The sequence below is a fragment of the Rhinatrema bivittatum genome, chromosome 5, assembly GCF_901001135.1.
Source record: "Rhinatrema bivittatum chromosome 5, aRhiBiv1.1, whole genome shotgun sequence".
NCBI lineage: Eukaryota > Metazoa > Chordata > Amphibia > Gymnophiona > Rhinatrematidae > Rhinatrema > Rhinatrema bivittatum.
The window spans coordinates 263635245-263747540 of NC_042619.1; the positions used below are offsets into that span (position 1 = coordinate 263635245).

The 112296-nt window shown below is 44.5% G+C and overlaps 1 protein-coding gene across 1 annotated transcript; it reads left to right on the forward strand.

Annotated features, from left to right (window-relative positions):
• The first annotated feature begins 2758 nt into the window (after positions 1–2758).
• PLEKHA2 (pleckstrin homology domain containing A2) lies at positions 2759–95901 on the forward strand. Its single transcript, XM_029603953.1, has 12 exons — positions 2759–2913; positions 21244–21407; positions 25055–25111; positions 41530–41578; positions 48654–48751; positions 52483–52608; positions 66679–66807; positions 67294–67362; positions 67482–67552; positions 74974–75037; positions 88587–88664; positions 94628–95901. Exons 2-12 carry the CDS (start codon positions 21267–21269, stop codon positions 94988–94990), a joined length of 1245 nt encoding a protein of 414 aa, XP_029459813.1. The 5' UTR covers positions 2759–2913; positions 21244–21266; the 3' UTR covers positions 94991–95901.
• Positions 95902–112296: the final 16395 nt, after the last annotated feature.

The following is a 112296-nucleotide window of genomic DNA, read 5'->3' on the forward strand; positions in this document are numbered from 1 at the left end:
TGCCTTCCTGCTGACTCCTCCCCACCGGGCCTCCTAGAGACGCACGTGCGGCTGCTGCCTGGATTTAAAGGGGCCACAACAGGAAATGGTCATGGCCCCTCCCTGGGACTCCTTCCTGGTTTCCTGTATTTAAGACAAGGTCTGCTCCTCAGACCTTGCCTTGGTATCTTGGCTTCTGGTCTGGTGTTGTTTCTGAGCTCTGAGTTCCTGTTCCTGCCTTGTTCCTGTTCTCCACCGCCTGTTCTCCTCGGTCCTGTTCCTTTCCTCCCAGTCCCAGCTCCTGCTTCTCCTCTCATTGGACAGATTCTTCTGGCTTCGACCCCTGGACTGGCTTCTGACCATTCTTCTGGCTTCGACCCTTGGACCGGCTTCCAACCATCCTTCTGGCCTCAATCCCTGAACTGGCTTACGACCTGCTGGAGGCGCCAACTGTCTGGATTCCACAACCTGCAGGAGGCGCCTGAGTCCAGACCTTTCTCCTGTCCTCAGGTGTTCACCTAAGTCCAAGTGGTCTGGGTCCCTACGGGCTCCACCTGGGGGGATTGCAGGCTTCCAGTGGTGAAGTGCCTGTTGGCTCCTGTTTTATCTGACCTCGCCTTCCAACGGTAGGGACCTAAGAAGGTTCACTCTCTCGGGTAGCGCCAACTCTAACTCGGACAAAGGGTCCACCTTCTGATCTGTAACATAATAATCACTGTAAAGTTTTCTCTGGCTGCAAGCTTGATGCCATGAATGGTTTGTCTTTTTTTTTTAATGTACTTTCCAGTATAGAAAGGGTGTATGGAGATCAGTAACTTTACCCTGTCTCTGAAACTCTTTTTTTTTTTTAAACCAGAAATGCAAGAGGGTTGTTGGAAGGAATAAGGGCACAATGTAGTACCATCTGCACTCTGCTTTTCTAAATCCTACATCTGTCCCAGGCTGGCACTTTCATTACGTGAATTAAGAGGTCACCTAGAGCACCAGCCCTTGTGGGTAGGGCAGCAAAATCAGCAGTGTGAGCCCCTAGCTGCCTGTAGAGGTTGCAGAAAATAGGAGAGAGCCGCAGCGGGCTCATCTACCAGCAGCTGAAGAGAAAAGAGTGAAAAGGGGAGGGGAGGGGGGTGATGTGGCTGGGGATGAGGGGGAGAGGTAGTGGCACAAGGTTGTAAAGCACCTAACAACTTGGCCTGGTCCTGATCTGCCCCTCTGTGTTATATAGGATATTCAGCCAAATTTGTATTCCTTGTATGGTCAGACTAGAAAACAGGACAGGGCTTCCCAAACCTGCTCTGGGGACCCCACAGCCAGTCAGGTTAACATGATTTCTACAATGAATATGCATGAGATAAATTTGCATATACTGAGTCTCCAAGATGTGCAAATCAATCACATGCATATTCACTGTGGATATCCCGAAATCCCAATAGGCTATGGGGTCCCCAGGACAGGTCTGGGAAGCCTTGACATAGGGCAATTTCCTACAAAATAGAACTGTCCTGTAAGAAGGAGGACAGGTGGCTTCTCTAACTACAGACAGGACAATGCACCGGTAGTGGGCCAAACAGCCAGCAATGTTACCGGTCAGTTGTCTAATAGAGCCTGCTTTGAGACTTCCTGCTGTGATCCCTGGAGGTGAAAGAAGTTTGCTGTTCCTGGTAGCTTCAGGCCAGGAAGATCAAGCTTAGCCAGTTCTGGTTTTAACCCCATCGCATGCAGAGTCTGGTAGTTTCTGCCTTTTTTTTTTTTTTAAGAAAAAAAAGAAATAAAGTAGCGAAGCCCTATTACGGAAACTGGAAGTGCGAGTCCAAAAATGCAATGAGGTAAAATCAGGACTGGCCCAACCTCTTCTTTATGACACCGAGCTGCCAAGTTCACACTTTAGACTGGCTGTCGTGGGAAGCTCTGCCCAGTTCTCATGTTCTCGTAGCTCTGGCCCCAGGTGACAGACACCTCGCGGCCGCATCGGCACTGCTAATGCTACAGGAGGTTTCGTTTTACCCAGCCCTTCCTTCCCGAATCCCTCTGCACGATCCACACAGGCAGGCTGCGGTGTGCACGGGCGAGCAGGGTCTGGCATGCAATCGCCAGGGGATGGTGCATAATTCACAGGTGGAGTGCGCCTTAAACTGGAGTTCCCCCCATGCTGTGCTGAGCTTGGTTCTAGACAGATTTTATTTTGTTGGGAGTCCCCCCCACCCCACCTCCTAAGGGCTCAGCCTATTGCAGGGAAGATGTTACACTCCTTCCAGCATCCTTCCCCCATCCCTGTAAAGAAGGTGGTGTAGGACAGATGTTACACCTCTGGAGCTCCTTCCCCCCATCCGCCCCCCCCCCCCCCCCCGAAATGAAGCTATTGCAGGACAGATGTTACACCGCTGAAGCGCCATCCCCCGGAGTGAGGTTAGTGCAGAACAGATGTTACACCTCTGAGGCACCCTCCCCCCCCCCCCAGAATGAGGCTAGTGCAGGACAGATGTTACACCGCTGAGGCACCCTCCCCCCACCCCCCAGAATGAGGCTAGTGCAGGACAGATGTTACACCGCTGAAGCGCCATCCCCCGGAGTGAGGTTAGTGCAGAACAGATGTTACACCTCTGAGGCACCCTCCCCCCCACCCCCCAGAATGAGGCTAGTGCAGGACAGATGTTACACCCTGAAGCGCCCTCCCCCCAGCCTCTGCCAGTTTCACAATGACAGTCAGTGGGAATAGTGCCGGCCCCTTATTATTGTTCTCATATCCGGGGCAGGGTTTGACAATCTGAGCTGTAATTAACCCGGAAAACGAGAACCAGAGAGCGGGAGGGAGGAGAGCAAAGTGCCCGGCTCTGGAGTAGAGAACCCCTCTGTCTGCCAATGTCCCACATGGGGGGCATTCGGGGACGCTAGGACAACAGCCCCCAACCTTATACCCATCAGTCCAGGCTCAGTTGGGTAAGTGCAAACTAAGGGGATGAAAAGGTGTGACTGCATGTCAGTTTCTGAATTAATACTGCTTGATCAACTCCTCCTCCTCCCGCCCCCCCCCCCCCCATGCAGATGTGGAGGGACTATTAGTGTTGGGAGGGAAGGAAATGCAGCTCCTCGGGTCCAGGTCTAAGAATGTTTCTTTTTTTTTTTTTTTTCTTGCACTAAAAGGGGTAGGAGCTATGCTAGGGCTTGCAAAGTGCATGCACAGACAAGCCCAGCCGTGAGAAACAAGGGACAGCAATAGCGTAACATCAGGGGACAAGGTGCAGAGCACAGATTGGCTCCTAACGCTTGCCACGGACTAACTGCAGAAAGTATCTGCACACAATACAACTGTCTGGTGGATTTCCTCTTGCTCCTATGGTTTACAGCTCATTTGGAACTTGTCCTACTGGGCTACAGCACCATACATTCATTTGCAGCTTCCGATGGATCCTCTGCCCCTCCCCCCCACACCCCCTCCCCCTTTAATCCTGCTGCTGGCACCCCTATTTAGCCTAGAGTCAACAGCAGCAGTGTCATCTGAGAGGTACAGACCTCAGCCTCCTTTGGATCCTGGCACGAATGCACTCCTTGAGGCAATGGTAAGGTGCTGAGGGTTGGAACCCTCTCCCCAGGGAGGTGGCACTGGCTGCTGCCTCCACAGCACTCAGCCTCTGCCAGCCCAAGGAGAAGGAACGGTGAATAGAAGCAGGTCTTCTGCAAGGCGATGTGGCTGGGCCATTGGAGAGGGCCCAGCATCTCGTTTGGTCTGACCCTCTTTTCTGCTGCCAGGAGGCTAAATGCCGTGATCCAGTGAGGGGTGTTTGAAAATTAGGGAGCTAAAAGGGAAGATGTCATTGCAGTTCTGCCAGGTTAGAATTATTAAACTCATGTTCCTTGGCAGCACAAGAAAATAAACTGCTCTGAATATGGCTAGGAGGCAGCTTCCCGTTTCATTCCAGCTTCTGTGTTGAAAAGAATTGCAGCAGTCCCATGCAGTGCCAGTCCATGATACCAAAAGGCAGCTTTAGCATTGTCAAACTGGCTATTTTGCTGGTGGGATGTCAGTTGTGCTCTATTGACAAACATAGATCTAAGAAGTAAGGGTATAGTGCAAGGACAACTAGCTCTAGTCCTCAAGAGCCACAAACAGGTCTGGTTCTCAGGATATCCATAACAAACATGCATGAGATAGATCTGCACACACACACTGCCAAAATTGTATGTAAATATCTCATGCATATTCATGGTGGATATCCTGAAAACGTGGCCTATTTATGGCCCTTGACGACTAGTGTTGGCCACCCCTGGCATACTGGATACCCATACAATTATGCATCTATTCATGGCTGTATGGTGGTGAGTGCACACTGGATACATGTATGACAGTGTTCCCTCACTCCCTGTCCTATGCATCTGTTCATGGATGTATGGTGGTGAGGGCACACTGGATACATCTATTCATGGCTGTATGGTGATGAGTGCACACTGGATACATGTATGACAGTGTTCTCTCACTCCCTGTCCTATGCATCTGTTCATGGCTGTATGATGGTGAGGGCACACTGGATACATGTATGACAGTGTTCCCTCTCTCCCTGTCCTATGCATCTGTTCATGGCTGTATGATGGTGAGGGCACACTGGATACATCTATTCATGGCTGTATGGTGGTGAGTGCACACTGGATACATGTATGACAGTGTTCCCTCTCTCCCTGTCCTATGCATCTGTTCATGGCTGTATGATGGTGAGGGCACACTGGATACATCTATTCATGGCTGTATGGTGGTGAGTGCACACTGGATACATGTATGACAGTGTTCCCTCTCTCCCTGTCCTATGCATCTGTTCATGGCTGTATGATGGTGAGGGCACACTGGATACATCTATTCATGGCTGTATGGTGGTGAGTGCACACTGGATACATCTATTCATGGCTGTATGGTGATGAGTGCACACTGGATACATGTATGACTGTGTTCCCTCACTCCCTGTCCTATACATCTGTTCATGGCTGTATGATGGTGAGGGCACACTGGATACATCTATTCATGGCTGTATGGTGGTGAGTGCACACTGGATACACGTATGACAGTGTTCTCTCACTCCCCTGTCCTATGCATCTGTTCATGGCTGTATGATGGTGAGTGCACACTGGATACATGTATGACAGTGTTCTCTCACTCCCTGTCCTATGCATCTATTCATGGCTGTATGGTGGTGAGGGCACACTGGATACATCTATTCATGGCTGTATGGTGTGAGTGCACACTGGATACATGTATGAAAGTGTTCTCTCACTCCCTGTCCTATGCATCTGTTCATGGCTGTATGATGGTGAGTGCACACTGGATACATGTATGACAGTGTTCTCTCACTCCCTGTCCTATGCATCTGTTCATGGCTGTATGATGGTGAGGGCACACTGGATACATGTATGACAGTGTTCTCTCACTCCCTGTCCTATGCATCTGTTCATGGCTGTATGATGGTGAGGGCACACTGGATACATCTATTCATGGCTGTATAGTGGTGAATGCACACTGGATACATATATGACAGTGTTCCCTCACTCCCTGTCCTATGCATCTATTCATGGCTGTATGGTGGTGAGGGCACACTTGATACATCTATTCATGGCTGTATGGTGATGAGTGCACACTGGATACATGTATGACAGTGTTCTCTCACTCCCTGTCCTATGCATCTGTTCATGGCTGTATGATGGTGAGGGCACACTGGATACATGTATGACAGTGTTCCCTCACTCCCTGTCCTATGCATCTATTCATGGCTGTATGGTGGTGAAGACACACTGGATACATCTATTCATGGCTGTATGGTGGTGAGTGCACACTGGATACATGTATGAAAGTGTTCTCTCACTCCCTGTCCTATGCATCTGTTCATGGCTGTATGATGGTGAGTGCACACTGGATACATGTATGACAGTGTTCTCTCACTCCCTGTCCTATGCATCTGTTCATGGCTGTATGATGGTGAGGGCACACTGGATACATGTATGACAGTGTTCTCTCACTCCCTGTCCTATGCATCTGTTCATGGCTGTATGATGGTGAGGGCACACTGGATACATCTATTCATGGCTGTATAGTGGTGAATGCACACTGGATACATATATGACAGTGTTCCCTCACTCCCTGTCCTATGCATCTATTCATGGCTGTATGGTGGTGAGGGCACACTTGATACATCTATTCATGGCTGTATGGTGATGAGTGCACACTGGATACATGTATGACAGTGTTCTCTCACTCCCTGTCCTATGCATCTGTTCATGGCTGTATGATGGTGAGGGCACACTGGATACATGCATGACAGTGTTCCCTCACTCCCTGTCCTATGCATCTATTCATGGCTGTATGGTGGTGAAGACACACTGGATACATCTATTCATGGCTGTATGGTGGTGAGTGCACACTGGATACATGTATGATAGTGTTCCCTCTCTCCCTGTCCTTTGCATCTGTTAATGGCTGTATGATGGTGAGGGCACACTGGATACATCTATTCATGGCTATATGGTGGTGAGTGCACACTGGATACATGTATGACAGTGTTCCCTCACTCCCTGTCCTATGCATCTATTCATGGCTGTATGGTGGTGAGGGCACACTGGATACATCTATTCATGGCTGTATGGTGGTGAGTGCACACTGGATACATGTATGACAGTGTTCCCTCACTCCCTGTCCTATGCATCTATTCATGGCTGTATGGTGGTGAGGGCACACTGGATACATCTATTCATGGCTGTATGGTGGTGAGTGCACACTGGATACATGTATGACAGTGTTCCCTCACTCCCTGACTTTGCATCTGTTCATGGCTGTATGATGGTGAGGGCACACTGGATACATGTATGACAGTGTTCCCTCTCTCCCTGTCCTATGCATCTGTTCATGGCTGTATGATGGTGAGGGCCCACTGGATACATCTATTCATGGCTGTATGGTGATGAGTGCACACTGGATACATGTATGACAGTGTTCCCTCACTCCCTGTCCTATGCATCTATTCATGGCTGTATGGTGGTGAGGGCACACTGGATACATCTATTCATGGCTGTATGGTGGTGAGTGCACACTGGATACATGTATGACAGTGTTTCCTCTCTCCCTGTCCTATGCATCTGTTCATGGCTGTATGATGGTGAGGGCACACTGGATACATCTATTCATGGCTGTATGGTGGTGAGGGCACACTGGATACATGTATGACAGTGTTCCCTCACTCCCTGTCCTATACATCTGTTCATGGCTGTATGATGGTGAGGGCACACTGGATACATCTATTCATGGCTGTATGGTGGTGAGTGCACACTGGATACACGTATGACAGTGTCCCCTCACTGTAGTGCAGAGTTCAAACCACCCACATTAGGTCCTGCAGAAAACCAGTTCACTTTGCGGACTGTGATACGTTGTGCTGGACCAGTGCAAGAATTATCTGGATCTATGGCTGAATATGAGCTTTCAACACCCATGGGGGAAAGAAGGGGAGGTAGAATTTGGTCCACATCTGACAAAGGGGTCTCTGGTTAACTCTTCTGTTGGTGCAATTAGAGGTAGCAGCGTCTGTAAAGAATCCAAGAAAGCCATGTCGCTGCAGTGTCCGGTAATATGTTTCAGTGGTGAGCTCCCTGCTTCTCAGGTTTGAAAGAAAGCCTGCACGGCTCTGCCAATGGTGGGGACTTTTCTTTTGTGAGCAAGACCCAAGGTCCAAGGAAGGAAGGAATAATTTCTAAATTATATGTGCTGCTAAATAACACTAGTGGCACGAAAAGAGGGTCATCTGCGGGCTTGGGAACGGGAGTTAGCACAGACTATCAGAGGGGGGATTGGGATTTCTGCTTCATGATGGCCCGTCACAGCTCTGTATCAGCACAAGTACAGGAAAACAGCTGCAAACGTTTAGATAGATGGCACAAAACTCCAGTTAAGTTAAATAAGATGTCGTCTTCTAACAGCCAATATTGCTGGAGGAACTGTGGCAAGACAGGAGACTTCTTACACATGTGGTGGGGGTGCCCAGCTATTCCACATCTATGCACCCAAGAGGCAGGCTGCTTACAGAAATTGCTACACCTCCCTATAATGCTTACTCCTGAATTTTCCGATAGACAATGCACGCGATCATCCGTGCCACACTACCAGCAGCAAGGGGAGTCACAGCAAAAGACTGGAAGAATGATAGCGTACCCCCCTTTAAAGCTGTCATTTATAGACTGAAGTGGATCTGTTATATGGAAAAACTGACCGCCTCAAGGCATGATGAAATGCAGAAATGTCAAGATACTTGGCAGTGTTTCTGGCAATGGCTGAAATCGTAAACAGTAAACACCATACGTGTTTAAGAACGGGCAGGGGTTGTGAGCATGGGTTATGTAACACCAACCTTCTGCATAATTAGTTGTCCTGATAAGATTTATGTATTTTATACCGATACCATATGCTTCGTTTATAGATCTTTCCGTGCAGTGCTCAATTTGTTGGAAATCAGACCTCCATTGGGGGAATATCCAAGGGGAATTGGTAGTTAAGGGTGCAGCATTAATGTTTATTTGGTCCTGACAGAGAGGTTGTGTTATATAACATATTATATTATATTATATTATATTATATTAGCTTTACAAAACCCTAGGGGTATTGTCAGATCAGTATTGGTGGTTCATTACTCATGTGATTTTTCTTGTATTTTCCCTTTTTTGGTATGTATGTATGCTTTTGTGCTGCTTTATCATTGTGCATAAAAATACCAATTACAAAAAACAAACAAACACCCATTTCTAGCAGAGTACCACTGCTGAATTTGCTGCGGAAATCTGGCACATGGTGTTGGCTAGTGAAGTGAAACGACAGTTTGAGAGCTGTGGGAGCTCTCTGTGCAGAGATGCTCCGTCAGCTGGCCCTCCTCAGTTACAACCTCAGCCCACATTTCCCAAGACATCAGTGAGAAGCGTTTCCTGTCTTCATCTTCAAGCTGTGGCAGGACTTCTGATCATGCAGGTGGACGTTACCAGGTGGCTCCGTGTCCCCACGCGCCAGGCTGTTCCAGGTCTGGTTTTACCTCAGCGCATGCATGGAGTTGTGATTTTGATTTTAGGGAAAATCAGAACTGCAACTCCATGCATGCAAAGGGGTAAAACCAGACCTGAAACAGCCTGTTTGAGTAGACCTGGGTGAGTTAGCAACACTACTACCTACATGCAAACATGAAATCCTCCAAGACAGATGCTGAGTCAGCTCAGAGGCTCCTTTCGCTGTTGGTTATCTAGCAGATCTCACTAAAGCAGGGGTCTTGCAGGAATACAAACCGGTCTAGTTTTCAGAATTTCCCCAAAGAATAAGCATGAGGTAATTTATGCATCCCGCCTCCGTCATATGCATCTTCATTCTGATAACTGAACTGGCTTGGGACACTCAAGGATGAGAGTGCAAATCCTGCTCTAACATTATCCATCTTCATTTCTGGCACTCTGAGCAGATTCAGGCCTAGCATCAAATGCAGGTCGACTCCAACCGGCTGATCCAGTCCTGAGTTTGCCCCATTGCATGTAAAGATTTGTAGTTCCTGCCTTTTTCTAAGAATAATTAGAACTAAATGTCCAGAGTGCAATGGGGCAAGGCCAGGGCTGGCTCAGAGCGTTGCAGGATGCTCCTGAAGGGGCATACCAAAGGGGCTCCTTTGGGAGTGAACTGGGAGGACTGGAAGATAGCACTTCTGTCCAGTTGGTTGTTTTAGCTGGGCTGGTGATCTTTTGCTTTTTAGGTTAGCAGTGAGGGTGGTTGTTTCTGGGCTTTGCTGTAAGGTAAGACCCTGACATTAAGGCTAATAGCAATGGGGCCGATGCAATGAATTTTGCGGAAAGCGGGCGCTGACTTTTCAGCATCCACTTTCTTAGCCCGCAGGGGATGCCATGCAATATGCAAATTAGGGGGTCACGCTAGCAAGGGGGGTGCCATGCAATATGCAAATTAGGGGGTCACGCTAGCAAGGGGGGGTGCCATGCAATATGCAAATTAGGGGGTCACGCCTACAAGGGGGTGCCATGCAATATGCAAATTAGGTGCCCGCAAGGGGGTGCCATGCAATATGCAAATTAGGGGGTCGCGCTAGCAAGGAGGCGCTAGGGTCACTTGCACGACCTTAGCACCTCCTTGCTAACGCGACCATGCAGCGGCTGCCAGTCATGAAGACCGACGCTGGTAAACTCAGCATCGGTGTTCATAACTCTGCGGTCTGCCGAGGTTTTTGGTTTTTTTTTATTGAAGAAGTACCAAAAACCAGTTTTTTCTGCTTTTCTGTACTTTTTCTATGTGTGCTCTGCTATTAACGCTTGCTCCAGGCAGGTGTTAGCTGAGCGATAAATGTGCGTCTGAGATGCACATTTTTTTTTTTTTAATGCGGAGTGAATGAGTAATAGCCTCATTCACATACATTTGCATGTGATGAGCACGACCTTATTCACTCCGCGTTGGACGCGCGTTAAATAGGCGCTAATCCTCCTATTGCATTAGGGGGTGGATTAGCATCTATTTAACCCGCGTCCGACAGCAGGTTAAACAGTGCACTCGTGTGAGCGCCCTGTATTGCATCGGCCCCTATATTACTAATGTGGCTGTCAGAGCAACACAGGATGCTGCTGAGAGCACTGTTAGACTCTGTATCTGCTCCCAGCTCATCCTTGGAATTTTGGCAGGGGGGGGGGTGGGTGGGTTGGAAGGGTGGCACTGGGTTTGCCAATGTGGTGGACAGGAGGGTGCAGTGGTAGGCAGGAGAGGGCCTGGAGCCAGTCTTTTACGCAAAATATTTTGGTGGGGGTGCCTCAGGCTGGCAAGGCCCGCATACTTTGTAAATTATTTTGGTGTAGGAGAGAGGTCTATGCCCCCACATTTTAAAAACTATTTTGGGGGTGGAGCGGGCTGGAGGATTGGGGTTGTTGGCCTCCAGAGATGTTTTCTTGTTTTAGTTTACTGGCATATAGCCAGTTTAAAGTTATCTGGATAAACTTTTTTGGATAACTTTGTCGTGTATCTTCAATGAGATGCAGTGACGGGTTTAGGATTTTGACGCCCCTAGGCACTGTTGGTGATGTCACCCCTTGCCCCATCCGAAGGGACAATAGAGCAGAAGGAATAAGGCACAGCTCTATCTGCTTTAGACTTACTCCTCTCTCCTCATGTCCCTAAATGAGAGGTGGGGGGATGGGATTAGAGGGCAGAGGGGTTTTTCTTTGCTTTCTGCTGCCTGCTGTGGCCTCCCCCTTCTCTTCCTGTCCCTGTAGAGACCGGGAGTGGATGGGATGGAATAGGGAGTAGATTAGTTTGTCTTTGTCTCTTCCAGCCTCACCCCTCCCCTCCAGCTCCCTGCGCTGGGGACACTGCAGATGGAAGCAGAAGGCTGGGAGACAGCAAAGCTCTTATGTGGGGCTGCTGCCCCCCGATTTTTGCTACCCTAGGTACAGGCCTATTGGGAAATCCAGGCCTGGTGGGATGGCTAAAATTATCCAGGGAATTTTAGCCAAATATGTTCAGCGGGAAACATATCCCACTAAATATCTGTGATGAATTATCCGGCTACATTAATCAGATAACTTGTCCAGTCCCCGGCTTACTGTACTACGGTATATGTATTGTTTATATGGGGAAGGCGTGTTACCTTTTACAAAGGTTTCTGCCTGTTGCTTCTCTAGTGAGAGTGGAGGTTGGGATCAAAAGTGTTTAGGGATTTTATTTATGATTTGTTTGCATGTGTTTTCTTGCACCTTTATATATTTTTATTATATATAGTGATTCGCTTATGCGTCTTGTTTCTAAACTGTAAATCGCTTTGGCTTCCCTTTTTTTTATGAAGGAAGTTATAAAGGCCTAAACAGAAATAGAGCTGACATGGGATTCTGGGATTGTGACCAAGCAAAATGGTACTTTGAGGCAAGGGAGGGGAAAGAAATGTGAGGCTGTTTTCTGTTCTTCGAGATAAAGGCTCTAGTGGGATTAACGGTGCTTCTTAAAGCTTGGTGCTGAGTCAGGAGGCGAGGAGAGAGTGCAGCGGATGTTATTAGTTGTAATCACTGGCTTACAATGCTGGGACGTTTTCCACAAAGCATTACTAAGACCCCTGTCACAAACGGGTCAGGTGGTATCTCCAAGTGGACAGCTCAGCTGTTCGTTGAGAGCTGGGAGCTCATTTCATTACCTACTAAAAACGTATCCACTCTGGACCTGTCCAGGATGGAACTGATCATCTAGGGCTGATGTAATGAGCTGCAAACAGCTTTGCAAACACAGTTTTGCATGTTAGAACAGCAAATAGTGCAAGTAATTATATTTGTAAAATTTTGCCTGTGCTATTTGCTGTTTTAGCAGGCGTAATTTCATGTTTGTGAAGCAGTTCGCAAAAAAAAATAAAAAAAAAATATATATATGCTAAATTGTTAATGAATTGGAAAATCATGCAAATCAGCTCATTAATGATGCAGAATTAGCTAAATTATGCATGTAAAAATTTCCAAAGGCAACATTTTTTCAAAACTTTGCTACAGTTTAGGAAACTGTAAAGAGTTTTTTGTGATTTTGCATGGACTTCAGAGCTGGCTCTTCCATTAGGCACACCAGGCAATCACCTAGAATGCAGCAATTTTGGAGATGCTAGTAGGAGCTTCTGTGGATGGGTATATCGAGCTCTATTGGATAATTCTGTTGGCCAATGCGTGAATTTCAGGCAATAGAAAAGTAGCTGCAAGGAACAGGAGGAGAGGAGGAGAGCCTAGAGCACACAAAGTACAGAGCAGATCAAGGAACAGCCATTCTGCTCCTAATCCAGCCCCTCCCCTCCTGTTGTTTTTCCCCTCCCTTCCTGTCATGCAGAGAACTGGATGGAGGATGTGGGCTAGAGTGGACAGAAGAAAGCAAAGAAGAGCCACTCTGCTCCCTAATCCAATCCTTCCCCTCCTGTTATTTCTCCCTTGAGGGCAGACACTGGACAAAAAGGCATCCCGGGCAAAGGTTGCTTTTGGTGCCAGATTGACACAAAAGGAAAGCATGGTGACCCTCCCGACCTCCAGCTTGGCATCTAAACAATTGTCCTGGCCCTTTGCTTGCCCATCCTTTGCAACAGCTCTGCATACAGCAGAATGGTAGAAGCAGCAAACAAGCCAAGGGGCATCTTCCTCTCCATGTTCAGGGCGAATAAATTTCCACCGTATTGGAGAAAGGGGTTCTATACATAAAATGGTGAATTTCTGTAATATTTGGCCATGGAGACGATCAAGGCTAGAGCACTGAATAAATTCAGAGGAAATTTGGACAAGTTTTTAAAGCAAAATGAGATAGATGAGTAGGATGTATTCAGACTCTAGGGGAAATGTATTGATCCAGGCCTTCAGCTGCCAGACCTGGGGAGCGGACAGATATGAGACAAAAAGAAAATGATACTCCTGTTCCTGAGAGCAATAAAAGGACACATCCATTTGCGGAAAGCAAATACTTTGGGCTCTGAATCTGTGTTTTGGGGGGGGGGGGGGGGGGAGGGGAGAGGAGAAGAGCAGTGGCAGACTGGCAAGGAAGACTTGTCTGTCTGACAATAGCTGGGGAATGTAACTGGTTAGAAAAGCAGCAGAGGGACTAGCACCAAATCACCATTAGAAAGCAAAACCGGGGGGGGAACTGTCCCTCAGCATCGCCCCAGTATGAATAGAGCATGGACAGCTGAAGGGTAGATCTTTATCAGAGCCCCACTCAACTGTCATACTCATACAGGTAAAGAATGAAAATTGCATAGACAACTGAAGAGAGGATCTTCATTAGAGCCGCATGTAAGCGTCACACTGTTACATGTAAAGTGTGAATATAGATCTCCATCACAGTCCTATGCAGGTGTCACACTGATACACATAAAGCACGAATACAGTATGGCCTGATGGAGATCCAAACTTCATCACAGCCTCATGTGGGGGTCACACTGATACATGTAGAGTATAAATACAGCACAGACATCCATGCAGTTATCCCACAGATAATATGTGAAAGATAAATAAGAATGGGCAACTGGAAAGTGGATCTTCATCAGAGCCCCAAGCAGGCACCTCATTTATACAACATGAATACAGCATGGACAGCTGAAGAGTGGATCTTATTAGACTCGCGCATATGTCATGCTGGCATATGTAAAATATGAATACAGCACGGATAGCTGCAGAGCAGATTTTCAACACAGCCCCATGCAGTCATCACATTGATACATATAAAGCAGCAATATATGCACAGACAGCTGAATGTTGGATCTCCGTCAGAACCCTGGGCAGGAGTCACAATGCTACTTGTAGAGCATGAATACAGCATGGACAGATGAAAAGTAGATTCAGGTGTGACAAGGTAAACATAGGGACTGTTGCGGCCTGTTACCACCTTAAAACAAGTGCAATAGTTAGGTTAAACCATTTAATTGTTCTAAAAATCTTACTTTAAGTTGGAATGTAATTGGTTTTCAGCATCCCTACTTGGTGGCCGAGCTGGAAAGGGCTGCATTGATACAGCTAGTGGTGTGGCTTCAGGGCCCCAAACCCAGCAGGCCCCATGGTTATTATGTACTCGTGTTTTTTGAAACCCTGAATTTGGGGGCTCTTTGCTGGTGTGGGATTGCTTTCTTTACCTCATTTTCTTATTATAATTCTGCTGAAAGACGCAGCAGAAAGTTGCAGTGTTCCCCAATGCTGTATTTAAAACTGATTTAAATAGGACTGATCCCAGAGGTGCGTCAGGGCTGCTGTGGTGAGCAAGTGTTACTGTTGACAGAAATCGTGTCTGATTTACTGATCCCAGGGGGGATGTATGTGCCTTTTTGTTTTAAGTGGTGGCCCTGGGTATTCTCTGTTACCAGCTGAATGCACCATCTGAAGCAAACTGCATCAGGTGGTCTCCACTCTCACGGCTGCTTACGAGATCTGGTAATCTGCCAAATAAAAGTGAAAAATATTTTTCTTTTTTTTCTTTCTGGGCCGCTGTTAGGTTTGGGTTCCTCCTTTTTCATGCAATGCCAGCAGCATTTCTAGGTTATAGGTTGTAACAGCTCATAGTTCTGGTCAATGGTAATTTTCTAAATATAAAAAGGTACTAGGTACATTCCACTTTTTTCCAATGGGAAAAAAAAAAGGTTCTGGGCTGATATCTGGCATGACCTGGCAGAAAATCACCACTGGTGCTGGCTGCCTTATGTACAGTATGTTGCTGCTAGTTCAGTTCCTCCGTAATAAGAGAAATGAACCCATATATGACGCTAGACTCTTTTCCTTACAGGCCTTGAATGAATCCCATCTAACGCACGCGTTGCAGTCTCTTTCAAACGACCAATTACAGCTATTTGCACACTGGAGAAGCTGTGATCAGCAGGGGTGCTGAGCTACGATCAGGGCTGATGCTAGGGTATTAGGGGCTTTTAGGCAGTCACCCTTCCCTCTATTCCACTTCTTACCTTCTGGCAGCAGTTCCTGCATTCTTCAACCGCAAGTGGGATGGCTCTTCCTGCTCCTTTTAGTCACCAGCAGGATGGTAGCTAAAAAAGGTATGGCAGCCTAGGCTAGTGCCGAGTTCTCCTAGTGGAAGTGCCAGCCCTGGTGGTGATCACTTTAAAAGCTGGGGTTACTGGGGCACTGAACGATGATCACTGGGGGTCACTAGGAGGTCCATATTCAGCTATGCAGCTCAGCTGGTTAAGCAGATAAACTTATCTGGCTAACTTAGCCCATGTATTCAGCAGTGCAGCTGCGGCACTAAATATACCCAGTTCTCTTAAAGTTAGGACAGGCCTATGGCCCAACCATAGTTAGCCGGATAAATTATCTGGCCAACTCAACTCCTCCAGTTAAGTCTCCAGAGCGCCCCTAACTTATCTGACTAAATGTAGCCAGATCACTTATTAATCAGCAAGAATTTAGCCGCTAACTACTTACTAGTAGTACATAGTACTTAACACTTCCTTAGCACTACTTGATGTGCGCAGTGCTGTACACAAAAACACAAAACATATAAGACACAGTGCCTACTCTGTGCATCAAATCTTCATCTAACCGCATAACTTGTCAGTTATGCGGCTAAATGCTTTTGAATATGGACCTCTAGGTAGTCTGAGCAGTGATAACCCATAGGTTGGTGTTACCAGAGCAACTAAGAGTGATCACTTAACAAGCTGGGGATCACCAGGGGAGCTGTTCAGAAAGCCAGGACTGACCTAAAGTCTCCCTGCTGGCATGAGGTGACTGAGCAGCCCTGGATTCCTGCCTCGGCTGCACAGTGACTGTCCTTTGGTTGGCTGGGGGTCAGATGCCGGAAGACCCCCCTCAGAGCTGTGAGGTGCTTCTCAGTAACTTTATTTCACTGAAAGGTCACTTCCACAGGGAGGTAGTCAAAAAGGTTCCCGGCAGAACTTAATGATGATCTCTCACTATAGTTCTCTGCTGTTTCTGAATGTATAGCTGAGAACATTCTCTCTCTGGCCTCAACCTTTCTTACTTCTCTCATAAAATTGGAAATGTGAGTGTACGTGAGTCATCTTATGACAGTGACACCCCCTCCTCTAGCAAGAAAATACCCCTTTCAGTCAGCACCAGTGCTGAGGGTGGCAGCAGTGACAGATTATGGGGAGAACATAAGAACAGCCAAGTTGAGTTTCACCAGTGGTCCATCTATTTATTTATTTATTTATTTATTTAACACTTTTTTTATACCAACCTTCATAGTAATAACCATATCGGATCGGTTTACATAGAACAAGGGTATAACTGAAGCAATAAATAAAAGTAATTAACAAGAGAGGTGAATAAGGCAAAGTTACATTTAACAAGGAGTAAAATCTAGCTCAACATCCAGTCTTCTACAATTGCCCCAGAGTTATTAGTTAGTTACACCCAGCAGACACAAACCAGAATTCATCTAAGAGCTCCTGTAGATACAGTACATAATTGCGTAGCAACCCAGCCTCAATCCAGTCTCTCATTTGTCCTTGTCTTACAGGAATGTATCCAGAACCTTCTTGAATCCCTCTATGCTGCTTGCTGTAACTACATCATGTGGCAGCAGATTCCATAATTTAACTACCCGCTGACTAAAGAAGTATTTTCTTATATTTGTCTTGAAACTGCTAACATACAGTTTCATTGAATGCCTCCTGGTCCTAGTATTTTTGAACAGGGTAAATAAATGCTTGCTTGTGGTTTGTTCTTTTCCACTCATGATCTTGTAGACTTCTATCACGGTTTCACCCCCCCCTCCCCCCCCCCTGCAGTCTTCTCTTTTCCAAGCCAAAAAGTCCTAACTTTTTCAGCCTTTCCTCTCATGAGAGAGGACCTAATCCTCACATCATTCTGGTTGCCCTTCTCTGTAGCTTCTTGAGCTCTGCTACATCCTTTTTGAGGTGGGGCGACCAAAACTGCACACTGTACTCCAGGTGTGGTCATACCAAAACTCCATGCAGAGGCATGAGATCCTCAAATTTGTCATCAAGACCTTTCCAAATTATCCCTAACATATGCTTGGCTTTTTTGGCCACTGCTTCAGACGGTTGCAATGGTTTCAGCATGTGGTCCACAGTAATTCTCAGAGTGGACTCCAGCACTGTGTACTGGTAGTCTGGATTTTTTCTTCCATCAGGAATCACCTTGCACTTGTCTATATATTGTTCAAAAATACAATCCTAGAGGCACAGTCCATATGTATTCCCCGCATTAAGAAAGGTGGAAGGAAGGCAAAACGATTACCGTCATGGTTAAAAGGTGAGGTGAAAGAGGCTATTGTAGCCAAAAAATCATCCTTCAAAAATTGGAAGAAGGATCCATCTGAAGAAAACAGGATAAAACATAAGCATTGTCAAGTTAAGTGTAAAACATTGATAAAACAGGCGAAGAGAGAATTTGAAATGAAGTTGGCCATAGAGGCAAAAACTCATAATAAAAACTTTTTTAAATATATCCAAAGCAAGAAACCTGTGAGGGAGTCGGTTGGACCATTAGATGACCGAGGGGTTAAAGGGGCTCTTAGGGAAGATACAGCCATTGCAGAAAGACTAAATTAATTCTTTGCTTCCGGGGTTTACTAACGAGGATGTTGGGGAGATACCAGTTCCGGAGATGGTTTTCAGGGGTGATGAGTCAGACGAACTGAACGAAATTACTGTCAACCTGGAAGATGTAGTAGGCCAGATTGACAACTAAAGAGTAGCAAGTCACCTGGACCGGATGGTATGCATCCTAGGGTACTAAAGGAACTCAAAAATGAAATTTCTGACCTATTAGTTAAAATTTGTAACCTATCATTAAAATCATCCATTGTACCTGAAGACTGGAGGGTGGCCAATGTAACCCCAATATTTGAAAAAGGCTACAGGGGCGATCCGGGTAACTATAGACCAGTGAGCCTAACTTCAGTACCGGGAAAAATAGTGGAAACTATCCTCAAGATCAAAATTGTAGAGCATATAGAAAGACATGATTTAATGGAACACAGTCAACACGGATTTACCCAAGGGAAGTCTTGCCTAACAAACCTGCTTCATTTTTTTGAAGGGGTTAATAAACATGTGGATAAAGGTGAACCGGTAGATGTAGTGTATTTGGATTTTCAGAAGGCGTTTGACAAAGTCCCTCATGAGAGGCTTCTACGAAAACTAAAAAGTCATGGGATAGGAGGCGATGTCCTTTCGTGGATTACAAACTGGTTAAAAGACAGGAAACAGAGAGAAGGATTAAATGGTCAATTTTCTCAGTGGAAAAGGTTAAACAGTGGAGTGCCTCAGGGATCTGTACTTGGACTGGTGCTTTTCAATATATATATATAAATGATCTGGAAAGGAATGCGACGAGTGACGTTATCAAATTTGCGGATGATACAAAATTATTCAGAGTAGTTAAATCACAAGCAGACTGTGATACATTACAGGAGGACCTTGCAAGACTGGAAGATTGGGCATCCAAATGGCAGATGAAATTTAATGTGGACAAGTGCAAGGTGTTGCATATAGGGAAAAATAACCCTTGCTGTAGTTACACGATGTTAGGTTCCATATTAGGAGCTACCACCCAAGAAAGAGATCTAGGCGTCATAGTAGATAATACATTGAAATCGTCGGCTCAGTGTGCTGCAGCAGTCAAAAAAGCAAATAGAATGTTAGGAATTATTAGGAAGGGAATGGTTAATAAAACGGAAAATGTCATAATGCCTCTGTATCGCTCCATCGTGAGACCGCACCTTGAATACTGTGTACAGTTCTGGTCGCCGTATCTCAAAAAAGATATAGTTGCAATGGAGAAGGTACAGAGAAGGGCAACCAAAATGATAAAGGGGATGGAACAGCTCCCCTATGAGGAAAGGCTGAAGAGGTTGGGGCTTTTCAGTTTGGAGAAGAGACGGCTGAGGGGGGATATGATAGAGGTCTTGAAGATCATGAGAGGTCTTGAACGAGTAGATGTGACTCGGTTATTTACACTTTCGAATAATAGAAGGACTAGGGGGCATTCCTTGAAGTTAGCAAGTAGCACATTTAAGACTAATCGGAGAAAATTCTTTTTCACTCAACACACAATAAAGCTCTGGAATTTGTTGCCAGAGGATGTGGTTAGTGCAGTTAGTGTAGCTGGGTTCAAAAAAGGTTTGGATAAGTTCTTGGAAGAGAAGTCCATTAACTGCTTTTGATTGCATCAGTAGCATGGGATCTTCTTGGTGTTTGGGTAATTGCCAGGTTCTTGTGGCCTGGTTTGGCCTCTGTTGGAAACAGGATGCTGGGCTTGATGGACCCTTGGTCTGACCCAGCATGGCAATTTCTTATGTTCTTATGTTCTTAGTTTGCCACTTGGATGTCCAAACCCAATCATTCTTGATCCCCCTGCAGCCCTCAAGGGCTGCAAATAGGTCAGGTTTTCAGGATATCCCTGAGATTTGCATGCACATTGTCTCCACCATATGCTAATCTATCTCATGTATTTTCATTAGGGGTATCCTGAAAATCTGACCAGTTTGTGGCCCTTGATAACTGGAAGTGAATACCATTACTATATAGCTTGGTACTGTCTGTGAATTTTGCAATTTCACTCGTCACTCCATGCTCCATGTACAAACAATTGAATTGTAGCGGGACTAGTACTGGCCCTTGGGGCAGTCTGCTATGTACCCCTCTCCAGTCTGAGATCTGGCCATTCAATTCTACTTGTTGTCTCCTTTCCTTTATCTAATTATTGGTCCATAAATGTACATTGCCCCCATCCCATAGCCTCTCAGTTTCCTGAGTAATATCTCGTGCAATACTTAGTCAAATGCCTTTTTAAAGTCCAAATACACTGTATTGACTGATTTACCAGCATCCATGTTTCTAGTTATAGCTAATAAGAATTATAACATTTTTGAGTCATGACTTGCCTTCTCGAAATTCATGCTGGCTATTCCTAATTATACCAGTTCTTTCTGTGTGTTTTGTAATTTTGTTCGTAATAATTGTCTCCCCCATCCTACCCAGTATTGGTGTCAGGTTTATAGATCTATACTTTTGCAGTTCTCCTCAGAGTCCTTCTTTAAAACTGGGGTCAACCGGCCTCTTTCCAGTCCTCTTGTAGGTTGTTATTGACAAATTGCAGATCTGCGTAAGAGTGTCTGCAATTTCCAGTTTTCGTTCTTTTAGAACTCTAGGTTGGATGGGGCAGTCATCCAGGATCCAAGCGTAGAGGGGACATCTATAGGGTCAGATTAAGGGTAATAGGAATAGGGGGCAGCCCATGATTGAGGTACCACTTAGAGTCCAAGGCACCCTTAATCTGTCTCTGCATTGCAGTGTGTTTGAAGATCTTTCACATTTAAAACTCACAGTGGTGTATGGACCAGGCAGTGAAAGCAGACATTGAGTTGTTCAAGCATAAGACCCTTGGCACTTCCAGAGCTGGATTAACTTTAGAACAGAGCTGATGGGGGTGGCCATTTTGACCAGCAGCAATAGCAGAGTTGTGATCTCAACGTGCCCCGCATCACTATGGAAACTAGGGAGCCAAGCTGATCTCTGACTGACTTCCCTGTGGCTATTACCAGCAAATTACTCCTAACACAATGAAATAGAAGCAATACAGATGACTGTGTCTAACTGGTTTCCTATATGTTACTGCCACAGATTATAATAAGGAAGATTTTTTTTTTTTTTTTAAATGAAACACACAAGTTCGCTATAAGAAAATTCCGCTATATGTATCTTAAGGGTATTTATTTTCCTACAGTATATTCACAGTAGCATATTTACGAAGATGTATATGATTTTTCAGGGTAATGCTAGAAGGAAGCAGGAATGCCTTATATGGATCGACAGAATCGGATCTGCGGGTTCCTAGACATTGAGGAAGATGAAAACAGTGGCAAATTCCTGCGGCGCTACTTCATCCTGGACACAGAGGCTGGCTGTCTGCTGTGGTACATGGATAACCCCCAGGTGAGGTGCCAGACCATCAGGGTAGTGAGAATCTTCTCTATTGGCACTCGGAATTTTTCTGGGAGATTTGGGGTGAAAAGTATCACAGCAGAACTTTGGGTGTTCCTAGATCGCTGCTCGTTTCTAGAAGTTTTCTCTAGGTGATTTCCATATACTGGAAGAAAATATTCAAAGGCTTTTAGCCAGGCAGCTTGTGACTTATCCTGCTAGATGACCTTTGAATAAGGCACTTATCTGGCTAAGTTTAACCCGGATACATTTTATTTATTTATTTAATTTATTTAGATTTTCATATTCTGCTTTTCACACTTTTTTTCCAGCACTTCAAAGTGAATTACATTCAGGTACTGTAGGTATTTCCCTATCCCCAGAGGGCTCACAATCTAAGTTTGTACCTGAGGCAACGGAGGGTAAAGTGACTTGCCCAAGGTCACAAGGAGCGACAGTGGGACTTGATAAATGATTATCTGACTAAAGTTTAGCTGGATAAGTCATTATCCTGCTAGCATTTAACCAGATAAAAAAGAGGCGCTCCAGAGAAGAGGGTAGTTATCTGGCTAAGTTAGCTGGATAACTTTAGGACTGCCTCAGAGGAGGCCTAAGGTTATCCGGCTGTCTGGGTGAGGCTTAACTGGCTATATTCAAATAAATATAGCCGAGTAATAGCTATAAATGTTATTAACCAGGGAGACGTGGGGACTCATGCTTATCCCTAGACATAGGTAGCATGGAATCTATCTTCTGTTTGGGATCCTGGATTGGCCACTTTTGCAAGCAGGATACTGAGTTTGATGGACCCTTAGACTGATCCAGTATGGCAGTTCTTATGGAGTAGATATTTGCTTATCTGGCTAAGTTACAAAGATATTCAGCTGCATGGCTATGCTGCTGTATATCCGTATACAAACGGGGCTTAGTTGGATAAGGGTTATCCGGCAAAGTCTAGATGAGCTCAATAGCAGGTCTAGACTTAGCTGGTTAACTTATTTGGCTAAGTCTCAAAATCGCTACGTAGCTGGATAAGTTATCCAGCTAAGTAGTGCTGCCTCAATTTTCCCACTGCCCGCTCCCAAGTTAGCCAGCTAGCCAGATCAGTGACTTCTCCAGCTATCTAGTGGCCACTGAACATAACCGGATCTTCTGTGGCCGCTAGATAGCCGGATAAGTCCTACTGTTCTAGCTATCTGGTATTTGAATATTGGGCTCTGTGTTTTTATATTATAAACACAAAAATAAAATGTGTGGCACAGGCCTGGAAGCCCAATTCCCTGAAACCCACCAAATATATGAAGAAAGGGTCATGCCAGGCCAAGTAAAACGAACAATTGAAAATCTCAGGGTCTGATCCCCCCCTGCCCTTCCCCTTCCCGGGTTGGTAAAAATTAGATTTGAAAGCCCCCTCCTCTCACTCTCACCCCTCACCCCTCTACCCCAATCCCAATGCTCCCATCCACCCACTACCTTGGGAAAGCTCTCCCAAACACCAGGATTGTTATGGCTGTTCCCCAGGGCTTACAGCATCGCTGCCAGCGTAGTATTCTGACAGCAAGGAGGGGGGGAGAGAGGGGAGGGGCAGGGAGGGAGAGGAGGGCACTTTCAAATCTAATTTTCACCCACTGGAGAGGGGGCAGTGGGGGTGGGGGAGGAGGCCGGTGACAGGGGCCCTGAGGTTTTCAAGTGTTAGATTTTACTTGGAAGGGTTTAGGGTTCGGTCTGGCAGGGCCCTTCTTCATATATTGGGTGGTAGATTTTGGGGAATCGGGCTGCCACGCCCACACTTACACTTCCTAAATAACTTTAAACCTAACTGGCAATATTCAAAGCTAGCCAGTTACGTTTAAAGGTATCTGCTTAAAGGCAGCCAAATAACTTTATTCGGGGATGTTCCACAGGATAATATCCAGGATAACTTATCCAACTAAATTTGGCTAGAAAGTAAGCCTTTTTAGGGTGTTTTGAATATTGCCCTATTGTATCTTCCTGCAACCTTACAATTTCATCTGCAAAACCAGGCACCACAGCAAGCGTCACTGGGCACATCATGATTGTATTTAAGAATGAATTTGTTGACTGAGAAAATCAGATTATGCCAAAGTCCTTGTTTTCAACTGGGTCCTGGAAGCATGGTGAGATAAAGGGGTCATGTGTACAAAGCATTTCCCCCATTGATAAAAACTGAGAAGAACCTTTTAGTACACCTGGCCCAAAGTGATGTGCCAGAGCATGCAGCACAGTACAGATGTTAAGTAGTAGTAGAGTCAGTGGCAGAGCGGCGTCTTTAATGCCCACCCCAGGACTTCTTCTGAAGCACAGTCCAACACTCTAACTGCACCACTTATCTGCTTCCTTATTATATTTTGATTCTTGTGTTTTTTTGTGCATTTTGGAATACAAGTGTGCACCTCTTATTATGGCCATAGGCCCTGTTTCTTCTAAAATCTACTTCCCTGAGTCCCTTCTTCCTGCTTTATGTATATCAGTGTGAATCTTGTTTGAGGACTGACTCTGCCCTGCCTTTTGATTCAGTTTAATAACAGTGGAAGTGGTTAAACAGGAGAAGCTTTCAAGAAGCTCCAGCAAATATTGCTGTCGGTTCATATTTTGATACTTCTCTTTCCCCTAAACTGGCAGACATAAATGAACCATAGCAATTGATTTTTGACCCATCAGCACAAAAGCTGACTGTGAAAAGTGCTTAATGTCCAGAAGGATAAATTTAGCCTCAAGGTATCTGTATGTCTTTTTCTTACTGGGATGGAGAGGATTATGCGGTAGAAATCTGATCTGATCACATCTGTTTTCACTATGCGTGGGTTTCTCTTCTAAACTTTCACCCACCCTCCCTCTTCCAACCCTAGATGAAGGCAGAGAAAGCAGCTCTGTGCAGAATTTAGGACAGATTGAAACTCATATCTGTCTCAGTGGCTCCCAACCCTGTCCTGGGAACCCCCTAGCCAGTCGGGTTTTCAGGATATCCACAATCAATATGCATTAGACAAAATTTGCATGCACTGCTTCCGTAACATGCAAATTTTCTCTCATGCATATTCATTGTGGATATCCTGAAAACCTGACTGGCTGGGGGATCCTCAGGACAGGGTTGGGAGCCACTGCTCTATCTCATGGGTAAGCAACTCCAGTCCTGGAGTGCCACAAACAGGTCAGGTTTTCAGGATATCCACAATGAATATGCAGGAGGTAGATTTGCATGCACTGCCTCTATTGTTTACAAATAAATCTCATACATATTCATTATGGATGTCCTGAAAACCAGTTCTGCTTGTGGCACTCTAGGACTGGAGTTGCCTACCACTGTTTTATTCCAATTTGCCACCTCGGGTGCTCAGGCAGATGGATGAATCACATGGTTTCAGCAAACCTGCCCTGTAGAGCATCCAGCCTGAACTATAGTTCAGGAAGGTTAAGTGATTTAATGAAAATTCAGTGCCCAGCTTTAGCTACATGGATGTTATCATCTTGCCTCTCTTGGAAGTGCCGAATCTTGGTCACTACTCATTTGATACTTGGCTTGTGTTATCTAGTAAGAGGACACGAGAGTTTCCAGTCTCCCAGCTCTCAAGCTTGATGAGAAACAAGGTGTGTACTTCTTAGCTTGCCATCTAACCTCCTTTTATGCTCTCATGCAGAACTTACCTATTGGAGCAGAAGCCGTTGGATCTTTGCGACTAACCTATATATCAAAGGTAAATATGGGATCGCCTGAATGGCAATAAGGGGACAAGGAGACCTGGGAGGTGCACCATGTATAGGGGAAAAGAGGAGTGATCAGGTACAAGGCTGCCTCACCTGATGGGGAACTGTCACAGCCCAGGAAGCACTGAAGTCTCAGTGAATCTGAAGTGCTTCCACTGCACTATGGAATCTCATCAACTTGTTTAGGAGTTTGACCAGAGTTAAGAGCCCTACAAAACCGATGATTTGTCTCTGGATTGGAGGCAAAAGATTTTCTTTTGTGATTATAGAGAGGAAAAAGAAAGTCCTTTCTGAATACAGTTGTGTGTAAAAGTGCCCCAGGATCTGTCTACCCATGAGCCAGTAACCTGAGATAGTTATTTGATATGGTGCTTACTGGTAAAGCTTTGACTCTCTAATAATTTCAGTCTGTACTGGAGAAGTAGAAATCAACAGCTGTTCAGAGAAATCCTCACACGCTGGTGGATGGGGGTCCCCAAGATGTCTGCCAGCTTCCAATTCTCTAGTAAATCTCAAATGACTAAAAAAAACATTGGAGTTTCTATGCTGGGCTGACTTTTGTTGGCAAGTACAGCTACTCTTGTGATCTACTTTCTGGTTAGTGTTGCTCATTTCTTGTTGGTGCCAAAGGAGAGACAGAGTAACTGCAGAAAGGAATGCTTCAGGGAGAGAGAGTGGTACACCTTGCAACAGTAATGGGAGCTTGCCCCATACTGTCCCACATCTGCAGGCATCTGCCAGCTCCACAGCACTGCAGGAGCCTAATGTTGCCATCTGCCTGCCCTTCAATCAATGCTGAAAACCAGAGGCCACTTCTCTCTTTAGCATTTTCCCTGCTGCATGAAACATGCATTCACTAGAGGTTTAATACCGCAACGGCTTCCTTCTGGGCCAGTGAGATCATCTGAGCCAAAATCACTTGTCCCATGGCACAGTCTCCCTGTGCCATGGACTCAGGATTTTTTTTTTTTAATTTTTAATTTTATGTATTTTCCAATATCACAACAAGAATTATCACTTCTGTTGTTTGCATACAGATAACATAAGAAATATAAGAAATATTTAAAGAGAAAGAAGAAATAAAAATTTGCATTAATGAATAAGGCATGACTTCCTTATTATCTGTTAACTTCAGGTAATGCTGGGAGAGTAGGTGCAATAAGCAGATATAAGGAAAGAAAAAAAACCACAAGGTTTTAGATCCATTGAAAATAAAGAGATACAAAACATCCGGGATACATTATCCATCCTCCGTGCCCATTGCTGTAGCCTCTGGGGTATGTGAGTCCAGAAATGCACAGAGTTGCGATGACTCGAAGAAAACATATTTGTGATTCAAGTTTTGCATCTCACATTTGCATGGGTATTTCAAAAGGAATTTGCCCCCTTGGGGTAACAGCTCGGGGCACATTTCAAGAAACTTCCTCCTCCTTTCTTGGGTGGTTCTGGGTAAATCAGGATTCATCCCTATCTTTTCACCATGGAAATGTGCTGGACAATTGCGCATGAACAAGCGCAGCACAGAATCTCGGTCAGTTGGAAGCGCAAAGGAAACGTGAAGTGTTAATCTTCTTGATATTACAGTTTCTATTGAGCACTCAAGTATATGTGTTAAATGTAAAGAAACCTCTGCTGGTTTATTTTCAGTTGTGGTATCAGCCTTGGCAGGAAGATAGTATATCTTTGAAATAACAGGTAATGCTTGTGATGGCATTGTCAAGACTCGAGTAAGGTATACTTTAAACATTTCATATGGTGATATCATTTTCACATAAGGAAAACTGAGAACCCTAAGGTTCAAATATTTCAAAGAATTTTCTGTGTTTTCCAGCTTTTTCCCATTCACAATGCCACACGAACACATTTTTACTGCCAGGCCTCAACATTTTCCACCCGAGATTCCAACGACTCCAACTTTGTATTATTTAAGGAAACTGAATTTTCAATATTTAGAAAGCGTTGATTAGAATCAAGAGTGATTTTAGTCAAGTTAACTATTGCAAATTCCAATGATTTTATAGCAGACCACAAAGAGTCTAAGGTAATCTCCACAGGTTTCTCCAAAGAAGGTATAGCAACCGTAGCAGACCTGGGCTCTATTACACCCACTGCAGCCTGGCTCAAACCTCTCGTGCCCAGATTAATGGCTCCTAACAGAATACCAGAGTCCCTGGTTGTCAAAAAGGGAGAAGGCCTCACCTGAGAAGAAATCTCTTTGCTGCCCATACTTCCATAAAGGGAGTTTCAGGCGGCGATTTACTTTCCTCTTCCTCTCTGGCTTCTGGAGGGGCCAAAACGCTATTCACATTGGGGCAGAGAAGGAGTACTCAGAGCGCCAGGACTCAAAGATATTACTTCAGCCAGTAGCGCCGACACCCACTCCGTGTCGGCGTCTACAGCGGCTCTTTCTACTGGCGTTGTCCCCGATGCTGCCGCGAAGAAGGTCTGGATCCTCGGCTGAGATGACCCCGGTAAGGGAGATGAGGTGGAAATTTCACTCACCTTTGCCTTGCGCTTGGTATGTTGCATTGTGCAGAGGAAATGGACTTTAGAAATCCTGCGTGAGGAGAGCCTTCTTCGCATCTATCTCAGACAGCGGCCGTCTTCCTCTCCAGGACTCAGGACTTTTTGCACACTGCCTACATATTTCTGGAAGGCAGGTATGGCATGCAACCTCTAAGTGAAGACAGGAAGAGTTAAAAGGGAGGAAAGCTAATCCCAGAAAGCAAAGTGAGAATGTACCATTTTTACTTTGTATCTGGCATTTTTAAGGCAATTGATTCCCTGTCCCAAAGAGCAGTGGATAACATTGCCCTTAGAGATCGAAATGAATGCCAGTGGCAGGAGCAGGACTTCCGCTTAGGCCTCCTGGTTCCCAGCCCATTTTGCTGCCACTCTGGGATCCTCCTCCCCCCTTCACTATGAGGGGTCTGCATTTTGCTTATTAAAGGCAATTCAGTAGCCCCAGAAGAGCACACTCATTCTCAGCCGATGGGGGTGGGGGCGCATTCACCAGGTCCTCTTCGAAAACCAACTGCCCAGTACTAAAATAACTTAATGAGGAGCGCTGGGGATGGGGGGGCCCTAATGAGACCGAGTCAGCAAGAGGAGTCAAAGGTTCCCCCTGTTCCTGCTGAATCATGGCTTATAAATGAAGCTCAGATGCAGAACGGAAGAGTGGTTTCAGCGTCCACATTTTAGAAATGGCCAGATTTATAAATTGTAGACCTTTTTTTTTTTTGTGGTCACAAAAGATTTGTGCCGGGCTGCTCTCTCTCATGCAGCCTTATCTAGGACTGGGGAAAGGGGCTGCAGACGTTTGCCACCGGAGATGTGCTGGAGGTATCGTGGAGAGAAGAACTGCAAAGGCTTTACCGGGAACTTCAGGGCAACTTATTCTGACATAAGGAATTAATCTTAGTATTCTGCTGGCTGTAGATGTGTGCCTGCAGAATTATATGTATGTGTGTTTGTGTGGCTGACATAAATGGGCTAGTAAATTTTCAAAAAGGCCAATTTAAGAGCCTAACTCCAAAGGTCAGGAATCTAAACTCTTTGAAAATTGACCCCAATGTGTACCCAGACAATTAAGCATTATACTTTTTAGAAAAGCAACGTTAACACCATCCCCTCCCCCAAACACATTCAGCAGTTTTTAAGCAGATTTGCATTGGCAGGAGCAATCTTATCAAAGCAGGTACTTGCCATACAATGAGTAGAACCTCTTCAAACATCCATGCCTTGGGGTCAGACGTAGGTTTTTGTCCTCCAGGAATATTTTGCTGGCTATTTTACAACTCTTTGGTTCTGCACACACACACAACTACATCCTAAGCTTGGACACCCAGATAACCAGATGCCATTTGGGTTTTGAGAAGCTCCATCATCTCCGGTCACAGATGCAGACTCATTTGCATCTTTCGTTCTTTGCTGGTGTTATGGATTCACTCTTTTGTAGGGGGTGGTGGAATGGGGAGAATTTCTGCTAAAGGGCCTCCAGTCCGCTCCTTAATTGGAGCAGACTGGGAGGGAACTGGGGAAGACCAGGATGCGTTGCCGTTTGAAATTTGCATATATCTAAGAACATAAGAACATAAGAAATTGCCATGCTGGGTCAGACCAAGGGTCCATCAAGCCCAGCATCCTGTTTCCAACAGAGGCCAAAACCAGGCGACAAGAACCTGGCAATTACCGAAACACTAAGAAGATCCCATGCTACTGATGCAATTAATAGCAGTGGCTATTCCCTAAGTATAATTGATTAATAGCCATTAATGGACTTCTCCTCCAAGAACTTATCCAAACCTTTTTTGAACCCAGCTACACTAACTGCACTAACCACCTCCTCTGGCAACAAATTCCAGAGCTTTATTGTGCGTTGAGTGAAAAAGAATTTTCTCCGATTAATCTTAAATGTGTTACTTGCTAACTTCATGGAATGCCCCCTAGTCCTTCTATTATTCGAAAGTGTAAATAACTGAGTCATATCTACTTGTTCAAGACCTCTCATGATCTTAAAGACCTCTATCATATCCACCCTCAGCCGTCTCTTCTCCAAGCTGAACAGCCCTAACCTCTTCAGCCTTTCTCATAGGAGAGCTGTTCCATCCCCTTTATCATTTTGGTTGCCCTTCTCTGTACTTTCTCCATCGCAACCATATCTTTTTTTGAGATGCGGTGACCAGAATTGTACACAGTATTCAAGGTGCGGTCTCACTATGGAGCGATATAGAGGCATTATGACATTTTCCGTTCTATTAACCATTCCCTTCCTAATAATTCCTAACATTCTATTTGCTTTTTTGACTGCTGCAGCACACTGAGCCGACGATTTTAAAGTATTATCCACTATGATGCCTAGATCTTTTTCCTGGGTGGTAGCTCCTAATATGGAACCTAACATCGTGTAACTACAGCAAGGGTTATTTTTCCCTATATGCAACACCTTGCACTTGTCCACATTAAATTTCATCTGCCATTTGGATGCCCAATCTTCCAGTCTTGCAAGGTCCTCCTGTAATGTATCACAGTCTGCTTGTGATTTAACTACTCTGAATAATTTTGTATCATCCGCAAATTTGATAACCTCACTCGTCGTATTCCTTTCCAGATCATTTATATATATATTGAAAAGCACCGGTCCAAGTACAGATCCCTGAGGCACTCCACTGTTTACCCTTTTCCACTGAGAAAATTGACCATTTAATCCTACTCTCTTTTTCCTGTCTTTTAACCAGTTTGTAATCCAAGAAAGGACATCGCCTCCTATCCCATGACTTTTTAGTTTTTGTAGAAGCCTCTCATGCCACCCACACATAATCGCATGGATTACAAAATCCAGCACTCACGGCCAATGATTTTATAACATGCGTGCGCCGGTGCATGCATGTTATAAAATCAGTGCATCCATGTGTGCGCGCTGGAAAGCGTGAGCACAAGGACACGAACGCACTTCTTTAAAATCTACCCTTTAGAGTTTTTCTGTAATCAAATGATTTTTAAAGAAAAAATTATATCTTAAAAGCAAAAAAAAGGGGTCATTTTTCAAATCACAATGGGCTGTTATCGCGGGCCCCTAACACACACAATAACTACCGCATCGTGAATTTAAAATGTAAATGAGTGGAGGGGTGTGGCATTGAAGTCGCCATGAGTAGCCTCTTTTCCACTGCTCTCCCTTGAATCCAGTGGCATTCTTATGTATTTTTTTAGTGTTCCAGAGCCAGAACTAAAATGCTCTTATGTGGCTCAAGCGGCAGACAGCTTTGGCAATCTGGAAGCCAAATCAGCAGCACAAATGGCTGGGCGCACAAAAAAACGGGAGCGACAAAACCTGCAGCGGTGAAGAAAAAATGGCGCCGGAGGTAGGCTCGGTGGCCGGCGGCCTATTCGATGTGACGCTGCAGGTCCTCACTCGAGCTGTTTCTGCTGCCCTAACAGAACAATTGCAGACAATTCCAATGTCGGTTGACGAGCTACGTGACTAGTTAGATACTTTTAACTCTACCATTAGCAGCATGCAAGGCAAGCTGTCTGAGCACGATGACCATCTGCTCTCGCTGGAGACAGATGCTGTAGAGCTGCGGGAAAAGAACAAAACGCTGGAGCGTAAATTGGATGAGCTCAAGAACAGAAGTAGGTGCAACAATCTACAGATTCTGGGAGTCCCAGAGTCCATTCAAGGAGAGGCATTGATTCATTTTTGTGAGAAATGGCTCCCTGAGGTGCTTTAAATCAGTGTGGCGGCCCGGCCGATTTTGGTGGAAAGAGCCCATAGGTTGGGAGCTGATGGTCCGGATCAGGCGCGGCCTAGGCAGGTGATTGCTAAATTTTTGAACTTCACTGACAGAAAAAAAAATTCTATGAGCATACTACAAAAGAAAGGATCTTTCCTATGAGAATGGCGAGCTGCTCCTGTTTCCAGACTTCTCGGCTAGGGTCCTGGCTGCCCGCAAAGAGTTCATTCCGCATTGCACCCAGCTGTTTCACAAAGGAGTGCGCATTTCCTTGCAATTTCCAGCTTGGCTCAAAGTCTTCTACAATGGGAAAGTGTGGATCTTGGCCACTGGTGCTGAGGCCAAGGAGTTTGCAGCCCAGCTTTGTTGAATAGAGGCCATGTTTGCTGAATGCCAGGTCCTCTATTGTTCTAGGAGCACATCTCACTGTTGGATTGGCTGCTCTATACGGTCTCTGGGTTGCTGAGCTGGGCTGGAGCATCTCCGAAGTTCCAAGCAATTGGTGTGTTATGCCTCATACGTTGATGTTTGCAATGTTCATCTACATGTTCCGGGCTTTGGGGTTGAAAGATCAAGCATCTGTTTTCACTTTCAAGGACACTCTCTTTACCGGCCCTGCTGCCCTCCCTTCTTATTGTTGGTACTATGCAGTTTGATTGGGAACTGTGCTCTTTTCTATATTCTCCCTTGCTTAGCTGGGGGGCTGCAGCTTGGAAAAAAGGTTGCTGCTGGAGTTAATTTTTCCTTGGTGCATCTGTGATGACAGGCCAGTCTTGAGGGCTTTGTCAAGGCCTGGTGAACAGATTTGCGTCTGGCCCCCTCGAGTTCCAGGGATTGGGATCCATGCAAGTTCCAATGTGCTGCTGGCTTTGGGAGGCCCCTGCTTTGAGAAATGGACTGTGGGAAGCCCCTAAGCCTAGATAAGGCTATCGAACAGAGATGATCTTGTTTTGGCTTCTGGCTCATTTGCACTCCACGACATGGCCCTATCTAGGGCCCCATGTACAGACTTACCTGGCTTATACTAAAACATTGCAACTGCTTGTTGGTGAAGATTGCAGATCTAAGATTCTTCACCAGAGACACAGGGGGTGGTTTCTCTGCTCAGGGGATGTAGAGTATTTTTTTGGTATTGGGTGGGTGGGGGTTTGTTTGGTGCGGATGTATGTGAATGTGTGTGCGTGGATGACTATTTTTTTGTGAGGGGGAGCTTTTCGGTTTTGGGAAGCAGATTCTAGAGGATTTGGGGGGAGACCTGTATTGGGGGGTCCCATCCCCAAAGTTCCTGACTGCAGTGGCCTTGTGAACAGCATTGGGGATGGATCCTGACCACAATCACTATCTGCTCCATTAATGTAGATGGTTTGCACTCCCCTATGAAAAGGAAAAAAGTTGCTCACTGAGTTAAGGAAGGGCAATGCAAGTGTGGCCTTCCTTCAAGAAACCCATTTGGAAGATGGGGAGCATCAGAAATTGCGCTGGGAATAGGTTGCTCAGTGCTTCTTCTCCTCTTTCTCTGCTAGGAAGAGGGGAGTTGCGATTCTTATCCACAAAAATGTGGTTTTTGTGAAGGAAAAAATCTTTACAGATCGAATGTCAGGTTTGTTATCATTGCGGGGCAGATGCAGGGACGGAAAGTTCTATTGCAAACATCTATGCTCCCAATCAATACTCTTATGGGTTTTTCACGAATCTGGTGGGGAAGTTAGTCGCTTGGGAAGGTTATGCCATTATTTTGGGTGAGGATTTTAATTTGACAGATAACCCATTACTGGATTGCAAACCGGCTAAGACCCCTAGAAAGAACCAAAAGGATACTGGGGTGGGGGTTTGTGTATCAAGAGCTGCAACTGGTTGATAGCTGGTACTCTTTGCACCTGGATGACACGTAATTTACATTCTGTTCTCATGTACCTAATGTTTATTCTTGTATTGATTATGTTCTAGCCTCTGAAATACACTCCTTTCCAGTTCTATTCGAGATGTCCCATTTTCGGATCATGCTGTGGTGGTGCTGACGGATGATGCTAAATCCTGGGCCTAGGAGGAGTTCAATGCCCACGCATCTTTACCATGATAAAGATTTTGGGGAATATTTACACAGTAAATGAAAGGATTATGTTGAGTTTAATTTGCTTCCTGACACTGATCCTTTGGTTGTTTGGAATGCTGCAAAAGCAGTTTTGCGGGGACACATTATTGCTTACTTAGCCAGGATTTAAAAAGCCATATATGCCAGAGTATTGGAGTTGACTAAAAAAATTGCAGCACTTCAGCTTTTGCACCTGCAGGAGCTTTCGCAGCAGTCAAAGGAGAGGTTGTTTGCTGCCAAAAGAGAGCTTAACACTATTTTGGAGGCGAGGGCTAAGCAAAATTTGCTGTACCTTAAGTATAAACTTTACCAATGGGGCAATAAATCAGGCAGTTTGCCGGCCCATTTGGTAAAGTCCGGCTCCCGTGCTAAAGGCATTGTGTCCCACATACAATACGACTCACAATCACATTCTTCCACGCTGCATATTCTTATGGCTTTTGAGACATAAAAGGTTATATGCGGCTGGTCCTACCGTGTTTCCCCGAAAATAAGACAGTGTCTTATATTAATTTTTGCTACCAACGATGCACTAGGCCTTATTTTCAGGGGATGTCTTATTTTTCCATGAAGAAGAATTCACATATATTGTTGAACCAAAAAATGAACATTTATTATATTCTGAATAGTTGTCTGGTTATGCTGGTTTGTGATAAGAACATAAGAACATAAGAAAATGCCATACTGGGTCAGACCAAGGGTCCATCAAGCCCAGCATCCTGTTTCCAACAGTGGCCAATCCAGGCCATAAGAACCTGGCAAGTACCCAAAAACTAAGTCTATTCCATGTAACCATTGCTAATGGCAGTGGCTATTCTCTAAGTGAACCTAATAGCAGGTAATGGACTTCTCCTCCAAGAACTTATCCAATCCTTTTTTAAACACAGCTATACTACCTGCACGAACCACATTCTCTGGCAACAAATTCCAGAGTTTAATTGTGCGTTGAGTAAAAAAGAACTTTCTCCGATTAGTTTTAAATGTGCCCCATGCTAACTTCATGGAGTGTCCCCTAGTCCTTCTACTATCTGAAAGAGTAAATAACCGATTCACATCTACCCGTTCTAGACCTCTCATGATTTTAAACACCTCTATCATATCCCCCCTCAGTCGTCTCTTCTCCAAGCTGAAAAGTCCTAATCTCTTTAGTCTTTCCTCATAGGGGAGTTGTTCCATTCCCCTTATCATTTTGGTAGCCCTTCTCTGTACCTTCTCCATCGCAATTATATCTTTTTTGAGATGCGGCGACCAGAATTGTACACAGTATTCAAGGTGCGGTCTCACCATGGAGCGATACAGAGGCATTATGACATTTTCCGTTTATTCATCATTCCTTTTCTAATAATTCCCAACATTCTGTTTGCTTTTTTGACTGCCGCAGCACACTGAACCGACGATTTCAATGTGTTATCCACTATGACACCTAGATCTCTTTCTTGGGTTGTAGCACCTAATATGGAACCCAACATCGTGTAATTATAGCATGGGTTATTTTTCCCTATATGCATCACCTTGCACTTTTCCACATTAAATTTCATCTGCCATTTGGATGCCCAATTTTCCAGTCTCACAAGGTCTTCCTGCAATTTATCACAATCTGCTTGTGATTTAACTACTCTGCACAATTTTGTGTCATCTGCAAATTTGATTATCTCACTCGTCGTATTTCTTTCCAGATCATTTATAAATATATTGAACAGTAAGGGTCCCAATACAGATCCCTGAGGCACTCCACTGTCCACTCCCTTCCACTGAGAAAATTGCCCATTTAATCCTACTCTCTGTTTCCTGTCTTTTAGCCAGTTTGCAATCCACGAAAGGACATCGCCACCTATCCCATGACTTTTTACTTTTCCTAGAAGCCTCTCATGAGGAACTTTGTCAAACGCCTTCTGAAAATCCAAGTATACTATATCTACCGGTTCACCTTTATCCACATGTTTATTAACTCCTTCAAAAAAGTGAAGCAGATTTGTGAGGCAAGACTTGCCCTGGGTAAAGCCATGCTGACTTTGTTCCATTAAACCATGTCTTTCTATATGTTCTGTGATTTTGATGTTTAGAACACTTTCCACTATTTTTCCTGGCACTGAAGTCAGGCTAACCGGTCTGTAGTTTCCCGGATCGCCCCTGGAGCCCTTTTTAAATATTGGGGTTACATTTGCTATCCTCCAGTCTTCAGGTACATTTGCTATCCTCCAGTCTTCAGGTACAATGGATGATTTTAATGATAAGTTACAAATTTTTACTAATAGGTCTGAAATTTCATTTTTTAGTTCCTGCAGGGTAAAACAAATCACAGCTGCATGCTCTGGTGTTCTGTGCGACGGGCAGGCTCCCAAATAAAAACTTTGCTAGGTCTTACTTTCGGGGGAGGTCTTATATTTAGCAATTCAGCAAAACCTCTACTAGGTCTTATTTTCGGGGGATGTCTTATTTTCGGGGAAACAGGGTAGCAATGAATTTGGCAAGGGGTCCTTTTTCCAAGGACTAGCATTGCCTCAGTTGAGTGATAGTGATCAGCAGGTACTGGGTGCTCCCATATCTGAGGGGGCGATCTGCAGCGCTATTACGTGTTTGAAGCTTGTGAAAGCACCGGGGCTGGATGGGTTCAGGCCTGTGTTTACAAAGTTTTGGGAGATTTTTGTCTCACCCCACCCAAAAACATGTTTCATGCGATACAGGAGAAGGGGGAGTTCAAGTGGGCCATAAATTAGTGACCTTCACTTTATTAGTTAAGCCCAGCATGGATCCTTTATTGCCCCAGTCTTATAGGCCCATATCATTTTTGAATCAGGACATAAGAATTTTGGCAGCCATCCTGGTCTCTCGGTTGAATGTGGTGATAGGGAGTGTGATCTCCCCTGATCAAACGGGCTTTGTTAGGAGGATGTTGGCGAACTCTAATATTTTGAAGGCTTATATGGTCCTATTTGCAGTGGGTGTTGTAGAAATTTAATGTAGGAGCTTCTTTTTTTATGATGGGTGTGCCTTTTATATCACTGGCCGCTAATGTAAATGTTAATGGGTCTTTGTTGGATGTTTTTGAGCTTGGATAGGGCACCAGACATGGGTGTCCCTTAACTCCCTTGCTTTTCATGCTGGGATTTGTCTATTAGTCGTTGGCAATCAAGCTTCATAGTTTGTCCTCTTTTCAAGGAATTTGGATTAAACGTAAAGAACTGAAGTTGAACATGTTTGCGGATGATCTCTTGCTTTTCATTGGCAATCCGCAAAAGTGTCTCCAGGAGATTATTGGCATGATTACTGATTTTGGGGGTTTTTCTGGGTTGCGGATTAATTATGATAAATCTGAGGCTTTTCCCTTACATATTAACTTGATAGATAGATGGGTGGCCCTTTTCCGCTGCAATGGGCTAGGGACCAATTTCGGATCTTGGGGCTTTGACTAACTCGCACTGAGGAGGAACTGTGCTCTCTTAATTTTGATACGATTTTTGATAAGATAAAAGCCCTTTTCCAGTGGTGGAAATCTCTACCTTTGTCATTGTTGGGGAGAAGTGCTTTGGTTAATATGGTTGTTCTCCCCAATGTGTTGTACCCCTTACAATTGCTGCCTTTTTGGATTGACAATAGCAGGGTACGGAAGTTCCGGTTGCTACTGGGTTCATTTGTTTGGAATAATAGAAGGGCGCAGATCCGCTATGATGTGTTGAGACTGGACAGGAAGAAGGGTGGGATTAGTCTGTTGAATCTGCAAGTGTATAATGCGGCCTGTCTTCTCTGCCTTCTGCAGGAATGGGTCTCGGGCAAAGGGAAGTTTGATGTGGAAGGGTTACTGGATGAGAGGACTCTCCTTATTTGCCAATCAAATTGGTTCATGCACAGCAGAATACTCTCAATTCCTTAGGGGTCTCTGTCTTCTGGTTGGCAGCTGTTCTGAAAGTGTGGGTGTGGTGGCATGGGCTCCTGGGCCGTGATGTTCGGGTGTCATCTTCTATTACCTTGCTGGGGAATTCGGAGGTTTTGCCTGGACTTCAGTGTTTTGTGTTTCGAGATAGGGCTAGCAAAGGGCTGTGTAATTTGGCATCTTTAGTGGACCTGGATATCCCCTGTTGGTTCTCTTTTCAGCAATTACAGGTTGAATGGGAGTTGCCAAATAGTCAATTCTTGGCCTTTCAGAGGACCCACAAATATGGGGTTAGTGTTTGTGCTGGAGAGCTGTCTCGGGTTATGGATGAGGAGAATAGTTTTCTCGACACTGCACCTAGATTTAATAAAATTTCAATATGGGCCTCTCATTTAAAAGAACTCCTGTCCTCCTCCCATATGGTGCATTTAGCAGTGAAGTGGAGTGAGGATTTGGGGGAACAGATCGACGTGGAATCCATGAGTTTGGCTTTCGTGCTGATTCACAAATATCTCCTGGTTGCAGATTTGTGAACAATCCAGTTTAAATTGCTGCACAGAGTACATATTACCAGGGCTTTGGGGATTAAAATGCGGCTCTAGGTATCTGACTCTTGCATTAAATGTAACACCCACACTAGAACTCTATGTCACATGTTCAAGGACTAGGTTAAGCTACAAGGGTTCTGGGATGAAGTCTCAGACCTCCTAGATGAGATTTTGGGCAGTGGAGTTCCTTGGTCCGGGAAGTTAATATACTTTCATATTATGGACAGGAGTTTCCGGCTCCTGCAGGGGGGGGGGTGAGGTTTCTAGCATCGGCACTGCTGCTTGCTAAGAAAAGTGTGTTGTCATGCTGAAAAACTAGTGATGCCCCTGAGTTTGCGTGTTGGAAAGCGCTGATGCAGAGCACTGTGCAAGTTGAGAAACTGCAGCAGAAAGATCTGCTCCCAAAAAGGTCATTTGTAATTCTTAAAGGCTACTTCTTGCTTTGGGAAATTATTTTTAAGGAAGTATGACGTGGTCCATTTTTCTGGATCCACCCAAGGTGGGCTTTGTACTAGCTTCCCAGCCTCGGATGGTGGAGTGAGTGGGTGAATGGGGTATGAATGTGGAGTGTGGGTGTTGGGGTTTCTGTTATTATTGTAAAATGATGTTTGAGCCTAAGGTTGTTATTTCTTGGGATATCTTTTCTGTCATGATTTGCTGGCAAGATTTGCTATGTATTAGATTTGGTTCTTTGTTTGTTGGCTAAAATAAACAGATTTATTTAAAAAAATGTAAATGAGGAAAATGGGAGGAGCTTGGGTGGGGTTTAGTAAAATGAGCGGCCGGTAGCATTGCAGGTAATAATGATTTGCACATTATTGCTGACAGAAGCGCTGGAAATACTGGCGCCAGGGGATGAAACTGTTCAGCGCAGCTGCAAACCTTTGCGCCCCCCCCCCTGCCCTTTTAAATATAGCGAAATGATAAATCTAGGCTGAAATTAGATATTTCTTATGGCTAAACAATATTTTTGGGATCTACAGACAAAAAAAAAATCAGTACTGATCCTGAAAAAACATTAAATGAAATGGAAGTATATATATATATATAATATGTAAATTCCTGCCCAAAATATTTATTTAGCCAACTAACTTCTGAGTTACCCAGCTAAATGCTTTTGAATATGAACTTCATGTGAATTTTCAGCTGAAAACTTAGGCTTCTAAAAATTGGCTGAAAATAAGCACTTAATTTAGAAGCCTAAATTTAGGAAATCAGCTTTTTTTATATATTAGCCCCACTACCTCCCAAACCATTCAAGGTACAGCAACCACATTTTCAAAGTATCTGTAGAAACTATATCTGTAGAAACTGAAATAATGTTTTGCCCAGTAAACTTATACGTTTAACCCAAACTTGGATTAAAAATAACTTTTTCCCATCAAACTTATTGATCTAGAGTAAAATTGTTTTTAGAAAAAATGTTATCATACAAATTGCTCTGCAGTTCTTTTCTTACTTGTTTGACTAGTTGGATCTGGTAGGGCTTAAGTTGCATAAGGGTGCCAGTTGGCAAGCTGTGTGTGGATAACAGTGTCAGTGATCTCACAGGTTCATCAATCCCAGAAAATCAACCGCAGTTGTGCCCATTATATCTTTATGGTCTTCTGTTGCTACGAAAAGGATATTAATGAGTGGATTGGAATGGTAAATATGAATCAGTTGTTTATGCTTTCAAAAATACAAAGACTGGGGACATGCAATTAAGTTACTAGGTGATACATTTAAGACAAATAGGAGAAAATACATTTTTACTCAACACATAATTATACTCTGGAACTCACTGCTGGAGGATATGGTAAAAGCTGTTAGTGTAGCTGGGTTTAAAAAAGGTTTGGACAACTTCCTGGAAGAAAAGTCTATAAACCATTATTAAGGTGGACTTGGGGAAATCCACTGCTTATCCCTGGGATAAGAAGCATGGAATCTATTGAACTTGTGACCTGAATTGGCCTCTATTGGAAGCAGGATTCTGAGCTTGATAGACCTTTGGTCTGACCCAGAATGGCAAAACATATGTTCTTATGTTCTTATATTAGTTATAGCAGGACAGTAGGACTCCTAGGTGTTTCAGTGTGGGCGAATGCCCACCAGGAGCTTATTGTGTGAGAATGGGAACACTGGTTTTAGTGTTAGCAGCAGCTTCAGATACTGGAAGGAAAAGTGTATGGAGCATGGATTCTCACAGCATGGATGGATGTAACAATGATCATAACAGACCACCTTAAGAAGCGTACCATGTGCTCAAAGATCATTGTAGTATGTATGCAAAGTTCTTACCACTTGTACAGAGTTGGTGAAATCTGATTAATGAAACTTTCTGCTGCGTCATGACGGTAATTAATAAGCAATAGTAGCGTGTGATCTATCTAATTCTTGGGTTCTTGCCAGGTACTTGTAGCCTGGATTGACCACTATTGGAAACAGGATACTGGGCTTGATGGACTCTTGGTCTGACCCAATATGGCATATTTTATGTTCTTATGCTCTTTAAAATGAGGCAGTTTCTTAATTCTTTCTCTGATAGCCTTCTTTTTTATAGATGTAAACAAAAAAGTTCCTTGAAATTTCTACAGACTTGTTGCTCCTTCCTCATGACCATAACTTCTGTTACAGACAGCCTTCAGTCTGGATGATCAGGCTGATTCTGAGGGATCATATCTGTCACTGTATGGCTCAGGACTGCGCTGTATGGATATGGCTTCTGGCAGTCCCTAGTGGCAGTCCCTAGTGGTTCAGGTGGCTCACCAGCCAACCCCTTCCCAGGATCTGACAAGATTTTGTATCTGTATAATGAATTTCAGGTGATCTCTTCTAAACTTCACTTTGGACTGTGCACAGCACACTACTCTGTGATTTCACTCCAGCCCCATTCTGAGTTCCACAAACTTACTCTCCCACACCCTTCCAAAGTCATCCAATAGGTGGCCCCAAATACCCTGCCTAATTTCCAGCCTCTTAGTGCTTAAACCCACTGAGTGATGGACTTTCAATAACTTATACCCACTGGATGAAAGCGATATCAGCAAGAAAGGGCAATAATTTTGGAGAGCTTGGGACATTCCTTAAGATGATCCATCATTGATGCAAATTTATTTATTTATTACTTTTATATACCAACATTCATCTCAATTGAGACATCACACCGGTTTACATTCAGGTACTGTAGGTATTTTTCTATCCCCAGAGGGCTTACAATCTAAGTTTTTGTACCTGAGGCAATGGAGGGTAAAGTGGCTTGCCCAAGGTCACAAGGAGCGACAGCAGGACTTGAACCCTGGTCTTCTGGTTCATAGTCCACTGCTCTAACCACTAGGCTATTCCAAGATCTTCTGAATTTGGTTTGTAATGTCCACCCTCCCAGCCAGATGATTAATTATACTATATTCCTTACAAAGCTAAATGATATAATTAATCATCTGGTTTGGTGGGACATGAGTTCAGGCACCATCTGGAATTACTGAGTCAATGGGTGACCTCATCCATGGGACTTCATTTTTTGTTGACTTTGGGGGCTGTGCCTCCTGTTGGCAATAAGTTGGGTAATCGGTGCTGTCAACAATCTAAGTTTATGACCCTCAATCATTACCATTAATGTGCTTTAACCTTTTTGTTTACCATTTACATAGTTATTATTTTTATTCTTGCTATTATTTTTCAGGTTAGCATCGCTACTCCAAAACAGAGGCCAAAGGTTCAGTTTTGCTTTGGTGAGTGTGGAATGTGTGTTCCTGCAAATTTTAGAAACAATTGCACTTTACAGCTGGTAAAACCCAGACAAGATATCAGTGATGGTTATGAGTAAGGATGTCTTGGAAATTAGTTCATAGATTTACTTTTCCTAAACCCAGGGCACAGGCTACATTTTTGTGTTACTATATTGCTCCCAGGGCTATTGTGTCTTAGCAAAAACAGGCTTTGAGCTCTAGGATTGCCAGTAGCATATTGGCAAGGTGGGAAAAAAGGACCCAAGTCCCACAGCAGGTTGCACCAGTATTGCACACTAACTGAAAAAGGTACACCCTGATTTAGTACATCTAGAGATATCTATACATTTTTGTTTAATTTATTTCATTGTATTTATTAAAGTTTTACCTGCTTGTTTGCAATTAAATGCCCCCAGTGTGGAACAAGCCAAAATACATTACAACATTAAATTAACATAAATAAACAAGGACCAGCCAATAACATAATAAAAGAAATATAAACAAGAGAAAATACAACTAACATAATAAAATACAAATACCTAAGCCAAACGAATACAATTGTATATAATCTAAAATAACATAAAACCATAATAAAATGTACAACTCATATATATGGCATGGAGGAAACATAAACTTCTGTTTCTTAGCGTCCAGTCAGATGAATCCAGAACAAATTGGTTATGCACTTCTACCAGCAGATGGAGGAGCAAAGTGACTTCACAGTACATATACCCCTGCAATGACATCAGCCTGCCAGTATTCTCTGTCTCCAGCAGATGATGGACGTGCATCTCCCTACTGGGGATTGCTTCATTTTGAGAAAGGAGAATTAAGGAAATACATTTGCCCCACTCTCCTGTGGTGATAACAAATGGTTCCTCCCCCAGTTGAGAATTCCTGAGGTGATTTCCGTGGTCCCTTAGATGAGTGCCTTGGTCCGGTATCTGGTTTTCAGCCAGCATGGACTTAGCTGCTTAAGCAGCTGAAAGGCAGTGAGTGCAGGAAACCAAGTGCGGTGATGATGGCTCATGTCCTCTCTCCCCGCAACCGGAGATCTTCTCTGTGCTCAGCCAGGTAAGGCTGAGCTCCAATAAATTAAAAAAAAAAGTAATAATGTAATATACATAGGAGGAGGCCTTTGTTGCTTAGGGCTTCCTCCTTCCCCCTGTCTCCGTGCTTGGTGCGCCATTCCGACATTTGTCCAGCTCCGTGGGAGGTCAAGGGACATGGGCAGCCTGGCGGGTTGAGCAGCCTCCTTAGGCTAGGCCCTGCTCCGAGGTTTTTTTGCTGTGCACTGCGTGGTAGTCCATAATGGCATTTCACAAGCTTTCTCAGGCTGCCTTCTACAAGATTGTTGGTTCGACACGTGTGTCTAGCTGTGCACCAAGGTTGTGCGCCGTTTTTGGCTGCACAGTCAGGCTTTATAGTCTGTGCGTCCAAGTTACGCAGTGCCGTAGTGGCCGCGCACTTACCTGTGTACACAAGTTGTACTGTGCGCTTAAGTGTTTTGGGCACTTATCTTTGGGACACCTAAGCCTGGGACGCCTAGTTAGGCGCCTAGATATGGGTCGCCTAAATGTTGGGCACCTAATTTTTGGGTTCCTAAGTTGGAAATGTATTAAAAAAGTACAGCTAGATGCATGCCTCCAGCCGCCACTCAGCGTACTGTCGGCCATAATGGCGTCTATACCTAAGAAGCCTAAGCGTCTTTCTCTTTGCACTGCCTGTCATATTAGGACATCTCAGCCAACTAACTTATGCCAGCACTGTTTGGAGAATCAGGGAGATTTATCTTCCTCAGATTTCACTAAACCTAATTCTTCCCAGCTGGATGTAGGTCTGGGTAAAGACAACTCAAGTGGGGCACCTGAATTTGGACCTCCTCTAAAAGGTTTCTCAGCAGGGGATTGTAGCCCAGTGAGTACGCCTCAGATGCCTCCTGGTTTGGATACTTCTACTTTTTCATGGGTAGAATTTTTCCAGGGGTTGCAATCTTTCTTCAGGCGCAGTCTTCAACCCTGTCTAATGCTCCCAGAGCATAGGTGCAGGTAGGAACCTTGCCTGGACATTCTGTTAAGCACTGAAGTACTCCTAGAGTGACAGCGGGACTTCCGGATAGAGATCCGGATGGCATGGATGATGATGCTGATCCTGAATCTCTTGAGGATGATGAAATTCCTCCAGGATTTGAACTATGCTATGGTTCTTTTATAGAGATGATCTGCCAGCTCTGCTGTCCCAGACCTTGGAAATGCTCAGGGTTCCTGGGGCAGATTCCGGATCCGAGCCGAAGAAAAATTCCATCTTGGTTTTTTTGCATAAAGCCTCTTGTTTTTTCCCCATGATGGAAGCCATTCAAGAATTGATTGATCCTGAGTAGGGCACCTCAGAGGCTAATTTCATAGGGGTTGGGTTCTGGAAGGCCTGTACCCTCTGGATCCAGTGGTAAGGGAGCGCTTACATTTTCTGCAGGTAGATGCACATGTGTGTGTGGTCTCCAAGTGGACCACTATTCCCATGGAAAGAGGAGCGGCCTTAAAGAATGCTCATGATAGAAAGATTGAGACTATCCTTAAGCAAGTATTTGAAGCTGTGGCAATGACCTTGCAGATGGCTTCTTATTGTTCCCTGGTGGCTCACTCTTGTTTGATTTTCTCCCAGAAGGTTGTTGGCTCTGGGGTAAGCTCCAGGGCAGTTATGGAACCAGCTGCTGACTTCTTGGTAGTTGCAGGCTGTGACTTGGGCTGCTCTTCAGCCAGAGGGGTGGCTTCTATAGTTGTGGTTAGGCATCAGTTATGGTTGAGAAATTGGTTGGCCAATACGGTCTCCGAGGCTAACCTCACCAAATCGCTCCCAACTCACTTTATTTGGGAGCGAGTTGGAGGAATTGGCCAGTAAGAGGGGAAAATCTCCAGTTCCTCATTTGCTGGAGGATAAGAAGCAGATGCAGCGCTCCTTTAACATGTGAGGTCTTGCTTGAGGATACAGATGTTTTCAACCCTAAAGGGGGCGACCTTTCAAAGGACTCAACCTTTCGACAGATCTCAGTTCTTTCATCCCAGACAACCCAGAAGGGGCCCGGGCTTTGGTAGTGGCACCTCCTGAGCCTCTCAATGAAGGTTTTTCAACCTATCCCCAGGAACAGGAGATAGGGGGACTCCTCTTTCTCTTTTATCAGAGGTGGGTTGAAATCACAATGTGTTCTGGAAGTGATGCAAGACAGATATGCGATGGAGTTTCACAGTGTTCCTCAGGACATGTTCATGGAGTCCCCCTGCCACTCCCCGCAGAAGAAGTGGGCAGTGGAGAGTAAATTGGCAAGGCTCCTCAGTCTGAGGGCTGTGGTCTCAATGCCCATGTCTCAAGAAAATATGGGGCAATATTCCATTTATTTCATTGTGCCAAAGAAAGAAGGCTTCTTTTGTCCCATCCTGGACCTCAAAGGTGAAATGTTTTCACACGAAACCCTTATGCTTGGTTATAATGGCCGTGGAGTCGGGGGGATTCTGACCTCCCTGGATCTGTTCGAAGCATATCTTCACATTAATGTTTTCTGCGGTTCACAGTTCTGGGGCACCACTTTCAGTTTCGGGTGCTGCCCTTTGGTCTGGCTACCGCTCCCAAAACTCTTTCCAAGGTAATGGTAGTAGTTGCGGCAGAGTTGAGAAAGGATGGAATCCTAATACTCCCGTAACTGGACGACTGGCTGATTCGAGCCAGGTCACCGGAAGAGAACTGCCTGGTGACTCACAAGGTGATTTCCCTCTTGCAAGAGCTCAGCTGGGTGGTGAACCTAGCCAAGGGCAGTCTTCAGCCGACTCAGTAGCTGGAATACCTCAGGGTTCAGTTCCATATGAAGCTGGGCAAGGTGTTCCTGCTGGAAGCTCAAATTCAGAAGTTGCTAGCTCAACTCTGTCTGTTGTTGAACACTCTGCACCTGACCATATGGTCTTACCTGCAGGTACTTGGCTTATTGGCGGCAACCCTGGAAGTGGTACCGCGCATATGTGTCCACTTCAGTACTCCCTGCTGTCTCAGTGGAATACTCAGTCTCGGGACTATTTGATTTGGCTCCACCCGCCAATGAAGGTCTCCTCCCAAATGCAGTGTTAGCTGCAGGCAGATCATCTAAGGAAGGGAGTTACCCTAATCCCACCGGTCTGGCTAGTACTGACAATGGATGCAAGTCACCTTGGTTGGGGAGCTCACTGTCAGGAGTTGACAACACAAGGGCACGAGTACAAAGCCTCTCTAGAACATTAATCAGCTGGAAGCCAAGGCAGTCTGGTTGGCATGTTTACAGTTCGGCAACAGGCTACAGGGTCAATCGGTCCGAAAAATGGACACTGATACGACTGTGGCTTACATCAATCGACAGGGAGGTACCAAAAGCAAAGAAATGTCACAGGAAATAGGTCAACTTATGGAATGGGCAGAGGTGCTCTCCAGATGATCTCAGCATTGCACATTGCGGGCAAAGACAAAGTAAGACCAGACTTTCTCAGCAGGGAGAGTCTGGACCCAGGAGAGTGGGCGTTGTCAGACAAGGCGTCTCAGCTGCTTTGGAATTGCTGGGGTCTCTCGTTTCTAGACCTGTTGGTGACTTTGCTCATTGCAATAGTTCTGTGTTTGTTCAACCGCAGCAAGAAGTCATTGGAGATTGATGCCCTTGAGCAGGAGTGGCCAGAAAGCAAGTTGCTGTATGCCTTTCCTCCATGCCCATGTTGGGCAGACTGATTCAAAAGATCGAACACCACAGAGGGATGGTGTTCTTGGTCGCTTCAGATTGGCCCAGGAGACTGTAGTATGCAGATCTCCAGAGGCTCCTGGTGGATTTGACTCTTTGACTTCCAGTGCACAGGAATCTGTTACAGCAGGGACCTGTTCTTCCCGAAGATCCAACTTGATTTTGTATTATGGTATGGTCCTTGAAAGGGCTCGCTTGCTGAAATGTGGATAAACTGCGGCAGTGATATCCACCTTGCTAAGAGCTAGAAAGTTCTCCAATTCCTTGGCATATGTGCAGGTTTGGAGCATGTTTGAGGCCTGGTGTGAGGATCGAGGTACTCTTCCTTTCCTTGGTCAGGATTCCACTCATTTTGGAATTTTGCAGGATGGCTTGAATAAAGGCTTGGCTCTCAATTCCTTGAAGGTTCAAGTAGCTGCTCTTGCCTGTTTCGGTGTTCAGGTAAATGATGGATCCTTGTCGGCTCATCCTGATGTGGCCATTTTCTGAAAGGAGTGAAACATTTTCGTCCTTCTTTTGTGGTTTCTGCTGCCCCTATGGAGTCTTAATTTGGTTTTGGATTTTTTGGCAGGCTCTATGTTTAGATTGCTACGTACTCTGTCCTTGCGGTTGCTGAACTTGAAACCAGTGTTCCTTGTGACAATTTGTTCTGTGCGTAGGGTTTCCAAACTGCAGGGCTTGTCTTGCCGGGGGCCATTTCTCCAGGTGACTCCAAGGGCGGTACAACTGCGTACTGTTCCTTTTTACCAAAGGTAGTCATTGAGTTTCACTTGAATCAGTCTGTATCCCTGCTGTCTCTGGACAGAGAGAGAGATGTAGAGGAGTGTCATCTGTTACGAACCTTGGATGTCAAGAGGCATATTGTCAGATATCTGGAAGTTACTGAGCCTTTGCGGAAGTCGAATTGCCTGTTTGTTCTTCAAGCAGTACTAGGCAGGGAGAGCCAGCCTCATGGGCTACAATAACTCGCTGGAATAAGGAAGTAGTCTCGGCTGCATACATGGATGCTGGGAAGCCATTACCTAGTCAGTTAGGGCTCATTCCACTAGGGCTCAGGCAGTGTCATGGGCAGAAGTTAGATTGTTGTCTCCTGTCGACATTTGCCGAGCTGCGACGTGGTCCTCCTTACAACATTTTCCAGGTATTATTGTCTGGATGTTCAGCCCTGGGAGGACATGTCCTTTGCACGTGTGGTTTTGACTGGACCGCGGACAACCTCCCGCCCTATTCGAGAGTAGCCTGGTACATCCCACTTGTTCTGGATTCATCTGATTGGACTCTAAGAAATAAGAAATTACTACTCCCCTAATAATTTCCTTTTCTTTAGGACAGTCAGATTAATCCATCTTCCCTCTCTTGGCTGCCGAATGATTACATAATGATCCTTCTGCGTGCCTACATGTTACAGGGATTACAGGTAAGTGTTACTCCAGTCCCTAGACTAGTGTTATTACATTCTTGTCTGAGCGCAATGTTGCCTATTGGGTAAGTATTGTAATGGTTATCTGTTTTTACTCATGTTTTTTTTGCTAGTCTGTCCACAGTTGCTTTTGAAGAAAATATTGGCAGGCTGATGTCACTGCAGGGTTATTATATATTAATATACTGTGACGTCAGTTTGCTTTGCTCCGTCTCCATCTGCTGGTAGAGGTGCATAACCCACTTGTTCTGGATTCATCTGACTGTCCTAAAGAAAAGGAAATTATCAGGTAAGTAGTAATTTCTCAGTTTTCTATTATACATGGAAATAAAGGTCAATGAAACATATAAGGTGATGCCTTCATGTTGAATTAACTTAGTACATTTCTTGACTAGCTTTTAGGAGCTACAGTCCCTTCATCAGGTCAAAACACTAGTCAAGAAAATTATTAGTCCAATAAAAAGATATCACCTTATATTTTTTCAATGATCTTTATTTCCATATATTCATCTAACATGGTAACAACATACCTGTTATTGTAGAACTTGAATTCTGGAATTATATTCAGTTTCTTACTGAGCTCTAGAATTCTTTTTTATGGTGGTAATACAACATAGTTTAAAAGCCTAGATGATTCTTTTACAGCTTTAAGTAAATTCAAACACTCCTTGTGACCAGGGATGAGGAGAGAAGCTTGGAATCAGTTCTCTCTTTATCTAGGAGACACGACTACTGGTCCCAGTAACCTCCCTTGCAGGCATTGTCCCTCTCTCTCCCTTATAAGCAACACTTGTACAATGCAAATGCTGTTAGTTGCTCAGCGGCCTGTATTTTCCTTTTGATGATTGTGATGTCTTTTTGTTACTATTATGATGAGCATTCAACAGGATTTCTTTTCTCCCCCACCCCAGTTATCAATGCGTTATCACAGAAGCACTTCCTACAAGCCAGCGATCAGAAAGACCTGCAGGACTGGGTGGAAGCCTTAAACCGAGCCAGCAGGATCACGGTAACTGGTGTTACTTACCTCCATACTGGGACGCCCTGGCCCAATACTGCTTCTCATATTTTCATTTGTGTTTAAATATGCAAGAAGTGCTTTCCCCATCAAATCTGCAGTTCTTTTTACAATATCTGTTCCATTATGGTGAATTGCTATTGAATTAACCCTTTGTGCCCTGAAAATTCTAGATCCATACTTATTATATCCAGTGCAATGAAGGTTTAATGTGCTGAAAAACTGGAGGATAGGCGGATGGTGTTACAATTGACTCTTCTAGTTGATACTGGAATAGACTGATCAATAATTGACATGCATTCAACCCTATGTTTGATTCAACATCTCATTCAAATGCATGGAAATACAGACCACGACAGCAGAAAAAGACCATAAAAGTCATAAGAAAATGATAGTGATGCAATCCTATGACATATTCCCTTGATGGTTATTTTAAAAAACTGGCAGCCCTTTACACAGCACCCTACACAAGACAGGAGGTACAACGCTGTTCCTACAGCTCTAGCCTAGTGTGAACCTTCCCTAGACACCCAGGCATAAATCTTATCACCTATGATTTATTTATTTATTTATTTTATTTAGCATTTTTATATACCGAACATTTGTTTTTCACTTCGTGTCGGTTTACATTGTAAGTAGGACCAAGTTTTAATCCTGGTCCAATAAAACAAGTAAAAATAAAATTAAAAAACTAAAATTGCATAATAAATCATGTAAAGATAAAACATATTAAAACGTGTAAATTATCAAAGTAATAAAATAAAAATAAAATAAAATTGCCCAATAAAAATACTGAAAATAGGTATAATAAGTCATCTAAGTAGACAAACTACAAAATAATAAAATACAGAGGGATTTTTTTTTAATAACAAACCTACTTAAGACAAATCACTAAAAGTAAACATTTCTTATCTGAGAAGTAACTAAAATAATGGGGGAGTCAGTAAATAATAAAGGATTAACCTGATTGAAAATAGGTCTGCTCAAACAACCATGTTTTTAACATTTTTTTAAAGATTGTATGTTTCCTTCTTGTCAAATATCAAGCAGTAAAGAATTCCAGAGTTTTGGCCCAGCCAGCGAAAGGGCCCTTTCCCTAACTGAATTTAAATGAGCGCATTTAGGGGAAGATATTGAAAGAAGTGCCTTGCCTGATGATCTTAAGTTACAAGCAGGTGTATGTATACGCAAGGATGCATTTAACCAGTCCGTGTTCTATCCGTAAATAGTTTTTTGAATTAATGTTAAACATTTGTATTGAATTCAGGCATGCATAGGTAACCAATGTAGCTCGGCCAATATGTTTCCTTCATCCCCCCTTTGACCACATTGAAACTGCACATATTGATGGAAAAGTTGGATTATCTCTGAGGTGATCAAGTGATGTCTGCCCTTTGGTTACCTCTCCATAAAGAATGGTGCAGTATGATCCAACAGCATTCCTAACAGACAAATCTCCATCTACAAGTATTCATTGCAGAGTCCTTTCACCACAACTACCAAGCAGTAGTCTGACTGGGCCTGTTTCCTTGCCATATTTTAGCTCTTGGCCTTCAGTAACTGGCTACCTCGGTAAGACAAGATGGCTTTTGAGGTAGCCTATACATATAGGGGGGCAGACATTTTATTGATGAGGAGGGAGGAAGATTTTGGTAGGTGCCAGACTGTAGTAGTAGCCAAGACACCAGGATTAAAACCTCTGTGCCTGGGGTCCACAGAGAGGACATGTCCTTGGCTCAAAATCTCATCAGAATCATGGCATGCTGGGCAACATTGTGCCTGCCTAATAAGAGTCACTGGTTTAGGACTGAAACAGAGGGAGAGTACCTCCTCTTCAGTCACAGGCCAATGCACATAAAACATGGGTGCTCATATCGAGCACCCGTTTTCCTAATGCATGCACATCTCCTGTTCACCCAGTGCAATATTCTAATGAGAATGAAGTCGAAGAGTATACAAAAAGGGCGCGCTAGGGAGAAATGTGCATTTTTGGCATTCAGAAAGTATATTGCATCAGGTGCACTGCTGTCTAAATTGTGTATTCCTAGCAAAAGTGCTTTCCTAGCATGTAGGCAGATGGACTCAGGACCAATGCTTACATGAAGTTACAGAAATCTGCAATGCCTGTCTTTTACCGAAAGTAAAGGAATCACCCACGGTTTTTTAAGGTGTCCTTTAGCTAATCATCATGCTCCGCTCCACAAATCCCTATATATGTTTTTTTATTTTTTGTTCTAACTCCAAACAACTAAATCTTATACTCAGAATCTAAATAATCCTACCCTACAAGAGGCACATTTGTCTCAACACAGAGGACCACATTTTTAATGTTCTCATGAGCCTCTGACTGCGAGTATTCCACTTCTAGAGCCGGAGTTAATTATCCAGCGTAAAAAAATGTATGTTGGGCGCCCTTTCCTGCATTGGATGGTAATAGCTAATGTCTTTATTTGCATGCAATTTAAATGTGATAGGTGCTATCTGATATGCTTTGGTTAGGATGTGCTAATCTCCTTACTGCATTGGATGGTATGATTGCATGCCCAACTCGAGTAAACCTGTGTGCTAGGCTGGACACACATTATTGCATCAGCCTTATGGTAACTACTCCTTGAAGTTGTCTCATCCAAGGTCTGGCCAGGACCTGGCCTTGCTGAGCTTTAGGAAATCTTCCTGATATCAGAGCCCAGGCTGGAGTGGCAGCAAGTGCAAATGTGTGGAGCGTTTCCAGCAACATCAAAGGTTTTTCTGGGCTGCCTGTGCTAGGAGGAAGGGAGCAAAGATGACACCTTTAATTCCAGAGATGACAAACAGCTCCTTCAGGCCTAATTTTCAGTATGCCAGCCAGTTATAACAAATAGGCGGGCTGAGGGGCACAGAGCCTGCATTTTGAATTCAGAGTCTGTTGCCTGCAAGAGGCACGGGTGCCCACGGGTTACACTACTATAGATTCCTGTCTGATCTCCTTTCGTGCTGGCTGCTTGTCTGCTTTTTACATCTGGAAAATTATTTTAGAAACAGGATATGATGCTCTGTTATTTATTTATTTATTTATTTTTAGGTTTTTATATACCGGAAGTTCCTGTATACAATACATATCACTCCGGTTCACAATTAACAGAGAAAACTATCGCCGGGAAGGCGGTTTACATGGAACATACATGGAACATGGAACATATCGAATAAACTATAATAAAGTACAATCTAATTTAAAACAACTGAAATAAACTTAGGAAATAACTTGGTACATGTAACTGAAGCAAGATGAACATTACATTATTGCTGCAAGGCAAGGCTGGATGTTTGTTCTTATTGCTTTTAGCTCTCTGGGAAAGCTTGATGGAATAGCCAAGCTTTTTAGCTTTTTACATCTGGAAAATTATTTAGAAACAGGATATGATGCTCTGTTAGATCTCTTGTGCTTCCTGTGACCCTGGAGCTACATGAGGCACTGCCATACCTAGCAGATAGATCAATACTGCTCCTGTTGCCCTGGCAGGAGTGGGCGGAGCTCTGTAGAATGCTTTCTAGTGTGTGCTTATAATGTAGTGCTATAATGTAGTGCTATAATGTAGTGCTATGGGTGATTGTAAAATGTTAATATCCATTTGCTGGGTCATCTACGTACACAGCACTGCACCAGAGAGGGAAGACTGCACATGTGTGTGTATCTATATATCTGTGATCAGATATCTAAGTTTCTTTGTTTCTTGATTTTGTAGGTACCTAAAGGTGGCAGTTTGCTTCAGACAGAAATTGCCTCCCTGGTGCCCCAGGACAAAAGGCCGCAGGTTGCCTACAAGACTGAGATAATTGGAGGGGTTGTAGTCCAGACTCCTATCAATCAGGTACCAGAAAAGGCCTTTCATGCTCTGGCTTGTAATGTAAACAGGGTTTAGAGGAACTGCTGAGACTTGGCACAGCTCAGCGTGGGCGAAGGGGTCTCAGCCCCTGCCCCAGCAGGAATCCATCCGGTCTCAGTTTTGCTAAACCTCGGAGGAAGTGGCAGCCCAGAATGACGCTTTGGAACAAGAAAAGGTGGTGGATAATTATGGAGAGTTTTATAAGCTTGTGGTTTTTCTCGAACAAGCCTGTAGCTGTGAAAGCTTCGGTTTGGCGTGAGGCTGGATGGATAAGGGCTGGTTATCATGATCAGTTCCCTCGCCCGAGTATGGTGCCATGGTAAAAGGGAAAGCGTCTCTGCAGACCCTCCCCCACCTTTATTTATAGCACTTCATGAACTTTATTTCTGTTTTCCCTTTTCATTTGTTGTTTCTGCTGCTTATTTCTAGCCCTTTTCACCCTCCACGCCTATAACTTCCATTTATTCCTGGCATCACCGCAGGCGCAGCTCCCTGCGGAGCCCAGTTGTGGGGGATCTTACCAGCCCAAATTATGCAAATACTGGCAAATTCATCCCATGAACAAATCTGTGGGTATTTGTATAACTGCCAGAAAAAAGATCCTCTTCCTTAAAAAGAGCTGTGGTTGTTTGTTTGAATATTCCCCTCTGTCTCTCCTGCTCCTTTTTATTCCAAACCTTATTTAAACCACAGGCTGACTAATTATTCAGGGACTGGTACCAGGCTGGTTGAAATGCATTAGCTGATAGGGATTTGTCTGGGACTAAAGGTGCGAGCATGTAGTCAGAGCTGAGAGATTCTGGCTGCTCGCTTGGCCTTGTGTGGATGAATCTGCTCCCACACGTTGCAGTGCTGGAGAGCAACAGGAGACAAAACTTCCTGTGTGTCAGTGCCCGCCACAGTTTTGGGAGGCAGGAGGATCTGACAAGGTTTGGGCAAATCTGAAGCTCTCACCTTTCCATCCTGTGTTCTCCAGCTTTCTTGCAGCAGGCTCACACCGGGACTTCTGGGGTTCCCCACTCCTGCCTGCCAAGACAGGAGCCAGCCTGTTAAACCCCTCACGTAACTCTTTCAGTGCTAAGCCCCTGGAAACAAATTAAACATAGTTACCTCTGAAGCTGTTTGTCCCGTCAATGAACGCGATCTACCTTTGGAAAGCTGAGGTGTGCATCTCCTCTGTGGTATGTAGATCTGACTGGGGAGTTGGGAGGGGGCACCAAAGTTTGCCAAACCTGGTCCTTAAGATGCACCCGAAAAACCCACTGGGATCACGACCCTCAAAGAATTGTAGAGAATGAAGAAGTTGAGATTACCTGGCACATTCCTGTTCTAACTGATAAAAAAAACTTAATGCAAGATAACTGGACATTGCAGCAAAGGAGAAAGACACAAGAATGGCATTGCTCATAGACTGGCACTGCTAAGTGGTGCTGGATCAATATTTGGTTGTGTTCAGTGGCCACCACTTATCTGGATGGGGTCATTCTGGGATGAAGCTACATAATCCGACTAATTTAACTAGAAAAGTGCTGATATTCAGCCTTATAAAGCTAATTGGACAAGTTAGATCTGCTATTCATCTGGTATAAAGGTAGCTGGATACATTTATCTGGCTAACTATTCGTAGCCAAGTATATTCAGTTGTGCGGTCGCATTGCTGAATATCTCGGCCAAATTAATTGGGTAAGTTTACTTGGCTAACTTGCTCATCTGGATAGCAGCTGAATCGGACCCCAATGTATCCTGTGAATTCCAGAATGAGGCTATCTTTGGTACAATGCAAGTATAAGCAGTAAATCTGAGAGTTTAAGATTATGAGAAGCTCATTCCTGTCAGGGTATTCATAAAAAAATTAACCCATTTGGAGACATTATCCTTGAATAAATCTCTGCTAAACAGATACCACCTTCTACCTACTCCCTGCCAGCCCAAATATCTGTTTTACAGTGTGAGAAAAAAATACTGTGGGTTGAATGTTTCCAGAAAGGTGGGATATTTCTACAGATCTGGAATTTGATTGCTTGGTTTAGTGACCAGGTGATGGGAAGTCTATTTGACAATGCCATTATAAATTTTGATCTTGTTGGTCTTGGAGGAGTGTCTTAATGGTTAGAGCAGTGGGCTGTAAACCAGGGAAATCAGGTTTCAAATCCCACATCCCACTTATGGTCCTCCTTGAGTCCTTGGGCAAGTTGCTTAACCCTCTATTGGCTCAGGTACCAACTTAGATTGTAAGGCCTCTAGTGACAGTGTATATACTATATCTCTTCCTGAGCTTGGATTTGGGAAAGGTGAGTTAAAAAATCCAGTTGTTCTGAGCCATGTGAAATATATCAATTTTAAGAAACAGAAAATTTTAGAGTTACGTAGGCAAGAGTATTGTATTTGCATGGGAAAGAGTAGATTGTCATGAGTGCCAATGACTCTGTCTGCACCAGGTAAATGTTGACATGAATAAGTGCCTGTGAGTGCACTTTTATTCATTTGTGTGCAAAGACAAGGGTGTCCAGAGCTATAATATTGTCCAGAAGAAGGCTCATGTTAGCCATAGGTAGTAGAAAGCACAGTAACAATGCGTAGAAATAAAGTGAAAGCAAACAGTTTCTTTCATGTGGTTATTTCAGAAGTGTTTTGTCTTGCTGCATCTACTAGGGTGGGACTTTGTTTCAAAGCAGACCCAGTGCCCCCAAGTCTCATTAATGTCTCAAAAAGTTAGAGAAATGAAAGCATAACTAAAATAGACATTTTGATTGAAACCACAAATAAAGAAAGACAAAAAAAGCAAACAGACTTTTATCTATAGGAATCAAAAACCCCACATATATGCAAAAGATGTGTGACATTAACCTTTTAGATCCTGCTCATTGAAGGAATTATTTCCTGATGCCCCTTTTTACATAACTTAGTTAACTAGACCCAAATATGGTATAAATATGGTATAAAAAATGTGCAAGTAATTAGAAGTATATGAAAAAATGTTCCACTTGTGGAATGTTGGTACCTAAAAGGTTAAACTTTCTGAGTGCAATTTTCAGAGAGATTTACCTGATCAATAGGTATTTCCTTGGGTAGATTGCCCCCTCAGAATGACTAAAGTACATGGGCGGGCTATGACAACACACATCCTTTTAACCAGATTAAAAAGAGGCATTCCCAGGGACAGGGGAGTGTAGTTTCCCTTTAAAAGTTAACTACAAGGTACACAAGTACAAACGTGTTTCCTTTCCTCACCTTGCAATAGGGTGGGATATTCAAAATTGCCCCATAAGTGATCATGCTGAACTCCATTGGGTTAAGTGGCTGCCATTTGGAACTTGGGAAGCTAAGCGATGTCCCAGGGCTGGAGAACTGACTTTGTTTCTCCTTCCCAAACCTTAATCTTGGAAGGAGTCAGGATCCCCAGCTATCCATGTCCAGAATGGGTGTAAGAAGATAATTTTAGGCAGCTTATCTAGATCCTCAGAAGACCAATGCTCATTATTCCTGCACTAGTTCTTACAGTACTTTTAGCAAACAAAGCAGTCCATAAGGCAAGCAGAGTCCAGACCCATATAGTCACAGTATGTTTAGTAATCAAAGCATATGTGGCAAAAAGCCAAATCCATGGCAGACAGAAAGATACACTGGAACAAGTATGGTTAGAATCCAGGACAGGATACATACAAACAGTGCCAGGTACCACAGAAACAGGGACTAGTGCAGAACTCAGGAACAGAAGCAGGTCCTGGCACTGTTTTAACCCACAACGAGTCCAGGCAAGGGAAAGGCTAAAATACTCAGAATGCTTTGGAATGGGAATCCTGCTGGACCAATTGGGAAGAAATGCAAGGTAAGAGTATAAAAACAGATATCTAGTGCCATTTAGAGAATGGGACTCAACTTGTGTGCAAGTACTCAGAAGCATAGACAGAAGTGAGTTAGCTGAGAAGAGGGGTAGACCCAGAAACTCCAAGGCAGTAGTTTGATTCCTTCTAGGGTTGCATCTCACATCCTGACAGAAGCCAAGAGGCTGGGAAAAAAATCCTGCCATGTCTCTGAGTAGACATAGTAGTCTCTGTGACAGCCTTATACCATAGAATGCTAATACAAGAACCACATCAAGTACAGTAAAGACTTCTATATCAGATGTTCAGGAACCTCCTTTTGAGTCTTCTGAACCTGCCAGGAAAGGGAGGAAAGGGAGCAGGGTATCCTTTATACTATTGTGACGGGTGGCCATCCCATTGCTGAGCATCCACAATCACTCTCTGGTGATCTGTGGCATGCTCTCTCCAGTCCTGTGCCTAGGTTCCCTTTTTAGCTCCAAATAAAAACAGAGAACATTGCTGGCACACATTTATCTGGAATCAGAACCAACGGTGGGAGAAATGCTCGCCTCAGGCTGCTGAGGAAAACAGAGTAGCATCTGACATGCCACCTCATTACAGATGGTCTTTAGAGAACCAACTCCCTGGCAATTTTCACCAATAGCAAAGCTGTCCTGGAGTGACCCTGAAGTTCTCATGCTGCATACCAACTGTCATGCTTTCTCATGGAGTTCAGGCCTGGTGTGACTGAGTGTGCATACCGTGCATTTGCACAGTGCAGCACACTCAGGGAGGTGGCGGGCCATTTCTGATGTGCTCGCAGGGCTCCCAACCCTGCAAACAGGATGAAAACAGTGGCAGTAACCCATATTTATGATATACCCACAAGGATCCCCAGCCCCATGGGTAAGAAGAAGACGACAATAGCGGCGGGGGCAAGAATTCCTGATATGCTCACTGGGCTCCCAGTCCTATGAGCAGGAAGGAATTGCACATTTAGAAAGAGCACTCGAGGCTCCCAGCCCTGCAAGCAGGAAGATAGCGGCAGCCGCGGCATGAGTTTATGATGTAATTATGAGGGCAGGGCCAAGCCCCAGCCTCGCAGGAAGAAGACAGTGATAGCAGCTGAAATTAAGACATGCTGGCAGGGATTCCACACCCCACAGGCAGAAAGACAGTGGTATGATGTGGGGTTCCTACACCCGGCGGACAGAACAGAAAAAAAGAAGTGACCTGGAGGGTGGAAGGGAAGGGAAGGGAAGGGAAAGTGGGGGTGTGAATGAGAGGGGCTGAGAAGGAAGGAAAGAGAATTGAATAAGAAGAAAGGGGAATAAGAGGGATTGGGTGAGTGTGCATGTATGTGTGAACACATGTGAGTGTGTGAGCATGTGAGAATTTGAGCATGAGTGTGAGCAAGCATGTATGTGAGTGAGCATGTGTGTGTGTGAGCATGTGAGAATGAGCATGTGAGTGAGATCTTGTGTGTGAGTGAAAGCGTGTGAGCATGTGTGTGTGAGAGCATGAGAGTGTGAAAGCTTCAGTGTGTGACAGCATGTGAGAGAGTATGAACGAGTGAGTGTGTGTGTATGCGCGAGAGAATTAACATATGCGTGTTAAAAACTATGTGTATATGAGAGAGAGTGGACAAAGTGGGGTAGATTTTTAAAGAAGCGCGAGCGGGGTACATTTGTGTGCACTACCCAGCGCGCACAAATGTATACCCGATTTTATAACGTGCACGCGCTGCCGTGCGCATGTTATAAAATCTAGGGACGGCGGGCACAAGGGGGTGCAAACTTGTGCTCCTTGGCGCGCCGAGCCCTAGGGGAGCCCCAATGGCTTTCCCCGTTCCCTCCAAGGCTGTTCCGAAATCGGAGCGGCCTCGGAGAGAACTTTTCTTCTGCTCCCCCCACCTTTCCCTCCCTTCCCCTATCTAACTCACCCCCCAGCCCTACCTAAATCCCCCCTACCTTATTTCAATTATTTACGTCTGCCAGAGGCTGTCGGCGCACCATCCCCCGGTACAGTCATTGTGCCGGAGGCCTCGGTCCCACCCCCGGACTGGCGCCACGCCCATGCCCTCGCCCCTTCCCACCCCTTTTTCAAAACCCCAGGACATACACGCGTCCCGGGGCTTGTGTGCGCCACCGAGCCTGTGCAAAATAGGCTCAGCGCGCGCAGGAGCAGGTTTTTGGGGTTACGCACGTAACCCTTTGAAATCTGCCCCAGTGTGTGTAGCCCCCCACTACTCCAGTCCAATTTCAGAGTGACTGAAAATCAAAAATTACCTGGTATGAAAAGCTGGAAATTTTTTTTTATCCTTATTAGTTTAATTATTATTGATGTTATTTCATGTCTGCTATTTTTACATAACTCATTGGTTTTTGGGAACTTTGAAAATTTTTTTATGAATTTAATTTTAGAATGTTATTCTATTCATCAGCTGTCTTAAAATATTTATTTATTTATTTGTATGGTTTTATTATGACTTATATTTCCTGATTTTATTGTTTTATGAGGAATGGTGATATTTCTGTTTTTCCTTTGTTGCACTGCATACAGATTCTGGCTATTAGTAATTTTCAGTTCAGTGTTTGCACATTTCTATTTATGGTCTGTCTGCATTCTGGTGTATAATGGAAATGAGATATTCTGCTATTGTATAGTTTCTGTGTAGGGATCTATAACAGCCTGTCTTGTTCTGTTTTGTTTTGTTTTTTAAATAGGGGATGTATTGGTATTTTAGAGCTTGGTATAATATTTGCAATGTTGCATTTTTACGGGTAGGATTTTCACGATTTGAGTGCTGGCAGTTAGTGCAGTTTTGGTATCGGAGGTTTACTATATTGTATTTGTAGTTCAGTTTATTCATGGCTTTTTGAGGGCTAAGTCCAAACCCAATGCACTTTACAATAGTTCTAGGACCATATGGACTCCAAATCTCTTTTTTGCAGAGTTTCCTCACTGGCATCACAGCATTGCATGCAAATATTGTTGTAAGATATATTTTTACATCAGAAGATTGTACTTTGAATGTCCTTTTTATGTAAAATCTGTTATTCATGCATCAATCTAATTGTGTATGGTGAGAGCTGGGAAAATCGGGGAGCCCAAGGGTATAAGGTTCACTGAGTGCCTAATACCCTTGCACTTGCCCTGAAAGAGAGCGCCATACACAGACCATCACCATTCACCATGCAAATACTGGGGAAGGGGGAGAAACAGATGGTAGGGTTGCGAGGAGTGTGGCAGGATTGCCAGCTTCTTAAAAATATCACTGACCCTCTTATCTGCCACACCTCTGGAAATTCTGACCCCTGTCTGTCCACTTCCCCAGCATTTCAAATCATCAAAAGGGCCAAACCCCTTTACCATCTCAGTGATTTGACCCGTGCTATGCCATGCCTCTGGGGGGGGCGGCAGGCGCCATCTCTTCCCTCGCCTCTGGCAGCAGATTGCCTTGAGCCACCCCTGTGTCTGAGCCTGAGTGCCTGTAAAGTGTCTGTGTGAGAACTTATGTGTATGTTTGTGTGCCTGTGAGAGCCCATGTGTCTCACACACACACACATAATGTATCTGTGAGGGAGAGAGAGCCTGTGTACATTAGAGAGAGGGAGTGTGTGAGAGAATGAATGTGTTATTGTGCATGTGTGTGAGAGAGAAGATAAAATTTGTGCGGCCCTACCTCCCTCAATCCATGACAATCTCAGGGCGACTGGAAATGAGAAGATACCAGGTGTAGAGAGCAGAAGATTTTTTAATCCTTATTAGTTTTAATTACTGGGTGTTATTTGATTCTGCTCTTTCAAAATATTTAATTTTTTTTGGGGGGGGGGAATAGAACATTTTTTAATTATTGGATTTTTTATTCATCAGATGTTTTGAAATATTTTTTTGGTGTTTGTGAAAAAGAGTATTTATTCTTTTTATGAATATGATTTTACTATTATGATGTTTTATATTTCTTGATTTTATTATTTAATGTTTTATGAAGAATGTTAATGTTTCTGTTTTTCCATTGTTGCTCTGCATGCAGAGGCTGGCTTGTTGTGGGTTCCAGTTCTGTTCTTCTCAGCACGTTTCTGTTTCTACCTTCTGATCTCTTTATTCTGTATTTGGTGAAGGTCTGTCTGTGCTCTGCATTTGTGACCGAGGTGAGGTATTTTGCTGGCATGTAATTTCTGTGAAGGGATCTGTAGCAGCCTGGTTTCCTAATAAGAGTTTTATTGGTGTTCCAGGGCCTGGTGTAATATGGGCAGTGTTACCTTTTCATAGATAAGGTTGTTAGGGTTGTTTTGATATGGGAGGTTTACTATATTGTAATGGTAATTCTGTTTGTTCATGGCTTACTGAGGGCCAAGCCCTCATCCAACACGCATTACAAAAAATCTAATTCCATAGGAGTTCAAAGTGTCTTTTTTGCAGAGTTTTCTGATTCACACCACAGGAGTGCACGTAAATATAATATGCATGTTGTGATATTTTTGCCTCAGCAGACTGCACTTCTGAATGTTCCTTTTCATGTAAAATGTATTATAAATGTATAATTTAATTGTGTGTGTCTGTAAAGGATGCGGGGGCGTGTGTGCAAGGCTGAAGGTTTGCCTAGGGTACCTAATACCCTTCCCTATCCATGGGTTCTGGGGTGGGAGGGCGTGTCAGCCTTTAAAAATATAGATTGCAGGACGGAGCTGGGCTTTATTTGATAGGCCCAGGACAGGCACTGAATGAATTTTGGGGGGGGGGGGGGGGGGGGGGTTCAGCACAATAATTCGCACAGGGCAGCAAAAAAGCTCGCACTGGCCCTGATGGAGTTGGCAGTAAAGCCTAGGATTATCTTTCATTCAGGCTGTACTTTACTGTGGGGAATTATTTTAAAATTCTTCTGGGTTACTTTGTATACATTGTCCCTAGACCCTGTGACCAGTGCTATATACAGCATTAGATCATTATCTGTTAGTTGGACAACCCCTTCATCTTCAGACACCTCTAGTGTTTATAATTTAAATTTTCTGCAGTCTTTTCTATTCTTCAGCAGTGGCCTTCCATGTAATGTGAAAACCATGTAACAATACACTGAGAGAAATCCCTGGCTATGAGTTCAAGTCCCTGCCTGTGCCACTGACACTGTGTATCCCTGAAAAAGTCTCTCACTTTTAATCCCAGTTTAGACACTTTCTCTGTGTTTGTGAGACTCCAGAGAAGTCACTTAGGTTTCCTGTGTCTCACTCCACATAACTTTAATTGGGTAATAATGTAACTTGACTTCCTGCTTTTGTCTTCCCTTAACAAGGGCCTTTAACACCTGAAAGCCAGAAAGTTAGTGAAGCTATATAAGGCACCCCTATTACAATAGTATAAATCAAAATAGCACCGTTCTCATAGCAGATTCAAGCTAGCACATTTAAAATAAGAGTATTTTCCACTTCTCTGAGACAGCAATTTGCTTGGTCACCAGATAACTTCTGTAATGCCCATACAGGCTTAGATAGCTTGATTAACTTTCCAGATTTTAGTTGCTAAAGGCCCCTTTGAAACCCAAATCTAGCTGGGGTGTGAGCGAGTTCTTCAAGGTGGAAGAGGAAGGCATTTAGAATGGCCCCTGATGTCTGGGATCTCTGCAGAAGCCTCTATGGGCACTGCAGAAGTTGTCTGGGATCACTGCCTCACTTGTCATATTTGAGGATGCTCAGTTAAATGTTGCCTTCTCCTCAATTTACATCGTCTCAGTCATGGCCTTGCTGTTTTACCAAAAAGCCTCTCATTTGTCTGTTTTTCTTGACTGGAAATAAAGGTAAGGGTAAGGAGAGGGGCAAAGGGTAGAGATGGAGTTTTAAATAATAAGGGGAGGATGGGGGAGTTGAAAATGTAAAGGTGGGCAGTAGATATCTTTATATATCTAGGGTGATGTGTTTTTATGGTTGTGTTATTAGGTTTTTTTTATGATTGTAAATCGCTGTGAGCTTGACAGTATCAGCGAATAATAAATAGAAAGTTGAAATAAAGAAATAGATTGCAAGCTCCATGGAGTGGGGACTCTCCATCATTGTGTGTCTCTGTACAGTGCTGCATACATCAGGTGTGCGCTATGCAAACTAGGAGGAGGAGGATAATGACAACAAGATTTTCTCAAGGCACCAAAATGCAGTGCCTTGTCAACATGTTGGAAAGTGCTTTGGGCTTCTGTTTGCATGAAAGACCCACCAAGAGGTAATTTTCCAAGCCGCTGATGCACACAAAACCTGGCGCGTCGGTGGCTGCTCTGGGCTCAGTGTGTGTGTAACCTGGTTTTCCACATAACTTTGATGTGCCCTGCGGAGCGGCATTGTGGAGGCGGAGTCAACACTTTTTCATTGTACAAGTATGGGCGTAGGAGTATACGGAGGAGGTATCCCATAACTTTATGAGAGTGAGAGTGTGTGTGTTTGTAACACTGGGCAACAAATTTTCACAAAAGTCATGTTACGGAAATGAAATTAGTCAATTCTTATAAATTTCCATGTGCTAAACATGAATGTGACTGTGAAAATGCAAAATTGGCTCTAGTTTTTTTGTAATATGCAATAATATAATTACATCTTGAATTGTATGCCAATAGTAGGAGACCTACGGTTAATACCATTTGAAAAATGAAGTCATAGACTACGTCTTAGATTTCTTTGCTTGTCTCTTGTACACCTGTTCGGGAGCATCTCTGCGGAGTGTCTAGCAGTAGTCAGCCAGCATGAATATTTCAAATGCTCACCCTTTCTGACTGGGCTTCATATAGTACACTGCTGACGTCAGCTTACTCAGCAGCAGCAGCATGGCAGTAGAACTGCATTGCATCAGAAAATGATGTAATAAACTCTGGATGATGTGTGCATGATGGTATTATGCAATATGATGCAATATTACATCATTCTAGGCTTATTTACAGTCCTACTGGATAAATTTACATGACTAAACATAGAAAGTGAACTATATTAAATTTCTTCAAAACGAGAGCCAATAAAAACTTTTCATGGTCATATTCGTGTTCAGCACATCAAGATACTACAGAGTAGGACCTTTTTAGGTCAGTAACACTTTCATTCTTGCCCAGTGAATGGGCCAGTTACCTGAGCATTTTCCAAAACAAATTTATGTGGGTAAGTTCACTCTGAAAATACAATAAACATGCAGACTTTACTGCTATACAGGCTGTTTATGAGTCCATGAGTCTAAATTATTCACGGTGGTTTCCATAGCTGTCCCTCTATCGTTGTCTAATGCCTTTTCTTAGTGTGTATGTCCCACATAAAAGAGTTGTGCCAGGGAAATGTCAAGCAAGCCAGTCAGGTAGGCCTTTACATCTTCACTGATCAGGAGACATGCACCAGGAAAACAAGGTTGAATGAGCCCCCCTAAGCTCATTAGTTTCTTTTCTAGCTGCTGCCTGGATGAGACACTGAAAGACTGAGTCCCCTCAGAGCACTGACTGTCTGGCCCAGCACAGTATCCAATTCAATTCATTTTATCCACATGACTTACCACAATAATATGGTACAACATCGGTGATAAAAAAAAATTGAATTACTAAACAATAAAAAATAAGAATCAATAATCAATATAATATGATCTCTAATAAAACAGCTTTCAAATTTAAACAAGAACAGTACAAAACCAAAAAATGATAAAATTAAATCTATATGAAACCAATCCTAGAGATTTCCTGCCTGGCTTTGAAAACAAGCTTTTCATGTCACGCATTCCAGATATTAATTAAAGAGCGGGGGTCAGTTTAACTTGTTAGTTCTTTTTCCAGTGGCGTAGGATCCTTGGCAAGGTGCAGTACCTTTTGATGAACCAACATACGAATTGTCCATGACCTCTTGAGGCCTCATGTGTGCCCTCTTCAAAAATCCCAATGGCCAATAAAAGGGATCACATTCTGCAAAGGACCCAGCTGTCTCCTAGATTAATGCAGCTCCTATGACTTTGCACTACCTGGCGGACTAGCAATCAGTGCTCTTCTTTTCCTCTATGACAACCCTTCGTGTGGTGCAGTTGCTTTCCCCCATTCTTGTGTTGCTGACGTTTTCTAACCCACTCCTGATTTCCAGAGTCTTGAGTATCGTTTATGGATGTCAAAATAATTCCACCGTACCTGCCCTCATGAAAGGTATTTTCATGATGACTATGTTCTAATCTTCTACAGAAACAAAATTAGAGACTATTTTTTATTAGAAGGTCATTCATGTCCAGATGCTTTATGAAACGTTTTCAGAAGTCTCAAGTGAAGACAGTTGAAACCTGAGTAGAACCCAAATGTGGTTTTCAGGAGTTGGTATTTTCTGGCTGATACACTCACAGATTCTTTCTTGCTATTGTCTTTTTCTGATTCACTCTAGGAGTTGTACCCCATGCATGCATCTCTTCCACTGTCTTGCTTTTCCTGCTCCTTTCCTGTTCTTCGGCCTCCTCTGGTTCTGCCTCTCTTCCTAGATACTGGGCACCTGGTTTTCCTCTCCTAGCTGCACCGATGGACCTAGGTAATTTCAGAACCTTTTCCTTTCTCACTGCAGTGTAAAACGTGGACAGAGGTAGCATGTGCTTGGCACCTTGGAATAAATGTTTCAGAGCTGGGGAAAAAGTGGAAAAAAAAAAAAAAAAAAGAAATACAGATTTAGGCAAAAGAGTAAAAATAAAGTGCAGAAAACTCCACAAGCTATGTTTCTTCACACAGTTTTGAAATAACTCATATTTTGGCTAAGGATTAGTATTTTGCAACCACTGGAAGGGAAGATTTCCACAGGAAAAAGAAAGCATGCAAGCAAAGACTTCTTCAGAAAGCCACGTGTGGCTGCTGCCCGAGTCTTGCAATCACAGGGACAATTTGCCAAACTTTCTGGGTAGTTGTGAAGTCCATGGGAAGTTTTCCTTGGGGACCTCCCACCAGCTCTCAAATTGCCTATTTGGAAGGCCACCCATAGAGATTGCACCTGCCTTTTCCACGGATACTTTTTTCCATGAAATACAAAGTACGCAGTTTTGAAATGCAAAGCTCTGTGCGTTGTTGTCTCTCCTAATCTGACCCCATCTCCGAGCCCATGAGTAAAAAAGTCCACTCACTGATTGTGCCACATACCTTTAGCTGCATAGAGGCTGGGCAGTTTCAGACACTCTGTTTACCTGGCTAAATGACTTTTGAAAATTGCCCTCTGTATGTACACAGTTTTCTGTGGATATTTTTTCTCTTCCATAATGTTGTTGTTTTTATTTTTGGCCTGACAGCTTCCCCCTGCTCCTTTCGGATTTCTAACCCAACTGGAACCTGTCCTAGCTAGGGCTGCGGTGCCCTGAGGCGTTGCTCACAGCTACCGGGGGAGTTCCCCCAATTTTATTCTCTTGAGCTCCTTCTGTAACGCAGTCATCACAGCGCCAGCCCATCCAGGCTGAGGGAGTGCGCTGCAGACCATGGCTCCCTACACAACACCTGTGCTCCCTGTATCCTACCTATAGGGGTCACTATTGTGCAATGGCCGAGCCCCCACTTTCCTCATAGGGGCTGGGTCCACTGCCACTTTCTGGCCCGATGAGCCAGATTTCCCACGTGGCAGTGCGCAGCAGAACATGGCCAAAAGATGCGCCATTTCAAAATTGCTTGCGTCAAACCGGCTTGTGGGCTTTCTGCATGTATCAGATTTTAACGTAGATCTGGTCCTTCTAGAGCATTAAATAAAAAATAACATTTTGAATCAAGCAATCGGGTTCACAGCCCATCCTTGCATTGCTTTTGTTTTCGAGGTAAGTTTCTAATATTTCAGGTGGCCAGCATTGTCTCTGATATTTTGCCAACTGCCTTGATTTTAGCACTGAATCCAAAGAAATCAGAAAATTACCATCCAAAGAAGGATAAGCACAACAGAGCCTGAAAAGAAATGTCCTCAAGCTGAATTCAATTCTGGTGTTTTAAAGACAAGTCTTTCCCAAGATATACTCAACAGAAGGATGGCTGACCTAAAACTGTCCCCAGTTCAGCTCCGGACTGTGCTGTTTCTGAGCATTTTTTGCAAACATGTTGGCCTGAAAAAGGCCAAGTTTGCTTCTAGTATTTTTGGTACCAAATATTTGGGGGGAAAGGGGAAGCAGACTCCCGAACATTACATCACCTTAAAAACTAACTCAATAAATACATTTAGTAAAATTTCTTGCAAACCTTGGAAATGTTACAAAAATCTCCTTCTGTAAATTTTTTGTAATCCCCTTCTATTTTTAACTCTGTTAGAATGGAGGAGAAAGCCAGGAAGCACGTTATCCTAGCCCTCACGCTGTCCTGAGACGTTCCCAGAGCCATGTTCCCACATCTGGACCACCAGTCCTCAAGAGCGGCTACTGCGTGAAGCAGGGTAACGTGGTAAGTACTGCTCGGCCTGAGATGCAGGGATGCTGTGGGCTGGTATCTGGGATATAGTCACTGGGATACCTTCAAGGTGCAATCTAAGTATCTGTAATTGTGTCATCGCTCAACTATGGCAGACAGGCCAGGCATGACAGAGGGATCTCTGTGCTTTGGATAAGTTCTTGGAGGAGAAGTCCATTAACTGTTATTAATCAAGTTCTCTTAGGGAATGGCCACTGCTATTACTGGCATTAGTAGCATGGGATCTTCTTAGTGTTTGGGTATTTGCCAGGTTCTTATGGCCTGGGTTGGCCACTGTTGGAAACAGGATGCTGGGCTTAATGGACCCTTGGTCTGACCCAGTATGGCAACTTTTTATGTTCTTTCTATTTGCCACTTATAGTTTCCCCATTGTTTGTTGGCCTTTATGCTTGCAATGCCAGTAACCCAGTGCAGTATCTGGGACCCGGTTCGAAACCTTTTCTTTTTGCTCTGTTGCAGAGGAAGAGCTGGAAACGACGGTACTTTGTATTAGATGCCTGTTCTATCAGTTACTTCAAATGTGAGCAGGTAAATAAGGCTGCATACATACCCAATGAGGGCCAGATGGCTCGTACTCCGAGGATCCCATCGCCAGCTAGTCAGTTCCTCCTCACATACCTGATTGTATTACCTGTTCCTTTCCCTAGGACAGGGAACCTTTGCGGTCGATACAGCTGAGAGATGTACAGAAGATCCATGAATGTCTGGTGAAATCTGGGTAATATGATTTTGCTGAACGTTTTAAATGTATAAGAAGGGAGGAGATGGCCTGTGTATTTGGGTGGGAAGGTGTAAGTAGAGGTAACAAGGGTTCTAGCTTGCGCTTTGGATTTATATTCCTAGGGTCCAGTCTGGATCCTGGCGCTGACTCAGTTTGTGCAGCTGCTTTGATTCACGTGGGGATGGGGGCCATGAGCCACAGCAGAATGCAGGTGGCAGTGAGGGTTGGAGATGGTAATAACACCTACAAAATTAGAATATGCACGAAGCACAGAAAGGTTCCAGGCACTGAGACTGCATCCTCCCCAGTCCCTCAGCCCAACTGCAGTGGGGCTAGGAATAGAGACAAGAACAAGAGAAAAAAAAAGAAAACTCCAGTTAACTAAATCATGCAATTTCAAGCAATGTTTTTAGAAAAATGCACTCTTAAAAAGTAATTTTAAGCATAGTCGAGGAATTTAGCAGTGATTTCTAGCAGATTATAATTTGCTTAATGAAAGCTACCAAAGTAGTTGTGTGTAGACAATATAAAATCCTAATAAAGCAACCCAATGCAATCTCAGGTTACTGGTGCCCCTTTGATTCATGCGCGCAGTAGATTGTAGTGAGATGGATGATCAGCTGGGGCTGGCTGAGCTGCAGGTGCTGCTGGGCAGAAGATCTGGCTTCAGTTCCCAGGGCAGGGCTCGGCCGGCTGGGTCTCGGGGTGGGTGGATTTAGGGCTCCTGACGCAAGGCCCCAGTCTAGGATCATGGCTGCAGTGACAGGGCTAAAGGAGTGGGAGACGATATAAAACAGGGAGAAAAGCCCGCCGGGGCAATAATCGTTGAAGGCTCCTGCGTGCCGTCACCCAGCGGAGGTGGAGTCCGTTTGAGCTGGTACCCTAAAGGGGCAGAGGAAAACCGCTGGGTCAGAAATGAAGAGTTTTTAAAAGAAGAAAGCCGTAGGATTAGATATTTGTGAGAAAGCGGGCAGAATTCCTCCGGCTCATCACAGCCCTAGGGGGGTCTCCTATAAAAGGTTTTTATTATAGTGAGGGGCAGCTCTTTTTGGATGGTAGCTCTGGCAGCGTGTGGTATGTGCCAGAGGAAATTAGAGCACATTATTTGCATAACGGTGAGGAGAAGCAGGAGCCGAGACTTCACCAGTCAAGTGCTTATTTTTAGAAGCAGCTTTGAAACCACTGCTTTTTTTAAATTAAAGGGAAAAAAAAAAAAAAAAGGGCACGTGAAAATGAGCCACTTTGGCTCTGCAGTATTAACCTGGGAATGTAAGGCAACAGGCCGCGCTGGTCCCAGCTTTAGCCCATGACATCTTTGCGCTTGTGCTTCCAGTTTCTCTGCCCATAACAGGAACCACAAGAATCCAGTGTCAGTTAAGAGAGAGCCCTTGGGAACGAGGGAAAAGAAAAGGCTGAGGCCATGCGTCCTATTTAGTAATGCATCATTTTATATATAGAAAAGAAGGACATGGAAAGAGATCTAGGATTATTAGGACCAAGACCATCAGAGGGAGGCAAAATGCCCAAGAAATAAGCTGAAATTTGGAAAACATTTGCTTTAATTACTTAATTGCTTAAAAATGCTTATATTACCACTTTCCTGGTCACTCAAAGCAGTGAACAGAAGTGGACTGAGCACGGCAGTAAAAACGCAAATGGCAACCATACCCAATAAAAGTACAGCACTGCTGGCTACCGATCACAGGATCCCTGCACCAGATTAAGCAAACTAGGCCTATCCGAAGCCTGAAGAATTTCTATAGAACTTAGGAAGAGCTGCACCTGCTCTGATGAGACCCAGGCCATGCAGGCAGATCAGCTAAGAATTTCCCTACCTCCCCCTACCTGCCTCCATGGCTCACAAGATGAAAACGAGCAAAGAGGTCTCACTCCCCACCCTCACTGCTGCCAGAGGAGCATAAACAACTAATCGGATCAAAGCGCACCACCTAAAGCAGTCATCTCTGGCTCATTCAAAGGGCAAAGCCAGGTTTTTAGCTTCTTTCTAAGCATCAGGAAATTTGTTTCTGTCCTAATGCCAACTGGCAAGCAGTTCCACAAGGTAGCTGGAGCAGCCGGAAAGGCTCTGGCCCTATTACCAGCCAACTGTATCTCATCGGAGGAGATATCTTCAGAGTCTCTCTGGCTTGATCTTAAAGTCTGGCCAGGACTGTGCCACTGGAACTTATTCAACAGGTATGAGGCAGCTGTACCTCAAGAGGTTGACGCTCTTATTGCAGCCATAGCCAGTGTAATTGACAGAGCTCTGGGCCCATATTTGTCCTTCTAGGGCTGCCAGTGACCACCTTTGTAGCTACGTTTTGTAGGCGTTGGGTGGTCTTGGAATGTAGAAGGCGATGCAGTAGTCTGAGTGCGATGTTAGAAAAAGATGAAACAATGAGTACAATGTTTTAGGAATATACTTTCCACAATGCAAGAAAGCAGTCACAGAAATGAAGATGTACCTTCTGGCCCTGGCTGGCTGATGTCCTGTCTGGCTATGTGTCCCCCTCCCACCCCTCCCTTCTTGACATTCACTGGGTGTCAGACTAGTGCTATCTGCTATTCATCTGTCGAGAAATGCCCATGCGAGCAGACAGAGGCAGACATCCCACAGTCTGGCAGCTGCTGTTGCAAGTGAGCCTCTTCCACTCTTCATGGGCGGGAGGACTTCAGACTGTGGTTTTTCATTGTCTTGTACAGAATGTTTTTGTGACCTATTGAGAGAGGTGCCTAAGTTTGCCTAGAGCTGAAAAGCTACAAGCCCCTTGTTTTCATGTTTCCACCTTGGCTCAGTGCCATGCTATAATTAAGTGTGGTGACATTTCTCTGAGAATTCAAGCGGCAACATCTAGAGGTAGATCTTGTGGCCTTTCTTACGTTTTTTTCTTTTGTTTCCTTAGGCCTCTCCCCCTGTGGCTTGCACTTTGTTCGGTGCGATTTGTGGGATGGGCTCATGGTTCCTTTGCCATGGACAGGGCTCTCCGATCACTGAACAAAAGATCCCAGACCACATCTGCACTGGCACAAGGTGGAGCAGGTTTTAGTGCCTCCATGAGAATGGCCCTAGTGTCCATTATGCACCTGGGGTCCTGGGTGAAGGCACGGAAAACCAGCCATCTTCACCCTTTGGCTGTCTGCAGCACCACCTTTACTATGGACACATCCCCATGCTGTCACTGGTGATCCTCACCGATCCCCCTAAAATTCCCTGATCTCTGTCAGCTGGCACTGAAGGAAGCGTGGGTACCATGAGCTGTTTACATAAATACCTTTCTGCCTCTAATCATCATTAGACGGGGGCTGCGTGAAGTCTGTGCTGCTGGGGGAGAGGCTGTAAAGAAGCCAGAACCTCTCTCTTGCCAGCCCTGGTTTTAGCCCCTGGCATCCATGGGCTTTACGGGCACTTGGAGCAACACCCGGACTGGCTCAGCCTGACCCTGAGGACCCTGATAATTCTGTATCACATGCAGAATTAGGAGGTCCTCAGTCACCAAGGCCTTGAGACCTGCTGCTGCTGCTGCTGATCCTATCTCATGGTTTTAACTTGTTTTGATAGCAGGAGTCTTGGCGGCAAATGACATGAATCTTTTTTTGTTTTTTGCTGCCTCATCCATCCTTATTAGATCATCCTAGTCACTTTCTTTCACTTGGTACCTGATTTACTGAGGCTTTTCTCCCATTCTGCATCTATGGGAAAAATGCTTAGTAAATGAGGCCCTGAGTCTCTGAGTCTCTTTAAATGTTCTCATTAGCTGTCGCTCCTTCATACACCTACCCTGAATTAAAGGAAAAAAGAATGCAAAATTCTCATTTCTGCCAACTCTTCCATGATATCACATTTGGTGGCATCGCTGTTTGAGTAATAACAATACTTGCGTTTGTTTGGTGAAAGGAGACAGAGGCTCAAGGTCTGGCCTGGCTCTGTGGAGAACTGCAGTTATTTTCCAGGTGCTCAGGAGAATTTTGTCCTCCCTCTAAAGTTAGCAGCGGGCTCTATTTTTTTTTTTTTGTCATGATTGGATGAGGTGAGAGCACTCTGGAGACTTTCGTTTCCCATCCTACCACTGTCCTGTCTACAGAGGTAACCCTGTAGCAGCTCTGTCACATGACTGTCAGAGTATTTGTATGGAAACTTATTTTTGGATCTATGTGATCTCAAGTGCATGGGTACAACATCTGTTTTGTTGATCCAATTTTTGGTAGCAATGTTTACAAAGACTCCGGTTTTCTGCAGGACCATTACAACACTGTAAGCTGAACGGAAAGATGCTTTAAATTTGTTTTAATTACACTAATTGACTGGGCAGGACAGCAGGTGGCACTCTCTTCTCTATCTAATCAATACTGCTTCAGCTGGGACTCAGGATGTTTGCATTCAAAGGGCGACCAGGTCTCAGGCGTTGTTTTTCCACAAACCTATCTGGTAGGCCACAGTGTCCAAATTACAGCATCAAGTCCTTTTAAAGGGACAACACAGATACGAGGATGTTTCTCTTAGAGAGAATGGTTCATTACTAACCATATCTGGTTGGAAAGATGAAATTTGTTTCCAGGAAGGACCCCAAGGGACATGAGAAGCCAGGCATCCATTATCATCCATTATCATAGTAGCATCTAAAAAAAATATCTAAAGTAAAGAAGACTGATTTTTTTTAATGGATATTGACTTCAAAATGGCAGCCTCCTCTGATAAATGGTAACCATGTTGATGAAATGTAATATTTTTTGGCTCATCATGTCTATCGTTATCCTTCAGAGCTGGCCTTATTGTGCTAGCAGTGTCAAAGGTGTCCTGAGACCCAACTCCAGTAAATGACATTGTAATTATTTAATTTCATGTTCCTTACTGGGATAGAGGGGAATGTCTGTCGTTCCCTGTGATCTGGGGCTCCTGTGTAGTGTATCCACCATACTCCCTTGCCCCCCACATAAGATGGTCCCTGGTCAAATGATATTAGCCAGAATCACCCAGCTCAATTTGGATCAAAGCTAAAACCCAATGCAAAGGTTAATGGCAAAATCACAGGATTTTGTGTTATCATGTAGAATTTCTTCCATCCTGTAGTTTGCATTTCATCTGCGGTGGTCAAGGATTACATTTATTGGCCAGTTTTCTTTGGTTTGCTGCCCAAACCACTAATTTTGTTCATTCTTGGACATGCTTTCCCCGTTAGACAGCTCTGATCCTCATAGAAGGCCCTTCTTTCCACTCCACCCCCCTAACTTCTGCTAAACTGAATTGCACAAGACTGAGGGCCTTCAGCTGCTATACTCCCAAGATCTGGAAGGAGGTACCACTATCCATTCACCTGGACCCAAGCTACCTTGCTTTCCGGAAAATAGCAAAGGCATGGTTATTCAGCCAGGCCTTCCCTCAGTTGGCTCACTATGAAGAAAAATATTTTCCTACCCCTAAGCTTTATATTCTCATAATGTCATACAATGCTAACTAGTATCTCCATAATATATACTTTCAATCCTTAATTTTATTGTAATCTGCTCTGAGACCATCCCTGACTAAAAGAGCAGAATAGCAACTGCTTGTGAATAAACAGCTAGGCATGCTGCAGCACCCAAAGGGTTAAGCTAATGTGCTGGATAAGGGGGTGGAGAGGGGCTTGCTCTCATTCCTGTTTGCACAGTTTCTCCAGGAGAACCCCTCTGCCACGGCCATTGAAATTCCCTGTGCACGTTGGGGCATGACACCTTCTCACTTTCTCACATTCTTAACATTCAATAAAACATACCCAACACAGGTGGATGCAGCAAGGTAGCTGTGTGGATTCTACTTATATAGGGAATATAGTAAACAAATATCGGGATACCCCTCTACCTCAGACAGAGCTGGAGAGGAATAACCAGGCATTAAGAGACTGAAAGAAGCCAGCGGTCAGAGCTTTGCAGGTTCCGGCTTGAATCTGACTTAGGTTGTGAGAACTGCTAAAGCAGCTGTCACAGCTCTGCTATAGAGAATTGAGCTGGGTTCATCTTAGCATGACACCTAATGGTCAGCCAAAGAGCAGCACTGGAAGCTGCTCTAGAGCACTGTAACCTACTCTCTGTGCTGCAAATTTTAACACACGTGTTACTCATTAACACTAAACTCTAACCTAGTGTGAAATGGACTTGATAACTGGTTAGGAATATGACATGGCATCAGGAATGTGGCAATTCCCACCCCCAACCCCTCAGAAAACCCCTCAACGTTGCATTTAATGTCATCAGCTATGTGAGAGTGTTCCATTATGATAGCTAAAAGGCTGAATTTTAAATATTTCTTGCTGTATTATTTCTATGACGTACTGACTCTTGCCTTCCCCTGTCACAGCAGGAAAGATGCTGCCTGTGTGCAAATCATGCAGATATCCAAAGATGAGAATTGTTCATTACTCCTGTAATCAGAACGGATGGTTATCACTCTTGAGCCCTCAGCCTCCTGGCTGAAGGAATACATTGCAGCAAAAATGTCATTTTCTCAAAAGAAAATGAAGATGAACGGGTTTTCTTTTTAGACGGAAACCTGTTCACAGGCAGTCCCGCTTGCCTATAGACAAAAATAGCTGGGAGTAGGAAGAGGTGTTAAATTCTTTTACGACAACTGCAAAATGACAGATTGTGCAAGTGTGTGTGTGTGTGTGTGTGGGGAGGGAATAGTCCATTGCTGCTGAGAGACAGGCGCACCAGTGACAGCCTAAGATGAGCTTCAAAGCTCAGTTTGATTTCTGAAGAGTTGGCTGGTGGATGACAGATGATCCTGCTGTTTATATTACAAACTGCGTATAAGAGAAACCTATAAAAAAAAAGAGCACCTTTGCAGATGTCAGAACTCCAAGAATATACTTCCTTCGGACACACGGACATCTAACTTTATCTGCTGCTGAATGGTAGGAAGTAGGAAGGTACCCAGACTTCGCCTAAGGGCGTGACCCAAGCAGGCCAAAAGCTGTGATTCTTGGGGCCTGATGGTGCCATTTATATAGCTACTTTGTGGGGTTTGCCTTTGATGAAGTTTATGACCGCCGCATCCTATGGATTTTGTAACTGGTCTTAGAAATATAAAGGGCTTGGGAAACCATGTGAGCATGGACACATTAATAGAGGAGACTCACCTGAAGATGACAAGCCTGCATGAGAGCTCTCCCATCAGCAAGGTGAATTCCTAGCACTTCTGAAAGGAGCTGTGGGCTATAGGCTCTGTGTAGCTCCTCAATGGCCATCTTAAAAGCAGTTGAGTGTTGTCCTGACATGGATGGGAAGAAGGCAGGAGAGATGTCCTAGGGGGGACTATGACCTGCCAGGATCTGCAGTTGTCTAAGGAAAAGAGCATGGGCTTATCCTGCCACACTGCAATGTGTTTTTTTTCAAGATTTATATACCCTGGTTTGCCTGGTAACTTCTGTCTCTTTGATTTTTAGGGACCTTTTAATGAGAGACAACCTATTTGAAATAATAACCACCTCCAGGATCTTCTATATTCAGGTAAACCTACCGAGACTTGTTAACATTGTTAAGCCACTCCTCAAGCACTACCAAATAAATCAAGGAAAATAATACTGTCTGCTTTTATCTAAAGTTGTAATCTGCCTTGAGGCCATTCTTGGTAAAAAGAGGAATATTAAATGTCAGTAAAAACATAAATAAATAAAATGTATCCCCTGAGATCAACAGAAGCATAAAGCTATTACCACATAATTAGGAAACTAAACCCAAGCTCTGCTCCTTTAATGTAGGTCCCTGAGCTCTCTCAGAGACCCCCCACCTCCATCCCCATTACTGCTGGTCCCTGAGCTCTCTCAGAGACCCCCACCTCCATCCCCATTACTGCTGGTCCCTGAGCTCTCTCAGAGACCCCCCCACCTCCATCCCCATTACTGCTGGTCCCTGAGCTCTCTCAGAGACCCCCACCTCCCCCATTACTGCTGGTCCCTGAGCTCTCTCAGAGACCCCCACCTCCATCCCCATTACTGTAGGTCCCTGAGCTCTCTCAGAGACCCCCACCTCCATCCCCATTACTGTAGGTCCCTGAGCTCTCTCAGAGACCCCCACCTCCATCCCCATTACTGCTGGTCCCTGAGCTCTCTCAGAGACCCCCACCTCCATCCCCATTACTGCTGGTCCCTGAGCTCTCTCAGAGACCCCCACCTCCCCCATTACTGCTGGTCCCTGAGTTCTCTCAGAGACCCCCACCTCCATCCCCATTACTGTAGGTCCCTGAGTTCTCTCAGAGACCCCCACCTCCATCCCCATTACTGTAGGTCCCTGAGTTCTCTCAGAGACCCCCACCTCCATCCCCATTACTGCTGGTCCCTGAGCTCTCTCAGAGACCCCCACCTCCATCCCCATTACTGTAGGTCCCTGAGCTCTCTCAGAGACCCCCACCTCCCCCATTACTGCTGGTCCCTGAGCTCTCTCGGAGACCCCCCACCCCCATCCCTATTACTGCTGGTCCCTGGGCTCTCTCAGAGACCCCCACCTCCATCTCCATTACTGTAGGTCCCTGAGCTCTCTCAGAGACCCCCACCTCCCCCATTACTGCTGGTCCCTGAGCTCTCTCAGAGACCCCCCACCCCCATCCCTATTACTGCTGGTCCCTGGGCTCTCTCAGAGACCCCCCCACCTCCATCCCCATTACTGTAGGTCCCTGAGCTCTCTCAGAGACCCCCCACCTCCATCCCCATTACTGCTGGTCCCTGAGCTCTCTCAGAGACCCCCCCACCTCCATCCCCATTACTGCTGGTCCCTGAGCTCTCTCAGAGACCCCCACCTCCATCCCCATTACTGCTGGTCCCTGAGCTCTCTCAGAGACCCCCCACCTCCATCCCCATTACTGCTGGTCCCTGAGCTCTCAGAGACCCCCACCTCCATCCCCATTACTGCTGGTCCCTGAGCTCTCTCAGAGACCCCCACCTCCATCCCCATTACTGCTGGTCCCTGAGCTCTCTCAGAGACCCCCCACCTCCATCCCCATTACTGTAGGTCCCTGAGCTCTCTCAGAGACCCCCACCTCCATCCCCATTACTGCTGGTCCCTGAGCTCTCTCAGAGACCCCCCACCTCCATCCCCATTACTGTAGGTCCCTGAGCTCTCTCAGAGACCCCCCACCTCCATCCCCATTACTGTAGGTCCCTGAGCTCTCTCAGAGACCCCCCACCTCCATCCCCATTACTGCTGGTCCCTGAGCTCTCTCAGAGACCCCCCACCTCCATCCCCATTACTGCTGGTCCCTGAGCTCTCTCAGAGACCCCCCACCTCCATCCCCATTACTGCTGGTCCCTGAGCTCTCTCAGAGACCCCCCACCTCCATCCCCATTACTGCTGGTCCCTGAGCTCTCTCAGAGACCCCCCACCTCCATCCCCATTACTGCTGGTCCCTGAGCTCTCTCAGAGACCCCCACCTCCATCCCCATTACTGCTGGTCCCTGAGCTCTCTCAGAGACCCCCCACCCCCATCCCTATTACTGCTGGTCCCTGGGCTCTCTCAGAGACCCCCACCTCCATCCCTATTACTGTAGGTCCCTGAGCTCTCTCAGAGACCCCCCACCTCCATCCCCATTACTGTAGGTCCCTGAGCTCTCTCAGAGACCCCCCACCTCCATCCCCATTACTGCTGGTCCCTGAGCTCTCTCAGAGACCCCCCACCCCCATCCCTATTACTGCTGGTCCCTGGGCTCTTTCAGAGACCCCCACCTCCATCCCCATTACTGTAGGTCCCTGAGCTCTCTCAGAGACCCCCACCTCCATCCCCATTACTGCTGGTCCCTGAGCTCTCTCAGAGACCCCCCACCTCCATCCCCATTACTGCTGGTCCCTGAGCTCTCTCAGAGACCCCCACCCCCATCCCTATTACTGTAGGTCCCTGAGCTCTCTCAGAGACCCCCACCTCCATCCCCATTACTGTAGGTCCCTGAGCTCTCTCAGAGACCCCCCACCTCCATCCCCATTACTGCTGGTCCCTGAGCTCTCTCAGAGACCCCCACCTCCATCCCCATTACTGCTGGTCCCTGAGCTCTCTCAGAAACCTCCAGCTCCAGACCCATTACTACTGATCTCTCAGCTCCCAAAATGATTGGGGGTGCTAAACTCAATACAAAGTGCCCCTCTCTGGAGTTTGCTCAATTTTGGGGGTGTTCAAGCAGTCACTGCACTCACAGAGCTGGCACATATAGCTCCCAGAAACCCCCAAATCCAGTCCCTTTATTGCTGGTCCCTGAGCTCTCAGAGACTTCCAGCTCCGGTCCCTCTATTGCTAGGCTTCATTGGTGCAGAGACACCCAACCTCAAACCCTTAAAAACAAAAGTTTTTCAAGCAGAGAGAAACAAAAACATGTTAGATGCTGTTGACTGGTGAAATGTTGTTTTGCTCAGAACTCTTATTTTTTCTGTGCTCCAGTGAGGCAAACAGAAAAATAGAGCAAGCCTGAGTAATTTCACTTCCCACATTCAGTTTATATATAAGTCCAGCTGGTTTTATGAGCAACCAAGGATGGGTACAAAAAGAAACAAAAGCTCAGGGCTGCAGTGCAGAAGGAACCAAATCAATCTCTGGACTTGCAGTGTGCTTTTCTGGGAGATGTTCTTTGTCCTAGCCCCACTCTCAGGCCGGCGGAGCGCACTGTTAAACCGCGGTTGGACGCGCGTTTTCGATGCGCTAGCTTTACCCCTTATTCAGTAAGGGGTAATAGCGCATCGAAAACGCGCGTCCAACCCCCCCCCCCCCCAAACTAATAGTGCCCGCAACATCCAAATGCATGTTGATGGGCCTATTAGGTATTCCTGTGAGGTACACAAAACAAAATGTGCAGCCAAGCTGCACATTTTACTTTCAGAAATTAGCGCCTACCCAAAGGTACCGGGAGTAAAAACTGCTTTTCTGTACACCCTCTGACTTAATATCATGGTGATATTAAGTCGGAGGTCCCAAAAGTAAAAAATAATTTAAAATAAAAAAATAAAAAAATGTAAAATCAGCCCACGGCTCGCGGGTTGAAAACCAGATGCTCAATTTTGCCGGCGTCCGGTTTCCGAACCCGTGGCTGTCAGTGGGTCTGAGAACCGACGCCGGCAAAATTGAGCGTCGGCTGTCAAACCCGCTGAGAGCCGCCGCTTCTGTCAAAAAGGAGGCGCTAGGGATGCGCTAGTGTCCCTAGTGCCTCTTTTTACCGCGGGCCCTAATTAGCATATTTTTATTTACTGGATCGCGCACACAGGACACTGGCACTCGCCCGCTCTCCCGCATTTCTTTCTGTATCGGCCTGTCTGGAAGGTGATGCACAGGTTTATTTGAAAGAGAAAAGTTAAGTTTATTTATTCTAGTGATCAGTTTTACATATAATAATTCTGTTTTTATCAAGTGGTAGACTTTAAATGCCTCCTGTTGCTTTCACTTCAGGATTCCTAATAATATAAATGTCTGAGGTTCCAGAATGGGTCTTATATATTATAAGATTGTTTTGTTTTTTGGGGGTTATTTTTGTTCTGTAAATATATTCCTGCCTATCTACACTCCCCCACTGTGGTTGTGAAATCATAGGCTAATTCTGAAATATAGAACATTGCAACATCAAACTCCATTTCCATAACAGAGAAGGAACAGGATGTCATTCTCTGAATGGGTTGAAAACCAGGTTTGGAATCCAAACAATGTTCTCCCCAAGTACCAGAGGGCACTAATTCAGCACTAGCATCCAAGCAAACACATAAAAACAAGGGTTACCCATTGCCAATTGGATCTATTTTATTTCTGGGGTGGGCTGATTCGGACCTGGGTTTACCTCTACTGAAAGCAGGCCTGCCTTTCTAAGCAGGCAGTGAGGTGAAAGGAAGGACCAGGTCAGCTTGTCCTGGACAAAAATAATGGCGCCAGTTGGTAAAATGCGATTTGCCAAATTTGTCCAGGTGACCCTCACAGCCAATCGGATTTCCAACATATCCCCCAGGAATAAGATAAATCTGCATATACTGGATCTCAAAATGTATGCAAGTTTAACTCATGCATATTAATTATAATGGATATCCTGAAAACCCAAGCCCAATATGCCAAAAAAGTAGAACGGATAACTTAACTACCTTTAGCCGGATAACTTTGAACCTAAACAGCTCTCTTTTAAATGTTGCTGGTTAGGTTTAAAAACATCCAGCCTCATGTTCCTAGATAACTTTAGATTTAACCGGCTATATTCAAAATAATATAGTCAGTTAGGTGGCTCTGCTGAGTTAAAAAGTACCTCAGGGCCTAGCAGCCTGCATCCCAGCCTCCACCCGAACTGTAAATCAGGGCATCTGCTGAGCTAATCCTCCCCACCCCCCAAACTCCTCTGAGAGGATTTTATCTCAAACAGTGGAAGGGGTCTGGGGCCAGCCTCCCTCCTGCTCCTTTATTCATCATATGGTTCCAAGAAGAGCTCTCCTCTGCCTCCTTCCTTACCCCCAACCCCACCTCTGACAGTCTCTGCCTTCAGCTGTGATCACAGTCTGCTGCTACCAGGATCCCCACTGGCACTTTCTGCATTTTTATGTCAGGGGGTGGAAGATGCTCCGGCCTTCAGGGCCCATGATTTACAGCTTGGGTGGGGACCTGTGATTCAGTCCATTAGACCCACAATTCATTTTTTTTTTAACTCAGCAGAGCCACTTAACCAGCTATATTCTTCTGAATATAGTTGATTAAGGCTAAAATTATCTGGTAACACATAGACTTTAGACTTGCTTCAGGGCATGCTTAGAGTTAGCCGCTTAACTTATTCGGCTAATTCCAAATATTGGAATTAGTCAGATACGTTTCTCCGCTAACTTGTCCCCACCTTGAAATGCTCCCATAATACCCATTACATAGTCGGCTAATTTTTAGCTGGATAAGTATCAGCAATTTTGAAAATTTGGCATTTAGCTGGATAACTTGTGAGTTATCCAGCTAAACGTCTTTGAATATTGGCCTCGTCTGGCTGTGGAGGTCACCAGAACTGGGTTGGCAGCTGGCTCCAGATTCTCAGGACAGACTGATCCAATTCTGATTTTACCCCCACTGCATGTACAGACTTGTAGTCTTGCTTTTCTTAAGGCATGCAGCAGGAAAATGAGAATTACAAATCCCTGCATGCAGTGGGATAAAACCAGGACTGGATTAGCTTGTCCTGAAAATCTGGAGCCAGTTGGCAACCCTACACCAGAACCATTACCTTAATAATAACCCATTTTTGGAGGGAAGTGGGGGATGTAATTGGATGGATTATATAAGCAATTTAACAGCGCCTCCTAGAGGTAAAAATCTGAAAAATGTAAGTATGAGCAAAATTAGGTGACCCTGCTCCATGCCTGTCAGAAAATCCTTTGCTCTGTGTATCCAGTGCATGATTCTGCAAGAGGTGAACCTGTTGCCTGCTGACACCTTGGGACAACCAAATAGTAAAATGTTTTCCACGTGGCTGATTATTCATCTCACTAGCGTAAACCCAGATGATGTCCCTCACTAGGAGAATGTTGTCTGCTTGTCAGCTCTTTATTCACAAGTTTGGCCAGCAAGATAGGGAAATGACACAAGCAGCAATTCTCTTAACTTAAAAGCGTATGCTGGCATCCAGGCCTGACGTTTTTGTTGGTGCCAGCCTTCTTTGCCACCTGCAGTGTTTGCAGAGTAGTAGGAAATTATTAGGGACCTTTGTTTTCAGTATTTATTTTATAATGCCTGAGAATTTCTATATTAGAACAAAAAATAAATCAGTGGGAAAATGATTTTTCCACTGATTTAAAAAAAAAATAAATTTGTATTTACATTTTTATTTAAATTTCATTACATCAAAATGAGCTAAACCATGAAATTATGAGAATGCAAAGATACAAAACACAAGTAAATAATATGGAGAAAGATATAAATCTACCATATAAATGGGCTTGGACCGACGTGCCGCAAATGCACAGTAGAGAGCACGTCGGTCAGAGCGGAGCCCAGCGGACGGCTGTCTTGGAAACGGTGAGGAGGAGCAGCAGCGGCAGCACAGGAGGTCTCCGGGGGGGTCTCTCTCTCTCGCGCGGGGAGAAGTGGCAGCACAGACACAGAAATGGGAGGTTGCCGGGAGTCTCTCTCGCGCACGCGCCTCATTACCGAGCGTCGGGCGGGCCAGCAACGAGCCCGATGGAGAGGCGCGCGCGAGAGAGAGAGACCCCTGGAGACCTCCCATGGAGCAGCGGGGGCGGTATCTAAAGTTCAGCGGGCCAGAGAGAAGAGAGGGGAGAGGGACGGGGTTGTGGAGTGAGGTGGGAGGGGAAGGAAGAGGATGTAAGTGGGGAGGGTAAAAATTGGTGAATACAGAAAAAGGCAGTGGAGGAGGGCTGAGGGAGAGGGAAGGGGGTTGAGGAGGTGGGAGAGGAAGGACGGGAAAGCATTAGAATGGGATGGCAAGTAACGAGGATGTAAGGTTGGGAAGTGGTAAAATTGCGAAGTAGAGAAAAATGGAGTGGAGGAGGGCTGAAGGGAGAGGGGGAGACGGTGATGGCAAGGGAATGTGGAGAGGGGAAGGGAAAAGGGAAAAGGGGAATGGCCAAAGGTAAGAGTATAATTACTGAACAAGTGGGACGGGTAAGAAGTTCTGGAGAAGAAAAAAAAGAGTGGAGGAGGGCTGGGAGAGGAAGGGGTTGTAGATGAGGTGAGAGAGGATGGAAGGAAAAGGGAAGTTGTGGAGAACAGAGCGGCTCTAACCGTGCCGGTCTGACCGATGGAATCTCGCCCGTTTTAACGGGCTTAACAGCTAGTATAATCATAAACAAGGCCCCGTTAGGGAAAAAAAAAGAAGAAAACGGGGAGGGGAGGAAAAGAACTGACTTTTTTGTTCTAACATTGACATTTCCAGACAAAATAAAATAAAAACTGAAAATGAAAGCCCCTGGAAATTATGAAAAGAGACAGAGATGAACAGGAAGTCATTCAGGGAGATTGCCAAGGCAGAGCTCTGTGTATCCATCATGCACTCATTTCTAATTATGATAAAATCCTGCGAGCTTGGATTTGTTACTTGAGGCTGAGGATTAATTTCTGATTCAGGTCTTACAGTATCGCTAGTGGAACTCAATGTGATGCCTTTCCATCAAACACTTTCTAATTTTAGGAATATACGGACAGTCGTCTGCGATCCCTTTCCCTGGAGAAGTATGAAAAATATTCCAAGAGAATATGCAATGTGATTATTTGAGTTTGCATAAATGTGAGGATGAGACCTGAAGAAGGGATCTTAGTGGTTCTGAAAACTCAAATATCAGCAATAGTTCTGGATTATGTTCAGCTTGCTCCTGTAAGAGGCATTGTAACCTGCGAAGAACTCATATTTCTCCAGGACTAATTCAGCTCCTGTCACTGTATTATTATTGTAATAGAAATATCACCTAGGTAGAAACAGGGTAAGCTAAGAAATAAGGACATGAAATGCTTTGGTCAGGAACACACAGAGAAGGTTTAATTAGGTCTTACCTGCTAATTGTCTTTCCTTCAGTCCTGACAGAGCAGTTTGTCCCATCTACCAGCAGATGGAGGCAGAGGGAAAACAGTTTTGTCCTGATGTCCCTCCTTATATAGCCTGGTGCTACAGGGAAGGTGTCGGTAATATCTTGCCCAAGCTGAAGGGTAAGGTTCTCCTGGTACTTAACAAAGCTCATATCAGAAAACAAAAATAGAATAGGACTGAGCATAACCTCTGCTCTTCTCTCCCCTGGCCTGCATTTCCTTTTTAGAACATAGCCATGTATTTGCCTCCTTTCTTGTTCCCTACACAATTAATAACTATATATATATATTTTTTTTTTGTGTTCAATCTCTTAACGGGGTCAGTTCTAGACAGCTCTGTCAGGACTCAAGGAAAGACAATTAGCAGGCAAGACCTAATTAAACCTTCCTCATCATCCTGCCCGACTAGTCCAGATGAGAGGGATGTACCTAAGCAGTATTTATCCCGGGTGGGAGTACCCTAGTGCTGCTTCTAATACCCCTGTAACAAAGGCTGGGCCTCTTCTTTCCTGAAGATTCAGCCTATAATGCTTTATAAATGAATGCAAGGACACTTATGTAGCTGCCTTTTAAATTTCTCCTGGGGTCACTAATCTGTACTCTTCCCAGGATGCTGTATGAGCTCTTGTGGAATGGACTTTTAGCCCCTCTGGTATCAAATTTCTCTTTAATATATACGCCAATGCGATTGATTCTTTAATTCACTAAGCAATTGACACTTTTGAAGCCACTTTATCTCTGTGGGCCCCTGAGAACAGAACAAACAGCCTGTCTGATTTTCAAAACTCATCTGTGGCTTCCCGGTATCTCATTAAGGTTCTCCTGACATCTAGGAACCTGAGGTCCTTCCTCTAACCTTGGCACTCTTCTTTTCTGAAGCCTGGTAAGGTAACCACTTGATTCAAGTGGAAATCTGATACCACTTTTGATAAGAAGGATGGGACTGGCCAAATCATGACCTTCTCTTTTAAGAAAGAAAGATAAGTGTCCTTGCAGGATAATGCCTGCAACTCTGAGATTCTTCTGGTCAAACAGATTGCTACCAACAGTACTATCTTTAAAGTTAGATCTTTTATTGTGGCTCTCTGAAGAGGCTTGAATGGTGCTGTTGTTAACATTCTCAGGACCAAGTTTATGTCCCATAGTGGGACAAGCAATCTTATCAGCAGCCTAATGTGGCTTTCTCCCTTCAGAGTGCGATACTATATCCAGGTGCAATACTAATGGGGCCCCTCTAAATGTCCCCTGTAGCATGCCATGGCAGTTATTTGAACCCTTAGCAAAGTTCATTGTTAAACTCTTATCTAATCCATCCTGAAGGAACTTTCGGATCAAGGGTACCTGGGCTTTACCTGACTACACACCTCTCTTCTTACATTGTGCCTCCAAAATTTTCCAAATTCTGGTATAAGCCAATGAGGTAGACCTTTTTCTGGCCCTCAGTAAGGTTTATATCACCTGACCTGAGTAACCTTTTCTGCTGAATCTCTTTCTTTCAAGAGCCATGCTGTAAGACAGAACTACTCTGGATTCTCCATGGGCACCGATCCCTGGTGTAATAGACCTTCATTCTGAGTAAACTTGAGTAGTTCTCCAATCTTGAGCCTAACCAGGTCTGCATACCATAGTCTCCTCACCCAATCTGGGGCTTCTAGGATGAATGATCCTGGATGATAATTTATATTTCTCAACACCTTTCTCACCATTGGCCAAGGTGGGAATACATGCAACAGTGCATCTCTGGGCTAGATTTGTGCCAAGGTGTTTATCCCCCTGGATCCTCATTCTCTTCTTCAGCTGAAGAACAACTTCTCTTTGATGTTCTTTTTTTATGTTCAAATATTTTTATTCTTTTCCGTGTTTTTAGTGTTCTTTTGCATCGTCATTAGATCCCATTGGAATCACCTCCATTTGATTAGTATTTGGCTGAAAGCTTCCTTGGCCAGCTCCCATTCTCCTGGGTCTAGCATCTGGTGGCTTAAGAAGTCTGCTTGTATGTTGAGTATTCCCACTATGTGTGCAGCTGATATCTCCAAGAGATGTTGTTATGCCCACCTCAAGAGTCGTTCTGCTTCCTTTGCCACCTCTAGTCTTCTTGTTCCCCCTTGTCTATTGATGTAAGCCACAGCTGTGACATTCTCTGAGAATATCTTGACTACTTTTCCTTTTATCCTTGGTAAAAAAAAAAATCTCTTTAGAGCCAGTCTGATTGTTCAAGTCTCCAAGTGGTTGGTTGACCAGAATCCTTGTGCCACCTCTACTTAGCAATGTGCCCCCCCCCCCCAAACCTATTTTCCTCTAGTCTGTGGTCACTGACATGCATTGCGGGGGTTCCATGCTGACCTTCCTTATCAGACTGGCCTTGATGAGCCACCTGTCTAGGTTCCTCCTGGCCTGCTTTGTCATAGGCAATGCCTTGCTGTATTCCTGACACTGCGGTGACTACCTGACAATAGACTCCTTTGCAGCTGACGCATGTGAGCCCTTGCCCAGGGAACCACATCTATAGTTGCTGTCATTGAGACTAGTAGTTGGATATACTTGTAAGTTTACAGAGAGGCTGACTCCCGAATACCTTTGACCTGGGCCTGCAGCTTGTGATTCTCTTGTCTGTTAAGAAAACCCTCCCTAGCCTCATATTGATCTGGATCCCAAAGTAGCTGCAGTGGTTCCAACTGTCTTTTGTCCTTGTTCACCACCCACTCTAGATGACTGGTTGATAAGAGCAGACTCCTTACAAGAGGGGTGCCAGATAATGACCAGAGTCATATAAACAGTGGTGTTTATATGACTCTGGTCAATATCTGGCACCCCTCTTGTAAGGAGTCTGCTCTTATCAACTAGTCATCTAGATGTGGTTGCACTCTTATTTCCTTCCTGTGCAGGGAGACTGCTACCACTACCATCATCTTTGTAAAATTTAATAAATGAAATGAAATGACATGACATGACATGAAATTAAACTCTCCTTTTCTTACCACCATAATTACTGTCCTCAATGTCCCCATCTGGAAATGGGCTACCTGTAGGGACTGATTTACTCCTTTCACGTCTAAGACCAGATGAAAGATTCCTTCTTTCTTGGGGACGACAAAATAAATGGAGTACCTGCCCTTGCTTACTCCTCTATTGGGACTGGTACTATCGTAGATATAGTAATCCTTCTATAGTTGCATGTGCTACATCTGTCTTGATCCCTTTGCATAGAGATTGCACAAAGGTGTCTTTTATTGGGGTTCTCTGGCCCTGATCACTTCTAGGACCAATTGGTCCCACGTAATTCAGGTCCACTCCTCATCACTGTACCCATCTTCCCTGTGGGTGAGGAGTGGCCCTGTGAACATGACTGGGAGCCCTTGGTTTGACCCTGGCCAACCTTATCTGTGCTACTGCATCTGCTCCCACAAAAGAGCTGTACCCAGACCAGCAACCTGGATCTCTGTGAGCTGAAAGATCTGCCTGGTCTATATTGTTTTTATTCATTTAGTCAAGATTTTCCTGAATTTCCTCTAGGTTCCATCCTGCCTGTGTCTTCTGACAACCTTTGGAGCTTTGATTCCCCCAGGTCTTTCACTAATTTCTACAGGTCTTCTCCAAACAAGAATCTGTGCTTGAATGGAAGCCTACTTAATTTGGCTTTGGAGGCAGAGTCAGCTGCCCAAATCCTTAGCCATAGTAGGCATCTCATCAATGCTGTCATTGTCACTTTCCTGGCTGATGACCTCATGAGATCATATAGTGTATGTTACAAAGGCTGTCGCTGACTGTGCCGACTTTGCCCTATTGGCTTGTGATACCTCTAACTCAGCACTCCAAGAAGACTCTTGCATCCACCTGACCAATGCTTGTGCTACATATCCTCCACAAACGGCTGCCTGGAGCGAAAGGCTCGCCATCTCAGAGGCTTTCTTAAGTGTGGATTCCACCTTCCTATCTGCAGATCCTTTAGAGCCACTTCTCCTGCAACTGGTATTGTGGTCTTCTTTGTAACTGCAATCACTACTGCAACTACTCTAGGAATCCTAAATAGCTGAACCCATTGCTATTGTTGCACTGGATACAGATTTTCCATAGCTTTCCTACATATAAATGTTGTTTCAGGGTGATCCCACTCCAGTTTGACTGTAGTATGACCTTAGAAGGTTTTCTTATTCCTAAAAGGAATGGGTCTCCTTTTGGCCTTTCCTGTTTGGTAGATCCTCATTCAGTTTTAGGGATGGGGGTCACTTTGGATACCAGTACCCCCAGTTCCTCATTCCTAATCAACCTGGCAGCTGCATCTGCTGTTGAAGCAATTATTTTCCCTTCTTCTTTCTTGTATAGGGAATCTCCAAAAATTCCTAATCCTCTTTATCTGACTGGGAACCTTCCTCTTGGGGTAATGGTTGACCCCCTTGTACCTTAGATCTCTTATACAGCTGGAAGAGTTTTTCCTGCACTGCCTTCCTCCTGGTTGTGAATTCTGCTTTTTCTCCTCCTCAAGGCCCCGTGGTTCCTGTAACTCAAGAGGGAATCCTAAGAATAGCTCCAAGGATGCGGAGGAATACTTAGGGTGTTCTGAGGCATTTCCCTGCTCCAGCAGCATCAAAGATGCCAAATTAGAGCAACTCCATTGTTCTACAGGAGCTGCTTTAGACGAGCCTGCCTCTCCTCTTGGTGTCACATTTGACTTTGCTCCATTGTAGCTCCTGCAAAGGAGCCTGTAACACTCGGAACATGGCAGGCCCCACAGCTCCCACATTTCCTGTTGTGCTCCATACCTGCTGTCAGTGAGATACTGGAAAGGTCTGTATCGACTGAGTCACCACCACAAACTGTGAGCTGCTGGGGTTTCTTAAATGCACAACTACCAAGCTGTAGCAGTAAAAAGAAATATAGGGATCTAAGCTCTGATTGCCTGGGGGGAAGGAAAAGCAGCCACTTCAATTTACTGTCATCCCTGGAGACAAGGCTTCTTCTGGGGAAAGGCAGCCTGCCAGAGAGATCGTTGCCCCAGGAGCCACTCCTTCACCTTCCTGCTGGACCAGACATTGCCTACCATTTTCTGGAAGCAAAGAACTACTGGTGCCGTCCTTGCTGCACTAGGCTTTAATATAGGGGGGAATGTTAGGACAAAACATTTGCCAACTTCTTAGGAACCCATTTTTCCTTGCTTTCTAGAATGGTTCTATAAATAAGTGGATGCTTTTCACAGTTAAGTGCAACTGAAGTGGACTTTGAGGGAGGTCAGATGCCCGACTTTGCAAGATGCAGCATTGACAGAGTCAGCGTGCGGCTTTATGTTGTAGAGCATTCCAGCACGTGGGGATCCTACCAGTGGCAGGAATATTCCGCCTGGGGTAACAGGAAGAGTGTGTGATCATCAAGCAGATTGGAAAGAACTGTAACAGTGATAGTCAAGATGTTTCGGAACGTCGCCTTCCTGCTGCTTGGATCCGGAAGGGATGTGAGCACTACGTGTGAGGATTTGTGTAATCTGATTCCCTTGTTAAGCATGTAGACAATAATAACTATCTCTGCTTTTGTGACTTTTTCCAGGCAGACAGTCCAGAAGACATGAACAGCTGGATAAAGGCAATTCGGGCAGCTGTCCAGTCCCTGAAAATACGTTACAAGGTATGGCAGGGGCTTTAGAAAGAATTTTTTTGGAGGGTATTATTGAAATGCACGATAAATCCTGTAGTTTATCTAATGAGTGCTATATGAACCTCTGCAAACATAGCTCTTTATCATCTACTATGAATGAGTTAGGAATGGATTTTCATTGAAATATGTGGATGAGAAGGGCTCAGAGTGAGACTGGGTGGCTTCAACTTTGGATTTTTCCATCTATGCTACTGGGGAAAAGAGAGCAAAGATTGGGAGAACTGAGGCTTCCAGATCCTGGTGAGGACTGTATCCAGTTCTTGGCACTTGGTCACCGATCTCTGCTCCCAATGTATTTTGACATCTCAGGTGGGATGGCTAGTATCAAAATGCAGTGGGCTACCAGTTAGAAAGAAAGAATGGGGGAGTAATTACATAAGCTCCTGGAGTCAGATTGGCAAATCTCTACTAGTCTTTTCCAGATCATCTTTTGTTCTTCTGGTTTACATGCAGCATGGGAGGATAGTCACACAGAGGTCAGTCTTCAAAGGGTTTAAGCTCCAAACATTTGGAGTTAAATCCCTAAATTGGCCTCTTTGAAAATTTACTAGGGTTGAGTCCCTAAATTTAGGATACTAGTTTCATTAGGCTCCTAAATTTAGGTCCCTAAATAGTGGATGGCTACAGGAGTAGGAAAACAAAGTTAGGAGCTTAACACTGATTTTCAGAATTAGGCACCTAATTTAAGAGCCTAAATCAAGGCAAATGAATAGCAGACCTAAATTCAGGAGCCCAACTTTTAGGCACCTAAATGGTTCAGTGTTAGCCCTTTGGGGTTCTTTTATATGGTGAGTAAACAAAACATCATACAAAAAAAAACAAAACAATGCAGTTGGTATAATGTTTGAAACAAATGTGATAACATGAGATCAGAACTACATTGAAGGAGCTGAAACTCACAATTTTTAGTCTTTCCCAAGAAAATCCTTTTTTTCTTCCCATGCATACTCACACAGAATACCACCTCCAATCACAGCATTCACAGCATTCATACCCAATAGAACAACATCTGGTAGAAAACAAAAATAGGATTCCAGTTACAGTAAGGTATTCACACAATTCCAAAGCGAAAAATACTCCCTATGTGTCAATAAAGATTTATGTCCTTGAAGATCTCTTTGTTTTAATGCTTCCATCATCGCACATGTCTGCATCTCTGCTTTCCATGTTTGAAATGCTGGTAGTTCATCTAGGTTCCAACAGGACAGAATGACTTTCTTTGCTAACGTAAATGAAACACTTTAAGAATTTTGAGCTCCCTGCGGGGAGTTTTAATGCTCTATTGAACATAAGATCATAAGAACATGCCATACTGGGTCAGACCAAGGGTCCATCAAGCCCAGCATCCTGTCTCCAACAGTGGCCAATCCAGGCCATAAGAACCTGACAAGTACCCAAAAACTAAGTCTATTCCATGTTACTGTTGCTAGTAATAGCAGTGGCTATTTTCTAAGTCAACTTAATTAATAGCAGGTAATGGACTTCTCCTCCAAGAACTTATCCGATCCTTTTTTAAACACAGCTACACTGCACTAACCACATCCTCTGGCAACAAATTCAAGAGTTTAATTGTGCATTGAGTGAAAAAGAACTTTCTCAGATTAGTTTTAAGTGTGCCACATGCTAACTTCATGGAGTGCCCCCTAGTCCTTCTATTATCCGAAAGAGTAAATAACCGATTCACATTTACCCGTCTTAGACCTCTCATGATTTTAAACACCTCTATCATATCCCCCTCAGCCATCTCTTCTCCAAGCTGAAAGGTCCTAACCTCTTTAGTCTTTCCTCATAGGGGAGCCACTCATTCCCTTTATCATTTTGGTCGCCCTTCTCTGTATCTTCTCCATTGCAATTATATCTTTTTTGAGATGCGGCGACCAGAATTGTACACAGTATTCAAGGTGCGGTCTAACCATGGAGCGATACAGAGGCATTATGACATTTTCCATTTTATTCACCATTCCCTTCCTAATAATTCCTAACATTCTGTTTGCTTTTTTGACTGCCGCAGCACCTGAAACGACGATTTCAATGTATTACCCACTATGACGCCTAGATCACTTTCTTGGGTAGTAGCTCCTAATATGGAACCTAACATTGTGTAACTATAGCATGGGTTATTTTTCCCTATATGCATCACCTTGCACTTATCCACATTAAATTTCATCTGCCATTTCGATGCCCAATTTTCCAGTCTCACAAGGTCTTCCTGCAATTTATCACAATCTGCTTGTGATTTAACTGCTCTGAACAATTTTGTCTCATCTGCAAATTTGATTACCTCACTCGTCGTATTTCTATCCAGATCATTTATAAATACATTGAAAAGCACAGGTCCCAATACAGATCCTTGAGGCACTCCACTGCCCACTCCCTTCCACTGAGAAAATTGTCCATTTAATCCTATTCTCTGTTTCCTCTCTTTTAGCCATTTTGTAACCCACGAAAGGACATTGCCACCTATCCCATGATTTTTTACTTTTCCTAGAAGCCTCTCATAAGGAACTTTGTCAAAGGCCTTCTGAAAATCCAAATACACTTCATCTACTGGTTAACCTTTATCTACAAGTTTATCAACTCCTTCAAAAAAGTGAAGCAGATTTGTGAGGCAAGACTTGACTTGGGTAGAGCCATGCTGACTTTGTTCCATTAAACCATGTCTTTCTATATGTTCTGTGATTTTGATCTTTAGAACACTTTCCACTATTTTTCCTGGCACTGAAGTCAGGCTAACTGGTCTGTAGTTTCCCGGATCGCCCCTGGAGCCATTTTTAAATATTGGGGTTTCATTGGCCACCCTCCAGTCTTCAGGTACAATGGATGATTTTAACGATAGGTTACGAATTTTTAATAATAATTCTGAAATTTCATTTTTGAGTTCCTTCAGAACCCTGGGGTGTATTCCATCCAGTCCAGGTGATTTACTACTCTTCAGTTTGTAAATCAGGCCTACCACATCTTCTAGGTTCACCGTGATTTGGTTCAGTCCATCTGAATCATTACCTATGAAAACCTTGTCCGGTATGGGTATCTCCATTACATCCTCTTCAGTAAACACCGAAGCAAAGAAATCATTTAATTTTTTTGTGTTGGCCTTATCTTCTCTTTAACCCTTCGATCATCTAAAGGTCCAGCTGACTCCCTCACAGGCTTTCTGCTTCGGATATATTTAAAAAGGTTTTTACTGTGAGTTTTTGCCTCTACGGCCAACTTCTTTTCAAATTCTCTCTTAGCCTGTCTTATCAATGTCTTACATTTAACTTGCCAATGCTTATGCATTATCCTTTTTCTTCTGTTGGATCCTTCTTCCAACCAGTGCAAATAAATCATTCTGATGTCCCATCAACCGATCTGTCCAACAGACACTCCAAAAGAGCTAGTATTTGTCTCCAGAATGTCTGTAATTTAGGACATTCAGTAAACGTATGAGAGAGGGTACCACATTGGAAATGACATTTCAAATAGAAGTTAGTTTCCCATAGCTGTATTTGAGCTCCCCGCTTCCTAGTTAAGTAAATCCTATGTAATACCTCAAATTGGATTTCTCTCAGATTAGTAGGCTGTAAATATCTATAGAGTTATATTCTTCCCGAATCCAATAAATTTATCTTATATACTGGCTCACGTCCTCAAATTTTATAACCAAAACAAATTTGCACAACAACTTGAGGAAAACTGCAAACAGGCAGATTATATATTAACAATAACCATTCAAAGAATCATTCAAAAAGACAACAACCAACAGAGAGTGGTATCAGAAAATTATATAGTGCTTCCAGTCTCATGGGCTCTTGCCCTTACAGGGCTACAACCCCTCTCTTGTGTGAACACTGTTTAGTCACGTCATTTACCGACTCTCTGATGGCTTGTCTGTTTAATTTTTTATTTTCTTTAGGTGCAAGAAGAGCCTCCCTTAAATTACCCGTATTTTTTTTAAAACACATACCTCACACTTCCCATTTGACATTGACAATGTTTCGGCGCGCTCCTCGCGCCTGCTTCAGGGGCTATCAATCATTCTCGACCACTTCTAAAAAAGAACATGGATACAATAACTCTTTGCTTTAATCAATTCACTTATCTTGACTTACGCAACAAAACTTACAATTCAGCTTGTCATGATTCTTCCTGTCCTCTTCATTCAAATATGGCGCTCAAACACCGTCTTTCTACCTCTACCGGATGTCAGCTGTTTTATGCTCACGTCCTCAAATTTTATAACCAAAACAAATTTGCACAACAACTTGAGGAAAACTGCGTTGCGTAAGTCAAGATAAGTGAATTGATTAAAGCAAAGAGTTATTGTATCCATGTTCTTTTTTAGAAGTGGTCGAGAACGATTGATAGCCCCTGAAGCAGGCGCGAGGAGCGCGCCGAAACATTGTCAATGTCAAATGGGAAGTGTGAGGTGTGTGTTTTAAAAAAATACGGGTAATTTAAGGGAGGCTCTTTTTGCACCTAAAGAAAATAAAAAATTAAACAGACAAGCCATCAGAGAGTCGGTAAATGACGTGACTAAACAGTGTTCACACAAGAGAGGGGTTGTAGCCCTGTAAGGGCAAAAGCCCATGAGACTGGAAGCACTATATAATTTTCTGATACCACTCTCTGTTGGTTGTTGTCTTTTTGAATGATTCTTTGAATGGTTATTGTTAATATATAATCTGCCTGTTTGCAGTTTTCCTCAAGTTGTTGTGCAAATTTGTTTTGAATATCTATAGAGTGCCATAAGCTGCTCGAATATCATTAACATCTAGGGCAAAATCTAGATCTTCCCCCTACTGGGCAGCTAATTTACTCATCTGCTTTGTATCATGTTGCATTTTAATATGATGCATCCAAATACTTAGTTTATTACATTTTGCTACCATTTCTGAAAAGATCTCATCCTCTTCTGTAAAAGTAATGTCATGTAAATCCCCTTTGCCACTACGCCAGCAATAATGCCTGGTTTGGAAGTAGGCAAAGAGACTCCTTTCAGGAAGAGACCACTCCTCCTGCAGCTGCTGGAAAGAGTACCGTTGCTTTAGTTCTGGATGAACAGATTGCCCCAAACAGTATAAACCTGTCTTTTTCCTGTCTGAAAAATATTATGCTCCATTCCCCCTGGGTTAGGGTTAGGTGAAGAAATAACGCCACTATGGTGATGGATCCCTTCCATCATCTCCAGGCTTTTCCTAAGTGCTGGAACCAAGAATCCCATTTATCCAACACCGGTATTTTATTCCTGGGAAAATGTAAAACATTAACCAGAGGATAAGGTCTAGCCATTTCCTCCCAATAATTGTCTGAATCAAACTTTTATGATGTAAGGATACCCAGTCTTGTACATAAAATGACAACGTAGCTACATTATAAGCTCTTAGATCTGGTAATGCCAAACCTCCCTGATTTTAATCTCTGGTTAACATGTTGTATCGTAATCTCGCTCTCTTATTGCACCATATCAACGTTACTATTAAAGATCTAAATTTCTGAATCTCTTTATTTCTTAACCACACCAGTATTTTTGACCCTACTACCATTTTGACCGCAGCCCACCTTCCCATTACGAATAACGGGTATACCACAGGCCTTTGGTGTTCCAGTATGACTTCCTGTATTGGGCATGGCAACACCTTTCTAAATGCACTTTGGAGGACACCAAAATCAAGTCTTACTGTTCTGGACTTTGCTCTCAATTTATTTTCCCATTCTTGCTGATAGGGATGGTAACTTTTAAACAGGTGCGCGGTCATACATGTCTGCACGTTTGTGGCCATTTTATAACATATGCATGTATGTGCGCACGTTATAAAATAGCCTGACCACGCGCACGTGTGTGCAATTTTAAGTGGAAATGCACAATTGTTTGCTCTCTGAGCTGTGAAGCTCTGCATTGAGTGCTATATTCCATGCCTTACAAATGTGTCATGCTCTCTGCTTGTCTGCAGGAAATGGCCTTCGGCAGATCCGTTTCCTTGAATCGGCATGGAGTCTCCTGCCCTTCAAGCTCCTCTAGCCCCATTCCCTCAGGGGTGAGGAAGGATGGAGGAGAGAAGAAGAGCCTCTGCAAATCCCCTTCCGTGACCTCATCCTGGCAGCCATGGACCCCAGTGCCGCAGAGAGAGGGGAAGCAACCAATCACAGGAGAGACATTTGGGCAAACCAAGAGCTTATTGTATGGATCCAATTTCCCAGAGCAAGCAAATATCCAGGGCAAGCGCCTGAGGCACAGATCTGAGCCCCACCATGAGAAGGACAAACCTTTCCCATTATGCCTGGATGATGAGACCATCCGGACCTCAGATGTGTAGTAGGCCTTGGGACTTATTGCTTGTTTTGAAGCTAAAGATTAGCTTTCTCATGGACATGGATGCTGCTGGTGTGATTGTACAATGACTTGGTCCTAACGTATCGTGGCATTGAACATGTTTGTTCGATTGCTTAAACTCACTGTATTCCTCTGCTAAAATTAATAGAATGAGGAGATCTCATCCTTCTGAAGATCTCTGTGCTCTCTGTGCTCACATCATCACCATGGGATAATTCTTAGTAAAAGATGTCACAGCTTGCAAAGAATCCAGCTTTCCCCAAGGACCAAGAAAGTTACTAGCTCTCTTAACCACAAACTCTTGAAGGTCTAGGGTAAGGGATGAATAGGTTTAAACAATGCTCCTTAGGCTTTGAAGGTGAGGGTGATAATTTCAATGTGTAGTTCATTTTTCCCAAAGTTACAGTAGAAAGTATGTTTTCCTTTACATGTGTGACATTGAGATTACAGTTTGCCATGTAGAGGTTGGAGGAGCCAGCGGGTCATGCACTGATGGTGTGTGCAGTGGAATTGTATAGGGACATGAGGCTCTGCACTCGCTGCCTTTCTACAGGCTTGATCTGGACTTGGCTTGATTTGTCAATAATGTAGCTGAAGTGATTTTACTTTGTTAAGTTTGTTTATAATAATATGATAATTGTATTAATTTATTTACAATAGCAGCAGTAACAGGAAAAGCTGAGTGGTGATGGTCGTCAGGCATCAGGAGCATCCCGTGAATGCTGAATGCGTAGAAATGGGGAACGTGGTGGCAGACAAAGACCTCTGCCCAGTCTGCTCCTTGTCACTTTTGGCTGATTGCAGTACCACAGACTGTTCCTGAACTGTGGTGTTCCCCCTCTCATTTCCCACCTGTCTTGTATTCATTTTAGATTAATGACCATACTTGATTCAGTCTGGTGTGTGAATTCTTTTTTTCATGGTAACTGAATAAAAGTCTTGCCCCTGAAAGATGTTCTCTTTCGTGCCCCCTTCCTAGTCTCATGCATGCACCCACATCTGCCCATCCCCCTATCTCCTCCTTCTGCTTGTGTTTTATATTGATTCTTCATGCTGGAATTTGGTTCGCTCCCTTCCCTGTAATGAGCATTTTGAACTGGCTACAGTAATTCATGACGTTTCTCATGCATGCCTTGAAGCCAGATGATAACATTACTCCTTTCCCTTCCTTACCCTTTGGCCATTTGTTTTTGGAGGTGGAAGCCTGTTGCCAGGCCACCCATCCCCAGGGAGGGATATACTGGCTTTTGAAGTATTGACTTGTTAAAGCAAGGGCCTTATCTGGTTGGAAGGCCCTTAAAATCCAGATGATTATTTAACCAAGCTGCTGAATTGCACTATTAGAATTAACCAGTTTAAGCCAGTCTTGGAGGTTTACCAACTGCCTCCATTTTTTTTTTTTGGCAGGACAAGTAAATTGATCCAGTTCTGGCTTTACCCCAGCACATACATAGACTTTTAGTTCCCGCTTTGCTTAGGGAAATATGAATTATAAATCCCTGCATGCAATGCCATAAAGGCAAGCTAGGATTGGATCGTCCTGCAAAAAATGGAGCCAGTTTCTTGCTTTTCCAGTAAACAGATTACTAAGGGATCTGGAGCCTATTGACTCAAACCACAGATGACACATTGCTCTTAAAATAGCAGCTAACATGGAAATACAAATGAAAAACATACTTTAAAATGTCTCTATGTGAATGACAGAAGTCGGAAAAATAAGATTGGTGAATTAGAATGTATGGCATTGTATGAGGATATAGATATAATAGGCATCTCAGAGACATGGTGGGAAAAGGATAGCCAATGGACACTGTATAATCAGGATATAAATTATATTGACACAACAAGGCAGATCAAATTTGTTGAGGGGTGGCACTCTATGTTAAGGATGGTATAGCATCAAAGAGGATAAAAAACAAAATGCACTGTGGAATCCTTAAAACCAGAAATTCAATGAGTGATGGGTATCTTTTTATCTTTTATTAAAAGTATAACAGTGGGTATACCCTATCAAGGGGTAAGAGAAGTGCTTAGGGAGGACAAGGAAATAGCAGAACTGACTGAATTATTTGCCTCAGTCTTTACTGAGGAGGATATTGGAGACATACCTACACCAAAAGCATTGTTTGTTGGTGATGATTCTGAGCAACTAAAGCAAATTTCTGACATAATGAAAGATATAATAGATCAAACTGATAAACTCAAGAGTAGCAAATCATCAGGACCGGATGTTATTCTGAAAGAACTCAAATATGAAATTGCAGACCTTTTACTAGAAAACTGTAACCTATCATTTGAAACAACCACAGTCTCTGTAGATTGGAGGGTGGCCAACATAACACCAATTTTTTAAAAAAGTTTCCAAAAATGATCTGACATCAGTGCTGGGCAAATGGTAGAAGCTATTCTTATAAATAAAATTACTAGTGACAAAGATAGACACAGCTTAATGTGGAAGAGTCAACATGATTTTAGCAAAGGGAAGTCTTGCCTTACAAATCTATTCGTTTTTTTGAAGCTGTAATTAAACATGTAGATAAAGGTGAGCCAGTTGTTGTAGTGTCTTTGCATTTTTACAAGAAATTTGACAAAGTCCTTCATGAGAGACTCCGCATTCACTTAAAAAGTCATGGATTGGAGGCAGTGTCCTATTGTGGATCGGTCTGGTTAAAATTCATAAAACAGAGAGTAGGTCTAAATGGTCAGTTTTCCACAAAGGAGAAAGGTCATTTGTGGAGTGCCCCAAGAATCTACACTGGGGACTGTGCTGTTTAACAGATTCATAAATGATCTGAAAAAGGAACAATGAGTAAGGTGATGAAATGTGCACATGACACAAAATTAATCAAAGTTATTAAAGCAGCAGAGGATTGTGAGGAACTGCAGGAAGAGTGTGTGAGACTAGGACACAGGATCTGAATGGCAAATGAAATTTAGGTTTATATTTACTAATTTGTATTAGACATTTACCACATGATAAACAGCATTTACCATGCGATAAACATCTTAATGTAGAGATAATGCGCATTATTTACAATACCATGCGTTATTTTACCCCAAATAATGGCAAAATGGTAATGAGCTGCTTTGCTTGCAAATACATGCAAAGCAGCTCATTACTAGATAATTTTATGGTAATACAATAATGTGAATGCCGGAAAAATCACAAGATGTATTATTTTCATTAAAGTCAGCTACAGCTCAGTAACTGTAGCTAACTTTTCCTTCGATCATTAAGATGCTAACGTGCATCCTGATGATTCCGGGCAGTATCTTAAAAGGCTCGAATGGCCTGAACCAAAGCCCGCCTCTAAAGCCTTGGGGATCTTGTGAGATCTCATCCCCCCCCCCCCCCCCCCCGCCAACTCTAGAGTTGGCTCCCTGGCACTAAAAGTAAAAACATAAAATACAAGCTGCTTGGTATGACCCCCCTCCCCTCTTCCCAGTCCCATGAACTATCTGAAGAAAAATGGAACCAGTGATAGGGTCATAGGTGGATAAGTGGCTGGCTGGTGCCATTTGTCTTTAGACGGCACATGGCCCGGAGCCTAATGGGTGCTCTGGGGGCCCCCTAGTCACTAGGGATTGCTAGATACATGGCCTGCTTTTGCGGTGTACCACCTGGGTGGCTGCACAGGGCGCCATTCACAAGCGGGGTGCTACCATTTCAGCACCCCCTCCCCCAATGCCCTCATGTGGGCAGGGAGAAAGAAGGAAGAGAGAGGAAGAGACTGGGTAGGGGATGAAAGAGAGAGAGGCAAGGAGATTCTGTACTGCAGACAAGGTGACTACTGAAGGATAGAGCAGCAATATTGCTGTTCAAGGGGAGGGTGCCAATTTCAGTTTTTGCACAGGGCGCTAGCTGGTCTAAAGCCAGCCTTGGCTAGGTATGACCAGGGGATGGGGGACCAAGAGGGTGGGCCAGGGTCTAGAGGTGATCATAAGTGGGAGGATTTGGAAGCTGGGGAGCGGGTCAAAGTTTTCAAAGGAGTGGGGTTGGGAAGGTGGCTGGGACAGCACCGCATGACTTGTATTTAATTTTTTTTATTATAATTTATTATTAATGCCTTGGGGTGCCTCTAAAGATGGTGGGGTAAACTGGGTGGAACAGGAGGTCTCATAAGACTTCCAGGGTTTTTTACTCTATGTTCGAGCTGCTTGGGACCTTTATCATGATGGTGGCCACAGGCAAAGGTGTCATCAGCAAATGTTATTTTTTTTGAGTAGCAAAGTCATGTTATTTTTCCTGGTAGTATATTATCACCAGTAAAATATCACAAGTTTACTAAATTGTGATACTGAATACTGCAGTTTAGTAAAATCCAGAAGTGCAGCTTAGTAAATGATTTTACTATGGAAAAGTGTAATGTATAATGTGATGCACGTAGGGGAAAAAAACCCAACTACAAGTACATAATGCTAAGTTGCATATTGGGCATCACCACTCAGGAAAAAGACCTTGGTATCCTTGTGGACGATTTGTTGAAATGCTGAGCCCAGTTTGAGGCGGTGGTCCAAAAAAGCAAACAGAATGTTAGGAATGATCCAAAAAAGAATGGAGACTAAAGCAGAGAATCTGTATCAAGTCATGGCGGGTTTGCACCGTGAGTATTGTGTGCAGTTCTGATTGCCCCATCTCAAAGACATAGTGGAACTAGAAAATGTGCAGAGAAGGGCAAAAAAAACAAAAAAAAAGATAAAGGGGATGGAACAACTCCCCTGTGATTAGGGCTCCCAACTGCTCCAGATTTGTCAGGATCCTGTCCTGGTTTTACTCCACCTGTAGTTCTGGTTTCTTTATTACATTCCCTAAGAAAAGCAAGAACACCTTACGTTTGTTTTTTTTTATGTAGGTGGTAGACATATCACCCTGCTTCTCTCACCAGGTTACTAGGGTTGCCTGGAAGCAGCAGTATATTTCTTCTCTAAACTTGATGCAAATCTTCCAGCTTGTTTTCAGTCTGTCGTGTAGATTTACCAGGTAGATGCTATTTCAGGTTAGGATCTTTAGTTGGTCACCCTGTGAGATACAGGGCCCAATTTAGTGATGGGGTAACCTCGGCAGCCCCCTGTTATGTTTAGATTCACATTTGGAGTCTGTTTCAATGGATCTCAGAGCAGAGGCAGCCCCTTGCTACATTTAAATTCTGGATTGAAATAGTTACCCAAGAAAAGTAAGATTACAAGTCCAAGCATTCAGTGGGTAAAATCAGGACTGGATCAGCCCATCCTGAAAATCTGGAGCCAGTTGGCAATCCTACCTGTGATGAATGGCTGCACAGGTTAGGTCTCTTCAGCTGAAAAACGATGGTTGAGAGGGGACATGATAGAAGAATATATAACTATGAGTGGGGTGGAACAGGTAAATAAAAGATGGTTATTTATCCTTTCAAATAATACTGAAACAAAGGGATTGTCCATGAAACTAGCAACCAGCAGATTTAGAATAAATCATAGAAAGCATTTTTTCCCTGAGCGCACAGTTGAGCTATGGAATCTTGCTAGAGGACATGGTTAAGGCAACTAGCATAGCAGGGTTTATTAGAGGTTTGAACAACATCCTAGAAGAAAAATCCGTAAAACATTATTAGCCAGGTAGACTAAGGAAAGCCATTGCTGTCCTTGGGAGTAACAAGAAATCAAGAAATAGATCTCCTTTTTGGGATTTGCCAGGTATTTATTTATTTATTTATTTATTTGTCGATTTTCTATACTGTCAATCTGTAAATAAATACAAGCTTAATGGTGTACAATAAAATAAATTTTAAAATAAAACCATTAAAAATTAAAAATTAGGATAAAATAAAATAAAAAAAACATCAAATTAGAAATCTAAAATAACTATATTTAAAAGGAAAGGGGAATTTAAAAATAACCCAGACTGACTGCTGTCAGAGACAGAATGCTGGGCTTGATGGATCTTGGTCTGATCCAGCATGGCACATCTTGAGGCAGATTTTCAAAGGGGTACGCGTGTAAGATACGTGCGTACCCCCCGAAAACCTGACCCAAGCTCCCCCTGCGTGCGCCGAGCCTATGTTGCATAGGCTGCCAGTGCGCACAAAGCCCCGGGACACGCGTAAGTCCCAGGGCTTTCCTGGGGGGGGCATGTCGGGGGCATGTCAGGGGCGTGTCGGGGGGGTGTCGTGGCCAGTGCATTATTGGGGCGTGGCTGCAGCCTCCAGACCAGCCCCCGGACCGGACCATGGCGCGCCGGCAGCCGGGCCAGCATGCGCAAGTTACACCTGCCTCGGACAGGCATAACTTTCGTGATAAAGGTAGGGGGAGGAATTAGGGCCAGGGAGCGGGTTAGTTAGGGGAAGGGAGGGGAAGGTGCGGGGGGGTGGAAGGAAAGTTTCCTCCGAGGCAGGCTGCGCGGCTCAGCGCACGCAGGCTGCCGATTTTGCACAGCCTTGCGCGCGCCAACCCCAGATTTTAAAAGATACGGGCGGCTACGCGCGTATCTATTAAAATCTGGCGAACTTTTGTTTGCACCTGGTGCGCGAACAAAAGTACGTGCGGGCGTACTTTTATAAAATCTACCCCCTTATGTTCTTATGATCATTGGCACGAGGCTGTAGCTACTGCATGGCAGCGGATGCTCCAAACGATTTTCTTTTGTTGATTTAAAGAGCCATAAAATTATATGAACCTGCATTTTGTTGTTTTTGGCCTCTCTGTTGAGTTAAATGCAACCTGGTGCCACAGCTTCGTGCCTGGCACCTTCAAGAGTCCTAACACAGGCAAAGAGGATAAGGGGAGTATGGCAAGCAAAATGTTAGATGGAACATGCATTCTGCTCTTCTTTTCTTATTCTCTTTCTTTAAAAAAAAACCAAAAAACTCTTTTGGCTGTAACAAATACCTGGGCCGTCCAAGGTCAGAGTTGGAAGCACAATACGAGCACAGACAGGCTCAGCAGGAAAGAGGTGGCTGCAGGTACCAGGTGTGAGAACAAGCAGGAAATGGAAATGGTGAAAGTGACTTTTAAGTGTTAGCTTGCTGGGGCTCGGTGTTTGGTGAGCCCGGTGGTGTGGGTGCCACTTCAAGCTCAAGAGCTGCTGTTATTACGATTGCTGTGCAGAGGAGACCTTTTCTTGCACAGGGTCACCTGAGGGCTGCTTGTCTTCCAGGCCAGGCAGAACCAGCCTTGGCTTCACCCCATGAGTCAATGGGCTTTGCAGTTCCAATGTTCTCTTCAGAGAAGGAGGACTACAATGATGAAGAAGCCGACCTGGCCCAGCATTTGCCTGATGATGCAGAGCCCTTCGGTATGACCCACTCTCACAGGACGTTTGTGGGTAATGTCCCGACAAGGGCAGGGTTCTGCGGCATCCCCCCGTTTCTGGGCCGGCCTTCCCCAAGCACCTGTCTGGGCTGCTGGCAGAACAAGGGAGCTCCTTCTGCAGAGCGCTTCCGCTTCCCGGAGAAGTGGGTGTCATTGGAAATGTCCCAAAACAAACCCAGAAGGCAGAAAAGTGGCCAGAGAGAAATATCTTTCGCAACATGCTTCATTTAACTGAGGGCACAGATCACACAGCCATCAACATCAAAATAAGCAAAGGCTAAAGGGAAGCCTGACGCCGTGCAGGGAAAGGGAAACATTTCTGTGCAGAAATGCAGGCACTGTGCATCAGGTATAAATATTTAAATTAAAAACATGCATTGTGACCGCTGTAATGTTTTTCCTTCTGAGGATGGTGATGCGGGGAGCCCGGTCCTAGTGGTGCACCTAACTGGATCGGTTTTCAGGGTATCTATAATGAACATGCATGAGATAGATTTGTACACATTGGAGACCTTGTGTATCAAAAATTTACCTCCTGGGTATTCATCGTGGTTATCCAGAAAACCAGACTGGTTAGGTGTGCAAGCCGGACTGGGCTGGGAAATACTGATTTCTTTTTTATTTATTAAATTCCATGGTTTGTTTTTTTTCAGCTAGATCAGTGTGCTAGAACAGGCTTTTATCATACAGACTCCCACACTGCAAGAAGCCAGCAGTGGGGTTACCTGACAGGCAGGAAGATAAGTAAAGCTGTACAAGTTTCTCTGTCCTCCAGCAGCATTCAGGGCAAGGTCCTATAACGCCTGAAGCTTAATGGAGGAGTGGAGAAGAGTTCACCAGCAGGGCAGGGGGCATAACGATTATGGGCTGGGGGTTGATTGCACACACAGTAAGACAGGATCCATTGAATCTTTGCCCTGCCTGTATCAGTGCTACATGCCATCCTATGAGCACAATGGGTCTTGCTTAATAAAGAATTTTTTTACATATGCACAGACAGGAAAACGTCCTTTTTGACTAAGCCTCTCCGAGCGCTATGGAAGCATAAATACCTGTAAAAGAAAATGTGAGGAATGTGCCCTAAAGGGAGAAAAAGTGAATGAAAAGAAAGCTCTCTTCTGTGTATTCTGTACAGTATTTGAACAGTGCGCACAGCAAGTAATAACACTGCAACCATCTTGTTATTGTGCCATCATTTATTCTTTGATGTGCTTTCCTGAGCGCTTCTGCAGCAGAGGAGCTCAGAAAGGTCATTTATGAGTCATCCCATCCCTGTGGCTCAGTAGCAGTGGAGGGATCTGGGTTCAGTTCCTGGCTCTGGTCTTCCGCTCCTCCGGTCAGCTGGGGTTGATGTGGGGACGGTATTCACAGTCTCTGGGGGAGGGGCAAGACCAGTGCTTCCATTAGGCAAAAGTCTGGGGGACAAAATCCAACCAGCATGAGGCCCAGAGGGGGGAAACCAATGAAGGGAACATTGTGCTGGAGCTGCCGCCAATACGTAAGTTGGGGATGAGGGGTTTACCTAGGGTGCCAAACAGTCTTGCACTGGCCCCGGGGAGGGGTGGGGAAATAGGGTCATAGTCATTGTGCGATGGCATCAGTCAGGCACACACGAGGGTCATGACTACAGTATTCCAGAAGTGGCCTGCTGTGTGGTCCCCAGCCGAGGATGAGTTAGAATGGGATATAAAATGGAAAAATGCCCAGACGGTTGTGAATGAAGGCTCATGGAGCCTGATGCCAGCTCTGGTTCTGATTGTGCTGGAAACCCAGAAAGAGCAGGATCAAATAGAAAAAAAAAAGTATATATTAAGCCACCATAGACTGCATCAAGAGCAGTTCTATAATGAGGCAGGGTGAGGCGGCCGCTTCAGGGGGCAAGATTTCGAGGCGGCAAAATTGCCCCTTGAAACCTTCCTGCCACAGGCGCCTCACCCTTCATGCAGGCAAACTCTGGCGGCGGGACTGGCGATGTGGAGCAGCGACATGCTGGCGGGGTTTCCACTCCCTGCCAGCAAAAGAAACGTCCTGGTGGCCCGCGGTGGCACAGAATTGTAATGTGCTGGCAGGGTTTCTACTCCCTGCCAGCACAAAATAAGTCTCTGCTTCCTGTGGTGGGGTGCTTTGTGCCGTGCTGGCAGGGTTTCTACTCCCTGCCAGCAAAAGATAAGTCCCGGTGTCTCACGTGGCGCAGCTTTGTGCCGTGCTGGCAGGGTTTCTACTCCCTGCCAGCCAAAGAAAGGTTCTGCAGCGGTGCCAGCGTAGAATGCAGCATGGCGGAGAGAGAGTAGGGCAGAGTGGTGGGGTGAGTGTGGTTGTGAGTTGGTGGTGGGGATAGTGTGTGTGTGTATGAGAGGGTGGTGGGGGTGGTGTGTGTGCGTGTGTGTGTAAGAAAGACAGCTTATAAACTGAAGTTAGTGTGTTGCAGTTGGGTACTGCAGGCAGGGTAGTGGACCCTTGGGCCAGCCCACCTAGGATGACAGGGTAGGCTGGGAGGCGGAGCCACAGGCTGGCGGTGTTCACCCGGGAACCAGGAACCCCCCAGGAGAAGCCCTTAGGGTCCTGGAACCTTGGGACTTGGGGTAGATGCTCAAAGTCCAATAGGAGGTAAGCCTGGGCTGGGAGTGTAGTATGGAAAGTCCAGAGTGAAAGATAGTCCGTGTACCGGCAGTACAGGTCGAGGGCCAGCTGATGACAGGGCAGCGGGCGGCAGCGATACCTGTAGCAAACCGGACAGTGAGGCAGGGCTGTTAGCGCGATTTGCGGAATTATCTCCTGTGGTAACTCCTTGGAAAATGACCCCCTTAGAGTGAAGGGCTCGGAAGCACCTAATACATTTTAGCGTCTCTGCAGTATGCCTTGTTGTCCAATCCTCAGTATGCAATGCCACGCTCCTAATGTCATCTGCGGAGGAAGGAGAATGAGCGTACTCCAAAGATGAAGCTGGCTCAGCCTAATGGCAAAAAGCTAAAATCACTTGACCACACTTTCTTACCCCCACTAGCTCCTTTAAATATGCTCAAAAGCACTTATGTGTCCCAATTCCATAGAAAGAGATGGGGGAAACAGAGGGAATAAGAGGGAAAAAAATAAACTTTCCATTTATTGTGAAAAATATTTTTAGACATATGAAAATAACAAAAATTGTTGCAAAGGAGTTAATGAAACATGTCCTGTATGGTGAAGATATAAGAAAACAAAACGGGTCTCATGCACATCACTCACTGAATTAGGAGTCAGCAGTTAAAAGCTTACAGTATGAATCATACACTGAAAGAAAGTTTTCTGGAGGTGAATGTGCACTGTCCTGGGGAACTGATAGACACTATTGTGCTCTTCTTATTCAGAAGAAGGGGTGCTGGAATAACCAGGGCAAAAGAAGATAGCCATTATCACCCATATATACAGAAGAAAATGGGCACATTACTTAAAATACTCACTTTACACATTCATAGGCACTGACTTTTCAAAATTGCCCCTTCCAGAATATGGCACAAATTGCCCCTCCCTGGATACAGTGAAGCTCAATATTGGGGTGTTCAAGCACCAGCTGCACCCACAGAACTGACACCTTTGCACCCAGCCCTCTCAGCACTACACACAAATACTTATTCTTCCCACCAACCCAACAGAGCTCCATCCTGAAGGTCCCAACCACACATGTCATCGTACAGGGAGTTCTGCCTTCTCATATAGTCACCATGGCATGGCCGATGATATTTGGCCACAATATCCATTAGCAAAATTTTTCTAAGTGTGTTGTAAAGGAAGGATTCTTTACAACACGCTGTTAAGCATAAGTTTAATTTGGGATAATTATTTTTGTTAATGAAAGTTTTTCAGTTGCACTGTTTCTCTATCCTGGCCTCTGCGTTCTCCCTGATCCCTCTAGCCCCTGTTTTATGTATTTTGTATCCTTTAGTTAAAATGTGAACCGGTATGATGTACCCACTAATGCCGGTATAAAAAAGTTCTTAAATAAATAAATAAGGATTTGAATTATATGTATACGTCAGCATGTGTGATTGAAAAATAACTATCGGGCCGATACAGTAAAATCGCGGGAGAGCGGGCGAGCCCCCGCTCTCCCGACACGCGCACAGGCCACTCTCCTGTGCACGCGATACAGTATTTTAATTTATTTAAATTAGGGTCAGCGGTAAAAAGAGGTGCTAAGGACACTAGCGCGTCCCTAGCGCCTCTTTTGTGACAGGAGCGGCGGCTGTCAGTGGGTTTGACAGCTGATGCTCAATTTTGCCGGCGTCGGTTCTTGAGCCCGCTGACAGCCATGGGTTCGGAAACCGGACGCCGGCAAAATTGAGCGTCCGGTTTTCGACCCACGAGCCGCGGGCCTATTTCAAATATTTTTTTTCTATTTTTTTTTTACTTTTTTTAACTTTTGGACCTCGACTTAATATCGCCATGATAATAAGTCGGAGGGTGCACAGAAAAGCAGTTTTTACTGCTTTTCTGTGCACTTTTCCGGTGCCCGGAGAAATTAGCACCTACCTTTGGGTAGGCGCTAATTTCTGAAAGTAAAATGTGCGGCTTGGCTGCACATTTTACTTTCTGAATCACGCGCGAATACCTAATAGGGCCATCAACATGCATTTGCATGTTGATGGCCCTATTAGATTCCGGGGGTGGGGGTGGGGGGGGGGGTTGGATACGAGTTTTGGACGCGCTATTACCCCTTACTGAATAAGGGGTATAGGTAGACAGTGTGAATGAGTCTTGCTTGTGAATATAGTAGTATAGTATACCGGCACTGTAGCTGTCTTTGAATATTGTTATAGTCTTGGGCATCCATAGACCCAGGGATGTGTGCTATATGTATGACCAATGAAAGGTGTTTATGTGTGCAAGGGTATTTATGCATGTGAGGTATACCTGAATGTATGTGAGAAAGGGAAAAAAGCTGTGATTGGAAGTAAATCCGTGCTCAGTTAGGACAAGAAAGATGGCTTAATGGGGAAGAGTAAGCATGATTTTAGCAAAGGGAAGGCTTGTTTTACTAATCTTTTAGATTTTTTTGAAGGTGTAAATGAACAAGTGGATAAAGATGAGCCAGTTGATAGTGTATTTGGATTTTCAGAATGCATTTGACAAAATCCCTCACAATAGTTCTCTCAGGAATTTAAAAAGTCATGGAATAAGAGGCAGTGTCCTATTGTGGTTTGGAAATGGGTTAAAAGACAGGAAACAGAGAGTAGAATTAATTGGTCAGCATTCCAAGTGAAGTACCTCAGGGACTTGCTCTGTTTAACATATTCAGAAATGATCTGGAAAAGGGAACAATAAGTGAGGTGATTCAATTTGCAGATGAGGATTGTGAGGAACTGCAGAAGGACCTCATGAGACTAGGAGAATGGGCATTTTTGAATGGCAGATGAAACTTAATGTGGAAAAGTCCAAAGTGATGCACTTCACTTGCCAACCCTGACACTGGTCTCTCCGTTCTAGACTCCATGTTTGTGCCTAGATAGAAAATGCAAGGAAAGGCTGGGCAGGGCAAGTAACTTTAAAGAAATTGAAGGGTGAGGAGAGAGCTATAGAATTCTTCACCTTGCCCCTCCTTTTTTCCTCCTTGACAGAGTGTGCGTTGATGTTAAGAGAACCCCCCTCCCCCCCCCCCCCCCAAAATAGAAAGAGATAATCTCATGGCAACTTCAGACATCAGGTTTTGTGACTCCATGACCTGGATGTGTACACTATTAAGGGGTAATTTTCAAAGGAGTTAGGTGTGTAAATGTAACATACTATAGGAGCAATTTTCAAAAGTCATTTACACAAGTAAATCCTAGGGAAAATTCAATGGCATATATTGTAGCAATTTTCAAAAGCCCACTTACTTGAGTAAAGTGCATTTACTTGAGTAAATGCTTTTTAAAATCAGGCGCTTAGTATCTTGCACTTGCTCAGTTGGGATGTGTGTGTTGGGCGGGGCTGTTTCAGTGAGGGAGGAGTGGGGATGGGTGTGGGTCAGATGGCTTGCAGGGTAGGGGGGGACAAGTGGTGGTTCTGGTAGAGGGATAGGGTGGGATATGTTGTGGGACTGGTGTGGGGGTGTGAGTGGGATGTGCACTCTTCCCAATTGCACACTCCATATCCTTCCCTTCCCTCTCTCCTCCCCATCCATCTGGGAATGGCGTGCACATATTGTGGGTGTGAGTGGGGATGTGTAAGTGGTATTGGAAAGTGAGTGGGGGTACCCATTCCTATTTTCCACTTATCCTCCCCCCCCCCCATATCCCTCTCCTACCCAGTGTGACTGAGTGTGAAGGAGGTGGGTGTGTGTGTGTGTGTGTGTGTGTGTGTGTGCACACTCTTTTGCCCTCCCTCATTAAACTTTCCACTTTGTGCCCCTCCCCCATTCCCCCTCTCCTCCCCCATCTGTGTGTGGAATATGTGTGAATTTTGGGGGGTGGGGTGGCAGGATGGGGTAGGATGTTTATGTATGAAGGGGTGTCAGGGAGTGACTGGGGTATGTGTGGGGGGGCACTGTTGGGGAGTGACTGGAGGTGGGGGTTGTGAGGGCGAGGGCGTTTATTTGTATTTGCAGGTATAAGGTAGTGGCTGGGGGTGTGTTTAGGGTCATGGGGGAAGGGAGTTGTCGGGCATGCACTTCCCCCTTCCACTCATCATGTGTCAGGGTAGGGACAGTGGGGTATGGGTGGGTGGTGAGGTTGGAGTAGAGACTATGTGTGTGTCAGGGAAGGAGGGAGAGCTGTAGGGTGAATTGGGTGGGTGGAACACCCCCATCTCCTCACTTCCCCTCTCCCCCCCCCCCCCACACTTGTGTATGTATGTGTGGTATTAGCGGTGTAGGGGGAGGTGTATGTGTGTGTGTGTAGAGTTTGTTGCGGAGGAGGAGTGGGTGTGGGTGGGTATGTATGTAGGGGTAAGGGAGTATGGGAGTATGGGGAGTTGTGGCTGGGGAAATGAGGGGGCTGAGTGTGTAGAGGAGGAGATGGAGTTGGTGATGTGAGGGTGTATGTGTGTTGGGGGAGAAGGGGGTATGCAATGTGCAGTGGGGAGAACAGGGGGGTTGTGCACACCTCCCCTTCAACCCCATCGTCCTTTCCTCTCCAGCCTCCTATCCCTTCCCCCTCACTCTCCCACCTCCCTCCACTTCATTCTCCCACTACTTCCCCAGCCTCCTCCAGCCCCTCTCCCCCTCACTCTCTCATTAATTTTCTCCCTGCCCTTTTCCCTCCACATTCCTACCACTCTTCCCAGCCTCCCTCTCCTTAAGTTTCCACCTCACCTAATCTGGCATTATCCTCCTCTAGTCACTCTCCCCTTCTTTTCCCTTCCTTTCTCTCTCACTCTCCCCTCCCTTTCCATCTCCCTTCCCTTCCCTCTCATTCTTCTCACTCTCTCCTCCCCACCATCCTAATTCCTCCCACCTCAGGCTTGCAGGTCATCTTCCTGCTGCTGGTGAGACCTAGAAACATAGAAACACAGAAATGACGGCAGAAAAAGACCAAACGGCCCATCCAGTCTGCCCAGCAAGCTTCCACACTTATTTTCCCATACTTATCTGTTTCACCGACCATCAAGTTCAGGGCCCTTTTTGGTAACTGATTCAAATTTCCTGCCATCCCCTTGTCATTGATGCAGAGAGTAATGTTGGAGTTGCATCAAAGGTGAGCATAAGGCTTAATGGTTACGAGTAGTAACCGCCACATCAAGCAAGTTACCCCGATGCTTGGTTACCCAGACTGCATAGATCAATGCCTTGTTGGATGTTGTCTGAATGTAAATCCTGTTTTCCATATTTCCTCCTACTATTGAAGCAAAGAGCAACGCTATATATGCATTCAAAGTGAAGTATCAGGCTTAATTTAGGGTAGTAACCACTACAATAAGCAAGCTACCCCCATGCTTATTTGTTTACCCAGATTGTGAAGTTCAGTTCGTGTTGGTTGTTATCTGAATGCAAATCCTCTTTTCCACATTTCCCCTTGCTGTTGAAGCAGAGAGCAATGCCTTCATTTGCATGAAATTTCCATCCCTTCCCCTTTCACTCTAGAGCTGGTGGGGCCCAAAAACCTTCACCAACCTTTCCATTGCCTTTGCCTCCATTTCTTGTTTTTTCTTGGGCTGGTGGGGTCCAGGAAAGTCCACCACAGTTTTTCACTGCTGCAATCACTGGCCTGCGGTGCCAGCACTGCCGCTCCTCCCTCGCTTCTTCCAGCCCCTCCCAGGGTTCCAAGTGAGGTGATTACATCTGCACATGAAGGGATGTGACACAAATCTTACCTGGAATTCATAATATAGTCAGATATATATATAGTCAGATAAAATTGCTCTTAAGAAGGCTGATGCAATAAGGTGCACTCTGTAAAATGAACAGTTTTCCCCTTAGTCCTTCGCACATTTTTTGAGCATACGCTTTACTGTCGATGCAGCAAGGAGTTTTCCGCTGACAAAATGTGTGCACAACACTCTGCATTTAAGTTAGTGAGCTCATGTGGAAATTTCATGCAAATGAAGGCATTAGCTATTGCCTCCCAATAGGTGCGCTGGCTTAACTCACAATTACATTCAGGCCGATTCATTAAAAAGTGCGGGAGAGCCGGTGCTCCGTGTTGAGCGCCCGTTCTATCAAAGCGCACCCAGTCACCTCTCCTGGGCGCGCAGTTCTCTATTTAAATGAGGCCACGCGCTAATAAGGAGGCGCTAGGGACAATAGCGCGTCCCTAGTGCCTCCTTATTAGCGTTAGGGATGGCTGTCAGCGGGTCCGACAACTGATGCTCAATTTTACCGACGTCAGTTTTTGAACCTGCTGACAGCCTCAGGTTTGGAAAATGGACAGCGGCAAAATTGAGCATCCATTTTCTAATCCGTCAACCGGCGGGCAGATTTTTTTTTATTTTTAATTTTTAATTTTTGGTTTCTCCTGCTTAATATCACTAGGATATTAAGACCGAGGGTGTACAAAAAAGCAGAATTTTCTGCTTTTCTGTACACTTTTCAAGGTTGCCTAGAACTTAACGCCTGCCTTTGGCCAGTATTCTGGGCAACTAACTAATAGGCTCATCAACATGCATTTGCATGTGATGAGCGCTATTAGTTTTGGGGGGGGGGGTGGCCACACATTTTCCACGTATTATTACCCCTTACAGTATAAGTGGTAATAGATGCCGGTGGGAAACTTGCAGCCAATTGTGTGTTAAACGGTGCGCTCAGCCGAGCGTACCGTTCTTTATCGGCCTGTTTGTGCTGGAAATTTTACCCATGGTCTTAGTTGGAATAAAGTTTCCAGCACTTGTGTCAGAAATGGCTTGAGAACATCAGGTACGGGCTTTGCAAAGTTCACTGCAATCAGATACTGCCCCGTTCCTTCCCTCCAGCTCGGGCCATGACGCGGAGACAGAACCAATAATTGGATTCAGAGAATAATAACATGGGCCCTGACTTTTACTGATACACAGACATAAGTGAAAAAGCACAGGACTGCTTCTAAGGCCAAGTCCATAAGCAAAACACGTCAGCTCTATCTGAATTTTCAAAAAGGCTCATCACCCAGTAAAAATGTTGCTAGCTGAAAATGTTTTATGGGTTATCATAAGGCTTGGGAATAACTGCATGGAGTGGCAGTTGCTACCCTTAAGAAAAACTTAGGGGTGGCCTTCATGGCACAGTAGATACTACCATACTGAACCTTAATCCGACTTTGACTAGTCACTTAGACTCTGCCTTAACATGGCAATTAACTCCACAGCATCAGGGCAATTCATTATTGCCTCAATTGCATTGATAGGCATATATGTACTCTCTATTAAAACCCCAGCTTCTTTTCTCTGTTCCAAGTTATATTACTCCCTTGTTTTATTGTAACTGCAACCCTTAACTTTCACTTGTTTAATGTTTACTATTACTACTACCATTATTATTTATGTTATTTAATGTTATTTATGACCTTTTGTTCCCTCTACACTTGTTAATTGTAAACCGACATGATGCGATATTTATTGCGAATGCCGGTATAGAAA

Bases quoted from the DNA above. Each gene is read 5' to 3' on its own strand.
- PLEKHA2 (XM_029603953.1), top strand. From the start codon at position 21,267: ATGCCTTATATGGATCGACAGAATCGGATCTGCGGGTTCCTAGACATT. The intron at 41,579-48,653 runs GTGAGTGTGGAA...CCCCCACCCCAG, and splicing joins AAAGGTTCAGTTTTGCTTTG to TTATCAATGCGTTATCACAG. The intron at 52,609-66,678 runs GTACCAGAAAAG...TAACTCTGTTAG, and splicing joins TCCAGACTCCTATCAATCAG to AATGGAGGAGAAAGCCAGGA.